The sequence below is a fragment of the Sphaeramia orbicularis genome, chromosome 3 (genome assembly GCF_902148855.1).
Source record: "Sphaeramia orbicularis chromosome 3, fSphaOr1.1, whole genome shotgun sequence".
In the NCBI taxonomy this organism is placed as follows: domain Eukaryota; kingdom Metazoa; phylum Chordata; class Actinopteri; order Kurtiformes; family Apogonidae; genus Sphaeramia; species Sphaeramia orbicularis.
The window spans coordinates 45,356,602-45,500,780 of record NC_043959.1 but is presented as its reverse complement, the minus strand read 5'-3'; the positions used below and the strand labels follow the sequence as shown (position 1 = coordinate 45,500,780).

At 37.3% G+C, this 144,179-nt stretch overlaps 2 protein-coding genes and 1 long non-coding RNA gene across 4 annotated transcripts in view; 1 reads left to right on the top strand and 2 right to left on the bottom strand.

The window, feature by feature from the left end:
- syt9a (synaptotagmin IXa) overlaps positions 1–7,909 on the bottom strand; it is a 21,149-nt gene extending 13,240 nt beyond the window's left edge. Inside the window, exons 1-3 of the mRNA XM_030160795.1 lie at positions 7,309–7,909; positions 911–1,406; positions 159–714 (exon numbers count right to left, since the gene is read on the bottom strand). Coding sequence (XP_030016655.1) covers positions 159–714; positions 911–1,406; positions 7,309–7,456 — 1,200 coding nt within the window. The 5' untranslated portion in view covers positions 7,457–7,909. The remainder of the gene's footprint in view (positions 1–158; positions 715–910; positions 1,407–7,308) is intronic.
- A 34,662-nt stretch (positions 7,910–42,571) lies between these two features.
- On the bottom strand, positions 42,572–127,489 carry spon1a (spondin 1a). Of its 2 annotated transcripts, XM_030128998.1 has the most exons (16): positions 126,741–127,487; positions 125,693–125,799; positions 119,681–119,814; positions 107,158–107,231; positions 106,642–106,764; positions 102,519–102,667; positions 66,249–66,313; positions 57,736–57,937; positions 52,946–53,086; positions 51,924–51,999; positions 51,639–51,821; positions 46,567–46,737; positions 46,297–46,464; positions 45,189–45,353; positions 44,329–44,595; positions 42,572–43,500 (listed from the first exon to the last, which is right to left on the bottom strand). In XM_030128998.1, exons 1-16 carry the CDS (start codon positions 126,973–126,975, stop codon positions 43,337–43,339), a joined length of 2,424 nt encoding a protein of 807 aa, XP_029984858.1. In that variant the 5' UTR covers positions 126,976–127,487; the 3' UTR covers positions 42,572–43,336. The 2 variants fall into 2 exon arrangements, with proteins under 2 accessions (XP_029984858.1, XP_029984867.1); XM_030129007.1 differs by lacking the exon at positions 45,189–45,353 and having other exon boundaries at positions 126,741–127,489.
- LOC115415448 (uncharacterized) lies at positions 116,850–139,173 on the top strand. Its single transcript, XR_003934816.1, has 4 exons — positions 116,850–116,953; positions 123,997–124,000; positions 124,049–124,055; positions 139,163–139,173. It is a non-coding gene; the product is annotated as an uncharacterized LOC115415448 (long non-coding RNA).
- The last annotated feature ends 5,006 nt before the right edge of the window (positions 139,174–144,179 follow it).

Sequence of the window (144,179 nt, the reverse complement as noted above, 5' to 3'; positions counted from 1 at the left end):
AAAAAACAAATCATTGCATTGTCAAACTCTGCAGATACAGCATGGAAGTGGAAGGATTTCAGTGAAGTAACGAGAAAAGAAACTTGCTGTTTAGACTTTAAATACAACATGATGCATTTAGGTGAACTTAACATTATTTTGATCAATTGCTTACTTACCGAGGAGACATACTGGATATCCCGGCAGAGTTTTGTCTCTCTGGGGAAATCTGCCAGATCGAGGAAGTTGTCTACAACCACTTGGCCAATTATGTCATGGCGTGAAAAGCGGTCGAAGTCATAGACACTGAAGTGCAGCTTTCGAGTGGGAAGCTCAGAGTATGCCACAGGAAACAGGAAGACCTCATCAAACACAGGATTCAGCGTCTTGCGGTGCACCTTGGTTTGGTGCTTGGTCATGCGATCAGGCAGCAGGTAGATCTTAACATAAGGGTCAGAGGTACCAGAGAAGTCCTTGGCTGGGAGGTCCTCAGCTTTGTGGATCTTTACTATTAATTGTTCTAGGTCACAGTCAAATTTGAGGATAAAATGAAGGCGACCACAGCCCCCACCCCTTCGACTGCCTTCGTCTCCCTCAAGTGAGCGTTGTTTGTAGAGTTCAGGTTTGAGGCGACCGAGTCCCAGTCCCATTCCAGTGAGGGAATCCTGCCTTTGGAACTGGGCCACATTGAAGTCTGGGTTAGACAGGTTCATATGTCTACGAATGGACCCTTGTCTGTGGACAGAGGAAAAGACGAATCAGAGACAGTTATCATAAGACGGCACCAACAGGCTCAGTCAGAAAAGACATGGAGAAATTTGTCTGCAGCAGTAGAGCCACAAATATAGGGTGAACAACAAGAGCTACAAGGTTTACAAGAAGTATTAAAGGCACAGTATGACATAAATCAGAATAAGAATGCCATACTCACCCAATTTCAGACATGGAATGACCATTTGATGAGGGTTCAGTGGTCTGCCTCTGCATACGAGGGTTGGTGTGAACCCCATTCTCTCGGCTTTTGCTCTGGGCGTCCAGTGGAATGTCTGGAGATGTGTGACTGATCTTCATAGCTGCCTCTGGTGTGGCCTTGACCACAGGTGGAGGTGAAACAGGAGTTATAGGAGCCTCCACTGACACAACAGACGCCACAGGAGTGGGCTCTCTGGCAATTGAGCAGTGGGATGATTCACGGCGGTTGTGTACAGGGGGGTCCACCGCTGTGTAAACTGGCTGCCTGGGTGCAGGCTGCGAGGGTAGGGGGCTCATGGTGGGGTTGAGGTGTCCATGAGCCTCCTTTATAGTGGGGGACAGCCCACGCTCCCTCCATGGTATCCAGCAGAGTTTCCAGGAGACAAAGAGGGAGACCCCAAACAGGGCCAAGCCACATGCTGTTACTACCAGAGACAGCAGACTCACCGATATGTCTGAGAAGGTAACAAGAAAAGAAAGATGTGAAAGAAGGAATGACAGTGACTAATCTTTGCCTTTTTCTTCTTCTGCACACTGTCTTGCACACTGTGGAAAATATATTAAACGATGACATTTCTAAGTCCAACACACCTGTTGCTGAGTCAGCTGTGAAGAGACATTTCTCTAAACCGCTAGCAAGTAACTAATATTGCATGACTTTCAATGATGCACATTCACCAAACTATTATATACTGAGCACATAATAACAGAGGAAAAAGAATACAAGTGGCAAAGCCTATGGATATGGATTTTTTTTTTCTTTTTTTTCATTTTTTGAGTAAAGTGAAACACAACAATGGTAAGTGACAAAAAAACTGGTTTTGCATTTCACCTGTGGTGACACATTAGGAAAATGTCTTTGGGATGATGATACTCCTATGGGGGCTTCAGCTATCTGTGGGATTATTTTTTTCTTTCCTTTGTTGTTACAAACAACCTGTGAAAAGATTAATCAGGATTAGCTAAATATATTCAATTACCTATAAACCCTGCAGTGGAATGTGAAATAAAAGTGTTCAAAACAGCAGCAAAATGCTTTTGCGTGCACCAAACACATTTAATTTTCCACAGACAGGTAGGTTGGCTGCTAATGTTTAAAAAATGGATTAGAAACGCATGTTCGTGTCTGAGGCTGAAGAAGTTATGGACTGGATGAAAAGTCATTTTAGGAGAGTAATATCAGCCTTTAGTCTGTCATGTAAAGGTGGCACTGAATAATTCTACAATGCATTTGTTTACACCATGCAGTGGAAGGTGTGCCAGTCACCACGCAAAGGGTGGTGAGGTGTGAAGCATCTACTGATTCTGAGTCATCTGTGTTCTGAAGGACTTGGTGAATGCACTGTCTTTGAAAATGCAACATAAAGACTAAAACAAAAAAGACAGACAGATATAATAATAATAACATGATAATTGAGGAGCATGTGTCTAATGAGAAATTCAATTGTGGTCATAAAAGTAAAGACCACCCTCACTCTCTGCTCTACTGTGAACACTCAAAAAGTTGTATCACTTAAACACAGGTAAATGTTTGTTGTGGCACATACTCCACCGGTCTTGTATACACTTCTCTTTATCTGGCTGCTTTTTAAGATAAATGTTGGGAGGTGGTCCACAACCGTGTACTCTTGAACTTATCACTGTATTAGTGTATGTACTTTAGGACACATTTGAATAAAGACAGACCCTATTTCAGTTATTAGTTTGATGATTTAGCTTTTATCAAGGGCACACATTTCTATCAGTTGTGCCCCCTCTTTTTTAATTATAACGCTTGAATTTTTTTTTTTTTTTTTTTAAAGTCAGATGATTTGTGTAGTCATTCAAGCAACATAACAGCAGAAGTGAAAGCAGTTCGCAACATGACTGGCTGTTATCTTTGCCAAAACAAAGTCTGCACATGAGCAATTTAAGGCCTTACACTGCATCTTAATTAGATCTAACCTTAAGCAGAAATTCACAAATCTGACAGAGGGTGAAATAGAATAGACATTTTCTTTGTGGTTAATATTATACTTCACATCAGGTTGAAGTAAAACCAATGCAGATGTTTTTCTGAATTGTAAGCTCCATATTTGGAAGATAATTTTTGATAGTCAGCTCTTATTCTGACCATGTTTACAATTATCTTCATTGTATGAAAGACAAGGATACAGTCTATGTATTAACTGCCTCATAAATACATTAATTTGTTCCCTTGGTCAGGTTATTATCAGGAAAAAGACAGACACAAAAGCGATTTGTGTTCATGTCGATCCATGTTTACACGCTACATAGTCATATATAATTGGATGGGTTATAAAGAGTCATATTAAAACCATAAAATGTACTATAGTATATGAAAGTGTTATTACCTTAATCAGTGTAGTGATTTAAAGGATCACCATGCATTTCAGAAGCATGATTGGATTCCCTGAATAACAGCTGTCACATTGTTCAGCACACTAGTAATTGTTTTAGACAATGCTCCTTTTTTTGCTGAAATCCATTATGATACAGTTAAAATGTTAATTTAATGTAATTGGCATCATATTAAGAAACAATTTGTATCATAAAAACAAAAAACAGAGATTTAGGTAATAACAAAAACATGTAATTGTAATATGTTTTTGCTTCTTGATGACTGAGAAAATAGACTTCCACAAATTACCAATTAACCAGTGGCTTAAAACATGTCAGAGAACAATGTTTTTAGCTTAGACCTTAATTGCTGCTGGCACAATAACCTGTGCAAGTATGTCTAAATTCATTTGGAAAAGTGGTACAGTGCCTAAAATAAGAGCAAGTCATGCCAAAAGCACAGCTCTCCCTTGGCAGTGGCCTGAAAAACATTTATTCAGAACTCAAAATTTTTTCACTTTTCTTGTCGCACGGCAGACAGCATGTGAGTTTAATATGACCACAGTGTTTTGTGAAGCTATTAGTGTGCCCACGCTAATGCACAGTGAGTTTGTTACAAGCAAAGTACAAGCAAAGGAGTGCTGATTAATCCACCGTATCTTAAAAGACAGTCTTGAACATCACACATGGATTCTTAAATGTATTTCTCATCTCCATTTACAAACTAATCTGCATGCATTTTCAAGCTTTTGATCGTTCTACATCTGAATGATGTGTGAGAAACAGAAGAAACAGAGAAGAAACATGCTTTTAGAGTGCAACTAAAATGACTGTATGCAAATGGGTTCCTCATGAAACAAATTAGAGACTGGCAAGCTATACTACACATGTGGCATAAAGGAAAAACTACCAAGATAAAATGACATCTAATGGTGGCTTTAACCCTATAGCGGGCAAATGACTATTTTTTGTAATTCCACACACATTACAACATAGTGAGAGTAACAGTTACAGTGAGGCAACAATCTCAGGTCCAATGTGGTCTACAGGGTCTGCAAGGTCCAGCTCTGCATGAACAGTGAGTGTACCTGCTCTGTTAGGTACCATGAAGTAATGGTACTAATGTAAGGAATGATGTTCAAAAGGAGAATGTGGATGTTGACAGGTGTCTGGATCTGCACTTATGTTGTTCCAATGTTCTAAAAGTGGTGTTCTAATGTTCTAAAATGTATCCTTTCACCTTACATGTTTTTTTTTGTTTTGTTTTTTTTAATAGATAGCCTATTTCTTGGATTTTTTTTTTTTTTGGGGGGTTACTTATGGGTAAGGAACCAAATATTGTAACCTCAATGGCCAACAATAAAACATTTTGAAAAATTTCACAAAAGAACTAAAGTCTTGTTAGGTCTTCCAACAACAGACTACGATTGAAATGCTGAATTTCAGAGGATGCCCTATAAAGGGTTAAAACTGCATATTTTCCTCTTATAAAGTAAATGGACAAAAAAAAAGAGACAATATTTGATGCAACCATTTAGTTCTAGTTGCAATAACATTCTGCTGTACCTTTTACAGTTCCATTTTTGCATGATTCATTATACACAACATTATAGGTAATCTGTGACTCCAAAGACAGAATCACTGCCTAAGCAAGACTTGCTCTGTGTGGGCGCAGTGTGTGTTCCTCACAGACAAACTGTCCTCTCTGTGCTCTAAAATTCTGTGAATACCAGAATACGTGTGATTTGGGAGAATAATGTGGAAAATTTGAGGGACTTGTCATCTGAGGACATTGAGCTCACAGTTTGGCAAGCTGCCGGAGAGCTGTCTGGTGGAGAAGAATCTGTAGACATCTCGAAGGATTTGGAGACTGCATCATAACAAAAAATGGTGGACCAATTTTAGAGCACAGGGCTTTCAAAGGTGCAATAGTGTAGGAGGCCAGCAAGTGCTGAAAAAGCAATGTTTGGAAGTTCCACCTCCTAACAACCAACCTATTTCTGTCTTATGGTGGGAACACTGGCCAAGCAGAATATCAATTAACATTTCATTTATTGTTTTATGGGAGGTTATGTGTAGAGCATTTATTGGGAAAGAGTGAACTGGCTGGCAGCCAGATAACTGTGATGCCCAAGTAAGAAGAACTCCTGAATAATGTCACCAAAAGTGTTCCTTCATGACAGTTTAAGGTATTTTCAATTCTGTTCTGGGCCACTTCCATATGTGGTCCTAAATCTGATATAGGCTATGTCTAATATTTTACAGGACAGCCTCTGTTTCAGAAGTGTTGAATGATTATGATCACAACTGCATTTGGTTTTACTGCTTTATCCGAAACTTCATAACCATCATTATCCATAGATAGATAGATAGATAGATAGATAGATAGATAGATAGATAGATAGATAGATAGATAGATAGATAGATAGATAGATAGATACTTTATTAATCCCGAGGAAAATTCAAGTTTTCTGCAGCTTTGCATTCAGCACAAGAAGACAAAACAAATAGACAGGTTAGTACCCAGATTAACATTAAGGTTTGTATGTGCTCTAAAAATCTGCCAACAATGTTATACTAATTTTATTGGCATAATTAATATCTTTCAAAAGTATGACAAAGACAAATAAATGGAAAGATTGGAAATTATTACGTATCCCCTCAATCCAAGCCAGCTTTGCCCTGTAGCTGACCCTGATTCTTAGATCCTATGACAAGCCTTCTGATCTTTTTACAACCTTCTTTCTGTTTTATTCTATTACGGATGGTACATTCAAACTTGCCCAGCAAACCTGGAACTGATTTTTATAACCAAGTCAAATAACACTCCCCGCTACATACTGTAGCAATTTAATTTTTTTTTCCCCCAGCTGTCAGTACACTGGCAAAGAGACAAGACAGGGAATAGAGAATATGATGAATGAGGGAGAGGGGAAAGAGCGGAGAGATTAGGGAATACAGGAAATATGAAGAAATAAAGGGATGAGAAGGTTAGATGTGAGAAATGCAAGCATGGACACTAACAGAAAAGGAGTGTGTTTTTTTCTGATATGGAGAAAAAATGAATACAAAAAAATTTATGGAAGCAGAATGAATGAAGTAGGCAGGTGGAGGACTGCAGCTACTGAGCCTCCTCCTCCTTCATATCATCTTCCTGTAGATTTTTCAGCACCTCCTATACACACATGCAGTTAGGTCTCTGTATCTTAGTGAGGACACTGAATATGCATAACCTTATATTTAACCAAGACAACTAAAAGCATACTCCTAACTATAACTTTAACCAAATTCTGAACTCAATTTAAAATGGTGCGACCTGCTAAAATATCCCAAAAAATGATGAAATGCCCTCACACAATAAAATTAAATACAACTATGCAATGACATGCGCAGTCATTTAGATTCACGTGAGCTCGAAATTCAAGTGAACGTTACTGGTTGGGTGTTGGTTGACACATGACTGTTATCACACATATTTTCACTGAACACGTTTTTGCATCTTCATAGTTTTTTTTTTGCAAACTTCAATATGCCAATTCAGCAAATATTTCAGGTAAAGGTACAGTAAATGTCGGATGAGAAGTGGGAAAAAAAGTGTGATACTTCTGTGGATTATCTCTACAGGTCCAGAGACTTGAATAGAATGTATAACTCACACATCCAGCTCTCTATATATGAACCCATCACATGATATGAGTGTCGGTGACAGCACGCACAAGTTTGATTCAACACAATCCTGTGAAGCGTTAACCTTAACGTGTATGTAGGCTACATACTGGATATAATCAGTATTTAAGATATTGGAAATCTAAAGCCAAGAAGGAGCAGAAATAAACATCATCATAAAAAAACTAGATAATTAGTAGGTTAATTGAGATCAAATAAATTAGAACCTACTAAATATCCAAATATGGCGGTTCTGTAGAGCATTATCACTTGGTTTGTCACATGTTCTTTCAGTTCAATTTATGTTAATGAAGGATTCGAGGAAAGCCAAGCGTGCACATGATGTCTTACCTGAATCCGTGTACCGTGGCCTGGCAAGATCTCGGAAATAGTAGATAAAATCCAGGCAGTTTTCGTTCTGCACTTCCCCCTTCGAACAAAGATCTGACAGGAGTTCAAGTGCCTTTTGACAAATCTCGTCATCTCTGTCTCCAGGCATTTCCCACCAGCATCCTTATAAATGGAGGGTCTCGTATGCACCACCACACCACTCTGACAGTTACCTATACTACGCTGCTCAACGCGGTTTCTGGAGTCAAGCACTTATCCAGAGGCACGCCTACCTAAACGACCGAACCGACGGAGATCTACTGTGTTGAAAAGAAGAATTAAAAAAAAAAAAAAAAAAAAACCTGTAGTCCAAGTGATCCAGAAAGCTTCCCCCACGTGTGTCAAAGAAAGAGCTTAGTGTAAATTTACTCAGATAATAGCCCCACTCTGCAGCTCTGGGTGAAAGCCACCGGTTGAATCCACGCAGTGCCACTGCGGCGCCGTGCGCTGTCCATGGTGCTGATGTGTGCGCGCTTCAAAGCCGGACTCTCGCCTCAGTCAGTCTTTACATCAGACAGCCCGTTGTCGTCTAATGTCTGCATGTATTCAGGCAGTAGTAACCGGCTCAGGAAAAAAACAAAACTAAAAAAAAAAACAAAAAAACTTGAGGAGCGTTTTACTATAAGCAGAAAGAGTTGGTTATAAGAGCACTACCTGTAACACAGAACTCTTCTCCGGTCTGCTGAACCTGGTGAGGTTTTACGTGAATACGAGGAGCCAATCAGAGAATTGCATGATTTTTTTTTTTTTTCAGTTCCTCTTCAATATAAAAGAATCCCGGGTCTCTCATGATCTTTGTATATGATGTGGCACATGTAAATCCAAGCTCCTTCGCAGATCATTGTATGGTACATATATCTGCAACTAAAGACAGCCCTGGATCACATTCTACATTCATAAATTCATAAATAATAGTCATGTAACCTAGTCACGCATATAGTCATTAGAGTTTTGCTATTATTAATATAATTTTATATTGTTTGTCTTTTGCACAATTTTTATGCATGCATGTTTCCTTGCACTTTATTCTCTTGCTGAATTGACTATTGAATTTCATCGTGGGATCAATAAAGTCTAGTCTAATCTAATCTAATCTAATCTCCAGTTTTTGTTTTAAAGTATAAAAGACATGTTAATCCAATTGAAGTCCAGAGCCCACATTTTGGTATTGATATGGTTTAGTCATTAAGTGTCCATTTCTTGTTATGCAATGCAAAGTTAAAGTATTATCCTAAAGAGCAGCCTCCAAAATAACCATAGAACAGGTAGAATTAATGCGGGGGTGTCCAATCCGGGTCCTTGAGGGCTGGTATCCTGCATATTTTAGATGTCCCCCTCTGGCAGCACACCTGACGATCATTATCAGGCATCTGCAGAGCTTAAAGATAGGCTTATCATTTGAATCAGGTGTGTTGGAAGAGGGATGCATCTAAAACATACAGGATACTGGCCCTAGAGGACCAGGATTGGACACCCCTGAATTAATGTGAGTGATGTCTATCCAAGCTGCAGCTATTGCACTGACATCTGTGATTTGTAGAGTGAACTAATTAATGATAGTAATAGGCAAAGGCACACACGCTTTCTTCTTTTAATTTTTATTGTTCCTAATCGTTTCTGGGACACCCAGGTCATAATTATAATCAGCGGCTCCGTAAATTTCTCATGGGACAATAGCTGTCAATATGTCAGAATTGAATTGTGGGGCTGTCACTAATGTTCTGCATTTACTCAAACAGTAGTCGGCTGTCTTTCTGAACACACAATCACTTTAACCTTTATTGAGTTTATTTGTATGATTGACAGGCACAGTAATTATAGAATTGATTCTACTTTTGAGGTTCCTGCATATTTTTACATGTCATTGGAAAAAGTAATTACCTGCGTCTCTCACACTTGTTCATACAACATGCAACATAAAGACGCGCTAAAGGCAAGTTTATTGAAGTTCAAGGAGATTTAATCTTTTGCATGATAATATTACATTGCACTCTGATGTTTATGGAAAAGCGCAAAAAATATTAATGAAGTACACTTAAAATGAAAATTGGTAGATGATGCAAATTGAGGAAATGCTATAGAAGAATGTCCTGCTTTACCTACTTTTTGAGATATTTGGCAGGCAGTTCAGACTTTGTGTGAACTGGGGATTTCAAAAGTAACAAATGGGAAGAAGAAAGAAGAAAATGTGAAAACAAACGTGACAGATAAATGGGATCCCTGTGTTGGTGATTTTCTTCTTTTTTTCTTTTTTACCAAGCACAAAGAGCCCGGCAGTCATCAACCATCAAAGATAAACATAACTTCTAATGAGCTGTGCCCCATGTGCGTTTATCTCGTTGCTCTGCTGTCTTACAATTGGTGTTCTTTCTTACCTTGTAATAATGAGAGCCTCGCAGGCATCCTAACTGACTTCAACTCTGCATGCATAAGAACATGGGGGGAGCGTGCTTAGTGTGAAATCTGCATTTGTTTCTTTCATGAACAATTTGTGAGGTGGGAGTTTTGAGAGTGGAAATATGAGTAGGTAATAGTGGTTATAATGGATGTAATGTGTGGTGTTCCAGTGTGAGTGTAATTGTGTGTGTGTATGTGTATGTGTGCTTACCATTCAAAAATGTTTTCACACAGCAGTAAGTCAGCTTTCTTGGTGTCCATGGCAACTGTAAAAGACAGAAGGCCCCCTTCACCCATTTTTTTTCTTCGACACTCATTCTGCCAGCTTCTCTTCTCCACACAATCCACTCACACTTCCCCCTCACCCCTTTCTCTCTGTAGATTCACTTCCCTCTCCTTGATGTCTTATTAAACTTAACATCCTCTCCAATTTCTTACCACCTTGTCGTTACGTCAGTGTTAAAAGAACGCTTTTGTGAATTGCAGAACAGAAAAGGTGTTTGTCATTGTCTAGAATGAGCTGTAAATGGTGTTCTATCATCTGGTAATCAACATCTGCAGGACATGCCGGCAGTAGTGATTCCACCTGAGGTTTAAAGGCAGAGAAATAGACTAGTTGAAAGCCCACAGAAAATTGTTATATAGCCAAGAAAAGGAGAAGATTATGCCAGCACTGAGCTCTGTGGGACTCTGCTGCAGAGACTGACTAGGCCCTTCTTTAGAAATCATGAGAAACTGATGATGGATGATTGAGCAGCGCTGATATCCAGTGCTGCCATGCAGACAGGACAATCTGGTTGTTCATTGACAGAGGCAACAGTGAGATCAATCAGTGCTGCAGCAGAGATAGTAGCCAGCTGTTCTGGAAGATGGACGTACCTTTGTGACTTGCTGCTGTCTTTTAGCCAAGATTAGTCTGGACCCTTGAGGCAACATTTGGCAAGACTCAGGAGTTTACAAATATACACATGGTGTACAAGATAAGACCTGTAGTCTATGTGTGTATTATCTCGCAAAACCATGTCCTGCACAAAGCTAGAATGATTAAGTGTGCTTTGTACAATTTAGCAAAACCAGAAAACATATAGATATTCCAGTCAAGCCAATTTGATATTGAGCTGTAAACAAACACCTTTGTCATATGTATGTTGATACCTATACCATCCAGCTTCAGAATTTGCAGAATTAGTGTTTCATCCCATGTTTCTGCAGCCATAGAAATGATGAAGTTTCAGCCCTGGTACTTGTTTTCTTAATAAAAAGTACCATTTGCCTCTGCTGCTGTAAATTTTGATTTATTTATGTTGTTGCCTTAGCCACTTGGTGGTAATGATTCTTTGAACATATGTAACACACTGGGTGAGATGGAGATGCAGTACGTTTCTTTTTGATGTGAGGCAACATCATCTAAAAACCATAAATCTCCCACTCTCATGTCACATCTATTTTGAATCGACAATGCACGGATGTAATCATTTTAATATGCAAAGTAGCTGACTTTAATAATCTGAAAAAGACTTCATTTTAGTTATGGAAGACACAGATGGAGCTCTGGCCATCTTCTTAAAGTGCACAGCTACGAGGAAGAATAATAAGCACCACTTTGACAAATGGATCCATCAATCTCAGACAGGGGAAAACAGCATATACATGAATAGATGAGTCTTGAAGTGATTCATTACAAGTTATTTCTCACAAAATCTCCCATTTTTTTCTGCCCAAGCCTCTCAGCATTCTTTGAATCAAACAAAGTGTGCTTCACAGAGAAGCTGCACCGAAAGGAGGAGGATAGGATGAAATTCTCTCTCATGTCAATTGCTCTTTCTCTGCTTCTATTTTTCTCTGTGGCTAAGAGAGGCCTTGAGGGTTTGAGCAGCGGGTCTCAAAAAACAAAGACACAAAGGCAGAGCCAATGCAAGATATTTCTGTACGTGTCTGACAGAGACAGCTTGTGCGAGATGGAGTGAGAGAGATCACGCAGTGTATATAAAGAACAGAATAGGGTGTTAGTGAGTGGGGGGAGGGGATAAGAAGGAAAAACTGTAAATATAAGAAAAAATACACTCAGGCAATACACAGAGACATATCTGGTGTATAGCCAACAGACTGGGATTTGTGTGCCTACATTTATCCTCCACAGATAACACCACAGCTTCTCAGTGGAGGAAGAAGTATTCACATCCTTTATTGAAGTAAAAGTCCTAATATCACTGTATGAAAGTAAGTTCTGCATTGAAAACCTTACTTAAATACTAAGTAAGCTAGTGTGTAACGATTATCAGCAATGTATGCATAAATAAAAATGAAAAATGAAAAATATGAAGAAAAATAAAAGAAGTTAATGTACACTAAAATGATTTTTATCACTATTTTACCATAGCGCAGTTTGTTTTTACAGCAGTATTACTGTACTTTAATGTGAATATTGCATTATACTGATGTATTTGTAGCAATGTAGGCTACAGCAATGCATCATATTCTATAATACAATCTGACTTTTGAAGTGTTCCTGTCTGAAAGAAGCCTTGTTTGTTTTCAGTTAATCCAAGAGGGTTTTTAAAGTGTTTAAATGTAGCTTAAGAAGAAAGGGAATTTTCACAACATATATAGGAACACTTCATCTGTTTATCAAAAACTCAGTAATTTTACCTTTCCTGTCTAGTGAGATGGTTATGGAACATCGTAATATGAAAGGTAACCACAGTGGTATAGATGTAAGTCAACTGTAACGGAGGACAATATTTGTACATAAGATGTAGTGGAGTTCAAGACAGAAACATACAATGGAAATATGACTACAGACCATAATAATTTGCTGCATTTTTAGCAGTAAATTGGAGAAAATGACAAAAAAAGGGTCGTTTTTGAACCAGTAGGGCAAAGATGGACATGGACTGAGAGATAAAAAGGAAGAAAGAATCTTGACTCCAGACCAAATCAATTTTGATTTGAAGATTTTGCAAAAACATACATTTCCTCATTTCTCAGTCATTTCATCCTATTCTCCATCCACCATTAGTAGGTTGTAATAGAATTTTTACTGCACAAAATCTTAAACAAACGATAAAAAACAAGTGGTACCAGGTACAACAAACCCCGCCCCTCGCATGTATTGTAGCTTATTTTGGCATCGATCCAGCTGATGTCATCATGTCTATGTCTGCTGATGTCAGCATATCAATTGCTTCTATATATGTGGCAGTTCTGAAGTAAATTGAAACAAAACTGGATGTTATATAGACATTTGAAATTCCACCCATTACAAGTAAGTGGGAGAAAAACAAGATATAAAAAAATTCCTAAAAAATTGGAACTTTGACCTACTTTTCCCAAAATGTAATCAGATGTATTCTGGGTCACTTGAAATCTATAAACCAAATTTGGTATGAATTTAACCAATAGCTTTGCTACTAGAGTGTTAATAAAGAAACAAACAAAGAAACAAACTGAACCAAAGACATTGCCCTTTGCCTCCCCTTCGGGGGGTGGGCTAACTAGCAGTTAATTTACAAAGTACCTGAAATTTATACACAAGTGTTATATTAAATATACAGTACTTGGTTCAATTACTAGCTCTACTACATTGCTTGAAAGTGCTTTTACTTTATGAGCAGTGAGTGCTAAAATGTTGGTCAGTTTGATTGTAAAAAGTACTTTTTCTTTCAACAATTATACCTGATTTTTCAACTGTTTTTCACTTGCTTCGATTAATTAAAATGTGCTGGAACTGAATGAAGACAGTCACTGACCTTGTGACTGTGGTTACAGTACATTAACCATCTTCTAGCCAGGCTCAGATCATGTACTCCGCTGGAATAATGGGGTGAAATAGTCTCTGAACAGTGACTGTCACTATGTGCATGTTACTACATGAAAGAAAAACAACCTCCGAGCTGCAACTACACAATGAATATGACAAGTTCTGAAAAAGACACGTGTATGTTGATGTGCTGTTGTCTTTTGTGGGGATACGTGCTGATGTTCAAAATAAAAAATAAAAAAAGACCCTATTTTACAAATGCGTTGTGATGTGTCCTACACTGAGCATCAAACAAAATGAGTGTGACTCATTTAAAGAAACACAAACTAACCACATACGCCACAGTTTTAACAAGTTGTACCAGAACTATCTCCAGTGCTGGAATAACACTAACAAAGTGTGGACATAGGTCTGGCTGTATGAGACTAACCTAATCTGTGCCCTGTCCTGACCTGTGACCCCGGACCTCCTCCCTCACCCTCACCTGTCTGAATGAACCTCCTCACCCTCACCTGTCTCATTTGACTAAATGGACCCCCTCATGTGCCCCCACCCTACTGCATCTTTACAGACTGGAACTACATCCACAAATGGACGTATATCAGTCCTGGTGCATCTATATCCTGTCTGTCCAGGGACTGGAGCTCTCCTTCACTGTGGTTCTCCTCAAGGTTTCTCTTTTCCCACTGGGATTTTAGAGTTTTTCTTTGCCGAGAATGGGGATGCCCAGGACATTAATCTAATAATAATCTAATTATTATTACTCTAATCTATTATTAATAATCTAATCTAATAATTTATTTCATTTTTATTTTATTTTATCTTTATTATGTTTTTATATTCTTATGTTATATAGCAGTTGTGAAGCACATTGAGTCTGCCTTGTGCATGAAATGTGCTCTATAAATAAAGTCGACTTGAACTGAATTGGACCATCTTCTAGTATCAGTCTCTCAGTCACATCAGATACCAGATGCCAGCTTCAATGCAATGTGTTTTTTTTATGATGCATGAATTTTTGTACCTTCCACACAAATTCACCATTTGACAAATACATTCAACAAGTTGCTAGTACATTTACACATCTGCAGCTGTTAATAACATATGTTGGCCTACAAATGTATTATGTTTATGGAAAACCAAAACTCAACCTGTAAGACAACTCATGAGGGCCTGTTTGACAGCATTTAACCACACTGCTTGTCATGTTTACAGATCATGGCTGAGCAAATCCATCCAAACATCTCAGTGGGAACAAGAAGAAAATATTGCTAACAGATAATCATTTAAACAAGAAAACATGTGAGGTAATTGCAGTGGCTTAAACACTAAGGCAGCTGTGTCCAATGTGACAAGTCCCTCAGGATATAGACGGCTGTATAGTTACAGGTAACATAATGAGCCAGAGAGGGACAGCTGTGCAGACAGGTAACAGGTCACAGGGGAATCAGCTGATTGGAAGCAGGTGTGTTATAGCAGGAAACATGATAAAGAGTCCAAAGTGTGGTTCACCCTAGAACCTGACACAACACAAAGACAAATGGACATAAGTCTGTACTGATAACAAGATGGGCTTCTCTCTGGCATCGTCTCACTTTAAGGAAACAATTACAGTGGGCCAACTGGTCTGTTTATCCCCCACAGACACTGTTCACTTTAGAAGTCTCTCTATTTTAACCCTTTATCAGGCAAGTGACTATTTTGATCATGTTTTGCACACATTACAAGACACTGACAGCAACAGGTCAAATGTGGTCTACAGGGTCTGTAAGGTCCCCATCTGCATGAACAGTGAGTGTACCTGCTTTGTCAGGTACCATGAAGTAATGGTACTAATGTAAGGAATGATGTTCAAAGGGATAATGTGGATGTTGACAGGTGTCTGGATCAGCACTTCTACTGGTCTAATGTTCTGAAAGTGATGTTCTAATGTTCAATAATGCATGTTCCTTTCACCTTACATGTGTTTTTCTTGTATGTTTTACATATACTTTTTATGGTTTTTATTTTATTTTTGTTTTTTTGCCACTTACAAGCAAGAAACCAAATATCTTAACTTCACTGCCTTTGATTTTCTGCATGGCAATACAATTTTTTTTAAACATTTCACAAAAGTAACTAGAAGAGCACTCAGAGAGCACAGACCTCCGCCAAGGCAGATCAGTCCGTCCCCTGATTACCACCAAAATGTAATGATTTGTTCCTTGTGCCAGTATCAACATTTCCTGAAAATTTAATGAAAATTCGTCCATAATTTTTAGTTAACTTGCTAACAAACAACAAACAAATAGACAAACCCAGATGAAAACATAACCTCCTTGGGGGAGATAATAAAGTCTTATGTCCTCCAATAACAGACTAAGGCTGAAATGTTGAATTTCAGAGTATTTCTATGCATGCCCCATAAAGGGTTAAACTCATATCATCCTACAAACAATATGGTCTAATATTTTCATAGCTTTGATGTACGAGAAAACAATGACTTTGATGAAACTCGCTGATGTCTCAGCAGACTCTGATGCCACAGAGGGAGATATGAGGAGGATCCCAGCTAAGCCCACAAATGGTTGGACAACTGTCACGACTGTCCACAGGGAACAAGATGGAACACACAATCCAGCTGTGATGGAAACAACATAGAAATAAATAGAAACATTACTAACGATTCTTCAGTGTCATCGGCGGTGACGAAAATGCAGCGCTACAGAGCTGCTTCTGTTTTTACTGCTAATGTTGTACCATAGTTATGACCACAATGATTTACAGTGAATACATTTTTGGTGAAATATTTAGGTTTTGTTTCCTCTTGAGATTATAGAAAACTAGGGCCATTTTGTTTCACGTTAATTCATCCATCTGAGGACAAAAAATTGTTAGATCCATGTATACTTGGCAGAATTAAAAAAGCACAGTCCAAACATGTGGTGTAATTTCCAGAAAATGATTTGCTCTGGTGACTATTTTGTATATGTTGCTCACGAGATGAGTAACATAGTTAGCAGCTGTATTTTTTTAATTCCCGACAAAGGCAATGTCAGTGTTTGGACTAACCCCTTAATGTCAGACATTGAGTCGAATTTCTTGTGCAGAGTCAGGCTTGACTGGTAAATTTAGGTGTGGTCAATAGTCTATATAAAGGCAGCAAAGAAAACGCTGAAATGTTTTTCCCAGCTCAAAATGCCACGACTTGTGATACAACAGAGAGAACGTTCCATTGGGATGTTACGAGCAGGTCTGAGCTGTGGTGAATTTGCTCGCCGTCTGCACTGTCACCGCAGTACAATCAGTCGTCTGAGTGATCGGATCCCTCAGGACAGGATCATGAGACCTTTCAGTTTCGTGCGTTGTCGCTGCACTGTTTGTTTGGAAGCCAGAGGTGGACACACCCAATACTGAATGATGAAACTTTCAATTTCTGAGTACCTATATTCAGTGACTGAATAAATGTGTAAGTTGATCACAATTTGTCCACAATTCATTCTCTAATGACCAATGCTTCCCTCTTTATTATGAAGGTAACCCCAAACCAATTAATTTAATATATCTCCAAATATACATATTATTCTGACCCGTGCATTTTTAATGTAGGTATGTAAGTATAGAATGAAAAAAAATGCTAATAATACAGTACTCAAGTGCTTTCATGCAGTGTTTGAATATGAGTGTGTTGACCCCTGATAACTGATAAACCCACTTGCAGGGGCCAAACAATGACACTACATAGGCCTTCATTGTGTTTCAACCTTTCCTAATAGTTTTTCCTTCTGTCACTGGTGCAGCCTCTATATATAGGTACAATCCCCTCATTCTTTTTCCAAGTTTCACATCTTCACTCCAACACAGATAATGATGGGATATGTAGTTACGTGATTTTGGGAAAAGTCACATACCACAGCATCATATTTAACCTGAAAACACAGATGTCTATTTCTGCCATGTAGGATATTTTATCATTTAAATTGATGAGATTTGGTGAAAAAGTTTAAAGAAAAAGAACTGAAACCATTTTGATTATTTCCAAAACTAAATGTTGATCACGTTAATTCAAAATCAGTGATGCAGCTGTGGAGAAGGACGACAGTTCATGTTCCCAAACTGTTGCATTGACACCAGTCTTGGTGTATTGTTGTATTTTGCTGACCTCTTTTTATGGTTTTTACTATTCATTGCATCATTTGACCACTGGAGGACCCTATATTAGGTTGAAATGGATTTTCACCAGTACTGTTTGATATATTGGCTTTATAAAATTCATAATTCTGTTCAGCATATCTTAACCAATCTCAACAATGGAACATGACAACCTATCATGTTAACCAAATTTCTGTAGTAAAGTAATTCATTTATTCATTCACTCATTTTCCAAACCGTTTAATCCTCAGGAGGGTCACGGAGGTACTCAAGCCAATCCCAGCTACCAACGGGTGAAGGTGTGATACTCCCTTGATGTTTTTCCAGTTCATCAGCAGACATACACAGACCAACAACCATTCACTCACATTCACATCAATAGGTGATTAAGATTGGCTATGTGATCTATGAAGGTGCATGTCTTTGGAAGCTGTAGTAGAACTGCAGAGAGAACTTTTGCCATGAAAGGGAGAGCGTGCACACAGAAATAATCCAGCACACACAATGCCAGCCGGCGCTGGGATCAAACCCAGGAGCTTCTTACTGTGAGGCAACAGCCCAAAATAAAAGATAAATGACCCAAACAAAATAACAGTCCATATCTCAATTACATCCCAATCTATGGTTTGGTGGATAGCATAGTTTCCATCTGTACTCACATCCATGCTTCTAACATGAATAGATCAAGTTGCTATGATTCTCTGTTGTTGAACCCTCATCACTATTTGCAGTGATTTTTAGGTATATTATCACAATAATAAGACTGATCAAATATGACACCTCAGCATCTGATGTTAATACCTCAAGCAGTTTGTCCTTGCTAGTGAACAGTCTATTTTATCTCACAGATGAAATCCTTTAGAGTATCTTTCACTTGAAGCATCAGAAAAAAGTGAAAATCAGCATTTTACATTCAAGGGTAAAAAGTCCTTATCATAATTGACAAGCCAGTACAGACCAGTAGCTGTCATTTCTGTTTTAACCCTTTGACACTGTACATTTTTTTTTTTTGTGATAATCTGACAAAAAAGTGTTACAAACTGCACATTTAACACCTTCGGGGGTATTTGTCACACACCATGTTAACATTTATGAATCAGATTTTTGCCTTGAGATTATTGTAACTACGATAATGACTATATACAACTTATCATTAGCAGGACTGTATCTCTTTACATAGATGCAACATGGTCCCATTTACACCATATCAATACCTGCATATATCCACTGCATGTAGATATCAGTTGACTATCCTGTGGCTTTGTTGCTGAGTTAGTGTCTTCCCTTTTGTGTTCTGGCTTGTTAAGCCTGCAGAAACAGAGACACAGAGACAGACAGAATGAAAGAATTATATGCAGCAATATGCTGAGCTCTGCTTTCTCCTGCTTGGATCCTACTCTACTGTTAGTTGGTGATTGTCAAACTTATTTTTATAGGCTGAAACATTATGTTAATCTCTGAGAAAAATGCAAAAATCTGCCAAATGGCCACTATGACAGATGTTAGTGATGTCTGTCAGACATATGGTCCTGAGGCTAATGTGCTGCAATAACTGCTGTACAATTTTACAATTTTAAATGATCAGAAAATAATTGTATAAAACAAATACTAGACTATATTTGCAATTCTCTTGAGGTGAGCTTGTGGATGAATGAATGGATTACATGCAAATAGTTTATTGTCTTTATTTCTTGGTTTTGGCAGCCAATAGTGCACAAATTTAACATGGAAAATGCAGAGCTGTCAAACACAGCTGGAGCTGTTGAGGCTGCACCTCCTACTGTAACCACATCACTGAATCATTTTCAACCACTCTCACAGCTCTGCACCATTATGTGTACAACAGTCCAATCTGCATATTCCCAAGTGTGTAGTAAAGGCCATTAAAAGTTTGAGAAATCGAATAATTTGATATGAAGATAAGTGTGAGTAGAGATTGTGGGAAGGACAGACAAAGCATTTGCTAATAAAAAAAAAACAGCAATTAATTTCAGACATGAAAGGATAGTCTCTGAAAAGTGGCCACATACCACTGTGCAAGCTTGACTGTAAAGTAATGTGTGAGAGATGCTAAAAATAGCTACAGAGGCACATGCTATTCTCTGTAGCCAGAGAGAATTGGATTAAATAGAATTAGATATTAGATATTACACTCTCCATCTTGCTTTTTGAATTTCATTATCAGCTGGTTATGCACAAAATCTGTGTACTTCTAGATTTTCATCTTGGACTCATTTAGACTGGTGGTGCATTAACAGTAGCTCAGCCATACACTATGTGCATGATCATACAATATCCAGTTGTACTACTAGATAATATATACTATACTGTTACATAATGTGCTGTGGTCTTACTTCTGTGATTTGCTATGATGTGCGAGTCTATCATGTGGCAGGTTCTAAAAATAAAAAAAAAAAGAGAGAAGGAAACTTGAAGAAAATAAATTTGCACAAAAACCAATTATTCTCTTGTCTTCTCACACCACAATATTATTTTTATTAGGAGAGACTGAAGAGAGAATCAGAAATTTTGCAGTATATGTATGTTGTCTTACTGTGAACAAAAGGAATAGACTTTGGTGCTCACACCAGACAGGAAGGTCACCTTGTGAAGTGATTGTAAAAATTAGGTGTTACAGGTCCATCCCCTTGTGCAAAATTTCATAAAGGTTGCTGTAGTGAATATATAGTCATGGTAAAAAAAAAAAAAAAAAAAAATATTAGACCATCCTTGTTTTCTTCAATTTCTTGTTCATTTTAATGCCTGGTACAACTAAAGGTACATTTATTTGGACAAATATAATGATAACAACAAAAATAGCTCATAAGAGTTTAATTTCAGATCTGATATCTAACCATTTTTCATTTTCTCTTGATAGTAACCAAAATCAATTAAGTTATTAAATCTGCCAAAACAGTGCTTTTAGGCATTCCATGTTTTCTTTTCTGTCTGTTTTAGTCACATGATTCACACAGGAGTTAGTACTTGATTGCATAACCATTGTTTTTGATGACTTTTGATGGTCTAATAATTTTTTCTGTGACTGTGTATATAATATATATGTCAAACTTACAGTTACTATATGCTTGGATGCGAACGGGATGTGAGACATTTGAATACTTTTTGGCTCCATCTAATACCCTCTACACTACAAATTAGAAGTTGTGTTATTTTCTGTGCTGTATAGTACTGGAAAATGAGGACAAACTCCAAGGTTTGTGCAGAGAGATAAAACCCTCCTAGTGTGATTATTAACCACCATGGCTGCAGTTGTCAAACATTGCCAAGACAGGTAGCTGAAACAATCTTAAAGCTAAAAATACATTTTTGATATTGTGCACACACAGCACATTTGAAAAAGTGGCCCAAGTTTGATTATGTTATTGTCATATCTTTTGTTATATAATATAAGGCACCTTTCTCTGACCTCCCCATAGGGCAGGACAGCCTCATAATGTTATATAATGGTTGATTTTAATTTGTCATGTGATCTGCTTTTCACAACACAGTCCGAAAACTTGAGAATGGTTGGGGTGTAATAAACCTGCCTTTTATAAGAGGTGACTAAAACTGGGGAATCAAATCATGGATTGTGATTCTACTACAGAATATTATTGTATGATCTTTTGGCTCCAAGGATTTTTGTACTGAAGTCATGGTTTATCTGCAATCTTGAGTATCATGCCATTGATATATTGCAATCTATAAAAGACTGGGGGATGGACACTATTGTGCTTTTAATACATTAATAATACTGCTGTCAAATGATTCAAATTTTTAATCACATTAATCACAGTGTTGCTGTGGATTCATTTTTATTAATTACAATTAAATATCATTCATTTTTAATCTATATTAATCATGTTTCTATTTGCATGAGCAAACAGACTCAAGAAAGAAGGGAATATTATGCTGGGCGATGCATTAGCTGAAGTGCTAGCAGAATCCCCAACTAAGGAATGCTTTGTGTTAATGTGGTATTTTAAGATGGAAGTGCTTCAGTGAAAAGAAAACTCCTTCCTGCAGAGTGTGCATAATATTTTGTGTCAGTCGACTGTTCCATCTTGGTTTTTTTGTACTCATATTTCCATCCAGAGAGCCAATGTGCTGTTTAGCATCTTCCATCTTTATGGGTTGGTTCTGCTGCCTGTCACTACCAGATCAACTGCCCATTTGTTCATGTGCGACGGTAACGCTACTTGGACAAACTCGCCGAATTGCGTTGCCAGATACATTCAGAGACATTCTGCGCTGCAGATGGGTTATTTGTGTTACATTTTTTAATCAGATTAATCATCATGATAGATTAATCCACATTAATGCATTAATTTTGACAGCCCTAATTAATAAATAAAGTAAAATAAAAAATTTATTCTCAAGAGGATCTTATTCTCCAAGTATTTGCCAAAGGACTCTTACTGCAGCTGGAGTAACTTAAGTACAGCAAGTTCCCTTTTCAACAGTCCCTGAAGGTATCATAGGCGCAAATAATTGTTTTGTTGTAATTGCTTTTATCGTGTTGATGTGTTGTGAACCACATGGGAATATATGATGGCAGCTCCAAACAGAAGAAGAAAGTTCATATTACTCGGGGACTGAGGGAGACTCTCCTACCTGCCCATCATCTCTACCTGTGTGATTGGCAGATAACGTGATGCTCGGGGACTGAGAAGTGTTGCTCCGCTTGCCTCAGGTGGAGGTCTCCCTGAGAGCGAGGTTAACACCTGCTAAACCTGCTGAGGCCCGTGGGAGGTTACACCTATAAAAAGGATTTAGGTGGGAGATAAAAAAGATAAACACAGAAACACACGTCTGCACACATACAGCTGCTGGCACCATACTATACAATCACAGACAAAATAAATGTGCATTTATTTTAACTTTTGCTGAATTTTCAGCAAAAAAACCCCACGTCAGCAATGTATAATATGAATAGATCCAAGAAAGAAATAGAAAGCAAATAGTATGTAGAGCTGATCTGTCACTCTAAGATCCCTGCCGCTGTGGATGTGATAGTGAATGATTGCCTGTCTCTATATGTCAGTCCTGCAATGAAATGACAACACGTTCAAATGTGTACCCTGCTTTTGGTTGGTGTCATATGGGACATGCTTCAGTCCCCATCCAACCCTACAGACAATTAAGCGGGTATAGAAAATTGATGTGTAAATGGTCAACCTTTGTTTTATTAACAATACTCGCTTTTCCATTGACCCTCAACTTGCGCATAAAATTTACCTAATGGAAAATGACAATTTCGTCAATACTCTCATTTTTCAATGAAAGTTTTTGTGCTGGCAAGAGGTGGTTTTCTGGGCGTAGCAAAACTGGCATATCTTATATACCTTTTTCCGCAACTAGAGTCATATGAATAAAAAAAAAAAAGGATGTTGATGGATGTTACAACAAGCGAAGAAGAAGAGTTTTAAAAGAGACATGACGCTGTATGTGTGGACAAACCAGGAAACTGAATCATTTTTTAATTTAGTATGTGATAGAGGGTTAATACATAATAATAATGAATATATCTGCAAATCAAAGTGATATTAATCTCTGTCGCCATGTTTATGGAATGACTTCTTGTGTCATCTTGCAATAATAATAACAAATCATCGCATTTGTGATTTAATGGAAAAAGAATGACATTACACATTTCTGTTTTTTGACATTTAACAAATATCAGTAAAGTTTTGTACAGATGTCCAATGGAAAAGCCACTAATGATGCACTGGTGTGCCAGGTTTGTTGGTCAATATAGGAATTAAGATCACTATTAAACTCAAAATTGTATTTAGTCTTACAGACTTTAGACTCACTGATGATTCGTACACTGTGTGCGCAATTATTAAGTAAAAGTGTCTTCTACAGGAGTCATTTTTTTATTGAATAAATTCAATGGTCTGAATCCAAATGTTTGCAAACCTCAAACCTGAATAACTTACAATGTTACCCATAAAGTTGCGGTAAAATATTTTTACTTCTTGTCATGAAATTATTGTGATTTATTTGTGATGATATTCTTGATGATAAAGTGTAATTAGGACTCAGTATGTGATAATTTTACCCGGTTAAAGGTTATTATTGATGTGTAGAAAAAGGAATAAAAAGAGGAATCTGTCTGAAACAAATTTCACAGGTCATCCAATAACCGAAGGGTTGGCGGTTCGAATCCCGCTCTGTCCATGTGCTGTTGTGTCCTTGGGCAAGACACTTCACTCTCCTTGCCTCCAGTGCTGCTACTCACACTGGTGTATGAATGCGTATGAATGTTCAGTGGTGGTCGGAAGGGCCGTAGGCGCAGATTGGCAGCCATGCTTCTGTCAGTCTGCCCCATGGCAACTGTGGCTACAGATGTAGTTTACCACTGCCAGAGGGAGAATGTGAGAGCGAATGAATAATGGATCCTCTGGACGCGCTTTGAGTATGAGTTCATAGAAAAATGCTCTATAAATCTAATCTATTATTATTATTATTATTATTATTATTATTATTATTATTATTATTAAATTTATTCCAATTTTATGGGCAACAGTATATAACTTTTGCACTGTTATTAGGCAACTTTTACAATACGGAGTTAATATGCACTGAATTCATGTTTGTTTATGGCTCATTTGTTTATTCTCAGTTTTCAGTGCAAGTGTAATAAATATGTAACTCAAAATGACACATTTCATGATTGCGAGGGGCTCAAAAGTTATCAATAGGATTTAGGCCAGGTGAGGAAGGGAGGGGACAGACTATTATTCCATTATGTTTGAGGTGTTTATTGCCAAGCAGTAGAGTTCTTGGATGCATGTGATGGAGCGTGATTCTGCGTGAAGATCATGGTCTTCTGAAATGCTACAGACTTCTTCTCGTATCCCAACTTGATGAAACTGTCTTCCAGAGGCAGGTTTGGGCATTGATTTTCAGTCTATATTTGACCTGAAAAGGTCCTTCTGGCTCATCTTCTGAGATAGCAGCCCACTTTTGTACCCTTCACCCACTCTGCTGCAGTTCTGCTCAGCACGGTGCCCTGTTTATGCTACTGACCCAGCCATGGATCCATCTGTTTGGTCCATCAAGAGTTATTTTCATGTCATCTGTCCAGAAAACCTTTAGTCTTCAACAATCTGTCTTGAGATTTCTTGGCCCAATGTTGACATTTGAACTAGTGATCCTTATTCATCGGTGGTTGTGTTTCAGCTTTGCTCACCTTGTCTTTCAACACTGTACATCTTGTACTTCTGGACACTCCAGGTGGTTTTAGATCTGGAATACAGTGGTACTGGAGGTCAGTGTGTCCTGATAGCTTCCCACTGCTTTCTCATAAAATCTTTTGTAGGAAATTGTCTTTTCAAGAGCGTTTCATCTGTCTGAAAGATATTACACAATTTTTAACTCGAATTTTTGACTCCCACTATCAGTTAAATTTCTTTTTTGACCCATTTTATAAATAAGGTTAATCATTTTAGACCACATTCTTCCTTATTGCACAAATTTATATCACCTGAGAATGATTAAATCCAATAAGTTATGGAATTTATGTAGTTTGGAGGTGGATAATATGCATAGACATACCAATAAGGTCAGAATATTCACTTGCCTGAGTGGTTATGGTTCAAAGACTATATAAACAAGAGGGAACAGTAGAACTGACATGTGATGACATTTGTCTTTGTTTGATGAAACTATTAAAGACTATGCTTGTTATTTCTTTTTTTTTTTTTTTTTTTTTTAACAAATCTTTTTATTGGATTTTCATATACACATTGCAATATCTGACATGTACAATGTTTCCAGGTGTTCTAGTTGAAAGGTAATAGGCTGTTGTCTTATACAATGTATATTGAGAACAGTTTTAATCTAAGCCAAAACGGTGTCTATGAATGAACCATAATTAACCATTATCCCTTCCCACCCATTATTAGAGAAAAAACTAAATAAAACAAAACAAAAAAACCCACATAACCGCTGCAGGATTTTGCTTGTTATTTCATATCAGGAGAACATAATTTCTGATGGTGTTGTCATATTGTTTATATCTAATCGATATAGCAATCAATGTAGAATGCTCAAATGCTTTTCTCTGTGTGATATTTTCCCTTTACCTGTTGATGTGGGAACGCTCCCCCTGTTAGTATGACACACTCCCAGAGCATCAGCAGCTTCATAGTGAGAAAGCTCTGTAAGTAGACTCAGGGGAACAGGGCAGGGCTAAGGTTCACAGTTGTGTATCGCTGTGTGTGTGAATGCAAGAATTCATGTGTTCGTGTTAATGTGTGTATTTATACATACTAATGCATGTTTCTAGAATCATATTGGATGTAGCATATGTACCGAGGGACACATCAGCTCGTCTCATGCTTGCGACTGTTCTGGTGTGTCAGTAATAATTTATCGGATGGATTCTGTGTGGTTGGATGTATATAATGCACATGCATCCCCAGGGTTTAGAAAAGCAACGGATACACAAGTAACAGCATGTTCAAGATATGACAGTGGTGCAATTAGCAAGGAAGTAACTATATAATATGAATGGAATATATATAATAATTATATAAAAAATCAATTTGTATGTATTATGCAGCAATAAAAGCCTATTTTATGGGCTGTTTGATTTTCTCTTTCTTTATATTAACTGTTAAATCTAAATGGTATTTTTTTTTATCATGTGTTGAATACAGATGACAGACAGAATTTTAGCAAACACAAGTCTGCTTTAAATGGCAAATTTGGACAATTATGTAACTGAATTGCATTTGATTATCCCAGGCTGTGCGATGTAACATCTACAGACTTTCCACCATTCCTTTATCATCTGTTCATTTCAAAGATCAGGGTAAATTGAAAACCAGTGAACCACTTTCTGTGTCTCTCAGAAGGTACATCAACCACCTAAGCTGAACCATTGCACCAAACCACCAACAGGCAATCTCAAAAGCTGACGATGATGCCCCCCCACTCTCACACCCCCCCACCTCAATGGACTGTTGCCGTGGTAACAGTGCGGCAAGTACCTCTAGCTCTTATGTTTCTGGTTATGGCTGTCCATTTCCATTCTTAGGCAGAGGGATTGAGCACGGTTATGCTCAGGGTGGCACTGGTGTAGAGCATCTGGAAATTACCTGAGCTGAGATAAACTTTATGGCTAAAAGAAAAAGAAAAAAAAAAAAGGAAAAGCTGAAAACAACTGATTAGTCTAATTTGGAATCCGTTTCCTTCACACTAAAGTAGGCCACAAAGATACATAAGGGACACAGCTGTTATCACTACAAAGCCATAAACTCCAGTTCATTTTCAATCAGAATATTATAAAACATATATAATATTCTAGGCGCTCTGTGACACTGCTAGTGCTGCTCTACTGATGTAGGGTTATTGATTACAAGTGATCATTTTCTGGCTCCCCCATCTGCAGTTGCAGCTGAGATTGCTTGGCAACACAGATGTAAAATAATTAAGAAATTATGTGTTTGGGTTATAGCTGTGAAACATAATGTTATCGTACTATAATAATGTTAGTCACAAGGGCATCACAGCCTGTTAAGATGCAAATAACCATGACAAACTGCATGTGTGAACCGCAAGTGTCTCCTCTGACAAGAAAAGCTGCTGCAGTATATCATTTTGGAAAATAATCACCATTATCGATACGTATTAACATCACTGCAAAATAATGTCTATTGTTATTATATTATTGCTGTTTGTTAAAGATATTTATATAATGCAGTCCTCTAATAATAACCACAAATGAGTGAGTGTTCTACATGTATTTTACGGAAACATTTGTGTTGGTTTTCACTGCTAGCTTTAATTTTACTCATGCTTCATTCAATAGAAAACATTCACACAAGAAAGGTTTGCATGGATTATAGATTATCTTTCATCCTTTGTGTACGTCTAAACTTTGATGTGCATCTTCATTACCCCGCCCCCGAAGGGGAGGCAAAGGGTATTGTTTTTGACTCGGTTTGTTTGTTTGATTGTTTGTTTGTTTCTTTTTTAACACCCTAGCTGCCAAGCTGTTGGTTGAATTCATACCAAATTGGGTTTGTAGATTGCCAGTGACCCAGAATAGATCAAATAAAATTATGAGAACAGAAGGTCAAGGTTGAAATTTTAATGCATTTTTTTTTTATAATCTTTTTTTTTCCCCATTTACTTATAATGGGTGAAATTTCAAAAGTCTGTAGCAGCAAAACTATTGGTTGAAATCGTACCAAATTGGGTTTATCGATTGCCAGTGACCCAAAATAGATGTGATTACATTTTTGGAAAAGTAGGTCAAAGTTCACATTTTTTATGAATTTTTAAAAATCTTTTTTTTTCTCCCACTTACTTGTAGAGAAGTTTCATGTGACGTATGCATACATTAAGTCTTGCTGCGCGCATCTTGGAGGCAGAAAGACCCCTCGGTTCCATTGGTGGCAGCAGTGGTTCTGTTCTGCTGACTGCTGTTTATAGTTATTACCATGGTTAGCGTAGCTTCTCAGTATAGTTAGCCTGCGTGCCTGTTGCGCTTAGCGGCGTGGAAAAAAAGAATTGTCATCATGTGGTACGGTGCTAGGTTATTATCGTTAACGAAAACGAACGAAATGACGAAAACTAAAATTGTAAAAACATTTTCGTTGACTGAAATAAATAAAAACTGTAATTAAAAGAAAAAACGATAACTAACTGAAACTGTATTGTGAGCTTACAAAACTAACTAAAACGTTTAAAAATTATGGATAAAATTCCCTTCATTTTCGTCTTTGTCAATGTCGGATTGATATGAAATTGATTTATTTCGCTCCAGCAGTTTTAGCTAGCAGCACCATACGACACTTCACAGTCTGTCATGTCTGTGTCACTGGTGGTTTCCAGTCGTCTTCTGGTCCCCACTCTACCTGGAACATACAGACTAAAGCTGGGACAAAGCAGCACAGTCCTGTCTGGGATTTACTTTAGTGATACATAGGGTCGGGGTTTTTTTTTTTTGTTTTTTTTTTTGCGCACCATGTGTGCCTGAGTGACAGAGACAGAGCAGAGCTAAAGGACAGAGTCAGTGTTGACCTAGCATCCAGGTAAAGACTGGAGAGTTTATCACCATGAAAAGGCCTTCCAAGCCCTGAACCGCACAGTTTAGAAGAGGAGAAAAGAGGAGGATGAAAACTAATCCAATTACAGAGGTATGGAACCTGTTAGAATGTTAAAAAAAAAACGTTTGATGTTACAAGCAACAGCTAGCTGAACTGAACTGAAGCAAAGCTGGCTAATAATGGAACTGGAGATGAATAAGATATGAGAGATCTGCTAAGGTGTGGTTTACTGCTGATGGACTGGGTTATATATGTTTATAAGTGGTTTATATATGTTTCTGTGCGGTTTACTGCTGGTTAGCTGGTTTATATATGTTTCTATCTGGTTTAACTGCTGGCTAGCTAGGTTATATATGTTTTTATCTGGTTTAACTGCTGGTTAGCTGGGTTATATATGTTTCTATCTGGTTTAACTGCTGGTTAGCTGGTTTATATATGTTTCTATCTGGTTTAACTGCTAGTTAGCTGGTTTATATATGTTTCTATCAGGTTTAACTGCTGGTTAGCTGGTTTATATATGTTTCTATCTGGTTTAGCTGCTGGTTAGCTGGGTTATATATGTTTCTATCTGGTTTAACTGCTGGTTAGCTGGTTTATAAATGTTTCTATCTGGTTTAACTGCTGGTTAGCGGGGTTATGTATGTTTCTACCTGGTTTAACTGCTGGTTAGCTGGTTTATATATGTTTCTATCTGGTTTAACAGCTGGTTAGCTGGTTTATATATGTTTCTATGTGGTTTACTGCCAGCTGCTTTGTGCATCTCCTCTTACGCTTTGCACATCTTCGCACTGTTTTCACGTAAGTGACGTTGTGTATGGATTGCACCCTCCCCAACCTGCTATAGAGAATTTATACATTGTACTGTACATGTGTTTGTGTCTCTGCTCAGTCAATGAGCTGCCCTAACCCAACCCCCAAATAAAGTGTCCAGAGTAACCCGCTGATTCACACCTCACTAATTTCTTTGAATAGGATGGTGAGGAAGATAAAATATATGAAATAACTAAAACTAATACTAAAAATAAACTAAACTTAAACTAAGCATTCAGAAAAAAACGATAACTAATACAAACTAGCAAACCTGCTCTAAAAACTAATTAAAACTAACTGAATTAGAGAAAAAAAAGTCAAAACTAATTAAAACTAAGCTATCATTAAAAATCCAAAACAATTATAACCTTGGTACGGTGATGAAGACCCCTTTAAACCTACCAAGAGGGCTTCCCCTGGCCTATCACCCTATAGAGAGAGAGTGATTGTGGATCTACCTGCTCCCTTTGCCGGTGATGGCAGCCAGAGTTTCCTCAGCTAGGTGAGGCAGATGGAAGTGGCAGTTGGAGCTACGACGGGCAACACTGGTGAGTTCAGCGGGGAGCTGGTGACAATACTCCCCACTTGCCTGTGCAAGTCTGCTTTTCTACTATGGGACAGCCTTCCTGATGCGGTCAAGTCAAATTATGCGGCTGTGAAAGAGAAGATGGGATCGACTTTTGGACAGAGACGGTTAATGGACCGTTTTAGAGCTAACATATAGGCCCGTTCATGAGTTCCGGGGGAGAGCCTGGAGGTGTACGCAGCTGATGTGAGCCGGCTGGTAGCTGGTACTTGTGTTTTTGCCTCCAAGTTGCACGCGCATCTTAATGACGTCACTGTTGTTAGTAAACATTGAAACTCATCTATAATGGGTGAAATTTCAAATGTCTATAAAAACATAAATTTTGTTTCAATTTACTTCAAACTTGACACATATATAGAGGCAATTGATATGCTGATATCAGCACATGCATAGACATGATGACATAAGCTGGATCGATGCCAAAATAAGCTACAATACATGCGAGGGGCGGGGTTTGTTGTGCCTTGCACCATTTGTTTGTTTCTTTGTTTGCTAACACTCTGGCAGCAAAACTATTGGTTGAATTCCTACCAAATTGAGTTTATAGATTGCCAGTGACTCAGAATAGATCTAATTACATTTTGGGAACAGTAGGTCAAAGTTCAAATTTTTTATGAATTTTTAAAATCCCCCCCCCCCCCCCCCCATTCACTTATAACGGGTGAAATTTCAAATGTCTGTAGCAGCAAAACTATTGGTTGAATTTATACCAAATTTGGTTTAGAGATTGCCAATGACCCAGAATAGATATGGTTACATCTTGGGAAAAGTAGGTCAAAGTTCTAATTTTTTATGATTTTTTGTTTATATATATATATATATATATATATATATATATATATATTTTCTCCTCCCATTTGCATATAATGGGCAAAATTTCAAAATTCTATAAAAACATCAATTTTGTTTCAATTTACTTTAAACCTGGCACATATATGGAGGCAATTGCTATGCTGACATCACCACACACATAGACATGATGACATCAGCTGGTGAAATTCTGAAATATGCTATAATACGTGCAAGGGGTGGGGTTTGTTGTGCCTGATACCACTTATTTATAAACGTTAATGAATGACAGAATGATGGAGCTATCGCAGCTACTACAGTGATATGAGTAACATCAGGGGCGGCAGTGAAAGTTAATGAGTAAAATGACTGTTTGACAGTGATTGGATGTTGACAGCCAAAAATGTTATGTCATATGATGTGGGACTATGCATCTTTTGTGTTTATCCACAGTACCATCCAAACACCAACATCTACACTGGAAAAAATCTAAATCTTACCAAATGTATTTTTCTCATTTCTAGTCAAAATATCTCATCACACTTAAAGTAAGACATAATCACCTACAGACTAACTTTTCAGTGAGATATAAGAATTTATTTTTAAGACAAAAGATCTTCTATTGGCAGATTTTTTTTATTTTTATTTTTTTTATTAATTCAGGATCTATTATCACTCTTCAGGTGATTGTCTTATTTTAAGTGTGAGGAGATATTTTGACAAAAAATGAGAAAACTACACTTGGTAAGATTTTGATTTTTTTCCAGTGTAGCACAGCATACATTCAAAGACATTTAAGGCATTGGTCATCTTTTGTAAATGTCAGTAATATGTGGCAAAAAGGTTCTGCTGTTCCAGGGAGCTCCCAATAAAGTCAAACAGGCTTCTGCTGCAGTAGTTAATCCCCTTCAAAGATACATTATTTCTTACTGCTTAATAATAATTTGCTAATGATAAAAAGCCGCAGCAGTATGAACAACATGAGAGTGGCAGTGAGAATATGGATTAAAATGTCTGCGCTGAAGATTTGTGTGAATATGATTGGAAGCTGACGGCCAAAAAAAACCTTACATAGCCTGTCAAGTATGTTGCGATCAGCTGAGGCAAAAGAGGCGTCAGAGCTCTGCCTGAACTAACGCCATGGCTCATTGATCTAATTTTGATGTGTGATGTATGTCTGACTGTGTGTCCTGTCATGTATCAGTGTTCTGGAGACATTCATAATGCACATTGTGGATACAAATTTCCCTTTAGGGGGCAATAGTCTATAAATCTAGATGTGGCATTGTCGTCAATAAAACATCAACCTCCATAATTCTATTGATTGATGTATCGCTCCACTTCATTAAATGTTTGTGGTATATAGAGCAGAATGTGTAAAAGAATATCATTTTTTGCTGATAACTTCCTCACTCGTTTGACTCTACACTGCAAAAATCAAAATCTCATCACACTTAAAATAAGACATAATCACCTAAAGAGTAACTTGTAAATGAGATATAAGAACTTATTTTTAGACAACAGATCTTGAAAATCTTACTTCAAGAAATCATACCAAGATAATTTTCACTTGTTCCATTCGCAGATTTTTTTGCTTGAATTAAGCAAAAAAATCTTAATTCAAGAAGTAACTCTTAAGGTGATTATGTCTTATTTTAAGTGTAATGAGACATTTTGACGAGAAATGAGAAAAAAACACTTGGTAAGATTTTGATTTTTGCAGTGTATGAAAAGATGATAAACAAAACACAAGCTTTTCATTCCAATGCTTGTTTGCAAAGTCATACAGTAAAGACACTGTGAAGCCTTTAGGTTAAATGAATGAATGAATTTATTTTTGGTTTGCAAATTAATCATTACACTTAGTACAATAATTATAATAAACTAAAAACCAAAAAAGGAATAGGCTACAAAAAAAAAGCTTATTTTTTTGCAGATCTTTTTCACCTCATACACTGCTTACATTAAATTACATGTGTACAGCATTAAGCATTCACACCATAAAAAAAAAATCAACAACAATCAAAACATATCTACCATCTCAATTCAATATTCCTAAATTATTTCAAACTTAAGTTTTTTTTTTTGTTTTTTTTTTTAAACTTTGTCAGAAGAATAAACATCTTAAATTAATCATCAGGTCCATTCCACAATTTCACACCCACAACCCCAGTCCATCTAGACTTTACATTTGTCCTCACTTTAGTCCATTCACAAACAGAAAGAATATTATATATATATATATATATATATATATATATATTATAATTACTATTTCTATTTATACTTTCCTTTATCTCTTGCTCTAAATTTTGTTCCACAAAATCAAAAGTTAAATGGAGAGAATTTGAGAAACAGAATTTGAAGAAGGAAGATTTTAAGTTGTGTTGCTTAACATAGGGAAGGAAGGAAGGAAGAAAGGAAGGAAGGAAGGAAGGAAGGGAGGATGTCAGGAAACATTAGGAACCAATCTAAGCTCTGGGAGCCATTAGCTTGTATAAACAGGTCGTTCCTCCGCTGGGCTAAACTCATTGATTCTCAGATTATCTCTCTTGTTTCCCCCCTACCCGCAGAGGCTACACACAGTATGGCTACAGAAAATATTAGTATTTCCAAAATACTTCTCCTGAGATGTAACCGCAGTCACTTGACTCAGCATGCTCAGTTAATTCATAGTCTGCAGATTAGACATACATGGGTCTATTCTTGCATGTTAATCCAAGAAAAGAAACGCTCCATTACTGCTGCAAATGTGGGACCGTCACAGTTCAGTTCTTCTCCCACTATGTACCTTTGTAGTGATAGGTCAGCATGTCCTAATACCTAAATGACAGAATGGCTCGGTTAGGTGGTAGTGTCATTTTCCTGAGGTCTGGGCTGAATAGGTATCATACCAGGTGTATAATGCCTTTGTGCTGTCAGTCATGTCAGTGTAATCTGACATGTGATATGCAAAGAAAAATCATGAATCCCACACAATCTTTAGTTGCCAGAAAAATAATGAATGTACAGTTTTGTTGGGAAGCTTCAAATTGATTAAAACACTTTTATATACTGCACATAGTTTATAGCTTTGGGATGAAATGAGCATACTTTAATTTAATTATGGTTCATTTTTGTTGGAAAACACTTTAATATTAAGAGTCCTCACAACACACAGTAACAAAGTGGTCCCTTTTTACTATCTAGCTGAAACTATTTGGAGATTTCATTAAAATTTTTTAAATTCTATTTTATTTACCTATTTATTTCAAAATTTTTCTTATTTATGTATTTGTTGCATGTATTCTGTACTGTTGACATATCAATATTGGATTTTCATCAAGAATTGTCTTCTCAGAATCAGAATCAGAATATCTTTATTATCGTTCTACCAAGTACAACAAAATTGAGGAAGAGCTCTCAGTTTCAGTGCGAAGAATTAACCCTTGTATGGTGTTCATATTTTTGTTATGCAGGCAGTGTTCGTTGGCATGGTGGACCCGTTGAATTTGTGGGGCTTTATTTCAATAGAATCAAACAATTTTATGTTAAAATACTCAACAGACATTTACTTCATCCCAAATACAAGCAATATAAAAGGCATACAGGGTGGGGAAGCAAAATTTACAATATTTTGAGGCAGGGATTGAAAGACGGTGTATGACCAATTAGTTTATTGAAAGTCATGAGAATTTATTTGCCACAAGAAAATTTACATAATAGAAAATGTTTTTATTCTATGTGTCCTCCTTCTTTCTCAATAACTGCCTTCACACACTTCCTGAAACTTGCGCAAGTGTTCCTCAAATATTCGGGTGACAACTTCTCCCATTCTTCTTTAATAGTATCTTCCAGACTTTCTCGTAATAGTTTTGCTCATAGTCATTCTCTTCTTTCCATTATAAACAGTCTTTATGGACACTCCAACTGTTTTTGAAATCTCCTTTGGTGTAACGAGTGCATTCAGCAAATCACACACTCTTTGACGTTTGCTTTCCTGATCACTCATATGGGCAAAAGTTTCTGAAAAGGTATGGATAATAGTGTTAGGTATGATTATGACATCAATATATGTTTGGTTTCAAAACAATTGACGTAGTGCCTGCTGAGAAAAAACAACTAAATGTTCATTGTAAATTTTGCTTCCCCACCCTGTATATATTTAATATTTGCCTTTAAAATTAAAGTGCTACTCATTTTTAGTTTGTTTTTTAATAAAATGTAATATAATCAAGATATGAGAGGAAAAAAATCATTGAAAAATAATTACTTATCATTCTTCTTTAAAAAAAAAAAAAAAAAAAAAAAGAAAATGGGTCCCACAGACCCAAACACCATGCAAGGGTTAAAAGACAAACAACAAAACATTGCAAACTAAGAATATTTGTAAAAAAGAAATAGAATTTAAATTGTGCAAATAACATGAGAAATAGTGCAATTGTACAATTGTGAATTCTTTTGAGTAGGGTGGGATCGTGGGAGGGATAAAAAGAAAAAAAACGAAAGAATGGAAGTCCTCTTTGTTGCATTGCACTGCCATGTTGTTGCCCGTGAAATTGCTTCCAATAAAGAAAGTCAATTAAAAAAAAAAAAAAAAGCAGGCCAGAGAAGGGAGAATATAGACAAATAAACAGCAAAACATCTTTTCCACCAAAACTCAACACAGAACACAGTAGACAATAGAGAATGATGAAGGTCTTATACAGTATCTCCTATATGTGCAGAAGAAAAGCAGACAGAATGAGCAACTGGAGGCATCTTTTATGAGCAACATGATTTTTAAGTAAGGAAACAAGGCTTTGCCAGAACCTTGAGGTTTCAAAGCCACATTATTACAGAAGAATAAATTAGACTTAGTTCTTAAATCCTTTTATAAGTATCATAAAAATAATTAGCACCACTCTGGAGGTTATGTTTTGAGCCTGATGGTCTGCAATATATTTCAAAACTTGTGTCCAGGCCTCCATGAAATTCAGGAGACAGATGCGCCCTGGGCCATGGAATAATTGATTCCATTTTGGTGTTGATCTGGATCAAGGCTTTCTATCCTGAGACAATTACCCCATTTAGCCATGACTATCAAAAATGTTGTTTTCATCTATCAAACCAACAGAGATAGAGACATAATTCCAAAGTTATGTTTCTAGGGTGAGCACATTATTCCTCTATTAAAAAAAAAAAAAAAAAATTAAATGATATCCAGCAGTGCAGCCTCAAGTTGGAGAACAGTTTGACATTTCTTAATTACCTGATTTTATGTTCTAATACTAACTGGCAAGTATAAGAAAAATCATGAGAGCAGATGGATGTGTGATGCCAATTTTCACTGCTTCTCCTTCTGATTCACAGCATCCTAGTCCAGTCTGGAAGAAGTGAAGGAACGAACAGACCCAGTTAGACAGGCAGTAACAGCTACAGAACCACAGTGTATTAGAAATGCACAAACATATAGATACACCCACAAACAGTAGCATAATCTGTGTTGGTATGGGTCCCACTGTGAGGAAACACCATAGCAGGAGAGTTTAATTAGACATTACAGCTTATTTAAAAAGGCTACGAAGAAAAGCTTCTATGCAACACCATCAGCAAAGACCTAATTACTGATGCAGATGATATACTGCCATCATGTCTCAGTAAACATTATACACTACGACATTCACTTTTAGGGCTGAATTTTTAATTAACATGTAATGCAAATCACGGTATCTGTTTCAGTCTGCATTTCTAGTTTCTGTTGTGGTTCAAAGAGCCATATCATTTCAGTATAAATTCCCTTTACTTTGGTGATTTAATATTGTTTTCCATTGAGATTTATAGTATTACTAAACCTGCAAAAACCACCCAGATTTAAGAGCGTCCTCTTTTGAGCATGAGGTTTGTCCTGGTAAAATCCACTTTTAAAGGGAGGAGAATCATTAAGAAATGCATGAGCTATCCCTTTAAATATCATATGGTAATTTAAGAGTTATAACTATTGGGATGGCTGTGTTGTCATGGTAACAATGAGACCCTAAAGCAGGATTTTAACACCAGAAAGTGTTCTCATTCAGTTCTCTACTGATATCCGGCACGTCAGGGGAGTACACAGGGCAATACACCTTTAAGTACTATGCACTATAAGAAGAGGATCACAATTAATTTAGTATATAATGTATTCTCAGTCAGTCATTAAATCAGCTTATTTTTGTGTTTCATAGCTATTAGCCCCTCATACAGCATATAAAAGAACCCCCCGTACTAATGTTCATTCAGATCTTGAGTATGCGCATAGGTCAGATTTGTTAAATGATTCACAGCCTTTTATTGTTATCAAATGTCAAATTTCAATAGAATTTTCAGCTTTCATTTCAAAAACCTTAGTGGGTGTTTTTTTTTAGACCACTTATTTACCACTTACCATTCCGTTATTCTCTAGTCGGCTATTTGTTTCCTTCATTGTGTTTTTGACATGCATGAATTATTTTTACATTTCCCATCAGTGTGGAGGAAATTTGACAATACATCACATAGTGTCCTCCAGCTAATATGGATTCTGCCAATCGTTTATACCTACCTTTGGGTTGTGTGGTGTACTCCATTCTCCAGATAATTGTATAACACAGTCACAACCAGTGATGGAGTCTCAAATTCACAAGGCAGAGCATTTTAGTAGATTATTTAGGATTATACTCGTACATTCCGGACGCTGTTCCTCAATTATTCAATGTCCTGTTTGTCATTTGTGTTTCCAACCGCTCAAGCTTTAACTTACAATGACACTGAGGATTCACAGAAGCCCCACAGTGGGGCTCTAACATTGCTGTGGAATGCCAGTCAATTTCAGATTACTGTGCTGTGAATTCCTGCAAAATGTGTTTCCCCAGCAACAGGAAGACAACATGACAGGAAAATCATCTTGTGCTATCACTGGAGAGGCTTTTCCAAGCCTGTGCCAGCACTAGAAAGGGGCGACAGCAAATGAAAATAAAGAAAAAAAGTGAGTAGGACAATAAACAGAATAGCCATTTCCCGTTTTAAATTAAACATGCATAACGCTGGAGCCAGATAATGAGCCATACCCTCAGGGAGGCTATCTCTAGCCTGGGGCTGGAAACTTCACACAGAAAGACCCTGGCTTTGCCTTTCAGACTATAATTGTTTACATAACTAAATATTCAGAATGGTTTCTAATGCAAACTGACATTTCACAGATTTTTCCTGTTCCGAGTCTTACCAGGTTATCAACCCAGGCCATTGATTGTTGTAGTAGTCTATAAATTTGTGGAAAATAGCCTTTGCAGGGCTAGCATCTGTATTGATTTTCCCTCTGAGGTTTATTAGTTTATGAAATCCTATATTTCCTGTCTCTCTAGGTTGCCCAGGTTGAGGGTCTGCCTATAATGCTATTAAAACGGAAACCTATACTGTACCTGTATTTCCTTTCTCATTTTGCAAGCTGATAGACTACAGTGGCAACATCGCATTTATTTCTCCTTTTGTTCGGTGCCTTACATCAATTAATAGATTGACCCTGTCCAACTCAAAAAGGCAAAGTCAAATCAAAACAAGCTAAGTACTATTTGACAGTCAAACACACTGGTTCCACTAGTTCCCACTTTCACACTAAATCTATCTTTTTCCATGTCATTTTTTCTCTTTTTTACCTTTTATGCCGCATTGCCTTTGAAAAGCTACACAAATCATCTGCCGTCATATTCAAAGAAAACAAAAAAAGAAGAACTTTGTTTAAACTAATCCCACTCATCTAAGTGTTTTCGCTGTCACTCATCACGCTTTTAAAGGCAGACAATAATTGATGGCACCTCTGCAGAATTAGAGCTTGTCAGATAATAAGACAGATGTCATATCAGTATGTGCATACTTTCAATGTGTGCCATGCAACAACAATAAGATGAGCTTTGTTTGTGTTGGCAGTTTTTCATTAAAAGATATAATTAAAATCTTAGTATACTGTAGATAAATTGAGTTTCATTTACATGTATATTATTATGCGGATTATAGAAGGTGAAGGGGGTGATTACGTAACTTTATTAAGTGCTTAATTCTTAATTATGTTATAATGATATAAGGTAAAGTTTCTGTAATCATAATGATGAATGAATAATCTTATCCTAATATGTTTTCTTCAGTTACATATATCAATGGGACTGAAATATACTGCATCTATTCATTCATTATCTGAAACCGCTTTATCCTCACTAGGGTCACGGGGGGTCGCTTGGAGCCTACCCCAGCTACTTACGGGCGAAGGCGGGGTACACCCTGGACATTTCATCAGTTCATCGCAGGGCTGACACATAGAGACAAATAATCACTCTCACATTCATACCTATGGGAAATTTAGATAAACCAATTAACCTGTATCTATCGCTGACAAAACTGTAAATGTATCGAACCGAAACATTACACAAATATCAATAAAACAGACAGATTTCCATGATTTCATTTTGGATGCAAGGCTTAAGATCATTTTAGTCCCATTTAACTGCTACAGTCAAATACTTATTATAATTTCCTCATTTCATCTTAAAATGTTACTATATCTCAATGCGAATGCACTGACTCTTGGAATGCAAAAGGCATAGCTGTGAGGCCATGATAAGTGTTAATCATTACTGCAAACACTTACAATGTCATCAGATATGACATTAAGGCACAAAAATGCTTAGCTGAATCGTTTTATAGAAATAGTTACTTAGGATCTGTATAAATGATCATATTTGATGTTGCTTCAGTGACTCACTAAAATGCTCTGAAGGAAAACAGACATAAAACCCAGAATATACAAAAAATATTGAGCTGATGACATGTTAAAACACACACAAATTGTACTGTGTTGCCTCAAAGTGATTCTCTTCCTTTTTCCCTTTTCTTTCTGTGCTGTTGGTTGTAAGTACTCACAGCTGTGGTGTGACTTCACAGGAGTGTCTCAGTAATCAACCTCTCTTCACAAAAAATGTGTTCCTGATAGTATCACATTATGATCTACCAAGCATGATTTCTTCCTCCTACAATCAAACCAAGTCAATATTATCCAGTATCCAATATTTTCCACAACATCACACCAGCAGTGTCACTTGACACAGCCTGAGTTCTTTGTTTCTAAAAAGTCCAGGGAATATAACTACTCCCAACACGGTGGGTTTTCTATGTTACAGTTGTGAGGGTTGAAACAAAAAATATCTGAAGTGCAGCTCTACAAAACACATCTTTCATTTTCCTTGGACAGTTGGGTGTTGGCAGATGTCTTGAGCCCAAGTACCTGGAGTCGCCAAAAAAAAACAACAACATCCAAAATGCCTCAGTATATTGTTTTACAACTCAGCTGCTGTAAGACTAAAAAAAACAAACAGAAAAAATGAGACCCCTCGAAAACATATTCAGTATATATTTGGTTGCATTTAATGCACACATATGTCAGTTTAAGAATTGTGATAGAGACGTTGTTAACCCCACAAGCGTAACAAGCCACGAACGTAATGAAAATTTGCAGCTTTTAACATAATAATCCCACAATTGCAATAACTTTTCCATAATTATAATAACATTTGCCTACCACAAACATAATATCTCATTTTCCACAAACTTAATAATTATTACTTTTGTGGGGATTGATTACATTTGTGGGACGGTAAAAATCTTCAGTTTCCAAAATTGTAATAACTTCCCACAAATGTAATAAATTACTACATCACATATATTTAAGTTATGCATGTATAAATATTCATTCTTCTTTCTTTTTCTTCCCTTTTATTCTTGTCTTTTGGATACTTGCCTTTTTAGAATGATCAAATGTTGCAGTTACACCACATGGTACTAATTCCAGATTAATTGGTGTTTAATTACAAATACAAGTGGAGGAACAAAACAGAATGGGTAAAAATGTTGTAAAGGTTTTTTCTAAAAGCTTCAGTATGAACTGGATATTATTTATTTATTTATTTATTCTTATTAAGTATAATATAAGCCTATGTTTGAACCATGTAAATAAAATGTCTGGGTATGATTATGATAACGATGGAGAGCGTAGGAGCACACTGTGGGAAAATGAGGTATTATGTTTGTGGAGGGTGACTGTTATTACATTTGTGGAAAAGTTATTGCATTTGTGGGATTATTACGTTAAAAGCTGCAAATTTTTATTACGTTTGTGGGAGTTATTACACTTGTGGGGTTAACAGATGTTCGCACGTTCTTTGTAAATTCCACTTCTTATGTTCTCTGATCTAGTTTTTAAAGACATATGTAGCTTTATTATTGATAATCTCTTGCGCTTTATGCAGATATACTGATATGAAGAAGTACAAGGATTCATTAAATTATTAGATGGTTAATTAGGTTAAATGATGAAAATAAGCAAATATCCTGTTGATTTTTGCAGAGTAATCAGTGGGTTTGATGTAAATACGTGTCTAAAAGAAGAAAATGAGAAGAAAACGTAAGACTTTTATGTCAATGATATGAAGAATATTTGATATATAGATGATACATTTTATGCATAACTCATAAACCACACTGTTACTCTTTTAACTAGCATCGTGCCTGAGGATGTGGCAGGAAATGGTATGAATTTGCCTTTAGAAAATGTCAGGGCACAGCAATAAGAGTAACCTAACAAGGAAACTAACAAGAATGCGCTGGTTCATCTTAGTGTTATTCAGAGATGCTGCAATATCGCTTCTGTCTTCATATGATCCAAATTTTTTCCACACTTGGTAAAACCTTAGTGAAACCAGTTAAACGAGGAAAAGGTTGGAGAGTTCAGTTTGTATGTTAGCATAGTGGCATGACCCTGGAGTAAGCAGTATTCATGAGTGAGTTCACAGACTGGAAAATAATTAGAGCATCACAGCACACGTCACGTGAATAACAACATGTTTGAGCTGTTTTTCAGTTTGAGCCTGTACTGCCGTTGTGTTACATTGGCACTAACATGTAGAATACACATCCAGTCATCCTACTGGGCTTATTCATGCACACCTCGTCATTTTGTTTCTGTCACAACCGCAAATTCCCTAACCCTAACACCTCAGTCATGGCCGTAATAATCCACCCTCCATGTTGCCATTGCCTGCGAAGTGTGTAGGCTTCCCCCATGTGTGTGGTTGTGTTGGCATGGAAACAGGAATGGCATTGTGATGTGTGTATTGAATTTTTCACCCCTGTCCCTGGAGTTCCACAGTGAGGAAAGCATGACACCAGCCCATCCCCCCACACCAATTACACCAGACTAGAGGGAGCACGGGGAGGGTTCTTTCATGATTTCAGTTGGTACATGTGCATGAAAACTTACTGCTCCCCAAAGTCCACCCTGACCGGACCCTTTCAGTACAACAGAAAGACCACTGAATGCTACTGATTATCTGTCCACAGGGCAGCGGCTGCAAAAATGATCCTGTTATTCGAGGCTTTCTGATGAAAAGCTTAAAGTTACAGTTTTTTGTCACAAATGATAAGATGCTTTCAGAAGTAAAATAACATTTGCTTATTGTGAATTCATCTAGCATCCTATAGGTGCTTATAGATATTATAAATCTAAGGAGAAATGTAAAGAAAGCACATCAGGCGAAGAATGAGATTGTACAGCATGCTTCACTTTCTTCATGAAGGTAAATGATTTTAGATATTTATCGCCATCTAGTGGTAGAAAAGTGCATCCCATTAATATTGAAAACCACAATGAAGGACACATCCAGGTGAAAAGTTGTCACATTTACTTTTATTGTAAAGGTGATATTATTCCAAAATATTAATATGTTAGAGGAACAGAGATAAAGAAGGAGGGGGTGAAGACATCTAGAAAACATCTACACAAGACTTTGGTAAGAATCTTGGGACACATTCTTATCAAAAAATACACAGCAAAAAAATAACCAAATTTCTAATAATGCTCAAAATCATATAGATCTCAACTGTGGTGCATCTACATGTACAACAATATAGCTGGGTAAAAATTCAACTGGGCATTTTGTGTCCTAAAAACAACAGAACAATTGAAGGCATAGAAAATACTGGAATGGCTCGGCACCTGTGCTTTGAAATCTGGAATATACTGTACTAATTAAGCATACCACAAGATATAACAGTTCTGTATTTTATTAAATCAATTTATAGTTCATAAGTTTATTTTTTGAGATATATTATACCACAACGAATTTACAGTAATCTTGCAAAAGTTGTCATATGTGTTTCAGAGCTTGTTTGAAAGCACAGAAGAATCAGCCTGGTGTAAATCCAGAGTATTTTTTTTTTACTTCACCATGTCTTGATGAGATCCTTTAGAATTCCCTTAAACATCAAACAGGCTCTGGATTTAACCCATAGTGATTCGAGTATGTGCAGTTCCAGCTCTAGACGGAGTGCATTGGATCATTTTGTGACAGTGTGCCGTGTCCTATCCCGTTGCCACTGTCATCCCACACCCGCTGTCCTTTCCATACCACCCCTGTTTCCTCTTTCTACATCCTAGCACGGGTGCACATTACAAGCCCTGATCTCCTTCCTGTCCTTGCAGCTGGACAATTGAGTGGTCTTAAACTTCTGTTTCACCGTCATGAGCCGCTCTTGGATTCCCCCACCGCACATCTTCGTGCATTCTGTCCAACTCGACCATGGTCTCATCTTGCACCCTAACCAAAGAAATAACAGAAAAAGGAAAATGGAGAGAAATTCAGATCATTTGGTGATATAAAATTTTTAATAGCTGTTGATCCACTAATCCTATTGATACATGTAAATAATTGGTGTAAAATGAAGTCTGTCATCTTTTCATGATCGTCAGATATGACCCATTTGGACGTTCAGAGGCTCCATAATGAGTGCTGAAACACTGTCATCTTCTTTCTTTTTTTTCTCCACTTAACCCATAAAGACCCAAACATCCACCGGCAACCAATATCATTCACTGATCTAAAATGTTTAATACGTGTCAATCCATTAATTCTATCAATACATGTAAATAATTAGTGTAAAATGCAGTTTGTCATCTTTTCATGGTCATCAGATATGACCCATTTGGACGTTCAGAGGCTCCGTAGTGAACGTGGAAACACTGTCATCTTCAACAACACTGATTCACCAGTAAAACCCATGAAGTTTAATAAATAACAGTGGATGGAGACGCTTGTTTTATGTTCAGTTAATGATATATTTTACTTTTTCTTCAGTTTTCTCTGTTTTTCATATTATAACCCTCATCTTGAATCTGAGCTTTCATCAACATCTACATTATCAGTCAATTAAATATAGGAAAATACCTGATTTTCACTTAAAAATGCAAAGTACAGACAATAATATTAGAATAAATGATGATAAATCTTCTAAGAAAACTTAAAAATTGAGGAAAAATTTCATTTGGGCACTGCCACAAAAGTCGCACTGGGTCTATATGGGTATAAATATGGTATAATTCTCTGTTTTAGTAACAGTGTTATGAAGTGATTGTAAGTGATCCAAACCTGGATGCTCTGAGGCGACCTCAGTCCGACCTTGCTTGCTCCTTCTCTTCTCACGCTGCTCCTTGCGCCGTTTCTTCTCGTCACTGTTGGCTTGTCCTCGGCTGCACTTCCTGATCTTACATTTCTTCCTCTGGATGGTTTCGGAACAGGGGTCTCCTCCAAACTGTGGCTCCAGCTTCACCATGCGTGTCCGGATAGTATGACCCTTCCCACAGGACTTATTACACTCTGACCATTCACTCCATTCTGACATTATACAGTCTATGGCTGAGGAGACAGAAATGGATAAAATAAGGCTATTAAAAAAAAAAAAAAAAAAAAAAACAATCAAGGATAATTGATTAGACGAATAAAGAAATCAAATGAAAACTAGGGTGTATAAACAACTGTAAGTCCTCATGCAGCAACAAAGATTTAATTATAAACTACCCCTCCCCTCTGAGGGAAACAAAAGATATGATGAATTGTGTTTGCTCAGGAAAGTGAGCAGTAAAATATATTTCATCCCAACATAATGGATAAAGAAATTGCAACATATTAGTATTCATAGGGTGCACTGCCAGAAAGAACACCTGCATTATGCATATTTTTTTTAACCTGATTTGTTCATTATAAAATAACTCCTACATGATTGAACAGAGGAAAAGAGACGACAATATGTTATTTAGGTTAGAAACTATTTACTGCAAAGTTGGAATATATGCAGAACAGAGGATGCCCACTCCCTTTATTGCAGTGTTAGTGCAGCATGCTCCATCAGTAGTGTGTGCCCACCTGTACTTTAGATATTACCATCACCTTTCATAAAACTATACTGGTACATGTCTGCGCATCTGTAAGTAGAGATGTCAGTTACTTACGGCATTCTGGTAGCATGCACTTTTCCACCTGTTCTAACTCCTCTGTGCACTCTCCCAGTTCCACAGGAGACTTTAGCATGCGCTGCCGTGTCCTTAGACCCTTCCCACATGTAACACTGCAGTCACTCCAGTCAGACCACGGAGTCAGCATGCAGGGGATAGTGTCTGTACACAGCAGGAATCACTCAGTTAGCCGTACATGCAGCGCTCAGATTTCAACATCAAAAGCACAGACGACATGAAAGAGTGTAAGTGAGTAGATGTTACTTGTAATAAAAACACGGCTTTTAGTTTAAAAGATGAATACAGCAAACAGGATCTGGAATATCCATTTAACCCATAAAGACCCAGTGTTATTTTTGTGGTAGTTCTCAAATTAACTTTTCTCTATTTTTAACATTTCTTAACTAATCTATCATAATTTACTGTAACGTTATCTTCTGTATTTTGCATTTTTAAGTTAAAAAATCTGGTATTTTCCTATATTTAATGCACTAATTATGTAGATGTTTATTAAAGCTCAAATTAAAGTTGAGGGTTATTATATCCAAAACAGAGAAAACTGAAGAAAAAGACTGAGTTAAACTGAGTATAGAATAAGTGTTTCCATCCACTGTCACTGATGAAACTCCATAGGTTTTACTTGTGAATCAATGTTGTAGAAGATGACGGTGTTTCCATGGTAACTACAGAGCCTCTGAGCATCCAAATGGGTCATATCTGATGACCATGAAAAGATGACAAACTATATTTTACACCAATTATTTACATGTATTGATAGGATTAATGGATCAACAGGTATTAAACATTTTAGATCAGTGAATGATTATGGTTATAGGTGGATGTTTGGGTCTTTATGGGTTAAGTGGAGGAAAAAAAGAAAGAAAAAAGCAAATTCAAAGGTTTTAGTTTCCTCTTTGAATTCACTGTTATAGAGATAAATCTTTGACAAAGTTGTCATAAACTAAAATTCTGCTGGAAAGTGATCAGTAAGATACTTGGAAGGAGCTACAGAACTACACCCAGTGTCTCACCAAAGCAATTTACTCCAGATTTACAGTGTGGGAGGTGTCAGGATAGTCAAGGTCCTGAAAATGTTGCTACTCACGACATTCTGGCATCATACACTTCTCCACTTCGAGCACCTCTGTTCCACAAATCGAGCCATCGGCAGGAGGCATCTTCACCATGCGCTCTCTCCTTTTCATGCCAAGACCGCAAGTGGCACTGCAGACATCCCATTCGCCCCATTCTGTAACCAGGCAACTACTAGGAGCTGAGGCCGAGAGTCAGGGAAAACCAATATGACATTTACATTAGAACAGTTTCATAAACTTGTTATGCAATGTGACAGCGGAAAAAATAAGTGGAAACGCACAGCATTCCTCGTTGACAACGCAATTTTCAGTCTCCTCTGTGGGGAGTGTGCAAACTGAGCCATCATCAGGAAACTGCTTTACATAACGCTCCCGAGATCGTGTACCCATCCCACAGGACAGACTGCATGGAGACCAGGTGATCCACTCTGACATCATACAGGTTGATGCATCTAAAAGTCAAGGGCAAAAAGAATGGCAGTTGTTTTAACAAGTCTGTGTCATTTCTATCTGCACCTGTAGATTATTTAACCATCAAATACCTAAACATTCTCCAGAAACCAAAAGTATCTACTGATCTAAAATGTTTTAATAAGTTTTAACCCTTGTGTGGTGTTCATATTTTTGTTATCCAGCCAGTGTTCGGGGGTCTGGTGGACCCGCTGCATTTTTGGGTTTTAAATTCAACATAATCAAACAATTTCATGTTAAAATACTCAACAGATATTTACTTCATCCAGTTACAAGCAATATAAAAAGCATATATGTTTAATATTTGCCTTTGTTAGATCACATTTATGAATTAAACATGTAAATAACTCAGGCAAAATGCAGTTTTTCAGCTTTTCATTGTCATCAGATATGGCCCATTTAGACATTCAGTGGCTCCATACTGAGCGCTGAAACACTGTCATTTCCTGCAGCACTGATTCATCAATAAAACCCATGTAGTTTGATAAATGACTGGGGTTGTAGATGCTTGTTTTTACCTTCATTTAATCATATCATTTGCTGAGAAAGTCATTTTTTTCTTCAGTTTTCTCTTTTTCTATATAATAACATAATAACTGTACAAGATCAGTTAATTAAATATAAGAAAATACCTGATTTTTATTGAAAAATGCTAAATTAAAGGATAATATTGTAATAGATAGTGATACATCACTTGGGAAGGGTTAAATAGTTCTAGATTAAAGATACAGCTTTATTTTACTTACTGAGGAACACAGAAAACCAATATTCACTCATTCATTCATACAGTCATTCATTTTCTAAACCTACTTTATCCTCACTAGGGTCACAGGGGTCGCTGGAGCCTATCCCAGCTACTCATGGGTGAAGGGGGGGTACACCCTGGACATGTCGCCAGTTCATTGCAGGGCTGACACATAGAGACAAACAACCACTCTCACATTCACACCTATGGGCAATTTGGATTAACCAATTGATCTATCAGTTAGGGCTGTGCAATTAATCGAAATTCAAGTACGATTTCGATTATTACACGCAACGATTACAAAAATTATGTAATTGAGAAAAAACGATTATTAATTTTTAGTTGTTTAATTCACGCGCACGCAAGCTACCATGAGCTGCTCTGCCCCGCCCCCCTCTAAGCTACAGCTGCCAGCTAGCCGGCAGGTCCACCCCAAGAGGAAAGTTGTACCTAGCGGTCTGGAAAAATAGCAGGAGAATCGCAGCAGAAGTGCTTGGTAAACAAAAAAGGCAAGTCAAATTCAATTGTATGGAATCACTTTGGGTTTGATGAAGAGCAAAAACCCATTACGTGCTAAAAGTGTTTCGTAGTTGTGTCCGCACCGACCGCTAACACAGCAAACCTTTTTAGCCATCTAAAGTTTAACCACCGCGACCTTTATCGTAATCTTATGAAAAACTAAAACACATAAAAAAAACTCCGTCTACAACTTCGTCCGCAATGCAATCTTCAGTCTCCGAATCTCTTTACGCTGCAACTCCCGTATTAACCTAACTGAAACCTCATGGCACGCCACTGAATTTACCGTTTCATACTACATTGAACATACTTGAATTTATAATTTGCACTTTACGTGAGGTTTTTTTTTTTATTGCTCTAGTTCTATGGCAAGTCTATAGCAGTTTAATTCCAGTGCACTATTTGTTTACAAAAGGAAACATACTTGAATTTACAGCATACTTATTTGCATTCAAAGATTTTTTTGTTTCGTACAAAAGTGAACATACTTTGTTTTAATGGTTAAAAGCTTTATTTATATTTAAAGAGTATATCTTACATTGTTTTGCAAGAAAAAAATAAACAACTTTAAGGTTAACAAATAATCGTTTTTAATAATCGTGATTTCAATTATTGCTAAAATAATCGTGATTTTTTTTTTCTATAATCGAGCAGCCCTACTATCAGTGCATGTGTTTGGATGGTGGGAGGAAGCTGGAGTACCCAGAGAAAACCCATGTAGACAGGGAGAGAACATGCAAACTCCACACAGAAAGGTCCCACCCCCAAAAACCAGTAATTAATCAGTACTGATTTATGCATGTAACTATGAAAACTAAAATTTAAAAAAAAAAAAAAAAAAAAAAGAAGGATTGGGACAGAAACTTCTGCGTTTCAATTTTCTGATCAAGAGAGCAAGAGGTCAAATGGCAATCCACAATTTAACCACAGTATGTAAATGTACAACAGAGAGATTTCCACTGTACCCTTTATTAAGATTAATGTTTTAATAGCTTATAAACCATAAACAAGAAACAATGAGTCCTGTTCCTTCCATAAACTGCACTATGCACTCTATGAAACTCACACCACAGGAAATAAATGAAATAAATGAGGGTGCTATGTAGGTCTGTATGTCTAATAAAACACCACACTGTCACATCTAGTGCAGAAATAATACCTGCTACCTGAACTGAGATCATTAATCCCAAAAGCCTCCCAAAAAACTCTATAATTGATCACACAAAACACCACTTAGAGTTGAAAGTGAACTTAAGAGAAGAGCTTACATCATCTAAGGTCTGTGCTCTGGTTTAAAGGCCTTTTATAGGACAGATGGTATTATCCATCAGTCTGCTTATGGCCTTGAACTCCCAGTTCCTATTTGAGTGTTTAAAACATATCAACACCAAAAGTGAAGAGGAGTTTCCCTCTGGATCTAAGGGCAAAAACTCATCACACCATTAATTTTTCTGATGAATACCATTTGCTTGACTAAACATGAAAAGTCTTGTCGATGTCTGCATTTTTTTTTTTTTTTTTTTTTGGGCTCTTTTCATAATTGCTTTTTCGTCTTAATAGAAAGCCCTCCAGTACTCCTTTGTATAAGAGCACCTTCACAAAGAATAATTATTTGTAATATTTTAGAGGCTGGATCACATCGCCATCTAATAGACACTATAAATTCTCTAATTCCTCATGATCACCTATTGTTCATTTGGTATTGTTGCTGAACACACTCAAAACTACTAAGAGGCAGGACTGCTATTGAAAAGCCGGGAGTTAACGATAATGTCAAGTGTTCATTCCATCCAACTGAACAGGCTTGTTTTCTGATTAACATCCACTCTCTTCATGGAATCCTAACCTTACAGAAAAGGTTGAAGTTAGAGTTTGGCTTACAAATGGCCAAAATTCACATGTTAGACTCCATTTGAACATCATCCACATTCTGTTTTAACCCTATAACACCAAACGTATCATATTTGATACATGAGTTTTGAAGCCCTCTACATATTCTAGTCATACAGAGTCACTATACATCTGAATAAAAGAGGCCATTCCTGGGCCAATGTTGGGCTAAACATAGGCCAGAGCAGGTCATCAAATATGTATCATAGCCAGATAAATTACACAGAATTGGTCCTCATCCGGTACTGATAAGATTAGGCTGTATGTTTCTTATTTTAACTGAAGTATGGGCTTACAATGCATGGAGTGTGTATTTGTATTCTTCTATATAATCAGTAAAATAACTGTTGCATAAAAGCTGTTAGTATTCAGGAATATGCTGCATTAGTACACTCATGTATTTTAAATCTTTGCATTAATCAGGAACAAATCCATCAAGAGCTGTACCTTTGGAAAACAACCACACCCCCCCGGCTGTCTGGGTTGGTACACAATCAAGCGTGTGATTGCACACTGTCAGGATGCAGCTTTGCAGTGAAATGAAAATGAATGTCAACATACACTTATACTTGGTCACAGTGATGTAATGTCACCTACCTGTCTCTCAACTCGGTACATCTACTCCCATTCCTTAATTTCAGTTAAATAGAGGCAAAAAAACCCTGTATGTTATTATAAAATCAGCAATTATTTGGAGAGTATGGCAAGTTTGACTGATTAAGGCCATAAAATGCAGGTTTTTTCATAACTCTCATCTCTGAGAGTAGAATGTGTGGCCAAGCTTGAGTACTGAAGTGAAATTACAGCTTCCAAATATAATGATGATTTTTTTTTTGTTACTATGGTGGCTCAAAGCAGCAGCACACAGGACTTCAATTAAGCGTGATTGTGAGGTTAAAATGTCAAGTCTACTTTAATTAACATTTGTTTATCCTCATGAATCCATGTGTTAATTTAAGCCTGTTTTAAATACTGCCTTTCATACCACGATGCTTTTTTCTTGCAGTTCTTGATGATCAAAAGAAAGATACCAAAGTACATGTGTAATGGTACTACAGGAGAAACAGCATTAAATGTTGAAGTACTACCACTACTTAAAAATACATATATGGGTGTATATATGTGATATGTTTACCCTCTAAAAGCTATTTTATACACAAATAAATGCACTATAGCTGAAAGGAAGGCCCAAGCTGTATCGCAAGGCAGTTTCATTTCCATTGTCATTAGACAAATGGCTCAACAGAAATAAATTCACCTTCTGCTGGAGGAGCAATAATAACCTTAGGGAGTTAAAAACATGGATGTAGAAGCAATAAAATCCAGAATGCCAAACAAACATGATTTCTTTTCTTAATTACTCACTCTTTGTACTTACACCTTAGAAGGTATATTCAATTGCATCATGCAATTTAATTTAACTTACTATAAACATTAAAAGTCTGTCATATTAACAAAGTGCTCTTCTTCACCTTCCTCCTGCGCTGTCATAACCGCTGCACGGAGTGAATGGTGCTTTTGGTTTTACCGATGGATCTGACCTATAAAAAGTCGTCTTAAAATCCAGCCTTTTTCATTGGCCAAAGTAAAATCTCCTCTATGGGGTTCAGCAAGGTCTGAACTTTTGGAAAAGTAGATGTAATTCAGCCACTGTTGGACATGAAGACTGGGATGGAAAGTGGGTTCAGGTCCAGTGCAGTTACCCCATGTCTTTAAACAGGTGCTCACCCTCATCACTGCATCCAGGCCCCATGCAAGGCTCAAAATCCTGGGTATGTGGGCAGGGCACGCTCAGATCCAGTTGGGCCTTGAGCATTCTCTGTCTCATCCTCTTGCCCTTTTCACATGTGGCTGAACTGCAGGCCGACCACGGAGACCAGTTAGAGTAGATACAAGTCTCTGGCGTATCATCTGTAAGACAAAAAATAAAATAAACCAGTAACCTGCCGCTGTTGATTGTGCTCGTCATGTTGAAGAAGAGTGATGGAGAGACAAGGGGCGCAGGATTCAGACCTTCCTCTTTCTCCTCCTGGGCAATATCTGCTACAATGTCGTCAACATTGTCTGGAACGATGTTGCACTGTTCACCCTGTGGTCAGACAAATGATGAAGATGCATCAGTATGTGCATGTGCTCTGTCACTTTGGGTTTCTGGTTGTTTGCATCACATCCTTCTACTTGATTATTATTTTTATAGACACTTGATATGCAAGAACAGAATGTGGTATTTAACATAGTGTACATATTCAATTTAGTGTGAGCAGGTGTGTGTTCCTTGTACGTCAAATCACAGAATGAAGCAGAAAATCCACCAAAATTCCCACAGCTGCCTCTAGGTGCCACTAAATACCTGCTAACCTCACTGGTTTGCAGCCAGATCCCAAGACCACATTTTCCTTAAGTATTCCATATTTTTATTACCATTTAGAGCTGTTCAACACTAGGGGATTGGTTTAAATATTACCTTTAGACTGAGGGTTTTCCCAGGTTTTTTAGCCTGTGGTGCTTAGGTGCTGAGATTGTGGTAGGGTGACTGTGTAGGATACAGTATTCCCCGTGAGAATCTGATGTTATTTGTCTAAAAACTGCACATCTGTTTTCATATTGTATTAACAATATTACAGTGTTTTAGTTTCATGGAAGGATAAGATGCATGAGTGGGAGGATTCAGAGTTCTCCCATAAGAACATCAATCAAAAATACACAATGTGACACAATTTTGCACCTTTGTTATTACCATATATTAGTACAAATGGAAAAAGTTAGAGAACTACTGCCAAACTAGTGCTACAAATGGCTTGGATATTCTGCTTCAGCTGTATAATGTTAGAGGAAACCCTAACACAGTGTCAAGAGATTACTGTTTTAAAGACTTACTAAACATGGACTTCCATTTTTGTACAGTTCTATCAATAACTTCAAACTGAAATTGCCTGACATAATGTATTACTCACTGAACTATTGATTCATTAGTGTAGTGGTCAACAAGCATCCTGCAGAACTACACTGGATCTGGAAAACAGAAACAGACAGACCTTTCTGGCTATTCTCTCCACCACCACTCTAGCCACAGGAGTGATAGCGCCCCCCTCAGGATCATAAAATGGGCTTTGTGGATGATCAAGGCTGGTTAAAGGACGGATCTTGTCCTGGGGCGCTGAGGGCTTGTTGGGAGACTAAAAGTAGCACACAGACAAGACGGAAACAGAAAAAAAAAATTGTGAATCTTTGGGATTTCAAAAATAACACTCTGTCAGGATTTTTTTGAAAAATACATTTGCGCAAGTAAAAAAGGAAAAAAAAAAAAAAAAGCACAAAGTCACTCAAAGTTACACAAATCACGAGTCACACAGAGGACAAGTCACAAAGTCAAAAAGCAGCTGTGGAGGAGCAATGTAGTTTATATGGGAGATGCTCTTAATTGTCAACAGTAAAGGTCTGCCAGCATGGGGTTGATAGAACTACCACTGCCAGAGGCTGTCTAGAGGCACAAGACCAGCTCATCCTTCACTCCCTACCGAGGCCACTCAGGAAAAACAGGGAAAAGCACTGGTGTTTGTGTTTGTGAGAGAGGGGGAGATGGGATAATGAATGGACACTAATTAAAAGATACTGTAAAAGGTCTCATTATTCTGTTACAGACCTGTGCCTTTAACTGCTTTGTCTACATTACCTACTGTTTCATTAGCCTCGACCGCACAAAGCATTCTTTGATCGAGGTTTACTTTTGAGGATTGCTCAGCAAAGTTAAAAGTTCTTCATTCTCAGGTGATAAAATCTGAGTTATTGATTCTTATTTAAAGCAGTGTAAGAAAACAGTGATAAAGTCAAGCATCACAGTATTATGTTTTGAGATTACTGATTCTCTAAAATACTGTATGGGTTTTTGATTGCTGGGTTATGTAGAAATATTTGTGTCAGAGAGTGTTTTTTTTTTATTTATTTTTTTTATGTTGTGTGTAAAAGCCCACACCGCTAGATAGCAGTGTTGTAACCTCTTCTATGCACACGGTCACATGTTCTTTATAACAGTCTTCCTAAAACAACTACAGTATATCACCGTCTATAAAGTATAGTAATTCTATATTCTGTGTCATAATATGTGTTAGAGGCATATTTTGAAATAGGAAGTCACATCTTTAGGTAAATAACTATAATATTAAAGGTTCAATGTGGGTTCGATCAAGCAAAAGTGAACATCAACATGAAAAAGTAAAGTTGCACACATCATTTTTCAAGTGGGCTAATTTTTTAAGCTAAAAATCTCTCTTTTATTGAACTGTTTTCCTTTTTAACATACCACTTACGCAATGAAGGAGAAGTTCTGACCTTCTGCTAGGCTACATTAAATGAACAAAAAGACATGCAAAAGACTGTCTATCAATTTGAGAAATTAAAATTCTGAATGATGAAGTTTGTGAATTCATACACTGGTTACATTTAAAAAGACTATCTGTGAACTGTTACTGAGAAATTACTCTTTATTTGTAATTTACCTATATCAGTATGGACCACCACAAGTTGTAAATAACACTGTGTTAGTATTAAATACATTAAATTGTTGTTTTAAAAAATGTCAACATTTTGGGTGATGCATTCAATGGTAACGAGTCATCCATATGATGAAGTGAGAGCCTCTTTGTTTAATGAGATGTTTATCCAAAATCCTGATATGTTCTGGAGCACTGATGATGACAAGATGGAATGGTTGTTTAGTTTAAATGTATATAAATTAGCATTATTTGTTTGTAAAGCCTGGAAAAAACAGCAAATGTGTTTGTTTAAATAGGTCAGTACATTATCTTGTTTATATCTATTGAGCCTGTTGTCCTGTATTTGGTCTTTTGTTTTATAATTTTAGTGTCTTATAAACCCATGTAAGGGCTGGGTATATTCTTATGCAGGACACAATAATAAAACTTCATTCATTCATTCGTTCGTCCACGTGTAACTATGGCAACCTGTCCATGTGAATAAAACAGAGACTTTTCAATATTTTACTTCAAAATATATTTTCAGCATAGTTGGACATAATATCTAAAAGGTTTTGTCCTACTTGACATCAACTTCTGTTGAGAACCGCATGTTTTGATTGTTTGCGTAAAGCTTAAAAATTGATATTTGTTTCAAGTCCATGTGTTACCGAGCAGTAATTTGACGTTTTTCACCTAAAAATGTTATCTCCCCAAATTTTGTTAAACATAATGTTTAAGTGCTTATAAATACCTACTCAAATATGTGTAATACATGCATATAAGTTACTCTGCTTACATGGCAGAGACTGTTGAACATGAAATGTGTCCACATGTTACTGCTTGTTCGGACACATACGTAAGATCTTCAAAATACATTTGTCTCTGCTTGAAGCTTGTGTTAGAATACAACACATGGATGCACACTGTTGCAGAGTGGAGGCATTGAAGAAAAAAAAAAACAAGAGTAGACTTTTGCAGAAAAAGTGCCCTCTGTCCTACACTGTACGCAAATATCAATCTACAGACTGAATGTGGGAAATTGACAGTCATTACCTTGTAAATGCAGTTAGCTAACACTGTAAAATGACAAACTTCCTGCTCAAAACAAAACTGAGTCAAATTTAAACTTCCCATAAGCACACAAGCAAATGCTGCATATTTGTATTCAAGATATTCAAGACTGCACACATATATACTCTGCACATTCCAGTTTCTGAAATAGTGCTGAACTGGAGAGTTGTAACTAGACCTGAGACATTTTGAGAGTCAATTTTTGACCGTATCCTTAAGCCACCGTACCGAGAACGGATTTAGTGTTGTTATTGTAGCCTGTGTTAAAATACTGAAAATGACTAAATATCCTCAAGTTGTCTTGTTGTTTTAGTACACCAAGAAAAAAAGAAAGACATGCAAGATATATAAATCATTTCTGGAGCCAAGGCAGAGAAGTTCAGTGGGTTCATCTGTGAGCCCTGAGGGATCAGCCAAAGGTTTCACACATGTAATCATAGAGTTTGGTCAAACATGCACACACAGAGCCTAATCTAATGGCGCTGAGTGAAGACACAGAACACGAAGCAGACAGCACCTCAGGGTGAGGGCAGGAGGGGGAGACGTTCAAGGCTGTTAAAGGAGAATTGGATGGGTGATGACATCTGAATTGTTGTAGACTGGCATTATGTGAAGAGAAGAGCGAGGGAGTGATTGTGAATGTGAGTGGACAGGCAGATGAAGAGGAGGAGGCTGGTATAATGACAAGGTCAAAATGTGAGTGTGAAGGGGAGACTCAGCTGGTGATGAGTGTGAAGAGGAAGGTTATCGAGAGGGTGAAAGGTGGAGAAAATAACAGTTTGAAAAAGGCCACGATAGCTGTGGGACTTAAAGGTTGGAACCTGAGTTGAGTTTCACATTCATTACATTTTCACAAGTTCACTCAAGTTTTTATTGCAGAGCGAGTTAATTGCAAAAGATAAAATAAAAATCAAAAGCAGGGTGAATATTAGAGAATTCATTTAGTTCAAATCATGCTGATAATCTGCTGATAGAATGTTAAAAAATCATGAGGACTTAATAAAACTTTTCTGACACTAACACAGTCTCACAAAAATATTAATAACACTCTTGAGAAGTGTTTATTTTATTCACAAGAACTACAAAATTAACTACTTGAAGTAAGAAAAAGACTATTGTACAGAGGTGGAAAAAAGTTTTTTTGACATCCCTTGCATTTCTGACATGTTGCATTAAGAATCACTTGACTCTCCGAAGTATTGTTCCATTCTTCAAACCCACATGTTCTCTTCTGCACATGCTCACTTCCATCGAGGTCAAAACTGAATGTTTCAAAAAGATAATGAAAAACATCCAGGGAATGACTTGTTAAAACTGTCAAGAAGTTAGTTATGTTATTTTTTCCTTGTTAACAATAAACCAAAAAATAATTTGTAAAAAAAAAAAAAAAGACTATTTTTCTGCAAATATTTTGTGATCATATCAAATTTTAGGCAATGGCTACTGCCACAGTACTGTAGCACAAAGTATGGGTTTATCTCTTGCCACAGACCAATCAGATGTTAACATTTGCATTAGCGCCAATCACAGATACTGTTACATGAACTCATTTGCCTCTTGTTGCCACAGTACTGTGGTGATACATGGGTATACTTCAGTGCATTCTTTTGTGCGTTTTGTTACCCCAGTACTGTGGCAATTGATGGAAGAAATGACAAATTAGTGATAGTATATTGTATAGAATAGGAATTATTGTTCTAAATACTGTTGTTTTATGGTGTTCTTTGCTCTGGAGGCTGGAGAAGGTGGGCGGAGCTACATGTTCGATGCAGCAGTGTGACCTCTCAGTTCTGTGGCAGTTGAGTGCTGTGGTCCTGTGGAATTCTGCACTCTGAACGTTGTCCCAGTGGCTGATTTATATGAATGTCGGATTTTAAACGTCAGCTGTGTCTCAGGTCAACCTTTTCACTATATGATTGCCTTGGTACTTTTTCGGGATGTCAGTTATCAGTCTAGACATGATATAACGAGGGCAATGATTGGCTCTGTGGCAATAGACAAACCGATATTTTGTGCCACAGTACTGTGTCAATAGCCACTTAGAAAATTTTACGCACATCCAAAAACTTTTTTCCACTACTGTCTTACGTTGTAAATCCTACTGTATACCATCACAGCTCACAATTACTTACGGGGTTTTGATGAACTACATGAGCCACAGCTGGTCAATGTTACACTTGCACACATGTACATTATGACACATTTATGCTGGGGAGTGAAAAGCAAGGAGAAATAACGTTCCAATTTGTATTAATTAGTGTCAAAAAGTTCTCACTGACCTCGTATGACACCCCACTGTCAGTGCCTGCATCCCAAGGAATAAGGTCCTGGACTACCTTCTGGGCCCATCCACACTCCTTTGTGCACAGGTCCTCAGCAGACAGACCCACATTCCAATCCGGACTGGGCCCCAGCATGGTCAAAAAGGACATAAGGTGACGGGTCCGGTCCACTGAGAATTCAGCTGAGGGTGCAGCACGCCTGAGGAAGAGGGAGGTAGTAGAGGGATTATAGCTTACTTCCTGTACATCATTGTTTGGGTGTGTAACAATTTTTCTGGTTTCCCTAATTCAGCAAAATCTCTACTGCTGACAAGAGCAGAGAACAAATCAGATGCTGGATAAAATTGAGTGCAATGGCCAAATCCACACCTTGTCATTTTATGACAGTCAAGACCTATGCAGTGCAGCTATTACATACACAAACACACTGGAATTTTAAAGATCACCCACAAGCAGGAAATAGAAAAGTCTAATTGTGAAATTGATGATAAAAATGTTCACAGAATAGTAGCTTGCTGCCATATTGCGTCTCAGAACAGACCACATGTGTTCTCAAACCCACTTGGCTATTTTCCAGCACAAGAAAAACTCACATCTGGCCATCTGTTTTGACCAATGATTGACAGTAAAACTAATTACAAGGATTTTCAAAGCCAATACAAGATTTATTAAGAGTAGGGAGATTCTTTTTGTAGTGCAGACAATTAAGCAGTGATTCCTTTTGTTATCGTGCCCATATAAATCCTTTCGACTTCAGCCAACTCAGTTCTGCCAATGTGCACAGTGTTAATGATGGCCTCTAAGGATGTGAAATAGCCCTTATCCCCTGGGAACACACAACTTGACTCGAGTCTCCTGGGATTCTGCTCACTAAGTACTGGAGGTCTGAGGTTTATCTCAGACAGCCACCTGGGCTCTACAAAAAAGGTAAAGTGTAATTGACAGAAACAGAAACGGTGCAAGGCTGGGAGCCATTGAGGGACAGATTAATCTTCTAAATAACCTCAGTGACATTCTTTTGTTAAACACCAAATATTCCTACAGGTTTATGAAAATGTGTGTCTTTTTAATAGAGGTTGTGGCATTAAGGTTTGTGTTAATAGAAGGACATTTGACGGTAATGATCATTTATACCATTCACATGACATTTATTTCCACTATGAAGGATTTTAAAGAGCGGTTATAGTAAGGCAACACATTATTATTATTATTGTAGCACATTTTACAGCTGTTCTTGTCAATTGAAATTTGATATATGGTAATTTTTTTTTCAAATTACTGCTGGTGTGAATCCTCTGGAACAGTCAATGGAAGGTTAAGCTGTTGTGGTTTTCATGCCTGGTCTAAATGCATGAGAAGTGAAAAGTGGAGCTGTCACCCATTGCTTTTCGGACCACTTTGATACCAGTAGTTTGCATTTTGACAATTACCATATTGGCTTTTGGGATGCAGATGTGCCCATTTTTGGTCATAATGGGTTCAACTTTCAACAGATACTTTCTCCCCAGTTTCATTTATGGAAAAATTGGGGCTACATTTCACAAGTCACATATCCCTTGAATATTCTGTGAGATATTGCCACACAAATGTTGTCTGCAAGAGATAAAAATGAATTGGAAAGTAAGGCAAATGATAGTTAAGGAGGTGTAATATTAATGCATGATTTTATATTTTTGAATGACATTCCTTCTCTTTATATTTCTTATCATTATCATCGTGCAAGCTGTAGCTATAATGTGTCCCAATACTTTTGTCCATATACAGTGGGGCAAAAAAGTATTTAGTCAGCCACTGATTTTGCAAGTTCTTCTACTTAGAAAGATGAGAGAGGTCTGTAATTTTCATCAGAGGTACACTTCAACAATGAGAGTCAAAATGAAAAAAAAAAAAAAAAAATCCAGGAAATCACATTGTAGGATTTTTAAATAATTTATTTGTAAATTATGGTGGAAAATAACTATTTGGTCACCCACAAACAAGCAAGATTTCTGACTCTCACAGACCTGCATCTTTAAGAAGCTCTTCTGTCCTCCACTCATTACCTGTATTAATGGCACCTGTTTGAACTCATTATCTGTATAAAAGACACCTGTCCACAGCCTCAAACAGTCAGACTCCAAACTCAACCATGGCCAAGACCAAAGAGCTGTCGAAGGACACCAGGAAGAAAATTATAGACCTGCACCAGGCTGGGAAGAGTGAATCTACAATAGGCAAGCAGGTTGGTGTGAATAAATCAACTGTGGAAGCAATTGTAAGAAAATGGAAGATATAAAAGACCAATGATAATCTCCCTCGATCTGGGGCCCCATGCAAGATCCTCCATCCTGTGGGGTCAAAATGATCATGAGATCGGTAAGCAAAAATCCCAGAACTACACGGAGGGACCTGATGAATGACCTGCAGAGAGCTGGGACCAAAGTAACAAAGACTACCATCAGTAACACACTACGCCGAGAGGGACTCAAATCCTACAGCGCCAGGCGTGTCCCCCTGCTTAAGCCAGTACATGTCCAGGCCCGTCTGAAGTTTGCCAGAGAGCATATGGATGATCCAGAAGAGGATTGGGAGAATATGATGTGGTCAGATGAAACCAAAATAGAACTTTTTGGTAAAAACTCAACTCGTCGTGTTTGGAGGAAGAAGAATGCTGAGTTGCATCCCTAGAACACCATACCTACTGTGAAGCGTGGGGGTGGAAACCTCATGCTTTGGGGCTGTTTTTCTGCAAAGAGGACAGGACGACTGATCCGTGTTAAGGGAAGAATGAACAGGGCCATGTATGGTGAGATTTTAAGCCAAAACCTCCTTCCATCAGTGAGAGCATTGAAGATGGAACGTGGCTGGGTCTTCCAGCATGACAATGATCCCGAACACACCGCTCGGGCAATGAAGGAGTGGCTCCATAAAAAGCATTTCAAGATCCTGGAGTGGCCCAGCCAGTCTCCAGACCTCAACCCCATAGAAAATTTGTGGAGGGAGTTGAAAGTCCATGTTGCCCAGCTACAGCCGCAAAACATCACTGCTCTAGAGGAGATCTGCATGGAGGAATGGGCCAAAATACCAGCTACAGTGTGTGCAAACCTGGTGAAGACTTACAGGAAGCATTTGACCTCTGTCATTGCCAACAAAGGTTCTGTTACAAAGTATTGAGTTGATCTTTTGTTATTGACCAAATACTTATTTTCCACCATAATTTACAAATAAATTCTTTAAAAATTCTACAATGTGATTTCCTGGATTCTTTTTTTTCTCATTTTGTTGAAGTGTGCTTCTGATGAAAATTACAGACTTCTCTCATCTTTCTAAGTAGGAGAACTTGCAAAATCAGTGGCTGACTAAATACTTTTTTGCCTCACTGTAGTTTATAAACATCAACATTTCCTTAAACTTTAATGGGAAATTTTTTCCTCCAAAGTGAAATGTGAAGAAAGTAGATGGTTAGTTGTGGTAGAAAATTATTTTACAGTCAAAGCATGAAAGATATTTTAGAAATTTAGAAGTAGAACATTTAGTCATGGATTAAAAAATAAATAAATATTGAGAGAAATTAAGTAAAAACCATCTCTGAGGCATTTTGGAATGAACAATATCAATTTAAACAAAACCAACCAATGCAATGCAATGATATTTATCACAATATAAAACTATGTGATTACATTTGTCATTATTGTTTTATAGCCCAGACCTGTGTTAGAAAAGAAACACCGGAATGCAACATGTCCCAATACTTTTGTCCACATAGTTTACTATTATTATTATTATTATTATTATTATTATTATTAATAATAATAATAATAATAATAATAATAATAGTAATAGTAATAATATTGTATTTGTATAGCACTTTTCATGGAACTCAAAGACACTTTACATAAAGCAGATAAAAACAGAAACCAAACACATTAAAAACAGATAAAAACAGGTGCAAAAGGCAGGTGTAATAATATAAAACAGTTAAATATTAAAAGCAATCTTAAATAAGTGAGTTTTTAAAAGGGATTTAAAGGTGTTGAGGTCGGAGCAGTGTGGGATGGTAAGTGGGAGGGAGTTCCAGAGGGTTGGGGCAGCAATAGAAAACGCTCTGTCCCCCCAGTTTACTTTAAAATACTTCCACAGTGGCTTCATTTTGGTGCCGAAGTCCTTGTCTACTGGTAAAACTATTATACAGTACCTAGTAGAGAAGTGGGTCTAGGTTCTACACCTCTGCTCATATACAGTTGACACATCCTGCAGATATCAACCTCATAACTTAGCTGTGAGAGTGACAAAAATAAAAAGGCAGCTCATTAACAGCTGTATTCTTGCCATCAAAAGCCTGTTACCTCGCACAGTTTGACAACCAGCTTATTTTCCAGCTGCTCATCAAATGAAACTTGCAGACCACAAAAGAAGTCCTCTGGTTATTAGGGAGAAGTCTGGGAGCTGGGAGACAACAAGGTTCCAGCTGAGTGTTGCATACTATAGCTGTCATAGATGCGACCATTTTAATCTAGTATAAAGTAGGAAGAGCAGCATAAAGAGGTGGTTGAATAATGAACTAAGATTTTCTAAGGAAATTGTAAAAAGATGCTACAATAGTGTGTAATGTGTTTTGGTAGAGTCTGAGGATACAGTGCAGCAAAAAGAGTCGGAGGAATCTGTGTGAAGATGTGAGAATGATCTATTTCATCAAAGACTAAGGGAAATTATGTGGGGTAATTACTGTGAAAGTGCTCTGAAATCACTTTGATTGAGAAAGGATGTCATGTTCTTGTCATGTTCACAATGTGAGAGCTATGCATTTTTTTTCTGTGCAAGAATGGGACTCTGCAATCATGAGGAAGTTATTTAGACAGGAATTGACCTTTTAGTATTTTTAATACAAATGTCATGCTTTGAAAAGACAAGCTTTTCACAAACAAGTTAAATAATTGCATGCATTCAAGGGCTAAAAGTAACAGGAGTTAAATTGCTAAAACTAAACTTTATGTCTATTTATGCAATCAGTGACATTAGAGTAATTTAAATGTCAATTCATGAATAAAAAAAAAATCCTCTGACACCAAATGCAACTGCTTTATTTTAAATAGTACCTCCACTTGTTCATTGAGAGATGATGAAGCAATGAATCAACTGCAGTCTGTGCCTCATCTACCAGGTACAACAGGGCAATATTAAGTAGTTGTAGTGTCAATGATATACAAGGAAGCCTCTGCAGATTGGATTGCCACATTATTAACTGTGAAATGTTCCTTGAAATTTACAGTGCCGTAGTGAGCAGAACCCCACATTTATCTTGACAATTATTTATTATATTATCATTTTTAATATATAAATCACTGATTACTAAATTTTGATATTCTACTTGTCCTTATATCATTATTTTTTGTGCTAAACATTGGCCAAAAGTCTACAAAAACACAATCACTCCCTGAGGTTTCTCTTTTCCCCACTGGGTTTTTTGGAGTTTTTCCTTGCCGAGAAGGAGGGTCTAAGGAAGGGGAATGCCCAGGACAATAATCCATTCCCTTCTTCTACTATTTATTTATTTGACGGTTGTTTGTTTTCCATATCCAACTAATTCTTTTTTTTTTAATCTTTTTTTTTTTGTTTTTCATTGTGCATCTCCAAAAGTACAATACAAAACTAGAAAAGCACTCGGAGAGTGCAGACCTCTGCCAAGACAGATCTGCCCCCCCCCCAATCACCACTAAAATTTAATAATTCGTTCCTTGTGCCAGTATCAACATTTCCTGAAAATTTCATGAGAATCCGTCCATAACTTTTTGAGTTATCTTGCTAACTAACCAACAAACAAACAAACAAACAAACCCTTGCAAAAACATAAGGTAACAAGATACTGTTATAAGCTACGGGTGTATCAAATTGGAGGCTAATCTGAGTCGTTTTGAGTTTTTTATGAATTTTCGAAAATTGCTCAATGATGAGAGATAGGAAAATTGTAGATTTTGTGACCTTGCTGTGACCTTGAACTTTGGCCTACTTGGCCGAAAATTTAATGGGTTGGTCCCAGGGCCTAGGCCTATCTGTGGGTACAATTTGGTAAAGATGGTTGGAATAGTTTTCCCCTAAAGTTGCTAGCAAACAAACAAACAAACAAACAAGCAAGAAAAGCAGACCCCCCCAAATCACCATTAAAATGTAATAATTTCTTCCTTATGCCAGTATCAACATTTCCTGAAAATTTCATGAAAATCTGTCAATAACCTTTTCAGTTATCCTGCTAACAAACAAACATGCACAAACACATAAAGCAAAGTGATCACAATACCTCCTGGCGGAGGTAAAAAGAAAGAAATTCACATTTTATGATATAAGATTTTGTGACACACAAAGTATAAACCTCACCCCCCCAGAACCAGTGGTGACCCTCATACCAACCCAACCTGGATCTCAAAATATGAAAATCACTAATAAAAACAAATACACGTATATAGATGAAAGAGAATATAATTTACAGATATAAACAGATAGGTGATCAGGATAGTCATAGACAATTAAGTTGCACTCTTTCTTTAACCATAATATAAACAGCATCCCACATACTAGAGGTTTTTCGACTTGCTGCATGCATCTGGGTCACTGACCTCTCCATCTTAACTATATCTAGAAAATAATCGATTGTTGCTATGATAAATTTCCAACTAATTCTGTAAAGCCCTGTTTTGTTTTGTTTTTTTTTTGTTTTTGTAATGTTTTTATGTCATGTACCTGTTGTGAAGCACATTGAGTCTGCCTTGTGCATAAAATGTGGTCTATAAATAAAGTTGAGTTGAATTGAATTTATTATTTACTGTATCACCCAAACACTCTGTTTCTCTTATATGTGGAAATAAGTAGGTGTAAAATAGAAGCCATCTCAATTTTGTTACCGAATCATTGTCAGTTCTTATATTTATTGCAATATGTGCTTAATAAGTTGATGTGTATAGTTCTCTCTTATTTCGGGCCACTGGCTATATGTTGGTTCTCAGGAGAGTCATTATTGTAGACATACAGAGCGCCTGTAATATGTGTGATAATGGCAATTTCATGTTCATGCTCATTCCTTTCACATCATCCCACCTCGATACTCCTTCCACTTTCCTGCTGCTTTGCTTTTTGTCGCTTGAATAATCTCGCTCCTTATTATCAAATTAAACCTGAGACTTGGTTGAGGAGGATCCATTTTACAGAATAAAGCTGTAGTACACAGTGGCACTTAACCACATAGTTAATGGCAGAAGCCCACCTAATATAATTAAAACCCAAGTGTGAGAGACTTTATTTAATGAGTGCCTTATTCATTATCTTTGCTGTTTTTCCTTTCTCTGTGTGTTTGCTTCCCATCTCATCACACATCTTCTCAGAGCGGGAAACGCTGGAAGCATTAATTGCAGATAACGACATCCAAATAGTCTGCTTGGAAACTGCATTTGCATGAGGAGACCACTAATAGCAGAGAAATATTTAATAATTTGTCTCCACATAAAAATTAGACACATTCAAAACAGATTTATATCCTTGAATCTCACACAAATACACATCTAACTATTTCACAAAACATGCTGACACAGACATTTCTACTTTTTCATGCAGCTCATATGTGAAGCTAATGAGGTTTTATCAAATTCTTAAAAACTTACTGGGGTGCATGATGTAGTTGAGTATAATTTCACTTTTCTTCAGTCAGTTTTCTTGGCAAGTGAAGGCACATATATTTATTGATTAAAAAACAACAACATCCTTTTCTTTTCCTCTACACACTCACTGCATGAAACAATTAATTGGTTGAATATAACTGTGTAAGCTAATTAGTGGATGTTATTGCTTCTATTCCTGGCTGATATTTCCCTTTGAAGACTAAAGTCATTGCCCTCACTGAGGCCCTGTGGTTGAGAAAATAACACAGCGCAGGCCTTTACCACTGAAGTTCCTCTGTGGAAGACGAGCCAAGAAGCTTCTTGTTTTTCTCATGAATAAGAGATTAAATGGCGGTTATGAATTTAGGAGTAAATGAGCCTGCCCACTGTAAGAATGGCATCGCTGGCAGTTTCAGGGCGCCCTTTGAGGTGGGTGTTCTCTAATCAGGCTGCTCTGGGTTCAGCTGTAAATGCTAACCTTTCATGTTATGGCTTTAACTTTAGGACCTATCGTATTCAGAATTGTTACAGACAGCTGAATCCTTCCACTGGCTGAGCATGACTTAACACACTACTCCAAGTTTTCTTACAACATCATTTTTAGTTTAATGTAGTATAAAGTCGTAGCAAAATGCTCAATATATTCTGTGCCCTGCGTTGCCCTACATCAAGACTTCAAATGAAATTGTACCAAACACAATTGCAAAGCCAGCAGTATAGCACATTAAAGTCCTTTCGCTCTGCGGCGGTGCATTTAAAAGTGCATGTTGAGGATGGCAATTAAAGAAATTAAGAGGAAATGTTAATAAGCAGATAACAAAAAGCACACAACGCAGAAGACAGTAACAGAAGGAAAACACAAATGACAGTAGAAAAGATACTTACACATTAAGTGGTTGCCAGGCTGGCCACTGTGCTTTCATTTTGATCACTGTTAGGACATCATCACCCTAGAGGAGTCAGGCACAGACAGAAATGAAAAGTCAAAGTCAAAGCTCAGTTAGAATCAGCCCTTCACTTCTGAGTCACTTTGCTCTAGATGTTATTGATTAAAAAAGATCAGTGGAAGAAGAAGAAGAAATGCAACTCCAACTAAAACTCACTCCACCTAAAGCAGCGACTTTACATAATATAATCAGTGTTGTATAATAACGAAGTAATAATACTTCACTATTGTACTCAAGTATGTTTTGGGAGAATTTGTACTTTACTGAGTATATTTACCATGCCCCCCCCAAAGGGAAGGCAAGGGGTTTAGTTTTTGGTTCAGTTTGTTTGTTTCTTTGCTTGTTTGTTTCTTTGTTAACACTCTAGCAGCAAAACTATTGGTTGAATATTGTTTTTTTTTTTCCCCATTTACTTATAATGGGCAAAATTTCAAATGTCTGTAGCAGCAAAACTATTGGTTGAATTCATACTAAACTGGGTTTATAGATTGTTGGTGACCCAGAATAAATTCGGTTACATTTTTGGAAGAGTAGGTCAAAATTCCAATTTTTTACATATTTTTTCTTCTGCCATTTACTTAACCCTTTCATGCACACTGGTCACTCCAGTGGACAGTTCTTCTCCAGCTGTTCTCTTGTATATTCATGGGTTTTGTTGTTTTAGTTCCATATCAGCCAACACAGTGGACACTGATGAACCATCTCATACATTGACATTCAGACCATAACTGTAACTTTCCTGTTCTTTTATCTCATTAATTGCTAATTGTCATTGGACTGTAATTCACAGAATTTTTTGTTTGTTTTTTTGCATATTATCTGAGTGAGTAATAACTAGTATTATAGTATGTTCAAATGTGAAAAAACATCAGATTAGCAGCGTTAACCTCCTGAGACCCAGGAAAGTGAAAATTTTAGTTTTTTTTTTTTTTTTCCATTAAACAATTGTCTTGATTGGAAACTGCATAATGTAACAGGTTTTTTTGTTTGTTTGTTTGTTTTTTCAAATACGTAATTATTTATGTATTTATTTATTTATTTATTTATTTATTTATTTTTATGGAATGTCCTTTGTAACGGACAGCATTTTTAAAGTAAAACTGTCAAACTTTTGTCCACTACAGAGGACAAAAATGCATTGCTGGGTCTCAGGAGGATAAAAATGTTTTTATTCATTGTTTTCACACAGTCTGTCAGTAAATACATGTTTCTTTACTTCAAAAATTAAACGCATGGTGTTCAGCTGAGTGGACATTTTTGTAGTGCCATGAAAAATACGTTCACAAAAAAAAATCAATCACATTGGGTTCTTTTTTATGCCTAAAGAGGAATAAAAACACTCAGGAAAAAAATCTTGATTAAGGTTCTCATAATTCATGCATGAAAGGGTTAAAATGGTAGATGCCAAAATAAGCTACAATACATGCAAGGGGCGGGGTTTGTTGTGCCTGGAACCACTTGTTTATTCTGTTTACTTTCACTTTCACTTCACTACATTTCTTTACTCAGTTGCATACTTCTACTCCAAAACATTTTCAATACACAGTATTGTTACTCATTACAAAAAATAAATTAAAGGAAATGTGATGTTTTCACCGCTGAGATTACCAGTGGAAGCTGATTTGTCATTGGGCCTAATCCTGTAATGTGCATGTGCAAATGACGGTCCGCACTCAACATATGGGCAATCTGTTGATGTGATCAGCAGTGTAATATTCAAAAATTCTGACTGCCTTTGGTTATTAACATTTATTTGCACTTTTGCTTTCACTACTTGAGTACATTTAATTATAGGTTACTTGATATACTTAAGTACAGTAAATACTAGATACGTAAAGACTTTAGCTTGAGTTCAGTTGGAGACTTGGTATTTTTTGGTAGGATACCTGTACTTCTACTAAAGTGTGACTTTCCAGTACTTTATACAATACTGCATGTCATACTTCTTTTCAGTGTGCCCTGATAACGACAAAGTCCTTGAAATAGATTTTCCTTCCCAGACAATGTGACGTTTGTGAAGCCGTGATGGAGAGTTCAGATGTTTTGTGTGGGACACAGATAGACCACTTCTGCTACAAGGCTGTGTCTTTCTGCAGTATTCAGAGATAATTTAAAAAATCCAATGTAAAAACTCAGTGTTGTTTGAAGTAAATACAGGTTATTCATATTGACAAATTGATGACATTGGTGTTCTTGTACACCGGTTGTCTGCACAGTGCTTTCATGACAATCCATGTATGCCTAGAGTGTTACACTTGAAAACGACACACAAAACAATCTAATAATGACAGCTTTTCGTTCTTTCACTTTTCTTTCAGTGAATGTCAGTGATGAATACTGAGATGAAGGTAATTTTTTCACTCACAGGCATACTGCACGAACAATGAGGACATGGCCACTGCATTCCCAACACAAACAATGGACAATTTCATTTGACAGATCTAAATGAAGTAAAAAAAAAAAAAAACTAGACTAGAAGCACTTGGAGAGCGCAGACCTCCGCCAAGGCAGATCAGTGCCCCCCCCACGTGCCCCCCCATCCCCGATCACCACCAGATTTTAATCATTTGTTCCTTGTGCCAGTATCAACATTTCCTGAAATTTTCATCTAAATCTGTCCATAACTTTTTGAGTTATCTTGCACACAAACAGACAGACAGACAGACAAACCAACGCTGGCAAAAACCTAACCTCCTTGGTGGAGTTAATAAATCAACTGGACTTAATTGCAATAGAGGTATCTGCAAAACATTCAAAGTTTCAGATCAGTTCAACCTTGACAAATGCCCCCTTTCTCAGAAACACAACAACTCTATTAACCTTCCACTCATGACCTGACAGATACAAACAAACATCACTGTCATCATTTCATAATAGAGGACAAAAAATGAAAATGACATGAAAATTTGAGCTTTTTGCTACATTCCTACAATTCCTTACAGGTAAAAGAAAGCAAGTGAAAAAGTAAGCAGACCTTACTAATACCCCTGCCCAGTTGCATAACACTTTGCCCCTCCTGATCACTGATACCCTGCCTATCCAGGGATTAAGTTTGAGTCTTAACTTTCAATCTTTTTAAAAAACTTTTCAAAAATTTGTAAAAAAAAAAAAAAAAAAAAAAAAATTGAGAGAAAGCGTCATGGTACATCTTGTGTTGCCACAGACCCCTCCCTTAAACCAATTGTTTTCACCTGCGAGCACCGCACCTGAGTCAGAACTCCATCAGGTGCACTGCTGGAACATTCTGCTCTACCACATAGAGTCGTGGAAAAACTTATTAGGCCACCCCTTGTTTTCTTCAATTTCTTGTTCATTTTAATGCCTGGTACAACTAAAGGTACATTTATTCAGACAAATATAATGATAACAACAAAAATAGCTCATAAGAGTTTAATTTCAGAGCTGATATCTAGCCATTTTCTGTGGTTTTCTTGGTAATAACCAAAGTCACTTCAGTTCCTACATCAATAACTACAATAACAGTAACAATAACAGTACTACGTCAGGCTTGGAGATCACGTGTCAAACACACATGATACATGCTATGGGGTTCCACAAGGGAGCTGCCTGGGTCCACTACTATTCTCCTTATATATGCTACCACTTGGAGATATCATCAGAAAACATAACGTTAGCTTCCATAGCTACGTGGACGACACACAAATATACATCTCCGCAGAACCCAATGACGTGACAGCCATCCATTCCATTACAAACTGCCTCACAGCAATGAATCAGTGGATGTGCAGGAACTTTCTGAAACTGAATGAGGAAAAAACTGAAATCCTGCTTGTTGGCCCAAAAGCAAAAAGGGAAATGCTGATGAGTAGGATGGGCAAACTCACTTCCTGGATCAAACCAGAAGTGACAAGTCTGGGAGTCATTATAGACTCAGACTTAAACTTTAAGTCCCACATAAAGAAAGTCACTAAAACGTTATTCTTCCACCTCAGAAACATAGCCAAAGTAATGCCGGTTATAAATCGAAAGGATGCTGAAAAACTGGTCCATGCTTTTATCTCCAGCAGACTGGACTACTGTAATGCACTCCTTACAGGTCTCCCAAAAAGCAGCACAGACAGACTTCAGCTGATTCAGAACTCTGCAGCTAGGTTATTAACCAAAACCAAGAAGAGAGAGCACATTACTCCAGTGTTGGTTTCCCTGCACTGGCTACCGGTAACCTACAGAATTGATTTTAAGATACTACTCCTCACGTATAAAGCTCTAAATGGAACCGGACCAAGTTACATTGCAAACTCACTGATCAATTATGTACAAACTAGAACACTGAGGTCATCAAACGCAGGTTTACTAGCGACTCCCAGAAATATTACAAAGAAAATGGGGGATGCAGCCTTTACTAACTATGCACCAAAGTTATGGAATACAATTCCAAAAGACATTAGAGAAGCCAGTTCACTGAATATATTTAAAACCAAATTAAAAACTTTTTTATTCTCACTAGCCTTTGAAAGGAGATAAAAATGGGGTCACAATTCAGGAACCAGGAATGTGCGGTTTTTCATTTTTATTTTATTTTATTGTACTTCTGTTTTTATTTTTTATTTTACTGTTTTTCAAATTTCATCTTATTTCTTGCACTTCAAAAATTCTATGTATAATCAAATATTTTAATGTGCGCTGCTTTTATTTTTATTTTATTGTATTTCTCTCACATTTCATCTCATTTCTTGCACTTCAAAAATTCTATGCATAATCAAATATTTTAATGTGCGCTGTTTTTATATTTATTTTTATTTTATTGTATTTCTAATCAAATCTAAATGTATTCTAATATTGTATTTTTTTCAATCAATGTGAAGCACTTTGGGCTACAATTTCTGTATGAAAGGTGCTATACAAATAAAGTTTTTTTATTATTATTATTATTATTAACTATGGCACTGTACTGACAAAAACAGTGATTTAAGGAATTCCATGTTTTCCTTTCTGTTTGTTTTAGTCACATGATACACACAGGAGTTAGCACTTGATTGCATAACCATTGTTTTTGATTACTTTTAATGGTTTAATATTTTTTTCCGCCAGCCTATACAGTAGATTTACCACAGAGTTTGACTGCTCTCACCATCAGTTTTTTGTTTATCCATGTTTATGATTAGTTTTATGTTAATAAATCCATTTTACTCCCTTCAGTACTGTCCATTCTTTCACCATGTCTTGACAGAATGTTCCAGCACCGCACCTGAGCAGAGGAGCCACTTATATAGGCGCCTTATGGAGATCTGACTCATGTGCAGTACTAGCAGGTGAAAACAATTGGTTTGAGGGAGGGGTCTGGGGCCACAGAAGATCCACCATGACAAAAAGGTGCATGTAAAGAACGTGTGTGAAATTTAAAAAGAATCGGGTGAATAATGTTCAACAAATCGGATTGACAAATTGTGGAAGTTGAAATGATCAAAAATGTATTTGCAAAATTCAACAATTAAAACTCAGCCATCAAAATATTAACTGTGCATCTCCTAGTGGTAAAGAACATGCGAGTCAAATTTACAAAGAATTACTGTACTCTCCGGACTATTGGCCGCACCTGACTATAAGCCGCACCCACGCTTCATGCTGCCGTCTCCAACGTCTCACCATCGATTCATTGTTGCCAAGCTTACGTGCAGCAGCTCTATTTCCTTCTTCGCTAACCGGATTGATCATTAGCCCATGAAACATAACTTAGCTGCATCATTGTTTCACAGTGTGTGAAAAAAGTAGCAGCTTATAGACTGGAAATTACAGTAGGTGAATAGTGTGCAAGAAATCCACGAGAAAGAAATGAAAGTGTCCAAGAAAAAGAATGGACAAAAATCTCAGAAGGACGGACAGAAGGACAGAGGGGTTGGCGGTATTCCTGGTATATCTATACACCCCTGCCTGCCCAGTGGGCAACAAATAAACTTTGGAATGAAAGCCTTTGTGCACAAGAACTTGAAAAATGCAAGGTAACAATGAGCGGAGACGCTGAACACAGAAACATTAAACTCCAGTTATCCTCTAAAGTGGAGTCAGTTTGAGTGGGATAGAAAGGATGAGGATCTAATGGTGACAATTAATCCTGTAGCTCTGGGGATCAAAGTTGCCACTGTTTTCCCATAAGGCAACAGAATATACTCCCATAAATATGGGATGAAGGACAAATACATTTCATGTGCATTAATGTTTCTGAGGAGAACTTGCAGTGGCTGTTCCATGTGTCCAATTTATGGTCAGATTTATCCCCAAAAGCAAACTCTGTCTTATTGAATTTCATTGCAGCAAATCTGACAAGCTCATAATAAGCACAGCAGACTAATCCTATTTCAGATTCAAGGATGTTACTGATGGGCTGTGTCTGCGCCGAGGATTCAAATAAATACTCATTCTTCTGTGTGTTTCTAAACCCTGACACAGTATTGCATGCCAGGGAAGCTTTACACTTTGTAGAAAACTGTTCATTCAGACTTAAATCATGTTCAGAGTGGAACTAAAAAGAAAAAAAGAAGAAAAAAAAAAAACTCAGGGTTGTACTTTTGGTTCAGGTCATCAGAGGATTCAAATAAAGAGAAAAATGTGTTATTTTGTTCTCCACAAGGTCAGGTGTTCATGTAAAAATGTGTGAAAGTACTACAGCTTTTCAGTCACTTCACGTAACACAGGAGGTATATACTGTAAATATCATAACCATATACAGTACCTGCCCATTCGTCCACTGACAAACAGCATTGGAGAACAATTCAGCAAGACCATTAAAGAAAAGATATGTTACAGAAAGCAGCATCCAAGAAAGTGACACAGATCACTACTAAACCAAAAAAAAAAGACGTATGGCCACAAATTAGTATTTTGGCAGCCTTTTACATAACAAATTGAAGTGTCAGGACTCATAACTGCTGAAAAGGACACATTTCATACTGCACCTGCAACCCCAGAAAGGATATTTCATGCTCTCTTTATCTCTCGTTCTTTCTTTCTTTTGGTATTGGGTAGTCTGCAATAAAAATGAATAAACAACCACAGATAGCCAACAGAGCATATGTTCTAGGAAAGAGCCGTTTTCTGCCCAACTTCCTAAATTTTTTTGCGAAATAAAATGATCTGACATTAAAGGTGAGAAAAGTCATCCACTAAAGTGTGTGGACCTTTCAATGGTGCATTTCTGCTTTTGTTTCTCCCTGAAAGAGATGCCGTGGTAGTCGAGGCAAGCCTTTTACAGGATCAGAGAAACTGACGTGAATGGATGAAATGTGTGCCACTTTGTGATTCACAAATAATTATCAGCCACAACAATGTCACAAAACACAACTTGTGGTCACGAGTACCCCGCAAAACCTTTTACCACTTAAGCACTTCAGCTTTAAAATTACTCGGAACGCTGTCAAAATGAATCACCAAATATATCATTTGCCAATACCAGTTGTTACGATCCATTATGGTATTTGATGGATTAGCTTCCCTACCTGCAGCATGGGAAATAACCCAATGTATCACAAATGACATAAAATGTACAGAGTGCGATTTATAAAATGTAAAAGTGTAACTTCTGAGATTTAATGCCTTCAGTTATAGCTACTGTGATATCATAAATATACACATTTTATTGTATATGCTGTAAAAAAAAAAAAAAAAAGAAAAAAAAGGAAATTGGGTTAAATCTTATGGCTAATTCCCTTCAGCAATGATTGAATTTTCATTCAACTGTAGAATGTCTCTGTAGGATCAATAAAGAGGATCCAATATTTTCCATCATAACTTACTAATTACCAGAAACCCATCACTTAGTAACTCCCAAGACATTTTAATGTAATAGATAAGATTCATAATTAAATGTAGAAGTGTCAGACGTGCAGACATCTGAAAGATACGGTGTAACTTCAGGTGGATCTGACTCTGGAAATAGTGGACGTCATCAGTTAGCTCAGTGTATTTCAACCTTGGGATTGGGACCCGATGTGGGGTCACCTGGAATTCAAATGGGGTCGCCTGAAACTTCTAGTAATTGAGGAAAAAAATTTAGAAAAAATTTACTAATAAAAAAATATGTGGTGAGTTGACAGAGACAGTCACAATCCATAAAAGACATGACAAACTGTGAAGCTGAAACTGAAGCACTGTGGTACTGTTTATTTTTCAAATGTTCATTGTGGTCAGTTTCAGATGCTGCAGCTCTTTCCTAATTCATAGTTTGAGTTCTTGTTTGTTCAGTATTAATTGTCAGCCTTGTAAATCCAAGCTGGACTGACTGTACATATCCTGACCGAGGAAAATAAAATTCTCCCTTTGTGCAGTAATCTACACCTGGCTTTTCTGCCTCCGTCCATAATAATATACATTATATACAGGGTGGGGAAGCAAAATTTACAATATTTTGAGGCAGGGATTGAAAGACAGTGTATGACCAATTAGTTTATTGAAAGTCATGAGAATTTATTTGCCACAAGAAAATGTACATAATAGAAAATGTTTTTATTCTATGTGTCCTCCTTCTTTCTCAATAACTGCCTTCACACGCTTCCTGAAACTTGCGCAAGTGTTCCTCAAATATTCGGGTGACAACTTCTCCCATTCTTCTTTAATAGTATCTTCCAGACTTTCTCCTAATACTTTTGCTCATAGTCATTCTCTTCTTTACATTATAAACAGTCTTTATGGACACTCCAACTATTTTTGAAATCTCCTTTGGTGTGACGAGTGCATTCAGCAAATCACACACTCTTTGACGTTTGCTTTCCTGATTACTCATATGGGCAAAAGTTTCTGAAAAGGTATGGATAATAGTGTTAGGTATGATTATGACATCGATATATGTTTGGTTTCAAAACAACTGACGTAGTGCCTGCTGAGAAAAAACAACTAAATGTTCATTGTAAATTTTGCTTCCCCACCCTGTAGACTAAATGTCGTCTAACCTTTATTTGCAACATAGTATAGCAAACTATTACATGATCAAAAACAAATTAATTTTAGCCAAAAAAAAAGAAGAAGTCTCCATTTTGAATGCCTGGGGTCGCCAGAAATTTGTGATGTTAAAATGGGGTCTTGAGCCAGAAAAGGTTGGGAACCACTGAGTTAGCTCCTCTGGCTTCAGAGTGAATGATACCAGACACTAGAATACATTACTGTACATGAAAACATAACATTTCTGACACATTCAATTCAGACTCGCTAAGTTTGAAAGGAGAAGGTTCTGCTTCTGAAATTTACTGCATCAGTGTTTGTTACCCAGAGTGCACAGTTTTCATCTTAAAAGTTGCTAGAAAAATCACACAAATGAAAGGCATTACACAGGCAAATAGCCTCCTTCATCACCTGAGGCGCAACTTTCAAGTTTCACATAGAATATTAATCAAACAAGTCGGGGTACCATACCCCCTAATGGACTGCTTTTGACATTGATATGAATTGCTCTGTTTGCAATACAAATTTTGAGGTTGGATAGGACCTGCTTGTTTATACCATGCATAATCCCACAGCTCTCCTCGAAGGCTTGTAACATTATGTTCTCCATCAAGGCAGGCCAACTGCTACTACTCACCAGATTGCTGTAAATGTGTTATGCATACTTATTATCCCCAGTGGGTGAATGCTAATGCCCTCTGATCTTTTCTCTAAACCACCTATCAGGTCAAAATGTGCCTTAACCATTAACTTTCATAACTCTTGTTTGTAGGATGACACTGTATATGATTATACTGTGACTGTTAGTCTGCTGTGTGAGAATGACTGTACTTCGGTGTCATAATGTGAAACCTTTAAAGACTGATGGTGACAACATCTGACCGAAAACAGTGAAATTAAGCAAGTACATTCTTATAAGTATCTAGATCAGGGGTGTCAAACTCATTTTAGTTCAGGGCCCACATTAAGCCAAACTTGATGTGAAGTGGGCCGGACCATTGAAATAATTATATATAAATAATGTCAACACCAGACCTTCCTCTATGTTTTAGAGCGAAAAAGTTAAATTATGTGATGAAAATGTTTACATCTATGTACAGAAATATGATTTTTTTCATATGACTAGAAACTATATGTTGATGGAAACATCTAAACTAATAGAAACATGTCCAGTGAATACATTAACAACACAATATTAACTCATACTGTATTTATAAGATTTCTTTCCATTCATGCCTTTTCTGCACAAACATAAAAAAAGCGCTTTGTTATTTGACTCGGAGGAAAAGCTGTATTTATAACATAAAATGGTCAAAGATGCAAAATATATCTTACTAATTTTTAGCTTTCATACTCACTTCTCATCTGTTTCACACAAGAGACTGAGCCCACGATTCTGCCGTATCTATCCATTAGAAACAAATATTAAAGTATACAGCCATAAATAAACCCACTTTTATGGCTTCAGACGAGTTTGCTGTTAGGGTTAATGACTGGTAGCCTCGAGATTTATTAGCCTAATGACAAAATGTGCAACAGCTCATTACCTTGCACAAAACCCCAACCCTCTGAAGGCATTTCTCAATTAACAAGAGTAACTGCATTGGCTTAAAAACCATTAGCATGCCAAAATAAAAATGTGAATTTACTGTATATTGACACACTTTACTGACAGAAAGGAACAGAGAACAAAGCACCAGATAGAAGATCAGCAAAGTATGGATTTTACTTTCACAAGACAATAAGAACAAATTTTTGCTGTCAAACGATTAAAATTTTCAGATTAAATCACAGGGTTGCAGTGGATTAATTTTGATTAATCACAATTAAATATCATACATTTTTAATGTATATTAATTGCGTTTCATTTTGCATGAGCAAACAGACTCAAGAAAGAAGAGAATATGTATGCACTTAACGTGTTTTTTAAACACCTTCAACAGTTCCAACAAAAGAACTTGAACAATTGTTCAGTCTTGGTTTTTTTTGTGCTCATCCAGAGGTCCAACGTGCATTTTAGTGTCTTCCACAATGGAAAAAAATCAAAATTTTACCAAGTGTATTTTTCTCATTTCTAGTCAAAATATCTCACCACACTTAAAATAAGACATAATCACCAAAAGAGTAGCTTTTCAGTGAGATATAAGAACTTATTTTTAGACAATATATCTTGAAAATCTTATTTCAACAAATCTTACCAAGATGATTTTCACTTGTTCCATTGGCAGATTTTTTTGCTTAATTCAAGATTTTTATTTATTTATTTATTTTTTTACTTCATTTAATTTTGTTAACTTAATTTTGAAATAAGATTGTCAAGATCTATTGTCTAAAAATAAGTTCATACATCTCACTTACAAGTTACATTGTAGGTGATTATGTCTTATTTTAAATATGATGAGATATTTTGACTAGAGATGAGAAAATTACACTTGGTAAGATTTAGATTTTTTCCAATGCATCTTTATGGGTTGGTTCTGCTGCCCGTCACAACCGGATCAACTGCCCGTTTGCACATGTGCGACGCTAACTGGATAAACTGCCCCAAAAGCGTTGCCAGATACATTCAGAGTCATTCTGTGCTGCAGATGGGTTAATTGTGGTAAAATTTTTAATCAGATTAATCATGATGATGGATTAATCTGCATTAACGTGTTAATTTTGACAGCCCTAGAAAAAATATATAACCAATTATCATCATTTATTTTTCAAAGCTTAACATGCAGAACATGATGGCTATACTTTGTTTATAGACAGGTTGCTGACACAGGTCACTGTAGTCTTTTCATAATCTGTGGAGATGCAGTACGCACAGTCATGGTCTTGTTTACAGCCTAGTACATCATTAGGGTTCTTCACGGTGTTATAGGAGCAAAGCTGCGAAACAAACAAATGTAAAAATCTGCAAGTCCTGTTTTCTTTTCACTTGAATACCACCGAGGACAGAACGTTATAATGAAATCCTTCGTGCTTGCAAAGTGAGTTTTTATAGGATCCGGTTGCAGCAAAACACGAGAACCTCACCTTAATTCTGATATGTGGAAATCTGGGAGTGAAATCCACTTGGAAAAGCATACAAGGAATCCACACTGCATTCATTTATGGAGAGTTTTATTCATTTACATTTTGTGATTTTTGAAGCGTCTTGTTTTCTCTGTTTAAATGCATTGAATTTTTAAAAATGTGTTCTTATATAAAGTGTTTTCTGTGTTGATATTTTCTATAACACCATATTTAATGTTTATTAATTTGCTTTCTAAGGTGCTTCTGCATATTAGAGTGCACCTACTTTTCTCCTTAGAACATTTACTTGGTAGCTGTTAATTGGACAACTTGCACCACTAATTAAAGCCTTCCCACTGGTAAAATTATTAATAAGTTCACTCTGCTTTTCCTCATGTCAAAGGCAGGCAGGCTGCGAAAGATAGAATTTCAAAGATTACATAAGCAGACCTGAACACTACTGTATGCCATCTCAAATACAGTGCATTTCCACTAATGACAGGGGTGTCTAAAACTGAACCCTATTAGCAGCATAACATACCCCTTGCTTTTCTTGCCAAACATATACAGTCATTAAGTTTTTACAGCACCTGTCATTTCTTTACTTCTCCTAATTTAATAATCTGCAAAATAAAATCTATAAGTCATAGATCTATCATTTATAATGGAAGCTCAGAGACAACCTCTCAGGAACTCATTAATGGGCTCAAAAAATGTCCTCTCAATTTATATGCCCTGGTGCAGCAAGCCATTAGGTACCAATAAACCCACATACTGCTTCTTACCGCCTTCACATTTCAAGGTTTTCTCAGTTTAATTGAATTACTTACTATTGTTGTTTGTGCCATCCAAGTTTCATAACCCCACACAAGTTCTATCACCGTTTGCTGGTGCAAAGTGTAAAGCCATTTAATGTTGCTAATCAACAAATAACGCAGCGCTGGTTATAAAATTCTTTGAAAAAGTGACATTTGAAAATATGATGTCTTTTATCACTTCAGACACACATACTTCACTGAATAAATAAATACTGATGTAACTGACATTTTTAGTTGTTTTTCTCAGGGATTACTTTTTACATAATTTTACAGCATTCAAGGGTTTAACTTTCTGAATGAGTTTTTCCTATCTTGCCTCACTGTGCACTCTACAGTGTCCATAAGGGATGGAAATCTGTTTTTGTAATCAGTCATACTGTATTTGTGCGTCATGTCATGCATCAGCATTCCTCTGTCATTAATCAGTGTTAGACTCCAGCAGCCACATACATCTGCCCAACTGGACAAACAGTCTAGCTCCAGGAATGCTGGGATGTGTGACTTATTAAAATATTCTATACAATACTGTAATACAACATCTGCTCCAAGTCAATTATCTTACCAGATTCCAGTAAAGCACATTTGTCAAAGTCAACCTAGTAATTTACTCCTTATTTTTTATTTATTTTTTCATTCAAATTAAGAACTCTCATGACTTCGGTGTGGCAGCAAATGTAAAGGCCATCCTATTTAATTACTGGAAACCCCAATTTCACATCATGTGCTGAGAACAGTGCCGGCATGAATTATTGCCCAGAGGTTATAAACTAGAAAGCCACTAAAAAGGAAAGAAAAATGTACATTTTCATTTTTCACAATAACATGATGTTAATGTGAATGACAGTGAGTTTAATTAGCTTTATGGCTTCACAATTTAATATAAATGAAGCTGACCTTTGCTGCAGTTGCTGATTGAGGCATAGTTTTACAGATACTGCAAATCAGCTGCAAACAGCTACTTTAACAAAACTTACATTTTCACATGATTTTAATATAAAAAAAAAAAGCTTTAGCAACGTAAATTGAATTTCTAGCTATGTTAATTTTTATTCATCATTACTGAGGCCAACTCTCCTTTCAAGCTGTGAGGCAGCTTGAGAAGATGATTATGTTTTTACAGCTTGTGTGGTTGGTCTGATTTTGTTGAAAGTGACTTTACAAATTCTAAATTGAGGTGGCCACGTGATTATTGGCACGGTTAAGTGATACATTGAGATGTCTTAACACAATAGTTTGGGTCGATACTCTATCAAGTTTCAGTTTAATATTATGCTCAGAAAAAACCTTAAATGTCTTTTACTTTTCTTTCTTTCTTTCTTTCTTTTTCTCTGTTAAAAGCCTGACTAGGGACTGGAGATGGAAACTAGCAACAGCTATAATCTCTTTATGTGAATCATCAGTTATTACAGCTTGTTTGTAATTTGTAGAAGTTATACTATGTAATTTGCATTGTCCCTATCAAATAAACTTTATATATATATATATATATATATATATATATATATATATATATATGTATATATATAAAAGTTAGATACAGCTGTTGCAAAATGCTGCTTAGCTGTAACTTATGTGATTATAATATGATTATTATTAAAACAATTCTAGATGAAAAAACAGCTTTTACACTTTCAGCTTTTAAAGCTATGATATATTGCAGAAAAATGTGGTGGATGGTTATATTCACTTGGTTGTTTTGGCTACGGAAATACTAATTTTAACTTTGGTTATAGTATGTTCTAAAACAAAATCCCAAAATCAAGCTATTTAAAATCTTTGTTGTGATCTTTCCATTTTCTGTTTGAATGTTTAAAGATAATTGTCTTTTTTCTTCTGGCTGAAAAAAAAAAAAGATCAAAAATCAATTACAATCTGCAACTATCCAGACAGCTCACAAGGTCATTTCTTGATACCAGAGCATTAATGCATAATTACGGTGCACTCAATTTGGATTTGATTCACTCTTGACCTGTTAAATAGCAACACTATGTGCTGGAAGTGAGTTTATTGTCAAAGGACTCTGAACCCGAGAGGCCAAGTCTGTCCTGCTGGGAAGAATTGACCTGTCGCAGTGCCTCATACTGAGGAGATCAGCCATGAAATTGGCTCAAGGCGAGGTGAGAGTGTAGTCTTTAAATACTGGTTCAGCCAGATAATACCCAAGTAATGCATGGTTCTCCCATTGGCAAGGAAAACCTTAGCAACGCTCTTGGGTTTTCCTCTTTTTCCATCACCAGGACAACTGTGCAGGGTGGTTGTTCTGTCCCCACAGGGAGCCCTTGTGCATTACATTGATGAGTTGGAAAATCTTAATATAGAATTTAACACTGCACACATTTTAGGGTAATTAGTTCTTCTCTTGCTGCATGTTCCATATAACACCCTCTGGTCTGACTCAGAGTCAAAGTGAAACTGAAGTGAAGACAAATTCAGCAACTCACCTAATCCTTAATAGCCAGACAACTGAGAAATATGCAGGGTGACGGATGCAAGTAGTGTTTTCAATACTAAATGAGTATAAATATCTGTCTGCATTTTGATGCCTCTATTAAATCAGTCAGCAGTGGATTTTAAGCAAGTTGCATGCACTGAAAAATCCCTGGAAAACCCTTCTTAGTGTTCTCTGAAACACTTGGGCCCTGTTCAGACCTTATATTAACATCCATCCTTAGATTTCTGAACACAAGTGGCCAGTTGTAAGTCCACCTTTTCCCATATGAATACACCAAAAAAGAAGCCCATCTATAGCTTATTTTGCTAAACCCACTTTTATTAATCTTTGGTACATTTATTTGTGTATTTGGACCCTAATAGTTCATAAAGTTTGAATTTGAACCCTCCAGGTGCTGCAAAGCTATCTTTATATTAATTCGGGGAAAAATCAAGTGGATTTCTACAACCCATTTCAATTCCTGCTTAATTTGTTACATCTATAACAAGTTTCATCATGACATTTGCACATATAAGTTCAAGACTTCTGATGAATATTTCTCAGAGCACGGCATATTTGTTTGTCAGAGGCAGAAAACCTGAAAATGTTCAGTTGTTGGTTTTATTAATGAACTGAAGTAGCTGAACGGGACAGAACGCACAGTCAACAACCTAGAGGAGGTGAGGCATTTGCATTTAAAGGGCCGGCGCTCAAAACAAACTTTCTGGTGTCATTACTCAGAAATAGAGTTGAAGATGGACCTGTGGAGTTGAATTAATGAAGAATTAAAACCCAAGCATAGCATTTACAGTTTAAGTAGACCACAGGGAAATGTTTTAAAATGCATAATTTGATTTAAAAAAGCAAAATATCACTCCTTTAAAACATACATCGCATGTTCACTTCAAGTGTGACAGACCTGGGGTAGACTTCTGTGAACACCTGTAGATAGAATAGAATTTCTGTGAATATTAACCTCTGTCTTAGCTGCAACATTTAGGCGTCTATATGATTAGAAATAAAAAAACAAACTAAAAAGGAAAGGAAAAACTAAAACACATGTACTGCTGCCCTGGCGCAGGTGTTCTCTCAAGCCAAATGGCATCAATACTGGGAAATTTATTCTTGTCTGTTTGCATGTCAAGCAATGTGAGTGTGTGTATGCATTCCTACACATGTGAGCTGTGTCTGTGGGCATGTTGATCTGCAGCACCTGAGCCTTGAATTGACGGGGCTGCTTGATTACATGCCTGCTCATGCATTAATGGGCTTTCAAATGCCAGCCTGGTCATACACTGTAAATGATTCTGAACACCTGTGCATGTCTTTGTTTGCACATATGTGTGTTTGTGTGAATATATGCATGTACAAGAACTTTTATTTTTAACCCTTCATAGGGAGAATATTTTTGCCAATGGAAATGAAAACTGGAGTCAGTCCTAAATACTTAACCTCCTGAGACCCAGGAAATGTCAGCAAAGTACAAGTTTTTTTTTTTTTTTTTTTAATTAAATAAGGGCCTATATTGAAAACATCATGATGCAACAGTTTTTTCAGATGCAGTTTTTAAAATTTTTATGGAATGTCCCGTTTTCTTTTCTTTCTTTTTTTTTTTTTTTTTGTGAAACTCTTGTCCGGAAATGTGGACAGAAAATCCATAGCTGGGTCTTTGGAGGTTAAAGGTGCTGTATGTAAGAATTATGTTCCAAGTAATCATAAAACGGCCCTGACTGTCACCAGACATTAAGGAATCATGTTCATTTCAAATACTGATACCACTGACAGTAGTAGTCCAGCCAGAATATTTGCATTTGAAAAGCTAAATGTCAGCCCCTAAATAATGTTTATGTTCTCATTTTGTGTTTTGGTCTGATGCTCCGCCCATCGCCTAACTCCCAATTACCAAGTCAGTAGTGTTTTACCATCCAGGTTACCAGTTCCCACTGAACTGCAGCTGGAACATTTCTGATCATAAATGTCTGACGTTATTAAACCTAAAAGGCCTCTTATTAAATACATCCAAATACATTGTGAAAAAGTGAGAAACAAAACAAGGATATGTACACTACCAGTCAAAAGTTTGGACAAACTTTCTCATTTAAATGGCAAAAGATGGACCGCAGATGGTCAACAAGAGCTCAGCATCACTGGGAACTCCTTCAAGACTGTTGGAAAATATGTCAGGTGACTACCTCATGAAGCTCATCGAGAGAATGCCAAGAATGTGCAAAGCAGTAATAAAAGCAAAATGTGGCTATTTTGAAGAATCTAAAATATAAAACATGCTCTGAGTTATGTCACACTTTTTTTAACTACATAATTCCATATGTGTTCATCCATAGTTTTGATGCCTTCAGTGAGAATCTAAATAGTCATGAAAAAAAGAAAAACCAGGTGAGTCCAAACTTTTGCTGGTAGTGTACAGCAGATGCTTTTGAAACATGGAGACGGCTGAAAGCAGAAAAGAATTTGAAGACCGACTCCGGCTCTCCTGTGGTCTCCCCTGGCTCTCAGTTTCTCTGACCGGGTGGTGAGACTGTGGGTCCGAGCTGTAATGTCTTCTCCCAGACCGAGCCGCTTTGTTTTCTCCCGAGCCAGATTGCGGTCTTGTAGCCCAGGTGAAGAGACCGTGGTCTGGCCCCAGGAGAAAACACAGTGGCTCGCACCGGGAGAAGAGACCATGGAGACCATGAAGAGACTGGACCCAGTTTAAGTACAAGTGTAGGACTCGTTGCTTGCCATGGTAGCTCCGTGTAGTAGACACTCATGCTGGATCTGCCAACCCCTAGTCTGGGGGGAGGGGGAGGGGATACCATGCTCGACAGTATTTTGAATGTGATTGCAGTACCAGTTTTGGCCACAATCCTACATACGACTCCTTTAAAGTCTAACTCGAGTCAGACTGTGGGATAAGGTGTAAGGGAATGCATTATTTCAATGAGCAGCCTCACAAAGACAGAAAGACAAAGACATGCATTTGCCTGGCCCTCAGTGACAGCAGCACAAAGCGCCCAGTGTGTGTATGATTACAGTGATAGAAGGCTGATGGCAGCTGTCAGGTAAAGAGGCTCATCTCAATCCCATTTTCAGGGAGAGATATGAGTGCAGAGAAGACTTTCAATAGAACTCTACAAAATGCATGGGGCTGCTGGTCACAGAGAGCAGAACGGAAATCAAAATGAGATGATGGAGAAATATTATATTAAATAATTCTCAATTCACTTTAGCCTCTGCAGTCATGATCACTGTAAATATTTCAGTCATCTGAGTGGCAGCTTATTTTTTATTATTTTTATGTTTGTTAAATTTAAGTACACATTGTAAATATGAATGGTACACAATTAGAGTTAGATAGGATGTTATCATGATTACATAGTTACAGTCGACATCAATAGTAATATCATTTTAAATTGTTCTTTATTGTCTGTACATAAGAAATGTTGGACAAGTAGTGGAACCTTGTACAAGTCAGAATACGCCTACAAGCCATACAGGCTAGCCCTCTTCTTTATTTATGGGTAAATATCTTAGCGACTCTGTAATACTGCTGCCCTCAGCTGGTCAAGTGCATCCTGTTACAAATCAGCCATACAAGTGTTATCTAACCACACTGTTTTATTACCCCACCCCCTGAAGGGGAGACAAGGGGCATTGTTTTTGGTTCGGTTTGTTTCTTTGTGTGTTAACACTCTAGCAGGAAAACTATTGCTTCAATTCATACCAAATTGGGTTTATAGATTGCCAGTGACCCAGAATAGATGTGATTACATTTTGGGAGAAGTTGGTCAAAGTTAAAAAATGTTATGAATTTTTAAAATCTTTTTTTTTTCCCATTTACTTATAATGGCCTAAATTTCAAATGTCTGTAGCAGGAAAACTATTGGTTGAATTCATACCAAATTGGGTTTATAGATTGCCAGTGACCCAGAATAGATGTGATTACATTTTGGGAAAAGTAGGTCAAAGTAAATTCCTTTTTTTTTTTATTTTTTATTTTACCTCCGCCAAGTGTAACGGCAGAGGTTATGTTTTGGGGGGGGGGGGGGGGGGGGGGGGACTGATCTGCCTTGGAGGAGGTCCACACTCTCCGAGTGCTTTTCTGGTTAAAATCTTTGTTTTTTCCCATTTACTTATAATGGGCGAAATTTCTATAAAGACATCAATTTTGTTTCAATTTACTTCAAACTTGGCACATACATAGAGGTAACTGATATACACACATCAGCACATGCATAGACATGATGACATCAGCTGGACTGATGCCAAAATAAGCTACAATACGTGCGAGGGGCGGGGTTTGTTGTGCCTGGCACCACTTGGTTTGGAATTAAATCGAGAATGGGAAATTGCAGTGCAATAATTCTGAGACTTACTTTTAGTGAACAAAACACAAGTGAGTATAATTAGTTACAAAATTAATGAATTAGGTTAGTATTCATAGATCCAATGTATGTTTACATTAAAACTAAAAAATAAGAGGGAACAATATATTTTATTTTATTTTTTTTTCTCTATGTGTCACTGGAAAACAACATCTGACACCTAGACTTTCTTCACCAGATCTATCAGTTGGAATCAGTGCTTTGTGTGCCACCATATGCAAATGACTTTAATACTAAATGCTAAAACTGAGGCACAGCCTGTCTGAACATTATGATTCTGTTCTGTCTTGAAACCCTCTATCCTTCCATCATCATTACTGCAGACTGTCAGTCAGATACACTATTGTTACTTTTCTTGTGGCTATGAATTTGATGGTGAGGGATTTCAGATAAAGTATAGACAGACAATAAAAAAGAATGGACTGCAAAGATGATAGTTTTCTTTCATGACTTTTTTTCAATTACAGACAATTACAATGACTATAAAGTATGAGTATTATTAGGCTACTACCCCAGAAAAATCCATTTTAACTTTGTTTTTCTGTTTGTCATAGAGAGGGTACATCTTATCTCCCTGTAAATCATTATGCACATAAAGAACAGCATAATGCAGGTGAAGAACACATATATTTTTTTCTTTTACCATATGTTCCATAGGCATTGGTAAGAGGAGTTTTCAAGTTGATAGTTCAGAATGTAATTACAACTATTACGGACTTATACATATATCAAGATAGACATTATATTCCTCCATTCGAAACTTCATTGAAGGCAATTATGATATAAAATTATGTCACTAATGAGACTCTCTAATGGCCTTACAAATGGGTAGATATTAAAAGAGGAAAGTACATGAATATTATGGAAGAAAAGGGCTCCATCCTGAAAAACAGATCACTAACCAGATCAAATTATGAATAAGGGATCATCATTTATTTATCATCTTGGCATGCCATTACTGAATATGCAATCATTTTTTTGTTTTTAAAAATACTAACTGATAATCACTTCAACATTTTTAAAGATTTGTGACCATTAAAATGAAGGTTTGCTCGGCACATTTCCATCAACTTAGAGCAGATGAACACAGTGCTGTGCAGTAAAACCAGCACTAATTCAGGCCTCATCTGTTGGTCAACATGCCAGTTGGGAAGGATTTCTGTAGCATTAGTGTTGCTCATACAATACAGTGCAATACTCATCATTGTGCATTAACTCTGCACAGCCTTTATAAACACAAAACATAAAAATACATCACTGCACATTGTCTTGTAGAGAAGCACATGTATACAATGATATCCAGCAAACACGGTTTTGTATCCTGAACGGGATTTCCCAGGCAGATCAATCGATTCTAGAAGATCATTTGTCAGATCACTGAGAGGATTTTCTTTTAAAGGCCATGAAGGAATATCAAGAGTTTAAGGAGATAATTATGTTTTATTTTACAAGGGAAGACACCTCAACACCTCAAGGGTTTATTGATCACCCTAAATCGCCTCTTGGTGGGAATGTGAGCGTGAATGGTTGTCTGTCTCTATATGTCAGCTCTGCAATGAACTGACAATCGGTCCAGTGGGTACCAGGCATTGGCCTTATGTCAGCTGGGACAGGCTCCAGGCCCAGTTATGGAAAATAAATGAATGAATGAATGTAAGGAAAGAAAATCTATTTGACCTCCCAAACATATTCTTCTGCATGTGCAATTGCAGCACATAATTTTTTTATTGAGTGAAAACTAAAGATTCAAATTAATGTTTTAAAGGGTATTGAAAGGTATTTAACTTTTTTTGTATGTATTTGCACCTTCTTTTTCTACTTTTCTCGGTGCCAGTTGCACATGTGCAGCACAGCAGGGCTGAATTTACAGATTACAGATTACAGATTTCTTTATTGTCATTTGACCGCACAGTGTACATACAGCACAGAGTCATCAAACGAGATTTTGATCGATGATTAGGGACATCGGGCCGTCGCAACTGAGGCCCTGCCATTGAACCCTTTTCTTCAAAATTTGCAGTGAAGAACACAAGAAAATGCGAAGCACAAATATAAGACATCATACAGTTTACACACAGTACACATGGACACATGCTGGTATTTTTTCATGGATTTGAAAGGATTTCGGGGATAGGGTGAAAAACAGGGTTTGACTGTTGAACTGCTCATGTTATTAGATAATCACCACTTCATTTACGACAACAACAACTGGGACTTTATTCCGCCAGAGCTCCGAAGGTATACAAATCTCTACTGAGGTCTGTAGGTCTACGGATATCTACGGCTCTCTCCCTCACCATCCCCCTACAACTAACCCATACAAACCGGCCATTCCTCATCTTTTTATCACCAATTCTCGGTCACTCAACAACAAGATCAATGAGTTGCAGATATGGATTACCTCAAGCCTTAGACTAATGGACAATGCAATACTCACCCTACCTCAGTGCCATAGCCATAATACATACACCTTACTATCTGTATATATCCTATTCGTTGTACAAACCTCTCATCTGTAGTATAGAGTTAGCTTTGTATATTTCTTTTGTATATTTTGTTCATTTCAGAAGTTCTAGTAGTACTTTATTAGCATATGTGTATTAATATTTGGTTCTGAAGCCTTGCACATTCCACTTTTTCTAAATACACTGTGGAATATTTTTCATATACAGTCCCTTTGCACGAAGTATTTTGCTGCTAAATTGAACTGAGCTGCGAAACTGATTTTCATTGTTTCTGTGACTGTGACAATAACGATGTATTCTATTTGATTCTTTACCAAAATTCACAAACAAACTCAAATTTATCCTTCTGTAAAAGGAGTTATAAGTAGGTCCATAAGCCCATGAGGTCAGATTATTTAGTATGTATTAAACTGATTTGATTAAAAGCATAGACTTCATTTTGCAGATTACTGTATGGTCTGCTTGCAGATGTGTGTATCTTGTAATATAATAAAACAAACTGGCTTAAGCTGTATCCTGTACAGCAATCCTGTACAAAGCTTAGAGAAGTCATTTCCAGAACAGAGAACTGCTTGTATCCATTAGAGAAGACAGATCATGTAGTACGTATGACACACTCTTTCATCTTGGAAAGAATAGACTCATATTGCATGAATAATTTCCATCTAGTCTTGACAGGCCCAGTGAACCTTCATTTGCAATGCTTTATTTAGCGTTTGTAATTCTGTGTTAGCAAGAGACAGCACTTACACAGGCACCACCTTCTGTAGTGTTGCCTGCTTGTTTCTTTGATGTGAAGCGCATGCACGTTTACACAAAAAATCATGAAACTGAAACAGGAAACAGCTTCAAATCTGCAGATGAACTTAAGACCAGTATAATCTATAGTAAACTGCACAACATCAGGGTACTCAACTGTCACCAAAAAATTAACTTATCACACATTTCCTCTGCTGTTATCCTCTAGATGTGCAGCACAACCAAGAGCTGAAGCTTTATGACTCTATACCAGTGTCTGAAATTGCATTTACATTTAAATGTTACAGCATCCACATCAAGATTACCATTAACACGGTCCTTGAATATATCTGCTATGTATGAAATATTTATCTGAGACACTTTAGAGTTTCATTAAACAGTCATGATCATAATGTTTCCCTAAGTCTTCCTAGAGAAAATGGATTAGTTCATGCAGATAACCAGGTTCTCAATTCAAATAAACCAAATTAGCACCTCTCGTACCGAGTGGCAGTGAAGCAAAAGCAGAGAGCATCATCCAAAGACCACAAGGAAAATTGCCTGCATCATTCACACAGTTTGTGATGAAAAAATGATACTAATGGCTATTCCTAGCTCCGGGTTGCTATGCTAACTTAGGGATGCAACATCCCTTCATCGGTTCCAATACTGAGAAGACATTCACATAAAGCAGTAACAGCTGGAGCTTCTGCCTTTTCACATCCCTTTGGAATATGAGACGCAGCAGATACTTGTATAATCATCATGCTAAAAAGATCATTAGTGCTAATTACCATGCAAATACCTCTGTTATTTTTCATCCTATTAACGTTACGGAGGAAGCTTATTTCCTGAGTGCACAGCTATGCGGATAAGTCATTCACATGCGTTGTTATTGCTACAAAGTGTCAAAGCAACGTCACACAAAGCATATTGGCACAGGAACATTCAATTTAAGACAATAAGGCGGACTAACACATGCATTCCTGAAGAATTTCTCTGTGACTCAGTGTTAATGTGGACAATTAAAGACTTCTGAGAAACAAGTAAATACTTTGTTTTGTTTATTCTATTGTTTCATGAATTTGTTCCTGCTCAGCCATGTGCCAAAGGTATTCTGTGCTAGCCTGCAGACTGTGGAGTCATCTTTATCAAACTGGTCAGTATATTCCCAAGGATAGCACAATTATATAAAATTAAGAGTTGCTTTCTGCCTGGGAGCCAAAGCCCCACTCGGTCAAAAGGAGCATTTTCCCTGGGTGAGATAGGAGCTCCTCTGATGTTGAAATCAAAGTTCCGCTGAGGAATCTCTGATCAGTCTGTCCCAGCACGTACTCCAAACTATTAATAGACATAAAAAATTGCTTCAAAATTCCAATGGGATCCAAGCTGGCTGTTATCAGCGCACAGCGTAAAGGCTTACACAGCCTTCAGGTGTTAATTAAATCTCCACTGACATTCCCTCATCCTGCCCTGCAGAATAAGCTGCAGTTCAGATACTGTGTAGGTGAAGTCACTTCAGTCACACCAATCTTGTTCAAAACAGAGTAGGAGAACATTCTGCAGACTGGGGTACGTGTGTGTGTTTGGGGGGGGTAGTGACAAGTGAATCATCCATGCTTAAGGCAGATGAGTTTGTAAGCACTGACTACTTCTCTAGAGGGTTGTGAATTGATTTGCTGACCATGGTTGTCCCCAGTGGCAATCTCAGAGACTGGGAGCACAGTCTGTAAGCCCATAGTGTTCCCTGGCACACTCATTCATCAAGCCGCCTGAGCCATCATACAGGCAACTCCAGCGGACCTGGGCCCTGGGCTAGGGGATATTATTAGAGATGAATCGAGGTAACTGCCTTTCATGACCCAGTTCAGACTGTCTGTCGCTCTCCAAGCTTTTCTTTCGTTTTGCTAACTTCCATTCTTACTTCCAGAACCCCTGTTCTATAAGGAGGTCAGTGATCATCAAGGATAGATGCACTGCACTGCAGATTGTGTGATCATCCTGAAAAAGTCTCAACTACAGCTGAATAAACAGATTCAACCCAATGGCTATTCCTTAAAGTTTCATATTAAAATCAGGACTTAACCATCATTGTGTTTATAATACACAAATCGAAGATATTTCATAGATTCTCACCCAAGCTGTGTACAACAAACAGCTACACATCAATATACATAATTCAGATCAAACTCACTGGAGACAGTAACTCAGCATTAATCACCGAAGGGAAAAACAAAAACAACATGCTAAAGGCAAAAACAGCATTTTGCATAGATGCATGGAAGACTACAAGAAATGTCAGATGTCTCCATGCAGAATATGTAATGTGTGCATCATTTTCCTCTAACAAGCAGCATATACAGGAACTTATGTAGTTTCTGACTGTTTGAAAGTAAATTTACATGAAGAAACCCTGTGCATATGTGTACGGTGTTACTGTTTATCTACACAGGCAGAGAATACACATGGACTGAGAAAGTAGTACTATTTGTATGGAGTGTGCAAAAAACCACACACAGAGTAATGAGCTTTTTAATGCATTTGAGGCAAAATAATGCAACATTAGAGATGAAAGATGCTGCAGTAAAAGTAATGGAATAAGCAATAACCTGGAATTAGCAGAAGCTGTAGCATTACAAAAATAATGTTTCTGGATAATAAATCACTGCTATCTCCTCCATTCTAATGAAAAGCTATTGTGCACTAACATCACTGATGGCAACAGATGAGGTTAGGCTGTGTTTACATATTAAGTCTTTTCTAAACCTAGAGAACACATATATCTTTACCATTTGAAAGCTACCTGACTGTTTGATTTGTGTGTCAGGTATAGCATGTGGCTATGATTGAATGCTCTTCTCTGTCCTTAAATGTCAATCAGATTCTGTCTCCTTCATCGAGGTGACCCTGGCATGGGAAGACAGACTCCAGGTCCCCAACCTATCAAATGATATGGAGATTGCAGTGAATTGGGGGTCCTCAGAGCCACGATCTCATTTACATAGGGAAAACATTACTGCAAAGGGATTTATCAATTCCATCTCATGAATAAAAGATTATAAAGATGCTGAGGTTACTGTATTTAGATGGCCTTGATCGTAAGAAAATAAAAAATAAGGGAAATTTCTTTTCTTTTCCAAAATGTGGCAAACTGATCTGAAGAAGTTAGAATAATTATCAGCAGGAATAATGCTCCTGACCAATGGGACTGAATTGAAATACAGTAGGTTAATACTTTTTCCTCATCTCCTAAGACACATTTGTTGAGCAAATATGTGAGAAGCATATGGGCTAAACCATATGTCGATGTAAACATGACTAAAGCATCTCTGCTACTCATTTCTAAATAAAAAAAAATGCTCCACTAAAACATGCTATTTCACTGTTCTGGGTTTTCTGATGCTTATCTACAACATGTCCACTTTTTATCTATATTTGTTTATTTGTTGGCGTTTTTCAGTTTTGACACACATGCAGCCAAACAGAAAGTGACACATTTAGCTTCACATCTGCAATTAACTCCACCAAGAAACGTGACAGGAAAACTTTAATTAATAACTCACGACAGAAACAAAAAAAAAAAAAAAAAAAAAGATTTTCCTTGGAGACAACAGATATAACACTAACGTTTGATTGTTAAGCATAAATTAGAATTTTAATTGCCCTAAACTGTGTCATCTCACATTCACAGGAACTGACAAATATTCAGTGAAAAGTTCTGGCATATTCAAATAAGCCAAGCAAGTGTCTAACCCCTGAGTGCTATAAAACACAAACAGGAGGCATCGAAGCAGTGTGCGGTCCTCTCTCTTTTGTCTGCTGGTGTTTTATTTCTCACTTACTATTCAGATCTCTGGACACTGGGGTGGTTTAATCAAAACTGCCTCCAGCAATGATGTCTGATATTCCAGAATAATCCATGTTTTATCCCACTGAATGTATATCTTGCCATGTATTCTAAGCCTGCCAGCTGCACCCAGGAACAGTTAAGTCAATATGAAGAACAACACACACACACACACACACACACACACACACACACACACACACACACACACGGAAAAAATACTTATATAAGCATATGAACTAATCATTTTAATCAAAGATGTATCATTTCCTTGAAAACATCCGCATTAGGAGCAATTATGACACTTAATGAAAACACTCTTTTCAGTGAGAAAAACTAAAGAAACTATTCATATGCCCAAACTGAGTACATGTGCAGCGCATGCATGCACATACACAAAGAACATACCGGCTAGCTCTCCTCCACTGCCTTTCAAAATGTGCTTCCCTCCAGCTATGCTGCTCGATTTCAGCAATCATAATAACAGTCCTGGGAACCAAGGCAGACATTAAGGTTTTTGAGAGCTTTGTTTTCCCAAACAGGAATATCTCTTTTGGGCTCATAAACCTGACTTGACAGGCTAAAAAAAAGAAAAAATTAAAAGTGCCAGCTGAAATTAAAATTAAGGAATTATTCTGTCCTTAGCTTTGGTGTTTGCTTTAACCCAGGAAGCAAAATGTTCAGCAAACAAAAGAGGGAGTGGGCCGTGGGGGTTGGTGGTTATATTCACTGATAACCATGGTGTTGGCATTATGACTCTGGTGAGGAGCAGGGGAATGTCTGCTGGCTCTTACACCCACTGTGGTTTGGCATGGTTCATTATGGCTTGGCAAGCTGGGAAAGCAAAGCTGTGGTCACCCTCTGGGAGGCCCCTTTATAGCTAATTGCTATCCCTCTGTGGCAAACCTGTCCTCATCCAGCAGCACACGGGCAGGAAGATACATGAGAAGTGTGAGGACATGACAAACGATACGATGAGAGCGATGAAGACAATGAAAGTGCAGCTTATGTGTAATTGATTATGTAAACATGTCATGCATCTGACTCTTCTGTATTCATAGGACTGAAAAAGCCTTTTGGACAAATGCCTGCTAGACTCCTCATCATTGTGCCAAAAGAGACACAACTTTATACACCCCTGAGAGGTGTCATTTGTCTCTTAAGACAACCAAAAATAAAACATTCTGTTGGCATATTGCAATATGAGTCAGTCATTTTAGTATTAATGTTGTTTTTTTGCATTTCAAATACACTGAGAATACAGATGATGATGATGTGATTTAGCGCTGAAAAAGTAATTGATGGCCAAATACAGGATTCGCATGGCATAGTAATTTATTTATTTATTTATTTTTTGTAAAGGTTAAATATGTCACAACATAATAAAGAACCGCTGTGGCGTCAAAGATGCTCCAACAAACTACTGTATATTCTACAGATGTAAGCCAACAAGTTTGTTTACAGATATGCAAGCACACATGCAACATTCTCACTAAAACTGTCTCATATTGAACTAGGTGCAGTTTACATTATTGTTCTTGTTAGTTTTTACGATGTTTTGATTCTGTCCCAAGTCAGTCTTCTGTGTATTCATTGTAGTCATATTTAAGCATAACTCACCTCCTACAAATTACCATTTAAATCACATAATGTAGAATCAATTTAACACATATAGCTCGGCCTCCTGCACAGATTCAGCACATCTCCTCCTTAAGGACCCTTGGAGGGGCGGGTTTCTCCTCCCAGTGCTTCATAGTTGAAAAAGGATTCAGCTCAGAGGCACTTGAGAAAACACATTTACACTGCTGTGAGAACTAACTGCATTTAAACCTCTTGCCTTTAGGCAGCTTGATCTCTTTTAGCGAGCCACATCAATGAATTAATACAATAGAGAATCTAGCACATTGCCAGCTGTACAAGTGCTTTGTCTCATAATCACATCTTGAAGATCACACACTGATTCATAACAAAACTGTCATTGAACCATTGAGGTGTTACTGGAATATTTTTGAGGGTTTATTAACTTGACCCTTTTTTTTCTTGATGTTTCATACACACTTGAAAGATAATTGGACTATCCAGTTCTCTTAAAATGACATCAAAGTGAGTTAGATGCCTTGCTGTTAAATGAGAAACTGTGACAAAAACACAATAATAGAGCAAGACAATAAAAGCAAGTCATGCAGCCTTTTCTAATGGGTTGGTCTTACTCTGTACCACTCATATGGGAAATGGCAGTCAAGAAAAAAAGGTTCCAGTCACAACTATTAAGTCTCGTGAGATATAAATGTGAACAATCTTATAGAAAATGTTTTTAGATGGTGAAAGGTGTGCTTCATTGAACACTGTTTTAACTACATGATATTATGATGCAATGATAAAACAACATTCTTCTATTGAACATCTCCACACTACAAACATACTTCTTCTAATTCACAAACTTCAGTAGTTTCTCCCAGATGTAACAAACTCTGATATGATGGAGGATATCTATTAAAAGACACATAGATGATATATTTTCATTGTTGTGCAGTGGAAAGATGTTTATCAAGTAATCTTCTGTATACAAGCAGTGTGTGCATGCACCTTAATTGTGTATGTGTGTGTTCAGTCAAAGACCCAAAGGAACCTGCTTATCTATTATTCTCTACCCACGCTCCTGGCTGCAGGCATCCCACTTCTGATGATACAGATGGCAGACCTTACTTTTCTCACAACTGAACTGCAAAATTATCATTTGAATCCTTGTAGGTAGTGCAGAAAAAAGAAGGAGGATTTACAACAGGCTGTTTTATAATATATTATTATTATTTTATTTTTTATTTTTTTTGCCTTGATTATATCAACCTGGCAGTCTGAGCTGTATAAAATACCAAACAGCTATAAAATGTGTATCTGAATCCCACTCAAAAATAACCTCGAACAATATCTTTTATTCATCTATTGTAAATGATATACCTAGAGTGACTTAGATGACCCAAGAAGTTAACGTTCGTTCTTATATCTCCAACAAGTTAAAAGAGAACCACAGTTGTATTAAGAGAGACAGCTTTGTCATTAATATGTAATGTCTATTTTTGCTCCAGTTTAGGTTGTGTTGTAGCTGCTCGGCAGCTCTGCTGTGGAGCGGAGGATAATAGAGGATGCTGTACGTGTCCGTACTGTGCAATAATGAAAAACACCCCATGCTGCGAGAGGAAATAGGAGATTTCATAATCTGTCTGAGGCTTTGGCCCTAGTCGCTGGTCTGTGGAGAGAGTCTCATTAAACTTCTCATTAGTGACACACTGGGCTTCGGTAATGACTGAATATATATACAAATCACCTCACACAAGAAAGGAGGGACCACAACATGGGACCCCACCTGAATCCTTGTGCTGCCAAGTCCACTGATAAAAGCATTTGTACTTGGAAAACTGCACAGTATTGTACACCTGTTTACAGTTGGGAGAAGGCTTGAAAAAAATGTCCCAACATGTAACTTCAATCAGACTCCATATACTGTATATTACCCAGGTACCTGCAGAGAGGGGAGGGGAGGATGTTTGAGGACCTCCCCTTTTTCCCTTAAAGTGGAACTAGGCAACATTTTTTACCTTAATTAACCGTTTCAAAGTAATTGTGATAGTTAAATGGCTTGTTAAGAGGACAATGGAAGCCTTCTGTCTTCCCACTTGTGCCTCTAGGGCTGAATATGCTACTTGCAACTTCTCAATGCCGTCCCTGTAGCCTAGATCTCATCTCGGTGGTCCTAGATCACGTCTCTCGCAAGAAACGTCACGGTTTACGGCACTACTACACAAACACACCCCCAGCAAGGTATCGCTTCCTTCATTTTACAGGCGTTTACAAAGGCAGAGCCAAAAGAGAAAAGGAAGAGGTGGCCGTTGTCAGAGGATGGAGGAAGAAGAAAAGTCTTCAGTTCTCAGTCTTAGTCCTCAAATTCTTCTCCGCTTTGTCGTCTCCATGTTTCAAAGGCATCTCCTATACAAATCCTTATTTTGTTTCTCACTTTGTCACGATGTATTTTGGAAAAATAAGAGGCCTTTTAGGTTTAGTAACGTCAAACATTTGTGATTAGAAATGTTCCAGCTGCAGCTCAGTGGGAACTGGTAACCTAGACGCCCAAACACTACTGACTTTGTGTTTGGCAGATAAGTGATGAGTGGAGCATCGGACCAAAACACAAAATGACAACATAAACATTACCTCTGGGCTGACACCTAGCTTTTCAAACTCAAATATTCTGGCTGGACTACTACTGTCAGTGATATCGATATTTAAAACGAACATGATTCCTTAATGTCTGGTGACATTCAGGGCCATTTTATGATTACTTGGAACATAATTCTTACATACAGCACCTTTAACTCATGACGCTTTACATTTAGAGCTGGTCAAGACCAAACTCTAAATAAGCCAATTCACAGACACCCAACAGAATCCTCCAGGAGTAAACACTTGGTGACGTTAGTGAGGAAAAATTTCCTTTTAACAAGTTGAAACTGAATGTGTCTGCACAGGCTTGGTATTATCCATTTAACATAATACAGTTACATACTCTGGGGTAAAGTGAACAAGTACAGATTTGATGAGCATCTCTGGGATTAATCATTAATCAAATTAAAAGACCAATTCATCCACATATAATTCCTGCTGGCCATTTACTATGAATGCTTAAAAGGCCAGTAGAGATCATACTTCTAAATAATTTCAGACTATTTCAATGTAATGACTGGCATGTGTCATGATTATGTGTCTTGAGGAGGTGCGACAATAGTGTGGGTGAAAACTGTGTTTAAGAAGGATCTGGTATGCAGTCCTACAGATCCTTAGAACTGACAAAAACATAATTAAAGACAGAAATAATAAAATTTTTATAGTATATGACAGACAAACGGAATCCAGAATGTCAAATTTACAAATTTAGTCTGTTTCATACACATCATTTCATATTATGACACAAAATTCATCATTGTTTCTGGTTTTGTCAGACCCCAGTAAGCTGCTTTTATTTCCAGCAGCAATGACAGCAAGACAGATGATATAGTCCAACGTTGTTTTACCTCTGAAAGGGTGACAGACTCTGATATAAAATAAAGCCATCACACTCTGAACTGACGTGAGCAGGATAAAGAGGACTCTGGCTGTGTGCGTGTCTGGCGTTGTGTGTCTGTGTTTATGCACATGTTTGCACCGTCTGCATGCCTGCTTGGTTCTGCAAATGAAACTTTGTATGAACACTCTGATCAGTGCACCCCTTGGCTGGAGTGGAGCCTGGCTATGAATATCAATTCTGCATTCATCGCCAGTTGCTCCCCCTGACGCCCCACCTGACACAAAAGCGAATCAGCTTTCTGTTTGTGTCAGCATTTACCAAGAAACACTGTGCGGCTCTTACTAGGAAGACTCCTTCACCAAGCCTCCTTACCTCAAGGGCATCGACAGACAGTTCTATGAGTAGCGAACACAATAAATTTGTGCAGGAGTTGTCAGAAATATGGGAGACAGTTGTAAACTTCTAGGTATTAAAGTTTAACAGCTATAAACACAAACTAAGGGGAAACTATTTGTGCTTAAAATGACAGTCTATCTAAAAGCAAACATTACAGTATAATAATTATGTTTTGTTTGTCCTTCTGCAACACAGTCAACAGACATAAGTACACAAATTCAAACGGCATTATTTAACAGACATTATGTGATCAGTTCTGTTTGTTGGACTGTCTCTCTACAGGATTATGCAAAAAATACTGCACATATTTTCATGGAACTTGGTAGAGGAATAGGACATGGGCTAAGAATGTGCCCCTTAAATTCTGGAGCAAAGATATAAAAGAGGTAGAGGGTGGAAATATTTTCATTTTCCTTTACACTGCAGAGTAGGATTTAGCATAGTATAAGCTGGCAACCAAAGTAATGGTAAGATAAAAAGGGGGGGGGGGGGGGGGGGGGGCATTGTTAATTGCCAATGTGGAGATATCTTAAAGTTGTAAAATCTCTGATGGCCACTAGGGTTGGCTCCAAAAATTGCTGACTCCCATAGACTTATATTTACTTTCTCTCTAAAAATACTACATCAATAATAATAATTACATATATATTTTTTAAAGCCCATCATTTTATTTGGAATCTCTAGTAACTGATCTGCTGGTCCATCTATTGGTTCTTCCTCCATGAAACAGATGAACTCAAATGGAAGCTTTGATGTCTACTGTGCCAGGTTTTGATTTTCAGGTCTTTACGACAGCTCAATAACCTGCAGAGATTTGATTAATTTAACAAAATGTATGTGTCCTGATTATGAGACTATGAAATTACTTTGTCATGCAGTGTTTGATTAAGTTTTCCATTTCACTGAGTCAGTAAAGTAACAGTTAGCATTAGCTCACCTCTGAGCTTGCATGCTCCCATAGCTCCACCCTTTATGTCCAAATATGGTCACTTCTGGCTCTAAAAAGTCAACATGGCAACAGTCAAAATGCCAATTACCGACATAAAAACAGCAACTCACAAACCAATGTCTGATGTCATGGTTGCACTGTCCACTAATTATATACAGTATATGGTCCTAATTTGTGGTTTGTTTGTAGAACAAGAAAAACAGCAGACTCTTGGCCTTGGTGGAGGTCTGGGCTCTATGAGTGCACCTCTAGTTTGTATAAGTTTTAAATCAAGATTAAATCTGTAGATTGTTGCTAAAAAAATTTACTCTAAGTTTTAACAAAGGCAGGCAGAAGGTCACCAGAAGGAACTTGGCAAACATATTAACAATAACATTAGGCACATGCAGGTCCTCTCTTCTGATTGAGATGGTCATAGGGAACATTTTTAGTCTGATTCGGCATATGCGGGTCCCTGTAAACACAGTCACTGTCAGTAATGTTAGACAATCAGTAATCACACCCAAAGGTTATGAATTGCTCCTGAAAGTTATAAAATAATAACTCAGAGGCTTCATACCCTGAACCTGGACAGTATGATTTTATTGCCATACACCTTCTAAACCCCAGGGTGTTTAATACACTCCATCTGTTCTTACCTTTCACAATAAAACGCCCAAATTTATATAGTACATACTGCAAGACTCAACGTAAATTCAGTCAGAACATGTTGCTGAGAGGCAACACTTAAAATAGATTACTATGACACTATTGCTATGAAGCAAACTCACTAGTCTAGGAGAGACATTGCAAGTTCAGCATCAAACTTCATTTCTTTACTTGCCAAGAGCTGTCGCCAGTGGTGGAAAGGAACACCAATATTAATTATTGTTTTGCTTCTAACGCCTCTTTTGCACCAAATGTTGCCAGGAGCAGGTGGTGGTGCTGGTGATAACAGTCATTTGGCAAGAGCTTCAGCCATCATTAAATTTACTGTCCCTTCACATGATTAACAAGAGTCTAGAACGTACCTTTTGGGCAGCACTACCACGACTAATTCTCATGATAGACTGCCAGCAGACTGCAGACCACTGCAGTGATTCTCTACACCACTTGAGGATACATTGTTGTATTATGGCAGATAGTACAAGGCTTAACTGCTTAGCATCAGTAGATATACTATATGGACAAAAGTATTGAGACACACTGAATTAAGGTGTTTCCTTTCTAACAAGGCAGATGGGTTAAAAAACAATAATGACAAGTGATATTATGCCATTTTATATTCTCATAAATATGTGTTTTATTTCATCTTTAAGGGTAATTTGTTGTTTTATATTAACGTGTATGCTTTGCCTCTAGATTTCTGAAATATTTGTTATGTTCTGAAAATAAATTATCATTTTAAACCAAAAGTACCATACCATATCACACCAACTTTATTTATAAAGTACTATAAGAACTTTACAGCAGGCCAAAGTGCCCCACACGAATCATAAAACAAGGAAATAAATAAGTAAAAACAGTGAAAACACCAGGTATGAAGTGGGCTAAGAGCAACAAAATACAACCATCATAAAAAAAAAAAAAGATAAATTAAAATCTGGTAAAAACAGCATAGGAAATATTAAAAAAGAAAAAAGTAACCATCTGTTTTTTTCATCGCCCACTCAGGAAGAAAGATACACCCTTAGAAATACTAATTTATCATGACAAGTAATGCTACAATTACTCCTACAAGCTATAGGTCAGATGTATCTCAGTAGTTGTGTCCATATAGTTGTTGTATGTTTCCAACAGATTGACATACATTGATATGTTTAACATTAAAACCATTATCTCTTTGGATTCTTCAAGCTGATGAAAATGTGTGTAAATGTTTGAATATTTTAAGCTAAAAATATTGCAAGTTGCCCCTTTAAGCAATTGGTTGCATTGTTTTGGGGTTTTTTTGCACACTGCTGCAGCTTGTTATTACAAGCCAATCATGGTTTATGTTGATCACTTGTGTAATAATCATGATCCTGTATTCTGGTCAGCTAAACATGCTTCACCACTGAACAGTTTTCTTGACAACCACAGCCTCAGCCTTGGCACGCTTATGTTAGTGATCACATGGACATGGATGGTGGGGAAAATTCCGAATTTCTTCCTGTTCATTAATGCCATCCTATTTGCACTCTAGCTGACAAGGTGCTTCTATTTGCAGTTCTACAGAAAACACAGAGGTTGGTGCTTAATTTATGTAATGAAATGTAACTAATCTCACAATAGGCAATGTGGTCAATTTTATACAGAGGGCCAGTTTGTGAGTGCATTGCAAAGACAATAACTTTCATTCATTAATGGTTTTCAGTATATCTGCCATGTTGGTTAATCATATCTACTGCCATTTTCCTTGCACCCCTAGGCTGAGAAAATACACAGGTGATGATCCAGGCTGAGAGATGAGAATAATACAAAAAAGAGTGTGCAGTAATAGCAGTGAGAAAGCAGCAATGGCACAGAGACCCCATTGCTCACTCTATGCTCTCATTATCTGCTGTGACTCCAGGTCTTCAATATTAGCCAACAATAAACCCACTGCAGGACCATCTGCTCTGCCAGCACTGTTATTTTAAGACAGCAAGACAGCCACAAAGGAAAGAGGAAATATATACAGTGCCATTAGTTTAAATAATAAAGAGGAAGGGGAGGTCGAGCATTTTAATGAGTTGATAAAGCAAATAACTTAGATATGTCTGTGAAGCTCCTCCTAAACATCACACATGTTGTTCAGATGCCCATCCCCACAGATCAGCTGACATTTCAAAACAGAAGACAAAATCCTTATGGAGGTGTGAAGGGCCTGATTTCAACACGAGAAAGTGAGAGCTCCTTCTAAACCCTGACAACCAAACCAGGTTTCTACAGAGTTGGTACCTCGAATCATGTACTGTGCACTGAGTCAGGCTAAGAATAGCAGAGATGCTTGAAAACACAAATCACTCTAGACAACAATGTCAAGGCAATTCAGCCAATACTGAACTCAGGTGTGCAAAGCCTGGATCATTTTCTCTGGCCACTAACAGTTATGCAACTCATTCGTTACTAGCTTTTTGCAGAGAAAAAGAAAATCACAAAAATGAAAGAATAGGGTGATGTTTGTAGCAAATTCATATCCTTTCAAAGTTTTCTGTTATGGACTTTTGTAATTATGTCTCTTCCTCTAATCTCTGCAAGTATTCTCCTCATCCTAGAAAATCTTACCTTCTGTCTGATTTCTTCCTCCATCTTCACCGGGGAGCCCAGCTCAGCTACCTGTTTAACCCCTTCACTGGCAAGGCCACCATATTCCCACAGAACATAGTTCTTAGAGTGGGATGCACCAATGATGGCTGACCAATGGTTGGCACGACCTGTCAGACAAGAAAACATCGTAATGATTGCTCAGTTCCACCCATTTCTCAAAATGTACACCATACAATTTACAAATAATTTTAAATCCAAAAACAGAGATACAAAAAAGTAAGCAGTACTCAATCTGCTCATTGGTTCATGGGTTTGCTGACAGAGCAAACCTTTGGTGTAATCATTGGTGACAAGTTCAGTGAATTGTTTCAGTGAAAAGATGTAGTAGCCCATTTAGATTTTATGTTTCATTATAATTCCTTTACTGTCTCTCTATACCTTTCTTTCATAAGGTAAGGATGTGAACACCCAAGTGACACATAAAAAAAGAAAAGGTGAGGTCTACATCAGAACTGTAGATACAGAAAAGCAGAGATAGTATCTGTGAGGATCTAGCCGCGGTAAAGGTAAGCTTTAGCACAATTAACTTAGAGGGTTAAGCCTTGATTTGGCCTCCATTGTACTGGAAGGTATGTAAGAAAAATGTTATTAATCTCAAGTACTTCTGTTCCTGAAGAATTGATGGGGTCCCTCTCAATAGACGTTCGTGATTTTAGTCTTATCTCAATGAGAACTGTTCGTATAATTATACATATCTGCCTCACTGGAGCTTTCTTTGGTTTCTGGCTGTGTGTTATTCTTTTATCATTTTCTTATATTTCATTATTTTCATACAAGGAAATTGCATCCAGCTGGACCTGAATAAAACAACGATGATCTTTAACTCCTGAGTCGCTTATAATTTATGTTCAAGGCCAGACGAGAGTTCTGCTTTCACATTTCATAACAGAAAATTCAGCTTCTCTCAGCAGCTATTCGTTGTAACCAAAAAGTAACTGCTGGAAACTGTTTTAACTGGACAACTGCAGCACCTCTCACCACCTATTTAGTCAAGGTGAGGTTCACCCAAATAGGTCCTAGGTGTGGATCTCCATTTCACGTTCTAAATAGAGACCTTACGCTGCAGTTCTGTAAGTCACCCTTTCTGTGGGAGAATGCTTGGAGGTATAGTTAGATGGATAATCTGTGCTGCCAGAACTATGGTTTTATCAGCTACTGTACTCCACAGCTAATTGCTTCATATGAAACAGAGAACGGGCTACTGTGACCAACACATGCAAATCTACACAATTAGTGCAATTAGCTCACCACCGGAACCTTACAAGTCATTAATTATTTTAATGATTACCTTTAAAGCTTTTCAGACATGGCCTCCCCACATTTTCAACAGATTCTTTTAACAGCCTGCATGGGGCTTAGTGTGTCTTGGTTACTATTCTGGTGTCCTTATCTGTATTTGGAACAACCTACCTGAGGAACTTGGACTCGCAGAACAGAGCACATTTTTCGCCCCAAGCTTTTCTAAAGATTTGACCCTGGCAGATGGGGAGTCACTGCCAGTGACTAAACAGATTCAGCAAAATGACTCAGGTTTCATGACCTTCAAGGGGATTTTGACATGCAGTCGCAGAAAAAAATATTAGACCACCTTTTGTTTTCTTCAATTTCTTGTTCATTTTAATGTCTGGTACAACTAAAGGTACATTTGTTTGGACAAATATAATGATAATAACAAAAATAGCTCATAAGAGTTTAATTTCAGAGCTGATATCTAGCCATTTTCCATGTTTTCTTGATAATAGCCTAAATCACTTCAGTTCTTACATCAATATCTATGGCATTGTACTGACAAAAACAGTGCTTTTAGGCATTCTATGTTTTCTTTTCTGTCTGTTTTAGTCACATAATACACACAGGAGTTAATACTTAATTGCATAACCATTGTTTTTGATGACTTTTGATGGGCTAATATTTTTTTTCGCGACTGTATGTTTGAGGCAGTAATATTGTTTCTTTTCTGAAATAAAGATTGATTCAAAGCCAGTTTTTTTTTTTTTTTTGAGAGGGAGACATATATGCATATAGAAAGAGCACAGGATACTGCATGCAATGAGGGATTAATAATCTGACACATTTTATAGATCTCTGCTAATAATAGAGGCTGTAACTGTCCCTCTGACCTCTGGCAAGAGGTTAATAGGAATATTAATGATCTATTGTGCATAAATGAAGCATGTAATAATATTTATAGCTGTGATCCAGGCATCCAACAAAGCAAATATTAATACAGAAGATATTAGAAGTGCTAAATTATAATATGTGCAATGGATAGCTCTGACCAAGCGAATAAATGTTACCAAGAAGAGGCCAACAACTGGCAGTATACCTTGAACAATACTGTCATCAAAGTAGGTTATATCATAGATTACACTGGGTTACAAAATAAATGTTTTTTGCAAGTTGTCTAGGTTTTTTCAACTGAATTAGGACCATTTTGCACCGCTAAATCCAAAAATGACATCTGTTTTTTCTCAATCAGGTCAGGTTTTTTTGCTAATTTGATTTTGAAAAATTTGATCTTCTCACAAAATTGATTACATTTTTGTGACTTTATCAGTTGATTTTTTTATATAGTTCTCACCCAAAATAGGTTTTAAGAGAAAAAAAATCATTTTCTAACAGGATTCCTGTTAGGTACAATGGTGTATTCCCCGCAGATGTAGCAGAATATGTCAGGCTTATTTTTGCAAGATCTTCTAGTCAAAGCCATTTCATAATATTAAAAAAATCATTACTCGTAAATTGGCAAAAGTAAAATCTTCAGAACTCGTTTATTGCAAGAAATATGAAAGAATTTTGTATCATATGATGTGAAAATGCCCATAAATGTAAGCAAAAATGTTAAAAAGCCAATATGTAGCATAGTTCAGAAAGTTGACCTGATTGAGCAAAATTAATGTGATTTTTGGATTCAGCACACCAAAATTATCCTAAATCAGCTCAAAAAACTTCAACAATAAATTTGTTGTTGACCAGTGTTATAAAAGGGGTGTTTTTGGTCTGGACATCACTATAAGGCTTTGTATTTCTTGCTTTGTGCAAAATGAAATCGACTCTGACAAGGTATTTTTACAGTCCGTAATGGAATATGAAAATATATTATGTCTTTCTTTTTCTTTCTCCCCTCAGTCGCATACACATAAAAATCTCTGTTGACAACCAGGCCATTCTACACCCCAGCGTACTCCTCGTGTCCAAGAGGGCTCATGGCTTGTGCCGAGTAGCCGCGCATCACTGCATGACTTACAATGGGGACAATCGAGAGAAAGAAAATAGAGCTGTCAAGGTTATCACCAAAAAAGTCCTGTTGGCCTGTTTTATAGTGAATTGCTGGTCTCAGAATGTGTGTCACCACAGTGGTCTAAGGCTCCTGTACTAAAAGGACATCAGTTAAAAATAAACGGATAAAATGCAGTGAAGTGACACATATCATATAATAGCATCTCTCAAGGAGTGAAAAAAAAACCATCTTTAATACTTCATGCTATGTTTTTTTTTCCTTGAAGAAATGATTGGAACAATCACAAAAGCTGAAAAAAGGTACATTTAAGTCTTTGCTGAGGTGAAAAGTGCAGTGAGTAGTGGGGTATGAGCAGAGTTGTGGTAGCTGGTAACCTAGGATATGACTTTGTGCAAGGAGAAATCCAACAGAAGTGGCCTAAGAGTTGAGATGAAACAGAAACGACACAGCTTGACCTATCCATTTTCAGGTTGATCTATCTATGAGCCGTGTGCATATATGTGTGTAAGAGTGAGTCACATACGAACCACTACCTCTGTAAGACCATAAATTAAGGCTCCTTTCGATCTTAGGGTTTATCTTACTCCACTCTAATCAGTATATTGATCTGGCTGGCAACCATCTGATTTAAACAAGAGAGCCTCTGTAATCCTTGAGTCCATTCACATCCTGATAATGTGGCTCAAGGTTATCCACACATCCAAGAATAGTGCTACATATCTGCACCCACATCACCACGGAGAGGCACGAGTCATGACTAAAGTGCCTACATTTCGGGGTAAATACTTAGTTTTGAAACTGCTGTGCTTGTATGTGTGGCTGAGGTGATAATTTGCTTACGGGGATAGTCTTTGGGATGAATCTTCTCTGACCAGTTCCCGTAGAAGGTGACTCTGTATTTGGCAGTTCCACAGGCACAGCAGTCGAGCAGAGGTTTATCTGTAGCTTCTCCATACAGCGACTCTGGGGTGACGGGGAGGGAAGAATGCTCATTATTATAAGTGTCTATAGTTCCCACCACATAGGAGACAGGTGGTTTATGAAAGTCAGGGAGGAAGAGAGGGAGGGCAGGAGAAAAGGGGAGGATGTGCAGCAAGGTTCTTTTGATCTGTTACTCAGTGTGGCATTCAATGTCATGCGCAGCCAGGGGTCACTCTCATTTACAATCACTCACATACCACAGCACATCAGCCGAGGGAAATGTCCCTGCATCAAAACTGAGAATGAAAGAAAATAGAGTAAAAAATGAAAAAAGAGACTCTGATTTGTAAGTAAAATAGACTACCAGCAGGGGATTGAAGGACGGATAAAATGCAAGGGAAAACTCTTTATTTTATGTCAATAAAACAATCCTACCTCTCTCACACATTCTCTTGGTAAGAGAGCCTTCATCCTGGAAATAAATGATCCTCTTCTGTACAATGCTTGCCCTACAAAGTGAGAACAAGGAGACACAGAGGCAGTGGAGAAAGTTGGTTGGTGGTAGCATTAACGAAAAATATAGAGTAAAAGGTCACAGCAGAAAACGTAGAAATCACAAGGGACATTTTGAGATCCTGTGAAGTAGTATTGTGGAAGTTGGAACAGGTGTGCAGTCAATCATGTCATAACCGTCCTCCTGTTTTGTCAGAAGACTCCTAAAAGCAAGTATCAGAGTCCACGGGGAAATGGCTAAATCAGGCAGCCTTTCAAATCAAGGCATTCAAAGTCCCATGCAAATACCACAAAAAGCAGGTATCAACATTAAGATACACTCATACATAGAAACTAGCACGTTGACCCGCAGGGAAATCATGGGTTCTAGATCCTCTGATACAGTTCATTCCTTTATTTTCTTTACTTTCTTGGTAAATTCCACTGGTATTTTCAGCTGAATAACCTCTCAGCTGGCATGTCTGTTTCTGCACATGAAATTTGACACCATGGTAACATGGTCCTATTGTTTATCTGTTGCTAGGTGACTCACTTCAATAATGATTCTACGATTCTGGGCATAGCAACATGATTGTAAGGTTACTGTATTCCAAAATTACAAATATCTCCCAAAATATTGGTCCTATCAACTTGCCATTTTTGCTAGTCTGTTCCTTGACCAAAAATACATATGTATGCCAAACTGCAGCTGTCAGCTCTTTCCGGATTTTGTGTGAGGCCTGAGACACACACACAAATAGAGTCCACTTCCCTTTTATAACATAGATGGATGGTTAAAAAAGATGAAAGAAAACAGAGAAACAAGGCAACAAAGATTTTTTTGAACATCCCAAGGCACTCTGTGTATAAAAATTGCACAAGGATGCACAGACACTGCCATATACAGTGATATATAATGGGTTGATAAGGATGGACTGACAGGCCGACGGTAATATTACCAAAAATTCTAGGTTTGGCAGAAGTGAGTTTTTCTAGATTGAGCTGTCTGAGAGACTTGTCCCACCGAGTGGTGGAGAACACAGGTCTGAGAGGGGCCTTGACATGTAAATCAGCCACAAACAAACCTTTTCAGAAGCCAGCAGACTTGAGAAAACAACAACAGAGAACAAGCCTTTAGGCACCTCACTTCCTCACAAACACTAGCCTTTTACAACAGCCATGGCTGCAGAAGGGTTCCCATGGAGATAAAACTCAACAATGAGGTCCCGGGTTAATATCTGATCCAGGTGGGCCCGGTCCAGCTGGACTCGTAGGATACCATTTATTCTAGAGTATCAAATTGAGCTGTGGTCTTTTAGACTAAACTTATCCCAGAAAGGCTCCCACTGAGAAAAAAAAAAAAAAAAACACTACTGTATGTTAACAAGGCAACAGAAGCATAGAACATGTGTTTTTAAAGGCTGATTACAACAGTTTGGAGCAGAAAAAAAAAATACTTTCTTTAAATGCATGTCTGAAATTGACTACTTTCACTTACAAGTGTGTGACTACTACACTGAACCCTTACATTCTAAAAAAAAAAAAAAATGTACTGGCTCAGCTTTTAAAAAATTGAGGTAATAATTTGCATGGATCTTTTTAAGCAATGCCACTGAGAGTTTAATATAAGTATATCCAACAAACTTCTAATTATCAGACTGACACAATTATGCATGGCCTGAAATGCCTGAATAAATCTGAATTGCTGAACATCAAGCTCAAAGTAATTAATCAACAAATCTGATCTGAACATCACCATTAAAAATGAAGACGGGAGCAGTTTTTTAAATCTGTTTAAGTACATATTAGTTTCGCTACAGAGCTAATGTAGGACCATGACAGAAGACTGTCTAAAAATCATATGTAATAGTGACATAATAGTGTGTGAAACAGGTTCAGAGTATATTTATGAGACTGATGAAAAAAATAAATTACCCTGGATGCAACTTTTGGTATTATTATTATCTGCTATATTGCGTTTAGAAAATTATATCAATGATGCACTTTGTGATTGGCTGAAAATTGAAAAAAATAAGGCAATGGCTTCTGCCACACTACTGTGGCACAAAATATCGGTTTGTCTATCGTCACAGACCAATCAAATGTTAGCACTTTGTACTAGCCAATCGCATATACTGATACATGAACTCATTCGCCTCTTGTTGCCACAGTACTGTAGTGATATATGGCGTATACTTCAATGCATTCTTTTGTGCATTTTGCTACCACAGTACTGTGGCAACTGATGGAAGAAACAACAAATTAGTGATAGTATATAGTATAGAATAGGAATTATTGTTCTAAATACTCTATATGTTGTTTTATGGTGTTCTTTGTTCTGGAGGCTGGAGAAGGTGGGCGGAGCTACATGTTCGATAGATGTGGCAGTGCGCAGTGTGATTTCTCAGCTCAGTGTCAGTTCAGTGTATTGAGTGCTGTCGTCCTGTGGAATTCTGCACTCTGAACGTTGTCCTAGTGACAGATTTATATCAATGTCGGATTTACCTTCCAACAACACTTTTAATTTTAATTTGTCCTATGCAATGCAGTATTTTGAGTTAAATGCAGCCCTTTTACACACATTAACATTTTTATGCGTCAGTGAGCTGATTCAGGATTTGATTTCAAGGGTCTAAAAGCCGCAACTGCCATTCACTGCCTGCCCTGCTTTTAAAATAACACTCTCTCATGTTGCCGTTCACTACAATGTGCCATGAAACCTTTTTTCTTATAAAACCATTCTTTCTGTTATTATTATTATGCACCTAATTCTACTGTTTTATACACACAATCCTAGCCTTTTTTTAAACAAACCATTCTGTCTTCCATGCTATGCTGTGTTCAAACACAGCTCTGTGCTTTCACATGTTCTGTCATTTCTGTTAAACACTGTATTTTCACGCACCTTTAAACACACAGTATTTCAGTCTCATGTGAATAATAACTACAGCTATTTCATCTTGATGTATGTATTTGATTAGGATGTGTGTGTGGAGAAAGTGTAATGTATGGCCTAAGCGGTGTCCTCCTGCGCAGATGAAATGATTCAAGGTAGGCGACACCAGCAGCACGCCTCTAATTGTTCATGCTTTAATTCAATCTCACCCCAATTTCACATATCTCCCTGAGAGAGGAGCACACTGGGCCTCGCTGCTTGCCCACTTTCCTGGGCTGTCCAGACAATCAAGCAGGGTAATGCTTATTTAACATTCAATTTAAATTCTATCTCACTCTGCCGGATTCACACCACTGCCGATCCCAATCACCCCCAAAAAAGCGCAATCATTTGTATGTGTGTGTGTATGTGTGTATGTGTGTGTGTGTTATGGGACTTTAAGGAGAGAAGAAGAAAGAGGAGACCGGGCAATGTAAGAAAGCAAAAAAAAAAAAAAAAAAAGTGAGATTATGCTTTTTTTCTATGGCTGCATTTCCATTTGCATAGCCAAAAGATTTGTAAAACAAGAAAATACTCTGTTTGTGTTCACTTATCTTCTTAAAACCAGACATGAAACAAATGCAATTTTGTAAGTTCTGCTACACTCAGAAATTATATTCTTTTTTTTTTCTGTGTGGTACAGCTACAAATAGTTTTGTAAAAGTGCTAAAAAGAGCCAATACTTAAACCCACTGTGCAAATGTCCTGTTAAAGTCCTCCTTCATCTGTCCCATCACTGTGATAAACGATTTCTGACAACTGCATGTGGTTGTGACATTCATCTGATCACTGATACACAGTCTCAGTCAGACAGCCCATCAGACCACATCGTACTATCCTACATATCGCACGACAGAGCAAGATGTCAAATAAATTGCTTCCCACCTACAAATGGAAAGATGAAAGATAGAGGCTACTTGACTGGTGGCTGCATTGGTATATGGATTACGTTATGATGTAACCAAGAGAAGCAACCAGAATGTAAACAAAATCATGGATTCAACTGTGGCTGAAATTTTCTGACAGGATTTCCACTTTTTTTGATCAGATAGCTGCAGGTCCTGTCTTGGTTATACTGTAAAGGTTCTCAGATGTAGAATGAAGATGTTTATTTTTAATCCATTTATGCAGAAATCTATTTGATCTGTGCAATTTTGCAATGAATATAAAGCCTATTCTATTCTATTCTAGACTAGACTATATAGGTGAGTAGGGAGATGTACAATATCTAATATTATATCGTTTTGGTTGTTAAAGCTAATTCGAAGCGAATTAGACTAAACCTAAGTTACATGTGAGGTAATGGTATTAGTTAACTTATGTCACCCAAACTCCTACAATTAGTTAATCTTGTGGTCTCATAGAGTTGAGTTCTTAGCTGTTGTGTTAGAGGTTCAGTGAGTTTGAGTCTTTTTAACTTTGGTTTCAATGGTATCATCTAGAAAATGCACATAAAATGACATTTCATGGGCATCTTGTGCAACAACCTCAAGCTGTCACCTGTCTGACAAAAAAATAACCGTGTTCCTTTCTGGTCTTTTTGTGTAGAGTAAAGCCTACAGATGCAATGTTTCAGATCACAGAGGTCCCCTGCTTGTTATGAAACTAAATAGGAGGTTGTTGAGGACACTGAGTCTGTTCTTCCATAGAACTCTATTCAAACAGAGCAGCCTGTGGTCTCCCTTCAAAGACTTCAAGGCTGAGACGTGTTCACACAAGGAGATTGGAATCCTCTGTTTCTCAATAAAGTAGATCATCTTAGGTTGCGCCACTAAGCAGCACACAGACGACATAGTTTACAGAGTGGCAATGTTCGCTGTAAATACCAGAAAACATCACATTTAAAATAGAAAACAAGTGTTGATTATATAGAAACATATTGTCTTGGCATCCGTCCGCAGTGAACTACTCCAACCTGGTTGTTATTGTGCTGGACTAGCCACAAACTCCTCTGACCTGAGCCATTGAGTGAATCTAAAGGATATTGTCAAGAGGAAGATACAGTTGCAGAAAAGAATTATTAGACCACCCCTTGTTTTCTTCAATTTCTTTTTAATTTTAATGCCTGGTACAACTAAAGGTACATTTGGTTGGACAGATATAATGATAACAACAAAAATAGCTCATGAGGGTTTAATTTAAGAGCTGATATCTAACCATTTTTCATGTTTTCTTGATAATAACCAAATTACTTAAGTTCTTACATCAATATCTAAGGCATTGAACTGCCAAAAACAGTGCTTTTAGGCATGCCATGTTTTCTTTTCTTTTCTGTTTAGTCACATGATACACACAGGAGTTAGTACTTGATTGCATAACCATTGTTTTTAATTACTTTTGATGGTCTAATATTTTTTTCCGTGACTGTAAAAGATGACACATGCAATGGTACAGATGAGCTGAATGCTGCTACCAGGACTTCCATATGACTTCAGAAATGCCACAGGCTAAACACATCCATACTGCATTGATTCAGTCATTTGTGCTAAAGGAGCCCTAAGCAAAAACTGAGTAGAGAAATAAACATACCTTTCAGATGTTCGACATGTCTGTACGATAAAATCTATTTTTTTGATTGACCTTAGGACCTACTGGAATATTTCGAGAGAGCCGATATTTAATTTTCAGCTGGAAATATTTAACGTTGTGAGAAGTGAATTCAGTGGTTGAGTTAATTAAGTTACTTTTTTTTTTCCACAGTAGTCTATTTTTTGAGATGCGCTTGTACTGTCTGAACCTGATTGAACAGGGTTGGGAGAAACCTCTCACCAGTATCTCAGCTGCAAAACCAGCAGCTGTTTGTAAGTCACCGTTGTTGGCTAGCACTTAAAACAAAGCGTAGTAGCGTGGGAAAGTCAAAGCATAGCGTCTATTTCTGTATAACAGACTGTTGCTATGGGAACGGTTTTGATGATAGTCTAAAGTTCATTTTCAAATCAATATTTTTGGTCAAATATTGATTTTTTTTTTTTTTTTTCAGAAATGGCTGTGTAATAAGTGGGATATCATAAAGCGATCTAATAGTTATGGTGAAATAAACTCCATCAGGGCTTTGTGTCAGGGTTTATTTCAACATGACCACCTCGCTGGACATCATCCTTTACACGACAGTGATGTCACCTTGTACAGAACCCATCAGCAGAATATTATTATATCAGAGGAGCAAGAAATGAGAAATTCTACCACCTTAAGTCAGCAAAATCAGAGTATTAAGCTGGTGTTACGTAGCACAGTTTTTAGCTTCTTGACAGACAGCAAAACAGTGGACGACTAACAAACAAGAAACACAAGAAGAAAACTTGGCAAAATACTCTAGCATGTACGAATGCCGAAAATAACTGGATTAAATAACTGGATCTGATGGTTGAAGTCAGTGGTCTGAGTGCAGGAGATTGAGTGAACATCCTAGCGTGACCCTATCATCAGACCAGCAGAAGACAAACCAAACCACCAAGCTTGGTCTTTCCATCTAAAAGACAGACAGCAACTGCCCATCAATTACACTGTAGCAAACCACTCTGGAAAAGAAGCATTTCCAGGACAACATGTGAGTCACTGGAGCCTTCTAATAGAAACACACACATACACATACATGCCACACACACTTTTAATTTCAAGGCCAGATGTTTTTTTTTTATTTTTTTTAGGAACTATGATTTTTTAACAGGCAGGCTGGGCCAGAGCTCTTCTGGGATAGCATATGAAATTAAAAGCAAACATTTACCTTTCTGTGGAGGTACTGAAAGTGCTTTTCTCTAATCTATAATATCAGTAATCCTTTTATGTTTTCAGGCTGTTTCATTTTTTATGTGTATTTGTTGGCTGGATGTGTATGTTTATCTGTTAGCACAGGTTGGAAAAATACAATAACATAGTCCACATTCCTCTTTTCTTATATAAACAAATATCCCAAATATATATTAGATGATTACAGAAGTTGTACACCTTCTGTCTGGAAACTTTATTAGGAGTTTGGTTTAGTTGCATCATGGAGGAAAAGTGACAGTACTGGTGGTTTTTCAGAGGCGTCTCTTTGGAGCTCTAAGGTTCACACTCCTTCCCCTCCACCTTATCTGTGTGCTTCTGTATTACAGAATCATCTCGACACTTTCATGTGTGTCTTTCTAGGTTGTGCATTCTGTCTCAGCTTCTTCCTCTATCCATGCGCTTTACTGAACACCATTCTGAAATATCTCAACTGGTCTCTAAGAAAGGACAGATGTTTTATACAACATGACCCGCTCTGAGAATTAAATGACAACAACACTGGAAACAAAAGCAAATGCTAAAAAAAAACCAAAAAAAAAAACAGTGGAAGTGGAAATGAGAGAGAAGCTGAAAAAAGAATGGGAGGGTGCATAAGAAAGCTCAGAGGTTATTGAGAAGTCAGGTCATGAGGGTATTCTGGGGAGACACGAATGAGGGAAATGGAAAAAAAAAAAAACAATGAAGACAATGATAAGGAAAGTCTAGGAAGAAAAGTGACCTTTAACTGTCCCTTTATAGAGCAGATATGGAGAAATATAGGTTAACATATGCAAAAAAGTGTGTCACATTTAGATTTTCCATTTGAGAGTGCCTTTAGATTCAAGAGCTGAGTATTTTACCTTTTGCACTCTCATTATTCATCGACGGTGTTAAGCTAATAAACTGATTCCTGCCATAATCGGTCTTCAGTTGTACCTGAGTACACTTTTACCTGGAAGTAAGCCCAAAGGACACAGCATAAGTGATTGGTGTCAGTCAGTTCTCCAACTCATAAAGGTAATGAATAGTTTATGAAACCGAGTAGAAATGAAATTGAAGCGATCCTGCTTAGCTTGAGGGAAAGGACATAATGAAACAGAGTTACTTTACATATGGGTTTAATATATTCTGGTTGCACAGCTGATAGTCCCACAGAGACATAAGGCTATACATTACATGATTAAAACTCATATTGAATTCTGGGAGACAGAATTAAACATGAGCTATGCAACCAATGCGGAAAAGTGTTTTTCAATAATTAGAAAAAGATATTAAAACTATGGATTTGACTAAAAGATTTATCTTATAAATCACTGACCTTTCTCTTAAGACCAAACTATGTTCTATCAATATTCATTGATTCAGTTCATAAGAACAGATTACTAAAATACTGAATATTAATCTGCCAGAAAAGTCTCCAGAAAGGTTAAGTGGTTCGATTTTGAAATGTATGCTTACAGATCAAATGAACTGACCAGGTTGGAACATGCACTGATAAAGCATTTTGGAAAATAAATTCTTCCTTTCAGACCAAACAAAAATCAAGAGTATCTTTTGAAAATAGTCCACAAAATCAAATTGTCCTTGTTGTAGTTAGACTTACATCTTTCATATAAAGTTTAAATCCAAAACATGGATTTAATTGTTTCCCACTTTGGAATGTCTCCTGAGCAGTGTTGGGCAGTAGCGTCACTTCTTGTAGCGAAGCTAGTAACTAACTACAATTCTCAGTAGCTTGGCAGTAACGTCACTATTTCCTGAATCAAGTAATGTTTCAGTAGCTTAACTCTTTTATTGATCAAACAGCATGGTAACGACCACAGAAGCTATTTGTATATACAGTGGAGAAGCAGTTTGTAGTCTAGAAAAATGCTATTATATAATGCACAACACAAGCACTCAAGATTGTTCGGAACGGGGCCACACACTCTGTCTGCACGGGACTCAGTTTAAACCAGGCGTTTAACCCGGAGTGGGCGTGGTTTACTGGAACGTTGTTGTGCACTTTCTTGGAAGCGTCGTGCCCGCACTTATGGACTGCGTAACAGAATCTGGGCAGTGGTGGAGATTTTCCCCACTTCCTTACTGATGTTCACCTACCTCCTGCTGCGTCATTACTGTCAGTGCCAGTGAGCGGACAGTGGATGCAGGATGGAGTGGACCAGGTGCATCATGTGGGGCCGAGTTTCCATGGAGGAGTTGGAAATGAGACCTGCACCGCACACCCGGTATCACCCTGGAGCACCTGTCAGATGACGGTGTTCACTTCAATGCAGAGGGAAACGGTGTTCTGCTGAACATCAGATGGTTGTTGGCTGAGGTGTGTGGACGTTGATCTCCACAAAGGCTCTGTTCAGAGCCGCCAAACACACTGTTAAGAGCATTACAGCCAGTTCCCCTCTGTTTCTGTGGTTAATGGCTGTGACACAAGCACCAAAGGAACCAGTTTGTCAATGGTGTAGTGGTCTCTGGAGAAGGGGGTAGACTCTCAATTTTTGCATTATGTTTTTTAAGTAGTCCAGAAAAACGCCCTGTTTTTGAAACAATGACAGGTAAGACAACTCTATTTAGTTTACCCAAAAATCTGTCAGGAGTGTTTCGTCTTTATTATAAAATTATCATGACTTGATTAGGAACAGTTTGTAAGTAATAGGGGAGAGTGATTTGTACCTGGGGGAAGTAGTGCCACCCCTTGTTTCTAGAAAACCATAAAAGAAATTGGTCATGTGACCAAGAGCCATCCATTTTACTCATCCTACAAAGAAGAGAGACACATGGCATGAGAGGTAAGCACATTTTAGCTCAAAAAACAGTTTTTTGCCTTTCAAAGTAAAATTTCTATGATCAAGGTTTTTTTGATTCTTGTGTCTGAACAATTATAGACAAGTTTAAAAATATTTCATATTTGTTTTAATGCTTTAGTAGGCTACACAATAGGTCTAAACATGATACTCATGATATTAGCTCTAAACTGCTGGATCATACTAGTTTTTCAAAATGGTGGGGCTGGGGTGATTTGTGCCAAAGGGCCTGGGTTAAGTTGTGCCAGTGGCACAAGTCACCACTTAAGATTATTTTCAACATATTATTTTATAGTAATTGTATATTGAATGGTGAACGGTGGTGCAGTGGATAGCACTCGTGCGTCACAGCAAGAAGGTCCTGGGTTCAATTCCAACACCATTCGATGTGTGAAGTTTGCATGTTCTCCCTGTGCCTGTGTGGGTTCTCTCCAGGTTCTCCGGCTTCCTCCCACCATCCAAAGACATGCATTGATAGGTTAATGGGTTAATCTAAACTGTCCATAGGTGTGAATGTGAGTGTGACTGGTTGTTCGTCTCTATATGTCAGCCCTGTGATGAAATGGCGACATGTCCAGGGTGTACCCCGCCTTCACCCATAGGTAGCTGGGATAGGCACCAGCGACCCCCGTTACCCTAGTGAGGATAAAGCAGGTTCAGATAATGAATGAATGTATAGTGTACGATTTCATTTTATCACTAAAACTATATGACATTCTTAACTTTAGACCAAAACCCATCATGCCACGCACTTATAAACAGAAGACATACAGGGCTGCAGCATCGACAAGTGGGATGTTAAGTAGTAGGCCAGATCTAGACCGATCAGTAAGAGCCTTTGTGTTCACAGGACATGATTATTGCCCTTTTTGAAAAAATGTGGAACCTCATAATGTGTGCTATTTTCTTAACATAGACATTGAATTATGTGATCACATAATGGTGCTTTTCTGGAGGGACTGATTTTTTTAAGTCCAACATGTCTTTAACGTTCATGGCTTTCACAAGTGTTAAAAATAAAATGCTTACTGCTTCACAAAAGTTAGGTAGAACAAGCCATTTCAAGGCTATTAGAGCCTTTATGTTCATAGATCATTATTATCACTGCAGGAAAAATCATTTTCAAATGTGTCATGTTGGTAAAGTGACTTGAGCGTTGATTTTCTCTTATGCGCCAACATGTACTGAATGGAGTTTAAAATACTATGTAGCCATTGGTGCGCTTGATTATGCATTGAATTATGTGATCGCACAGTCACATTTTTCTGAAGGGGACCGAGTTTTATTCCGTTTTTAAGTGGCCTCTTATATGTTACATATGACAGACAGCGTTCTATGTATGTCAACGGTCATCTATTGCCAAAGCCTTTTTGCCTCAAATATTCACTAGTACCATATATTGTGTATTTAAGTTTTTTGTGTTTTCCCAAAAACTAAAAAATATGACTTATGTCAATAGTTTAATAGGGTGATGATATTTAACCCATAAAGACCCAGTGCTACTTTTATGTCATTTCCCGAATTAATTTTTCTCCATTCTCTCAATTCTCTCCTTTCTTATGTGATTTATCACCATTTATTATAATATTATCCTCTCTATTTTTTTTTTTTTTTTTTTTCAGTGAAAGTCACGTATTTTATTATATATAATTTACAGATTTTGTAGATGTTCATAAAAGCTCAGGTTAAAGTTAAAGGTTATTATATCAGAAACAGAGAAAACTGAAGAAAAAGTGACTTTTTTAGTAAAAATCTATCACTAATTGAACATAAACCCAGTGCCTCCATCCACTGTCATTAATCCAACTCCATGGGTTTTACTGGTGAATCAGTGTTGTAGAAGATGATTGTGTTTCCAAGGAAACTATGGAGCATCCGAACATCTGAATGGGTCCTATCTGATGACCATGAAAAGATGACAAACTGCATTTTACACCAATTATTTACATGTATTGATAGGCTCAGTGGATCAACTGGGATTAAATAGTTTACATCAGTAGATAATTTTGGTAGATGGATGTTTGGGTCTTTATGGGTTAAATAAACCTTAAATGAGTAATTTTTGTATAGAATTTGTCTTGCTTCTATATAGCATTACAGTTTATGAGATTAAAATGTTCTGTTTTACTTCAATAATCACTGGCACAATTTACCCCAATGTATTCTCCCCAAAGGCACAACTTAGTGAGCTACTTCTGTGGTGTTTGTGTAACTTAGCTTGCTACATTTGACTGGGTGGTAGCTTCTGTGTAGTGAAACTTCTTTCATGGCAGAGTAACTGGTAGCTGAGCTCACTACATTTTCCAAGTAGCTTGCCCAACACTGCTCCTGAGTTATCTTTAAAGGGGTCATATTTTACTAAACCCACTTTTATTAGTCTTTGGTACATTTATTTGTGTGTTTGTGGACCCTAATAGTTCAAAAAGTTTGAATTTGAACCCTCCAGGTGCTGCAAAGCTATTTTTATATTCATTCTGGCAAAAATCAAGTGGATTTCTACAACCTGTTTTTATTCCTTCTAAATTTGTTACATCTATAACTAGTTACGTCATGACATTTGCACATATAAGGTCAAGACTTCCGACGAACATTTCTCAGAGTACGCTACAACTGTTTATCAACAGCAGCGGTTGTAGTCCATACTGAAAATATGTCCAAACTTTGAGCCGATTACATAAAATGTTCAGTTGTTGGTTGAACGGAACAGAGCAGCAACAGCCAACAACCTGGAGGGGGTGGGGCGTGAAGTGGCTCATTTGCATTTAAAGGGCCAGCGCTCAGAACGACCTTTCTGGTGTCATTACTCAGAAATAGGGTTGAAGATGGACCTGTGGAGTTGAATTAATGAAGAATTCAGACCCAAACATAGCATTTACAGTTTATGTAGAACACAGGGAAATGTTTTAAAAGGCATAATTCCATTTTAAACAAAAAAAAGCTAAATATCACTCCATTAAATCCGTATGAGTTGCTTTATACATACTTGAGGAAGACACAGCCAGAACCACTAGGGGGCGCCGTCCAAAACACCTGGATGCTGGTGCGTCTGCGAGGGGTGCTCTCTGTTACTGCAGGAGGGCAATTGGTCATAAATTGTGTTTCCTCCTCATCAATTATCTGTAGAACATGAACACACACAAAGACAAGGCTTGAGTAAACATATTTCCCGTCAACATCAAGATGCAGAATCACTATAATTTCCTTTCTTGCTGTCACATCAAGTACATTGAAGATAGTCCGTAATTGAAACACTATTTTCAGAAAAAATTATTGAACCAAAAATAAATCCAATTTTTGATAATGATTGTTACTTATGTGGAGACATACACAGCTCGCTTTAAATGTAGCATATTGTCACTTGTGGCATAAACTTAATATACATTTCTTCAGTGTTCTCTGTTTCCTTCTAATATAATATTTTTATGTCATGTAATGTGGTTCAAACTTTTGAGTGAAAATCAAGTCTTCGTGGAACTTCTGACACTCTGTCAAAAGGTTGTAACTTGACTTTAAGTGGTGTAAGTCAAAATGGGTGAGAATCTGAGTCACTGAAAGAATAGGGAACTGATGATGAATAGATGAGATAACTGTAGCTAAAATTAAGATTGAGCCTTCATAATATCACGCTGCACAGTATTTCATCATTATTATCATTGATATCTGTTAAAAAATAGTGAAAATTAAAGTGTTTCTTCTGAGCATCATAAATGGTACAGAAAAACAAACATGCAGGTAACCAGGTGTGCAGTTACATCTTCCAGTGCAATAAACAAATGTGCATGTACGTATATTGCAAAATACGCCTTGAGAAGGTTCACCGGTGCTATCCTCGTTTCTCCTGATCTGCAGTACAACATAGGGAGTCAAAACATTTGCCAAATAGTGAAGAGAGTAATGCAGTTAGTGAATGGGACAGATTGCACTCTCATTGCATTTTCCATCTTGTTTGTCAACCCTGAGCTGGAAGGTATCAGTTCATAAACTCTGTGCAGAGCTGAACACTGTGCTCCAATTAGAACAGACTCTACCACTGAGCATCAAAATATATCCACTGACACACAGTTGTGCTCATAAGTTTACATACCCTACCAGAATTACTGTTCTTTGGCCATTTTTCAGCGAATATGAATGATAATACAAAAACCTTTCTTTCACTTGTGGCTGGTGGTTGGGTGAAGCCATTTATTACACTGGTCAACAACAAATTTATTGTTGAAGTTTTTTGAGCTGATTTAGGATAATTTTGGTGTGCTGAATCCAAAAATTTCATTAATTTTGCTCAATCAGGTCAACTTTCTGAGCTATGCTACATATTGGCTTTTTAACATTTTTGCTTACATTTATGGGCATTTTCACATCATATGATACAAAATTCTTTCATATTTCTTGCAATAAACGAGTTCTGAAGATTTTACTTTTGCCAATTTATGATTAATGTTTTTTTTTTTATGTTACAGGTGAATGAAATGGCTTCGACTAGAAGATCTTGCAAAAATAAGCCTGACGTATTCTGCTACATCTGCGGTGAATACATAATAAATAATAAATACATCCTGTCAGAAAATGATTTTTTTTCTCTTAAAACCTATTTTGGGTGAGAACTGTACAAAAAAATCAACTGATAAAGTCACAAAAATGTAATCAATTTTGTGAGAAGATCAAATTTTTCAAAATCAAATTAGCAAAAAAAACCTGACCTGATTGAGAAAAACAGATGTCATTTTTGGATTTAGCGGTGCAAAATGGTCCTAATTCAGTTGAAAAAACCTAGACAACTTGCAAAAAACAGTTTTTTGTAACCCAGTGTTATCAAACCAATGTTTTTGCTCTTTTTTAATCATACTGACAACAGAAACTATCCAAATGACCCTGATCTGAAGTTGACATCCCCTAGTTCTTAATCCTCTGTAGTGGCCCCTTTAACATCAATGACAGTTTGAAGTCTTTTATGGTAGTTGAGATGGTAGATGAGACTCTTTATTTTTTCAAATGGTAAAGCCGTCCATTCTTCTTGGTAAAACACCTTCAGTTTCTTTAAGATTGTGGGTTTTCTTGCATGAACTGCATGTTTGAGACCTCCCCAAAGTGCCTCAATGATATTAAGGTCAGGAGACTGAGATGGCCACTCCTTCACCTTCACTTTTTTCTGCTATAGCCAATGACAGGTGGACTTGGCCATGTGGTTTGGGTCATTGTCATGTTGGAACATCCAAGACCATCCCATGCACATTCTGTCAGGGTATGTAAACTTACGAGCACAACTGTACATACTCAACAAAAGTCAGGAGTCAGAAGAAATAGTGATCCAAACTTAGTTAATTATCACAAAAATTGATCAAAAAGTGAACAGAAAATGGGACATGAATCAGTGAACATTTAATAAAAAGTCTTCAGTCTCTTTTCAAGTAGAATTTCAAATTCCAAAACCCCACTACCCTTTCCACTCAGGTGCACACCTGAGATACTAAGTATTTTATCGATTTTAACTGGAGAGAAATTAGTACGATGGAGCGAGTGCAGCCAGTAAGCTAATATTCACTGCCTGGAGACCAAGGATCTGTTTGATAGGAAGTGACATCAGGGCAGTAAAGACGAGGAACTTTCTCACTCCATAAAGCTGTCAGCAGAGAATTTCCTTTGTCATGCCATGTAATGAATGAGTTCCCTCTGAAAGTAGATTGTGTGAATGTGCGTGTGTGTGTGTGTGTGTGTGTGTGTGCGTGTGTGTGTGTGTGTGTGTGTGTGTGTGTGTGTTAAGAGTCAGTGAGTGAGAGCAGGCGAAGAAGAGCCTGGGAGCTATGTGTGTGTGTGTGTGTGTGTATGTGTGTGTGTGTGTGTGTGTGTAGCCTATTTCAGCCCTAACGGATTATACCACCCACCCATGTTCCCATGGTTTCTAACAGGCATCCTGAGCTGCCCTGACTGGACTACAACTCATTTTAAAACCACTAAAGGCTCATGGGAATGCATTAAACACCATGTGCAAATAAAGCAACTAATTTGCTGCAAACTGACCTATGACCTGATTTTTTCTTGCATGTGTCCTGATTAAAATTCTGCAAAACTGTTTGGAAATCAGGCAGAATTTGAGACATTAGTGAAAGAAAAGTCTAATGTTTTGTGCATCCTTGAGAATGTGTCCACTGATCTACCAGTATTGTAATGTGTATAGACCACACAGAAGCAGGACTTGATAAAAGTGATAAACCATTATTTATGATAAGAACAAGACATAACATAAGGTTTCTTAGGGACAATGTCACATTCTACACTCAAAGCCACACTGACTTCACCCCTCAGACAAGCACAATTTGCCTTTTCTTGTTTTGTCATTTCACCCTGCTGAGAGGTAATGTCTCATCAGGCATTACCAACACTGCCCGCCTGCATATACACCGACAAACACACACATACACACAGTGGCAGCTGACCTCCCAAGTGAGCTCAATAAAAGTGCTTTTCATCAAGTCAGGAGCTGTCCTGAGTCGGCTGACGTGGGGCACGCCACCAGATTTCAAATGAGCCGTGTGTTAAATAAAGCCTGGCGTCTTCTGTTGCTGCTTCTCTTCTCTTTGTTTTCTCTCAATGCCTGGAGGCCAGCCCACCCAAAGCTCTTTCAGAATACAGGAATGATGTGTGTGTACGTGTGCTTTTTTTGATATAAACATTAAAGTCTAAGTGAGCGGTGAGGACACAAGGATATCTCTTTGGACAGCAGGTTGCTTTTACCTTTCTGTCAGCATCTACAGCGAGACAGTGGATCATCTCCTGCTGTGACGGAGCTGCAGATGATCTCCTGACTTCTTGAAATGGGAGTCTAATCAAAGACAGGTCCCAGTAATGACATATCCACTTCTTTTTTTACTTTTGATGCCAACATCTAAAGGCTATGGTCATGTATCTACTGTGTCATCTGTCGTTCTCTGTGCGCTCCATAGTATAAAACTGTGTGGAGCAAAGTGACTGAATGATGCAGTGTTTTCCCTTTTTACTCATCAGGTCACTCTGTCATATGGCTTAGGAGCATACTCAAGGCCAGACTTAAATAACAACTGCATGGAATCAATTCCAAGGGCAAATACAGCCAAAAACAGAAAAGAATTCAGGTGTTAATGCTATGTAATGGAATTTGAGGTGAACACAAGACAAAAATAAAATGCTCCTGCTTTTTCTTTTTTTTTTTTTTTTTTGTCCTCCTATATTCAAGGCTCAGGTTCACAGAGAGTGCCACAGCATGGCAGTAACTGTGATCAGAGCTGCCCGAGGGCTGCTGTGCAAACCTTCTCTTGTATTGTACAGCAGAGTCTGTAAAATAATAGGGTTTTATGTGTGAAGCCACTGAAAGAGACAGGTTCAGAGTAGTATGAGAAAGAAAACTGCACACATGCTGTTATATCGTTTAACAAAAGCTTCTTTACCAGGTCTGTCAAGGTCTGTCAGGATGTCAAGTTTTTAGGCAGAAATTAGTACTTTGCTTGGGTTAAAACTGCCTCCAAGCATGTCTTTCATTGTATAGTTATAAATGCACGGTAGTATGTTATATTGGTTTTACTGCTGTAAAGCACACTCCAGTATTTTCAATAATGACTACATGATATCTAAAGCCCGTTTGGCTGCTTGGTGTTTTGTTTCAGCTAATTCTTTTAACAGCATCCTTGACCCAGATGAAACAAACATTAGTAAGTTAAATGTCCTCAGACTAAAACAACAACTGAAGATTAGCATTTTTAAAGGGCATGCAAGCTATATTAAGAATAGGTTTCATAACTGTTATTGTTTTGTTTTGTTTTTTTCACTTCAAATTGCAGTTCTACTCCAAGAGTGTAATACTAGCACGTTAACAGACATAAAGACATCACACTGTATCATAATTATTCTCACTCCTGTTGCATCCATTTAACTTACATACAGTCACAGAAAAAAATATTAGACCACCCTTGTTTTCTTCAATTTCTTGTTTATTTTAATGCCTGGTACAACTAAAGGTATATATGTTTGGACAAATATAACAATAACAACAAAAATAGCTCGTAAGAGTTTAATTTCAGAGCCGATATCTAACCATTTTCCATGTTTTCTTGATAATAACAAAAATCACTTCAGTTCTTACATCAATAGCTATGGCATTGTACTGACAAAAACAGTGCTTTTAGATATTTCATGTTTGGTTTTCTGTCTGTTTTAATCACATGATACACACAGGAGTCAGTACTCGATTGCATAACCATTGTTTTTGATAACTTTTGATGGTCTAATAATTTTTTGCACGGCTGTTCACATATCCACCACCACCACCCATCATATTTACTCTGTTTCTGACTCATATCCTAACAATGCAATATAATTACACACATCTTCTATCATATAATTGGCCAGTATCACATGTACATATCCAGTTTTCATGTCTTGTTTCTCCTTCTTTCACACACACACCCACTCCTATCTCTCCCTGCTTCCCACAGTAATCCAGTGGGACATGTCTGTATAATGTGCTGGTTCGCACCTAAGATAATTCAACTGTACACTTCCTACAAGAATACAGAACTGCTAATGCATACATATCTCCATGGATGTGTCCTTTCCCAGCTGAGCAAAACACACAAGAAGCTGTGCTGAGAATAGCCTATGTTCTTTTCATATGCTGCATCAAGCTTATTGGAGGAGGTAAGCTGAGAATAATCACACTTTAGTAGGTGATAACAGGAAGGCTACAGAGAAAATCTGTCAAGACCCCCATCCCCCATCTACTGTTCTATCGGGTGTGTTCTCTTTGCTTACACACATCATGTATATTGCTTGTGCTGACATCCACAAGGAGTAGGAAATGGAGATTCAGAAATCGTAACATATTTATAAATGAACAGAAATGCTGGATGTGAAATCGGTTTAGTGTAGCACATTTGGGTGAGTGGTGATTCAGTAATGACCATGTTTCAGCACTGTAGCAGTTTTACTCTGTCTTTACCAATAGTTATATTTTTAGCTGGTGTCTTACCTGGAAATTTCCAATGTAGTCCTCGTCCTTGTCTCCTTCCGTGCCCTCCTTCAGGGCAATAAGTGTGAACCCTCTGAAATAGGAGGGGCTGGATGCAATCAGAGTCACTGAATGGAGGCAAATAGGAGTGACAACACGCGTCAACTGATGAGAATTAAGCCAAGCTTCTGTTATTACTCTGAAAACACGGCAGAAATGGGAGTTAACCACTACGTTTTTAGAGTTACAATCACATGTTAAGGCTACTCTAGAAGCACATCCTACTAAAAAGGTTGATGGTTTATTTATTTATTTATTTACTGGTCTGATGGAGTGGCTATTATAGGAGCTCCACTCTGCCAAGCATTACTCCCATAAGATCTGTAAGGTGGAGTGTTTTGTGCATCCAGCAGAATAATGAAGGATGTTTCATTTACTAAAGGAAATTAGGTTTTCTCTATTTGACAACTTTATCAGCATTTTAAGATAAGACTTTTGACTTCAAAATTGCTAATTTCCTGCTCAGGTGATAGCTTTCATTCGCAAAGATTTCATTCCCAACTGTCAATTTATCCTGATATGAAACTGTGTGTAAAAAAAAAAAAAAAAAAAAGAATAAAGCTACTGCAGAGCAACATATTGTCGTTTTCAGAACAGCATGAGTCTTGGAGATGGCACAGCAGATGGCACATACACATCCTCCTCTGCAAACTTTTGACAAAAACAAATAAACTAGGGAGTTGTGTCCTGTTAGAAATCTATTATAAGTAAGTACAGCAAGAAAGGAATGCAGAGGAATGAAATGTTTTATCATAGATTTTTAAGACACTGGGGATGGAGTGAATGAAAATTCCCAATAAAAACTGCAAAAGTCAGAATGGATGCAGAATCCTCTAATTACAATTTACTCTCCAAGCCTATTATACTTCACTTGCTGAACATCAAAAGTAAACTATATCAACTTTTACAGGCTTGTCCGATTAGTGACTTAGAATTGGCTTTATTTGTCAGTCAGTGCGCAGTGCCAACCAATGCACTTTGCGTAAAAATCCCAGGGACCAACACCAACCTCTGTATGTGCTGCCCGGCTGATAGCTCTCAGGGTCTCCCTCAACGCGGAGGCGAAACTCGGTGCTGCCCTCTTTCCGATTGCTCTGAGCCCGTAATATCCGACTACAGTACCCGTCCGCCTTCCCGGCTCGCTCAGACGGCTCCTCCGTAAACGCAAACATATTACAGGCTGCGGAGGAGATGAAGCAAAGCAGCAGCGCAAGGGGTGCGTGTATCCCGGCTGCTGTCATCATGAAGACACTTGTGCAAAAGCTGCTGCGAAGGAAAGAAAAGAAATGTTGTCTGGAGTGTGTGTGAGTGTGTGTGTGTGTGAGTGTATGAGTGTGTGTGAGGGGGGGGAGAAGAGTCTATTTATTTAATCCCAGTTTTACGCATACGCGCGGACCAAAGTTGCCAAGCGCTGAAGTAGACTTCTGTTCTGCTAGGAGGGTAAATCCATCCTGATGTGAATGAAAGACAAAGATGTGAAGAGGTGCTGCTGGGATGTGCTGTGTTCTCGCTGTAGGAGAACTGCACACTGCGCTGATCGTCACACTGAGCCGGAGAGCAGGGGTCCGGAGAAATGGCCAAGCGAGCAATGCGCGTTGAGCGTCTGTCTCCAAGTCCTCAGCTTTGGTGTTTGTTGTGTTCTTTTTTTTTTGTTTTTTTCTCCTTACACACTTAGAAGATGAAGAATATTCTAAACCACCAGACCAGACTGAGAACAAAGACTTAACATTCCTACCAATGAGTGCTGAGAGGAGGCAACACGTTCTCCACAGCCCACTCAGACCAACTCTATGTGCGGTGTGAGTGTCATCACTCAAAAGGACACAAACGAGGCAGACAAGAACACACACACACACACTGAGGCGCACAAAGGAATCGATAAAGCGCGCTAAACGGTTGTCTAGGTGACTAATTAAACCAGCCTGGAGTCACTATGGGCATTCTTCCTCTATACTAAAGGTAACTGGTGAGATTTCAGCATAACTGATAACAGCACCATTATTAGAACTGAACCAGATTATATTATAGATTAGAATATATCACAGACTTTTATCAAACATTGATTTTATCTGTACACATTCTCTAATATAAATCATATGTTTACCTTTTATAGTGTTAGTGAGCTGATGTTGAAATTATAACATACAGTTGCAGAAAAAATTATTAGACCACCCTTGTTTTCTTCAATTTCTTGTTCATTTTAATGCCTGGAACAACTAAAAGTACATTTGTTCAGTCAAATATAATGATAACAACAAAAATAGCTCATAAGAGTTTAATTTAAGAGCTGATATCTATCCATTTTTCATGGTTTTCTTGATAATAACCAAAATCACTTAAGTTCTTACATCAATATCTATGGCATTGTACAGGGTGGGGAAGCAAAATTTACAATATTTTGAGGCAGGGATTGAAGGACAGTGTATGACCAGTTAGTTAATTGAAAGTCATGAGATTTTATTTGCCACAAGAAAATTTACATAATAACCTCCCTCTTTCTCAATAACTGCCTTCACACACTTCCTGAAACTTGTGCAAGTGTTCCTCAAATATTCGGGTGACAACTTCTCCCATTCTTCTTTAATAGTATCTTCCAGACTTTCTCATAATAGTTTTGCTCATAGTCATTCTCTTCTTTACATTATAAACAGTCTTTATGGACACTCCAACAATTTTTGAAATCTCCTTTGGTGTGACGAGTGCATTCAGCAAATCACACACTCTTTGACGTTTGCTTTCCTGATTACTTATATGGGCAAAAGTTTCTGAAAAGGTATGGATAATAGTGTTAGGTATGATTATGACATCAATATATGTTTAGTTTCAAAACAATTGACGTAGTGCCTGTTGAGAAAAAACAACTAAATGTTCATTGGAAATTTTGCTTCCCCACCCTGTACTGTCAAAAACAGTGCTTTTAGGCATTCCATGTTTTCTTTTCTGTCTGTTTTAGTCACATGATACACACAGGAGTTACTACTTGATTGCATAACCATTGTTTTTGATGACTTTTGATAGTCTAATAATTTTTTCCACGACTGTAAAAGATGCCACATGCAATGGTACAGATGCTGCTACCAGGACTTCCATATGACTTCAGAAATGCCACAGGCTAAACACATCCATACTGCATTGATTCAGTCATTTGTGCTAAAGGAGCCCTAAGCAAAAACTGAGTGGAGAAATAAACATACCTTTCAGATGTTCGACATGTCTGTATGATAAATCTATTTTTTTGATTGACCTTTTTTCAGTCAAATATAATGATAACAACAAAAATAGCTCATAAGAGTTTAATTTCAGAGCTGATATCTATCCATTTTTCATGGTTTTCTTGATAATAACCAAAATCATTTCAGTTCTTACATCAATATCTATGTCATTGTACTGACAAAAACAGTGCTTTTAGGCATTTCATGTTTTCTTTTCTGTCTGTTTTAGTCACATGATACACACAGGAGTTAGTACTTGATTGCATAACCATTGTTTTTGATGACTTTTGATGGTCTGAAATTTTTTCCCGCAACTATAGATGATGTATTACATTTACAATATTACTGAATCCCTTAGATGTAAATAAAAGTAAAAAGCAGCCAAATTGACGTCAGAGTAGGCTTTATTGAATAACCTGTCCTATCTGGCATCCAATCTGTGTTAATTATGACTCAACTGGAATAAAGCATTATTTTTATATGCACTTTGTTAGAGTGCTGTTGTGTAAGAAACTGACATACACACTTTTCATCTATAATAGCCTTGCACTGAATCAAAGATACCAGTTGTAGTATTTAGGGGAAAGAATTAAGGATAAATGTAATATTTTATTCCTGCAGAATAAAGTCACACAGTGATTAATGTGTTGGGATAATTACTAAATGGCTTAATACATGATGACATGTGTTTGGTGTTTGGTGGTTATTCTGTGGTTGTGCCCTCTACACCTCTGCTTTGTGTTTCACATTTCCAAACATAGGTGAACACAAAAACATCTACTCACCTTTTGACTTTTTTCTCTGTAATCACAATGTCAACAGTTCAGCTGCTCATGATTCATGACCAATTGCTCTCCATCTTAACATGTGCCCTTGGAGACTGGACCGGATGTAATTTAATAAATCACAGGGAACACCGACACAGATTCAATTTGCAAAAATCTGATATTTTTTATTGCACATTAGCAAAACGATTTGTGGATCGTTTCAGTAACTGATTCATAATATCAGCTGTGCAATAGGTGGCCTGGTGAATTGAATGAATTAGTCAAGGTTACAAAAGCTACACTGCATTATGCTGCATTTTAGGTTTTAATGAGTGAAAATAGCACTAGCCTGTGAATTTTGTATTTTTAGTTGATACTTGTATTAACCTTCTTAAAGAGAAGAAATCAGTTTATAATGTGTTCTGAGTTTTGCTTCATTTTAACCTTTCGTGCCTCATTAACAGATGGAAAATAAAATATTCTCTCCAGAAATTCCGTTGCCTCCCTCCCCTGTTCTCTCCCTCCCCTTCTTTTCTGCCTTTACTTCATCATTTCCTTCTTTCCTCTAAAGCATTTTAGTTTGAACATTCCTCTGTTCACCAGGAGTTTGACTGTCACTGAAATAAAGCATGACATGTTACACAAAAAAAAGCACAACACTGTGAGAAGCAATAAACTGAAAAGTGTTAATGTAATCCTTTTTACTTCTTCACTTCTTAATCTTCCTCAGCAGGAAAGCTAAATTTGATCCTCTGTGACACGTTCCTGCAACACCCCCAGAGTTCATTTCTGTCTTCAAAAGGGTCAGTAGGCATGTAATAAGAACGTAACCACGTCTGATGGGCACTGACAAATGGAGAGTGGCTATGCTCTGTGCATGTACCGCTGGGCTGATGGATGGATGGAGGATGGGAGGGGAACAGATCAGAGTGGATAGCAGAATGCTACACCAGCAGGTGTCATGAAAGCATTTTGTCTCACAGCTCCGCTAAAGCTGAATCTTGTCTCGTCCTTGAGTCCTCTGGTTACCCCCTGCCTTTTTACAAAATGTGTTGCACATCAGAACAGTACCTGTAAGCTCTTTACACCTTTTCACCAGAGCAGTTAAAAACGGAATAATACAGTCAGCACAGCAGAAGTTTAAAGACGTTTATCAATTTCTATCTATTCCATTCATTTTCCATTAGTTTTTTGTCAGTTTGTAGCATTAACATCATGTTCTCGACTGCTCTCGTCATGTTTACTTTATGGAGTTTTTGTTTTGTTTTTTACTATTAAAGATTCTTGGTTATTTTAATTGCAGTGTAAGTTTTTTTTAATAAATTCCTTGTTTTTTAGATTTGTGCCTGGTCCTCCCTTCTCTCTGCCACACCCTGACACTCCAGAGACATCAGTGGAAAAAAAACACAAATGCACCATGAATGTGAGTATGGATGTGGGGATAAAAAAAAAAAAATAAAAAAAAAAACAGCACCAATGCTGGAAATAGACTTGCCTTTTAGCTGACCTTTTCAAGACAAACAAACAGTTATTTAAATCATATTACTTCGAGACAGATTTCATTCCCTGGTTGATATAGGAGTAACTGCATTATGCAAAACACTTAATACTGTAAATAGTTTTGACCTCAACGGGGATTCAGCACACAACCTGCAAGCAGATGCATAATTTCACCATTTAGACTAAATGATGAACGGTTAACAAATTTAATCAGAAAGTCTGTGAGCTAGAAAGAACTTTAATGTTAAGAAAAACAGAACAATTAAGGAAAGAGAAACAACCATATTGTCGATGAACTGAAAATATGTCACTGCTTAGAAGTTGCTTATGTGTAACCATGATGAGCTACACTTATGGGTTTACCTTATGGATGACAGGCAGCTCTGGTGTGATTGTGTTTAGGGACATTTACCCTTTAAAAGCCATCAGAGGAGTTTATCACAAAGTTTTTAGTATTTAATTGCAATAGCTGGTGTAACTTAACTGCATTAACATAAGCTGAAGATGAATGGTTTTATTATGTCCTGAATGTTTCATGCTGTTTCTGTCTTTTTAATATTTGGGGATTATATTGGGAAATAGATGTTTACCCTCAAACATGTTATCATTAGGATTTGTTTTGTCTAATGATCCATAACTAAAATCAATCGGTCAGTGAGCTGATGTTAGCATTAAGTCAGACTGAATTACATGGTTGGTCATCTAGCCTGCTGAGTAGCTCACATAGTCATAACAAAGTCAATGTTTTCATACATTTTACAAGTCTAATAACTTACATCACAGCTGTATGTGTTAAGAGCTATTAAGTAGCTATGAATACTTTGAGGTGTTTAATATCGCACTATGGTCAGTGTTTAACCATTCCACACTCTTTATCCAAATCTGAACATTTGTTTAAAATCCAACTATTTTAACAGAGAAACTTACCGGCTTACAGTTTAAAATGCCTTTATTTGAATACGTTAGTCCTTAGAAAATACCCTTAACTCTTTTCATTAACACATTAATACATCATATTTATAAAGTGCAGTGTCTCCGTAACCTGGAAGTTTCAAAACTGCCAGTGGTATTTATCGACTCTCTGTAAGAGATTGAACCCATGAGTAACAAGAAAAGCACTCAGAGACAGATCTGCCCCCCGGCCCCCGATCGCCACCAAAATTTAATCATTTCTTCCTTGTGCCAGTATCCACATTTCCTGAAAATTTCCTGAAAATCCATTAATAACTTTTTGAGTTATCTTGCTAACAAACAAACACGCAACATGCACGCGCACACGCAAACACACAAAGCAAAAGTGATCACAATACCTCCTGGCGGTCATAACGAATTATCAATCCACCCTGCATTTGAGTTTAAATGAACATCTTTGTGTATTCTAGAAACTACTGACGACTTTTTACAAAATAAAAAACAAATAAATGAATAGAGTTATTTAAAGCATTTAGCATCAAGATACAATGTCTGGTCAAAATAATAAAACATGCAGCATCTTCAGACCTGACGTCATATCATCCTTCATATTCTTTTTTATACAACAGAATATTGATGCTTTAAATCAGTGGCTCTCAACCATGGGGGTGCGAGCACATGGGGGGGGTCGTGAGTGACATCATCGTGCATGTGTGTGTGGATGCGTCTACTGTTGTACATAACAACATTATAAATTCTTAGGCACGTACTCCTCCCCACTCTTGTATCGGATGGAGGTCTGTGTGCAGGGAGAGCATATCATCCGCACATTGTTTGCCCCCTAGTCACTAGCCACTTTTACACAGAGATCCCGGGAAAAAGGTGAGATGGTGATCCCACCTTTTTTCCACCATTGACTGATTTCCACAGCCAAGCCAAAGGAGTAACAGAGGTGAGACAGGCTGGACTTTTACACAGCAGACCCACGTTCCGGAATCAAAGGGGCGATGAAGCAGCACAGTGTATACAGGCTGAGTCAGAAAAAATGCTCTTTTCATTTAAAGAAATTGTACCACTGAAATGGAAATGCTTATTTTTCTTTTGATTATACAGTCATATTGATGTGGTTATTGAGCATGTCTGGCGATTGAATCATTGATTTATGGCATAGCATAACAGAGGGAATGTCCATTGTTTATTGTGCACTGAAATATCTGCCAACACAGTTTATGCCACCGTGAATGAAATTGAAATTGTCAACCATTACAGCATGTTTACTCGCCATCAAAATGTTTTGTCTCAACGAAGTCGTCCGGCACGACCTTCAACCTGGCTACCATTCAGATTGATGCAAATCTGTGCTCGTTGTCGCATCTCTAACACAGCTCTTCTCGCCATTCGTGTTCGTGGTAGGGCTTGGATTTCAGCCGAGATGCAATTTCGGAGTTCCTGGAGAGTTTGTGGAACAGTCTGATACACACGGTTTTTAAGATACCCCCACAAGAAAAAATCAAGGGGGGTCAAGTCCGGGGATCTAGGTGGCCACTCTCTCTCCTGACCCAAACAGACAACTCGATGAGGAAATAATACCTGCAATCGCTGTGGTCTCACCATGATGAAAACTCCCTGGGCACTGTCATGTAGGCCTATGTCCTGAGTGTGAAAGCAAAGCCCCGACTCCTGTAATTGTTGTCAATTTCAAGTTTGTTCACTGTGGCATACATTGTGTTGGCAGGTATTTCAGTGCCCAATAAACAATGGACCTTCTCTCTCTTATGCAATGCAATAAATCTATAACTACATCACCAGACATGCTCAATAACCACATCAATATGACTGTATGGTCAAAAGAAAAATCAGTGTTTCCGTTTTAGCAGTACAATTTCTTTAAATGGAAAGAGCGTTTTTTCTGACTCACCCTGTAGTGTGATGTATAACTTGCGTGTCGGAAATACCCCGAGCATAGGTTCTTAGCTAACCTCTCCAGAGTCGGCCATGTCTTTCACACACACAAATATTAGCATGGAAAGAGTCCTCCGCCTGAAGCGACAACAGCTCGCAGTTCTCAGCATCTCAACAGGTCAACATCTTTCTGGTCACGTTGATATGTTCAGTTACTGTACGTGGTAGTGATGTGATGTTCACGAACGAATCGAATCTTTTGAACGGCTCTTTAAAATGAACGATGGGAACCGAGTCTTGTAAAGAGCCGCTCATTTTTTTATTTTATTTTATTTTTTTTTTTTTAAGGAGGGAGTGTCTGATTGCCTGTCAATTTAGCGTCACTGGGGAGGCATTGGGCAGGAGGAGAATGTTCGAGCAGAAAAAAAAGAGTGCTTGTGCACTGCGTGTGTCTCATGGCAAGAAGTTAGATGTCCTGAGGGAAAATGCACTACAGTTGTTTAGTTATTTAAGTAATTGCAATGATAAATCGCTTTTGTGTTCTGTACATTTTTTCTGTATGTTTACAAACATACTGTACTTGTTCTGAGAATTGCGCTATAGTTCAGGTATTTAAGTAATTGCAGTGATTAATCACTGTTGTGTTCTGTGCTGTTTTTTTCTGTATGTTTACACACATTTATTGTTCTTGTTTTGAGGAGAATAAAATGTTATTTCATAAGAAAATGTTTTATTTTCTTCTTCATTTTTAGGCTACAGACTAGTCCACATAATGTACCGTGATGTTTTTGGTCCAATTCCAGCATTTGCCTAATGTCATCTCTCATGTCATGGATTTAGCCCACAGATTTGAACTAACTATTCTTTTTTACAAGAAGATAATATTTACTGCCGCGCCAATTAAACACCTTTAAAATGTAATGTCAATCATCACATGTAGCCTATTTAGTCATTAAAACATTGGTGTTTCAAAATAATGCCAAAAACATAAAAGAGCCAGTCTTTTGAACGGCTCTTTTCAGTGAACGGCTCCTGATTGAACAGCTCCCTTCAAAGAGCCAAAAATCCCATCACTAGTACATGACCAGCACTCATTTTTAAATCCCCCAGCATGGGGGTCACACAAATGTTTTTTGGGGGGTGCCAGTAGGCTCATAATACCATCAGTGGGGCTTGGTTCAAAAAAGGTTGAGAAACTCTTCTTTAACTTAACAGTTTAAAGATTAACATTTGGTGCAATAACCTGCTGTTGTGTAGTCAAGACTATGCAAACTGAAACCAAGACCAGAGTGTATCAGGACTTTGTCAGGACCAAGACCAGACCGATATAGAGCAACAGCTTTATTGCAAGTGTAATTTTGTGCTAGGGTTGTTAACTGCACGGGGAGTAAGCTGATATTGAACTTACCATAACACTGGGAGAGGGGGGGATGTGTAGCAGAGATGACACATGAGGCCACTGGGACACACAGGGTAAGTCACACTAAGCATTAATCTGCACATTTTACTATGATGTGTTTTATTTTGGATGCTGTTGTTAGAGGTGAGCGCTTAGAATAGGTTGAAATATTATTTTTGTAGCAGATTTGACTGGAGTCTTATCAGCTACAGTGTCTTCTCAGAAATGTCAAATTAAGCAGCAAATCACAGTGACAATGTTAAATAAATCAGAGAATGCATAGGCTATTTAGCAGTATATCTGGTAAAGTGTGAAAATATGGTAGATCAAATTCCTCAAGAAGTCTTCCTAAGACAACTTTTTGAAGATCCTTCACAGTGATGTTTGATGCTTCATCTTGCTCCTGGTGCAGAAATGCTGCCAGTTTGGCTATGCTTGACGGTGTGTGAGCCTGAATCCTCTACTTGATCACAATTCAGAGGTTTTTTTGTGTGGTTCATTTCTGAAAATTTGGAGTGAATTCATTTGTGAGAGCTGTACAGGATATCGAAGTATGGATATCCAAGCAAGAGCAATCATGATTTGTGTTACATATGGAGTTTACAGGAAGGAACTCTCACCGACATCATTTGGACATAAACTGCACATCTGGGCCATGGATGTGGTGGTATCAGCCATGAGGTTATTACTCCTGGTCTAGACACCCACTGTGTGTTGTACCTCATAGTGACGCCATGGTTTTCCAAAGGCTTCTGAAGTGGTCTTTTGTAAAACCACATCTAAGGACTCAAATCTGAGGAAGGATATGCAGAATGACTCTTACAAAAACAGACACAAATACTGATGTTAATCCCAGCGCTGGAAGGAAAAATCATCCTTTAATTCTGTAAATGTACTAATAAAACACTGAAAACACTCCACTAGAGAGGTCTTCATTAACAACCCTGCTTAAAGTAACTCTGCTTAAAGCATTTCAAAAATGCACTTAAAGTGAGAGGGGTGACGGTAGTCATTTTGTTGGTGTAAATGTGTAAGGTTGAGCTCATTTGAACTACACTGTGTACTGTTGGGTACTTAACCCTTTCATGCATGAATTGTGAGAACCTTAATCAAGATTTATTTTCTTGAGTGTTTTTATCCCTCTTTAGGCATGAAAAACACAATGTGATTGAAAACTTTATGAATCCATTTTTCATGGAGTTCCAAAAATGTCCACTCAGTTTGACACCATGCATTTGATTTTTGAAGCAAAAAAACACGTATTTACTGATACATCACTGGAAAACTATGAAATAAAAAATAAAAAAAATGCTTCTAATCTAATGTTTTCTCACATTTTAACATATTCTAATACTACTCATTACTCACTTAATGGAGATAATATGCAAAAAACAAAAAAAAAAACCTATGTTTAAACAAAACGAAAAACACTGTTTAATAATAATAACAAGCAATTGATTTACACTCAAACATGTTACTGCAGATCAGGTTTATCAAGAACCGCAAAGTTATAGTAATGGTGTGAATTGGAGTGTATGGGATGATGCATAAGTATCCGCTGTGTTGGCTGATATGGAACTAAAACAACAAAACCCATGAATATACAAGAGAACAGCTGTAGAAAAGCTGTCCACTGTAGTGACCCCTATCCATGAAAGGGTTAAATCTACAGCAGCACATTATTACCTATGAGATCGTCATGTTTGTAACAACATCGTCCTGTCATGTAAAAGTCAATTTTACATGAGCTCAGAAAAACTGTCAAAGTGGAGAATATTCTGAACTGATAAAGCAGCCCTCCTGTTTCACAAACATTTAAAATCAACACGTATGGAGATGTGTATATTTCTTTGGACAGGAAGCGTGTGAAAAATTATAATCTGAAAAGTAACCACTAACTAAAACAGTCATATAAATGTAGTGTCGTGAGCAAAAAATCCAATTTGTGTTTAGTTCTAGGTGGTGTCAAAAGTATTCCCATTCATTCCTCAGGTAGAAGTATAGATACTAGGGTTTAAGAAGTCTTCTGTAGAAGCTGAAGTATCAACTCAAGCTTTTTACTCAAGTAAAAGTGTAAAAGTACTGGTTTTAAAACTACTTAAAGTATAAAAGTAAATGTAAGTGGAATAAATGCCATTAGGACAAAAGCTTAGGCGGTGCCACAGGGGTCTATAGTGCACTACCCCACCTCCTAAAAACATGTTCCTAAGGCCATAATGACTGTAATGTTTTATTAAAATGCTGATGTTGAAACATTTGGGATGCACTAGTCTACCTGTTTCAGCTGCATATATGCCCATTCAAAATGAATGCATTTTAGTCCAATGCAAATATATTAAAGAACCATATATGTGTCCTAGTGAGCATTAACATTTGTTTCATGGAACTGAAGGTATGAGGACTAGCTGAATTTAAGTATTGGAATGGTACAAAAAGTCAGGTGTGATGGATGGTGTGGAATGGTATATGTTTATACTTCTCATCCAACCACAATTAAATTCACTCTATTTGGATGGCACAATTTATTGGGTAGTTTTTTGTTTTTTTTTTAATTTGAATGATGACAAGCCAGAATGAAAACAAGCTGAAATGTAACAGGAGTAATGAGGCTATTTTTAAAATGTAAGGAATAGAAAGTGCAGATAACTGCATGAAAATGTAAGAAGTAAAGAGTCAGCTGAAAAATAATTACTCCAGTAAAGTATAGATTACCAATATTTCTACTTAAGTAAGGTAACGAAGTATTTGTACTTTGTTACTTGACACCTCTGAAAAGTACTAGGGACCAGATCCACAAAAGGATTGTTTGACTTTTGTGAAACAAAATAGGTTTAATGCTAATGTTACTCCTTACATGGATGGAAATTCTGAAATATTCCTATTTGGCACAAAACTGGTCCCTTTCTGTGCAAATAAGCCAACATCTAATTCACAAAACCCCAGAACAAATATCCATATGCAGTGTAGTGGAATTAACGCCTACAGAATGCTGGCATTAACTGCAGAGAAACTCACTTTGCTCTCACTGTCTCTCTTTGCAGATCTCTGTTTCTCCAAATTTTTGAGTTTGTGAGACTCAAATGATATTGAATTAATGTTTAATAATATCATACGCAAAATCTTAAATCAGATATTGGAGGGACCAAGTTGGCGTGGGGTTATATCAGAGATGCAGTGATGGAAATGTACAAATTATTGCAAACACTTCACCTTATTATCGCTCATTCCTTGAGTGTAACAGCTGCAGAACACACATCATTAACAACCATCAGATCCTGTCTGATCTGCTGTTAATGAACTTACAGCCTGTGCGTTGTGCAGAAATGTGATAAATGTGTAGTTTCTTTTGGAATTCAGCGATATCGTGACACACCCAGCTATGACGGCAAACATAACATCGTCCAAATAATTCTGTAAAATAATAGATATATTCACAAAAAATTGTTTTAAGAGTCAGATGTTGAAAAAGAAAAAAACGTGTTTCAGATATACCTGAATTATATAAATAGCTGTAGCCTACTTTGATGGACTTTTCAGTAAGTAGTATAGAAGTTTGGTTTGTAAATGTGGAAAGCTCGTTGTGTGCGTCTCTGCTCATTTAAAAAAAAAAATGCAATTTTAGGGTTTTGGCAGTTCCTGCAATTTTTATTATGGAAAAATATGTGACTGAAATGTGAAGAAACACTTGAAACACGAGAAACTTTCACACAAACTGCTCTTAGGTACAAAACTTTACCAGAGTGTTTGCATACCATTAGCACAAATTCTTTTGTGAATAGACTGATAAAACGGAACAGATTGAAGGCGCAAATACAGCACAGTTTCCTGAGCAATTAGCAGACACAATCCATTTTTTGTGCATTCAGTTCATCCCACTGCTGCATAATCCCATACAAGGATACCTCCAAATGCATGGACTTTCTTTTATCCTTGTAAAAGGGGCTTCTTGCTTATTATTTCACAGGTGCACTATTTTAATAAAAGCATACTTTATGTGTGCCTTTATGTGTGTAAGTTTATATATATCCTGCTTGTGCAAATACCTGGAGTGTGAGTGTATAGCTGGGGTATGACATATGTACACGTATCCCTATATACTCACACAAAACCTCATCATTATCCTCTCGTTCACTCTTATACACCTCTGGATTCTCTACAGCACAAGCCTTTGAAAAATCCCCTGTGCTTTGTTGTTTTCCAACAGGAATAGAGGTCAAGAGGGAAAATCAAATTAGGCTCTCATTTGATCGTGCTTGAGCAGGAGAGCCTCCTCATTAAACAGCCAAGCCCCCCGCTGCCAAGTCATTAAGTCCATATTTACCATGCAATACCACTATATGTGGAAAACCTGAGACCATCCACAGATATCTTTTCCACTCAACTTGAAGAAAACGGATAAGTAGTTAGAACACACAGGGAATTTAGACTAGAAAACTATGTGACTTTAATAACTCTGCAGACCTTGAGCATTAATTCTCATAGAAAACCGCATTATGCATTATGTACTTAGTGTCTAGTGTTTTACACATTTCATATTTTTTCATTCATCTATAACAATGGTTTACATGTTCTAAGCTCCACCACTTTATGGTTTGTCACTAGTGGCTTTTCCATTGGACATCTGTGCAAAACTTTACCGATATTTACTAAATGTTGAAAAAACAGAAGTGTGTAATGTCGGTTTTTCCATTAAATCTAAAATGCAATGATTTGTTCTTTTATTGCCACAAAATGACACGAGAAGTCATTCCATAAACATGACAACAAACATAAATATCTCATTGACTTACAGATATATTCATTATTATTATACAGGGTGGGGAAGCAAAATTTACAATGAACATTTAGTTGTTTTTTCTCAGCAGGCACTACGTCAATTGTTTTGAAACCAAACATATATTGATGTCATAATCATACCTAACACTATTATCCATACCTTTTCAGAAACTTTCGCCCATATGAGTAATCAGGAAAGCAAACGTCAAAGAGTGTGGGATTTGCTGAATGCACTCGTCACACCAGAGGAGATTTCAAAAATAGTTGGAGTGTCCATAAAGACTGTTTATAATGGAAAGAAGAGAATGACCATGAGCAAAACTATTACGAGAAAGTCTGGAAGTGGAGGAAGCAACAAAAAACGTACCAAAGCTTTTATTAAAGCTCTCAAATCCAAAATCCTAAAGGATCCAACCAAATCCATGAGAAAAATGGCAATTGAACTTGAGGTAGACAACAAGACCGTTAGAAATGCAGTAAAATCTGATTTGAAGTTAAAATCTTACACAAGAACACCAAAACACTTGTTGACAACAGCAACAAATCCAACTTTAGCAATTTTTGGGAATCATGTTTATGGCCGCCTTCTAGCCCAGATCTAAACCCTCTGGATTCTGCTATTTGGGGCGTTTTAGAACATGCTACCAATAGAACATCACACAGCAATGTCGACTTTCTTAAAGATACTATTAAAGAAGAATGGGAGAAGTTGTCACCCGAATATTTGAGGAACACTTGCGCAAGTTTCAGGAAGAGTGTGAAGGCAGTTATTGAGAAAGAAGGAGGACACATAGAATAAAAACATTATCTATTATGTAAATTTTCTTGTGGCAAATAAATTCTCATGACTTTCAATAAACTAATTGGTCATACACTGTCTTTCAATCCCTGCCTCAAAATATTGTAAATTTTGCTTCCCCACCCTGTATATTACACTTCTATCCTGTACTAAATTAAATTCAGTTTTCTTGTGTGTCTTTTAAAACTCTCCTTCTCCGCTTGTTGTAACGTCCATCAACATCTGTTTTGTTTTGTTTTTTTTAATAACATGTAACTCTAGTTGCTGAAAAAGGTCTTTCCATTGCAGTTTTGCATGATATACCAATTGCGCTACGCCCGAAAAACTACCTCTTGCCAATGCAAAAACTTCTGGCGAAATTGTTGTTTTTCCATTAGGTAAATTTTCATGCGCAAGTTATATTCATGCAGTTTGAGGGTCAATGGAAAAGCGACTATTGAATGAGTTTAACTGGTTGATGTTATTTAGTACAGTCCATCCTTGAACTGCAGACAGAGTTAATGTCTTTATTTCCACCTTGGCTTCACGCATCTAGAACCCCATCTACAGCTTTGGAGGTAATGCATTTTGATGTCCGTCTAAAAGCCTGAGTGAAACATGTTCTGTTGGGAGGCCAGCGAGCGTACGGGGGCTATCACAAATGATTACAGTCAGCCACAGGGTGACGGGGATCGCCAGGTGCTGAGGCCTGCTGAGGCATTACTTATTGAATCCTGTCTTTAGCTCTTAGGAGATCCGGGCCATATCTAAATGGCTTTGAGGAAATCACACACCCTGTCAGAAGCTATTACGTTTGTGTCATAAGAACATACTGACAATAGCCAAAGTTCGCGACAAGTATGTGAGTAGAGTATTGATCTAGTTGATTAATTCAACAAAGGAATCTAAACAATGATATATTAAAACTATGATAAATATAAGATGCACATTGTCAATAAAAATGAAACAGCTTTGATTTCATTCACACCACAACATAATCTGGTATTAACTTACTTTTCTTATCCATTTAAGCAACAATGTCCTCAAGAAACTGAACATGACACTTGCAGGTTTTCACTCCTGACCTAAACAACAGCAACAACAACTAATATAAGTAATTACATCAGCGAGAATAACATTAACCCTTTCATGCATGAATTATGAGAACCTTAGTCGAGATTTTTTTTCCTGAGTGTTTTTATTCCTCTTAAGGCATGAAAAAAAACAAAAAAACAATGTGATTTAAATTTTTTTAATGAACCTACTTTTTATGGAGTTACAAAAATGTCCACTCAGCTGGACACCATATGTTTAATTTTTGATGAAAAGAAACATGTATTTAAAATGCAATAACAAAAAGTGATTAACTGTGTGAAAACTATGAAATAAAAACTGTTTTTAATGCAGTTAATCTAATGTTTGCTCACACTTGATCATACTCTAATACTAGTTATTACTTCATGGAGATAGTATGCAAAAAACTAGAAGCACTCGGAGAGCGCAAACCTCTGCCAAGGCTGATCAGTGGGCCCCCCCGTGTTCCCCCCCACCCCCGATCACCCCCAAAAGTTAATCATTTCTTCCTTATCCCATTTCCAACAAACCCTGAAAATTTCATCAAAATCTGTCCATAACTTTTTGAGTTATGTTGCACACTAACGGACAGACAAACAAACAGACAGACAAACAAACCCTGGCAAAAACATAACCTCCTTGGCGGAGGTAAAAAAAAAACCTTTTTGTTTAAGAAAACGTTTAATTAAAGTCTAATAACAACTAGCAATTGATTTACACTCAACATGTTACTGCAGATCAGGTTTATATAACAACTGTAAGTGTTCTATCTGCACTCTTCTCTTTTACTTTATTTTAATTGATTATTATTTATGTTTATTGATTATGTTTTAACCCTTTCATGCATGAATTATGAGAACCTTAGTCAAGATTTTTTTTTCCTGAGTGTTTTTATTCCTCTTTAGGCATGAAAATAAACAATGTGATTTTTTTTTTTTTTTTTTTTTAAATCAACCTGTTTTTCATGGAGTTACAAAAATGTCCACTCAGCTACACCATGAATTGTATTCTTGAAGCAAAGAAACATGTATTTAAAACCCAATATCATAAAGTGATATGAAAACAGTGAAATGAATCCATGTTTAATGCGGCTAATCTGATGTTTTCTCACATTTTAACATATTCTATTACTAGTTATTACTCACTTCATGGAGATAATATGCAAAAAATAAATATTAACAATTGATTTCCACTCAAGAACCAATCAAGAACAGCAAAGTTACAATAATGGTATGAATTGCAGTTTATGAGATGATGCATAAGTGTCCACTGTGTTGGTTGATATGGAACTAAAACAACAAAACCCATGAATATACAAGAGAACAGCTGGAGAATACATGTCCACTAGGGCTGCACGATTAATCGATTTTAAATCAAAGTTGGATTTTTTAATAAGGACGATTTTTAAAAACGGGAAATCGTCAAATTGATTTCATCTTACTTGCTAAATTTTTCATTCACAAATGTACGTTCTGGAACACAAAACCAAATATTATTTATTTTTTAAAAGATGTTAAACTTTATTTAAAGCTGTTAGATAAATCTGGAAACAAAAAGGCTACAAAAAAACCATCAGTATTTGCTCTGATGACATTTTATTGTAGTGTATTCCCCCTGGCAAACTTATGTTATTTTCTTGTTGTATACATTGTTTGTATACTCTACTTCATTCAATATAGATTTAATGAAGAAAAAAAAAAAAACTTCTGTGGGTTCATCACGTGATACCATCACAGATTTGAGGTCGGAGCAGTGGCTTGCATTGTGGGCTGCTCACTAAAACGACATTCTGTTGTCTTTTGTAGTTTTACCCAAAAATTGAAAATCGAAATAGTAAATCGAGTTCTTAGGGGGAAAAATCGGGATTTTATTTTTGCCAAAATCGTGCAGCCCTAATGTCCACTGTAGTGACCACTATGCATGAAAGGGTTAAAAATGTACCAAAAGCTGTTGATTGTGTGCATGTCTGTGTTGTAGATGTCACTTTATGGATCTCACAGTAAACATTCAGTTTCTAAAAAGGACCTGTTTACTGCAGGTGAAGGTAACCCTTTAAATAACCACAGCACTGGCAACGGTACATTGCACAATGTTAATGCCAGTATAAATATATTCTGTTTTAGCTCCA

Coding starts and splice junctions, on each gene's coding strand:
- spon1a (XM_030128998.1), bottom strand. CDS start 126,975: ATGATGACAGCAGCCGGGATACACGCACCCCTTGCGCTGCTGCTTTGC. Junction 106,765..107,157: donor CAAGAGAATGTGTGAGAGAG/GTAGGATTGTTT, acceptor CCGTCACCCCAG/AGTCGCTGTATGGAGAAGCT. Junction 43,501..44,328: donor GGTCGCCTCAGAGCATCCAG/GTTTGGATCACT, acceptor TTCTTTGGTTAG/GGTGCAAGATGAGACCATGG.